The 144,179-nt window shown below is 42.1% G+C and overlaps 1 protein-coding gene across 3 annotated transcripts; it reads right to left on the reverse strand.

The window, feature by feature from the left end:
* Positions 1–673: 673 nt before the first annotated feature.
* PRICKLE1 (prickle planar cell polarity protein 1) lies at positions 674–65,473 on the reverse strand. Of its 3 annotated transcripts, none has more exons than XM_032200365.1 (8): positions 65,417–65,473; positions 10,246–10,425; positions 7,932–8,045; positions 6,997–7,134; positions 6,320–6,523; positions 5,592–5,778; positions 4,600–5,463; positions 674–2,958 (listed from the first exon to the last, which is right to left on the reverse strand). In XM_032200365.1, exons 2-8 carry the CDS (start codon positions 10,375–10,377, stop codon positions 2,102–2,104), a joined length of 2,496 nt encoding a protein of 831 aa, XP_032056256.1. In that variant the 5' UTR covers positions 10,378–10,425; positions 65,417–65,473; the 3' UTR covers positions 674–2,101. The 3 variants fall into 3 exon arrangements, with proteins under 3 accessions (XP_032056256.1, XP_032056273.1, XP_032056265.1); XM_032200382.1 differs by lacking the exon at positions 65,417–65,473 and adding an exon at positions 15,377–15,390; XM_032200374.1 differs by lacking the exon at positions 65,417–65,473 and adding an exon at positions 15,143–15,195.
* Positions 65,474–144,179: the final 78,706 nt, after the last annotated feature.

Here is a 144,179-nt window from a genome sequence, read left to right on the forward strand (position 1 = left end):
GCAGCCCACGCGCCACCCATTGGCCCATACGATGCTGCATGATACTGCTTTGATCAGCTTTCATGTACACAAGACTTGTTTGTACTAGAAAAGTGACTTATATGGTGAATACCACCTCTGGGAGTAAAGGATCTATTGCTTATTTTACCCTGAAAATATCAGCCAGTAACTGCTATTTTGACTTGGCCTTAGCAAGAGCTTCCTTTTTATTTGGTGTGAGCACTACCCATGTGCCTTCCATCCCTTAGGTCTAGGTCCTCTCCGTTTCAAGAAGTTACGGCCTCAGAAATGGCAAACAGTTCATTTGGTCAGGCCTTTTATACCTGTAAGAAGTAAGTACCTGTTACTTCGTTAATCATCATTGTTCAGCTGAGCAGAAAGCCTATGGTTTTACTATTCATTATTTTAAGTCGCAGGTGTCTGCATTAATTCCAGTAAAAACATTCTGCTCTAAAGTGCAGAAACGCTTAAAACACTGATAAACACTGATAAACTTAATTTAATGTGAAATAACTCCTGCACTCCACCTGAGTTCAAGGCAACTCGATTACATGCTCGGCCCCCTTGCCTTCTAGAACCACCTCACCTCTCTCTGCCTTGCTGTAGGTGAACATGAGGAACGCTTTTTGGGAAAGGAGGGGAGTAATAAGAAAGAAATCCACATCCACAGGAGTTGCACGTTTGTTGTACTGATATATTCCAGGCTTGTGTGATTTTTACATTTATATAGTTTACATTTTGCTTGACCCATAAATAACACTTGCAAGATTAAGAGGGCCATAGGTTAGAGAGTATTTACATAGCCCCACCATGCATACAGAGCTTTCAATACCTAGTAGACAAAATTAAGCTGTTTTGCACTAAACATTTTTCAATATTTTTAAACCCCCTGACTAAAATACAAGCAATATTTCATCCATAATGCTGCTGTTCAACCCCTAACAAATCTAGTTTGGTATTGTAACAAACTTCTTCAAATTCAGGGATATAAAAATATTCAGCTTTTAAAATTTTAACTGTACAATATGTACATTAGTATTTGCACTGTTAAATTATGAATACATTTAAGCCTATGAAATACTACGTTATAAATATTATTTTTTTTTGATTTAGAATTGCAACTAATACATTTTAAAACCTGGATAATACATTTGAAAAGACACAATTCTGGAGCCTAATCCTTTAAGCCCTTACGAAAGTATTTGTTATGTAAGTAGATTCATTGACTTAAATGGGGTTATGTGCCTGAGCAAAGGATTCCAGCATTTGTACCTTTCTCTTTCAATGCAGTGGAGTGGAGGAAATGACATAAAAACCATCACTACTCATTGTACTCAACTGGCAGTCAGGTCCAATTCCAAAAGCTGAATTAATACCTTCCTTTAAACAGGCACAAAAAAAAAAAAAAGCTTACACAGGATGGAGTTCTTTCAAAAAAATAAAAACAAAAGGAAAAACTTGGAAGTTAAATGTGTAAACCACTTAGTGCTGCTTTAGGATATATCAAGGCCTCAAGCATTTCAGCTCCCACATTCTGATTTTTGCCTTCTTACTAGTGAACTCTTTGGAAAAGCAGCATTTTCCCAAATTTAAAAAAAAAAAAAAAAGTTCCAGTTTTTGTAGGGAAACTTCAAGGAAGGAAGAATCAGTTTTGTCAGTGAAGAAAGGACACGACATAGAGTCACCTTTTCATTGGAGAGAAGAGGAAAGAGTTGAGGCTCACCCTCTGTGGGTACAGCTACAGTACAAGACTGACAGGTTTATTTATTGATCTTCGTTGACTCCCTTCTCTCAGATAACTGAACACAGGTGAATAGAGAGCATGAAATAAATGTCTACAAAAAGTCTGTATCAAGAACTGCAATGACAGTATTTTGACAGCTCAAATGTGTAAACCTAGCAATATCTGAACAGGTCATCATTTGGCATAGTGACATTTCTGAATGTTATTTTTACAATGTAAACTCGGGTAGAGTTATCATTTACACTGGCAAAGCGTTAAGAACCTCAGCAACTTGCCTAAGTACAATTATTAATATAAAAGGACGTGGTTCCAGCTGTAGCTAGAGAGTTGACTGGTCTTCCCAACCGTTAAAACAAATTAAGAAATGATGCAGTTTTTCCCTTTGTGTCCCCTCTTCTTCTTTGATTTGGTTGTCCTTTGTCCAAACTGAGAACTAGATAACGCAGTAGTTTGACCAGAAAGGTCGTCTGTATAGTATGGGTATCTCAGCGAGCGCGGCTGTGGAATTGGCTGTCCCAGGAAATACCCTTCCTCTTCAGAATCAGATGATGAGGATGAAGTTGAACACCAGGAGTCATCTTCGTCACCATATAATCCAAAAAATTTATCAACCACCTGATTCCGCAGTGCATAATCAGAACTTGTGTGGGCGTACTGGCCGTACAGCTCCGCGTTCTGAATATATGCCCGAAACTCACGCGAGCTTTTGTTCTGAATAAATTTTTCATGATCCTGAGGAGAGTAATAGCGAAATCTCTCTTTTGGAGAGCATCTTCTTTCTGTGGCCAAATTAAGTGCGTTATCTGAACGAGATTTCCTACTTCTTCTGCGATGGTGAGAAGGCCGACTTCCGCGCTCTTCGAAGTGGTAAACACGCCTACGAGTCCTTTCACTCATTGGAGGCTGACGAATTTCAACATTCTCGTAACTGCCATTATCAATAACATCATCTGAAAACTTCACTTGCTGTGGTCTAGACTGGGATTTAGATCTTCTCAGTACAGGCATGTGCACTGGCTTCTCCTCTGGTAACGCTTTTTCCTGGCACAACTCTGAGCTCAGACTCTTCAAGGACTCTGTGCTCCGGTGGAGCATGGATGAATTGAGAGTTCCCATGTTGCTCATCTTCTCACAGTCCTCTACCTCCAGTTCTTGGAAAGTTTGCAAAGAATAGAGAGATGTCCGTGGCTTGCCTTCTCCATCCATTGAAGCCCCTGGGGTGGGAGTTGAGAAAGGAGGAAAAGGAGAATTAGAAGCGCCTTGAAGAGAGAGAGAGGTAATGCAATGAAATGTTAAAAACATTTGTTTTCATGAAAGCAGACCTTAAAGTGTTAGGCACTGGGCACAAACTGGAGCGCAGGAGGCTCCTCCTGAGCACCAGGCAGCACTGCTGTGCTGGGCGGGTGCCTGAGCACTGGCACAGGCTGCCCAGAGAGGCTGTGGGGTCTCCTCCTTGGGGATCCTCTAAAACCACCTGGACGTGACCCTGGGCAGCCTGCTCTGGGTGTCCCTGCTTGGGCAGGGGCTGGGGCAGGTGGGCTCCTGAGGGCCTGCCAGCCTCAGCTGCTCCAATTCTGCTCTTTGGAACTATTACCAAAAGGACTAGCTTCACGTAACAATAAGCTTTGTTGTTTTACTTCAAACATTTAAGAACTAGCTAACATTAGGATACTGAGAATGTAAAAAGTTTAATTAATTTAAAATATTTAAACAGCTAAAACACACGTGAAGCTAAGCCACTAAGAAAAGAATTACTTTAAATTACTCTACGATCCATGCTTGCCATTTTTAAAGCTAAAATATTCTGTGCTTCTCATATTGCTAAGTTCAATATTCCAGCTGTTGCTACAGGAAACCTAGGATCACTTCCTCTCAAAGAAGGATCTTTACTCATAAAATGTCAACAGTAAGCTGGCCTGGTTTACTTCAGGTTTGTGTCAAATGACCGTTCATTCCCAGAACAAGGGCTTCATCTGCCCTATGACCCTCCCAGGTGCAGTACCTCTGGTTCTTCCTCCTTCCATACCCCCTGAACCAAGCTCCCCTCATCAGTTCCTGCTTTACTGCATGGGCAGTGCAGCATGTGGCTGCTTCTGAGCTATGCAAGGAGCTAGAATATTTCGTGCTAGAATGAAAGGAATGGAGAAGAAGATAGGACAACTTTTAAAATGTGTCTCTCTTAGCTAATTCTCTGCTTTTTTTTTTTTCTTTTTTTTTTTTTTTCCTTGTGGTAGGGAATAGGAATGGGAGGTTAACAATGCAGATGCACTTGCATATCTGACGTTTATCCTTTTGGCTAATTTCAATCACGTTTGACAAGGAGGTTCACAGAAGTGGATTATCAGTTTCTCTTTAGTCAACAGAGAAAGATAATCTCATAAACCTCATTTCCTAAGGCTAAGAAGGTTGCCATCCTTTCAGATTTTCTACATATTTTTACAAGCAAATCAGGAAACTATCTACAGTGTTTTGCGGATTATCTTCAATACGATCCTAGTATAGAATGAAACTTCTTGTACTTACGGTACAGAATTTGCTTGAGGTTGTGGTTTGTATATAACAAATGAATAGTTCGAGAACATTCTTACTCAGTTTGATATCATGTTTTGTTGTGTTTTTTGTTGTTATTGTTACAAGCAAAGAAAAGAATTCAAAAGGAAAAGAATTTAAATAGCAGACGTGTATCTCATGGAAGAATTATGTGCTTGATAAAAGCGTATCAAACATATAATGCATCGCCTGCTGTGAAAGCTTTTTAAAAGAATCACAAATATGACCAGTCTTAGTTCAAAGTACTACAACATCCATGCTTTGGTTGACCTCTGCATCAAAGCCATGCAATTTCCCCCCATTACCTGTTATGTTGGACAAAGCCAAAGAATCCATCGAGTCTCGAACGCTTTGTTCTTGCTGTTTCAGATCAGACAAACATTCCAGTGACCCTCCGTACCACGGTGTTTGGTCATGTTTGTATCCCGATGCCCCGTGCTCCATGTCTAGCTCCTGGATCTTCCTGCTGCTGGCAGGACCCGGATGGCTGCCATACGCGGAGTCACCCAGGCCATCCTGGGACTGGGCCCAGTACATGTCTGATTGATACTTCTTACTTGCTAGGCTTGGGTTATTTTTTTTCAAGTCCAACTTGCTCTTGACAATGCTGTCAGAAATCCAGTGGTCGCTTGATCTAATGTCTACCTCAGCAGGTTGCTGGAAGAGGCTTTTATCACCAAACTTCAGAAGGAGCTGAGTCATGTAGTCTTCGTGTTCAGCCCATTCTTCAGGGTCCTCGGGCATTTCTTGCTCCACTCTTCCTTTCCAGAAGTCTTCATTAACAAAGCTGGCCTCTTCCCTTGAAAGGCTTAAGTCATCCAGCTTGCGAGAAAGAGTATCATCGGCGTTGCCTGACAGACCAGGAAACTTGTAATTGAGGGCTGGCGACAGGAGGAGAGACTGGCGGCACTGGTCAGCCGAGCGGCTGCTCTTGCCCATGCGAATGCTCCTCCTGGAGTCTCTCGATCGAGCAGACTGAAACGCGGAGTCAGAAGAGTCGGAGGCATGAACGTCCTCACCCAAGCTGCAGGTTTTTGAGCAGTAGATCTGCCCTTGCTTCGGAAGGAAAGGGCAGCCAAGCAAAGAGGTCTTGCACTGAGCACAAGAAAAGCAAGCCTCCGTAGCATGCCAGTGCTGTCCATCGTAGGTCATCTGGGCATGGTCAACACCTGGAAAAGGAGAACAATGCTTTGGGTTCTCTCAAAAACTACTTGCAGAATTCACACTTCTGGAATGTGATTTTTTTTTCCATAAATTGGCTTTCCCTTAATTTGTAAGTTATAAAGGACATACTTACCAATGTGCTCCCCGCAGGTCTCACAGTATTCCGCATAAAGCGATTCGAAACAGTTACAGCAGAAGGGTCGCCCGTCCTTCATGATGTACCTCTGGCCTCCCAGGATCGTCTCACACTCGAGGCAACAGAAGTGTTTCATGTGCCAGTGGCGACCCTCAGCTTCTGTGCACTCATCGGCAAAAATGATCTTTCGGAGAGAAAAGCGAACTCTTAGTTAAGTGGACAAAACATCCCCTCGGGACTTAAAACAAACAAAATATCCTGTTTGTGCAGTTAACATGCTTATTTATTTTTTGTTTAGCTGGCTTTTGAGTACAAAGCTAAAATGACAATTGCCTATAACAACTGTGGCATTCTGATATTTTCTTAAACAGCAAAAAAAGGAGAAAAAAATACTTTTTAAAGCAAAAAAAAAAAAGAAGGTAAGAACAAAGAAGCTGATGTTACGATATTTTGGAATATTTGTACAGATTCTTGTTTTAATTTAATCTACAAGATTCAGTTCTAAATACAAACAGGTACCTGTTTTCTAAATTCAATCACACTGCTTGTTGTATTGCTGTTCTGACAAGAAATGGCACACCCCTCCGCTTTCAAACACATCTATGCAGGACAGTCCTTACTGCTTGAAGGAATGCATCTGCCTTCAGTAATTGCCCAGGCAAGCGATGCAGTTTGTTAGCTGAACAATGACGGGTGGTGGTTTGGCTGTAAAATGTAAATTTTACCTCATCACAGGCTGAACATCGAGGCTTCAGAAGTTCAGCGTGGTGTCTGCCGCAGTGAATTTTTCCATCTTGGTAGAAGTAGATAAGGTCAACGAGAAGCTCATTACACGTGAAGCATACAAAACACGATGGATGCCAGCACACACCAGGGCCAGCTCTCGAGGCAAAAACTGCAACTTCGCCGCCGTTTACTTTTGTACCACACTAGGAACAAGAAGAGAAAGAGAACATACTTCATATCACAGACCGCTAGCTTCTGGCATTTAAACTAAATTAAAACACCAAACCCAACGTGAAGGTTTTATTCCAAAATTTGACATGAAGGGAAAAAAATATATTTTCAAACTTGGGCTAGACAATTCTGTGCATCAACAAAACTTGTGTGAATAGAAGTTTATTTTAATGTTTTGAAAGGGATGCCTGTTTTTCACTTGTCATTATTTTAATATAAGTTAGTACGAGTCAACAACAGTAGCAAATATGTCAAAGATTCAGTTCATTGCTAGTATCAAAGGTTGTTTTCCTTAAGCAAGTGCTACCTTCTTCCTATTCGTATGCAGTTTCACAAATACCCTATTTATATATATGTATGCTCAGGTGTAGACAGAAATAAGCCTACATTTAATATTGAGATATTACTGAGACCGCCGCTTGGCTCGGGGCACCAGTGGCGTTACCTGTTCACAGACAGCATGCATCACTGCTCTCGAGAGGAGTTTAATAGTGCCTCGGCCGAGCGCCTCCTTTTTGCGCTGGGAACTGAACATCTGCAGCTCCTTCTTTTCTTCTTCGCTTAAAGACTGGCAGTATCGCACCTTCCAGTGAAAACACAGAATAACTTTCTTTAGGTACCGAGCTTTTAAAATAACATCGCAATGAGCAAGCACATAATATGCAAGAAATTTTTCAGGCATGCTGGCAATCATCATTAAACTTCTCTAGCTTGTCTTCTCTACAGCTTTAGTATTTAGTTAATATGGCACAATACAAGCCTAGTATAGAGAGGTTTTGCAAACTAAAACGTTGTCCAGGCAAGGAACAACATTTTTAAAAGGCAATTCCATAATAATGGAATGAACCTAAATCAGGTTCATCCATAACACTATCCTTTAGATTTATGGTAAAGTGCCTGCACTAAATATTGCAGTACACAAGATCTCAAGCATTGACACCCCCGCCTCCTTTTCTTACAAAGAGTTTGTTTGTTATTTCCACTTCTACTCCAAATTACACTGCATATCTGAGATGCAAACCTTTTACTATCACAAAGCATCCTTTTTGTGTGCTACAATGAAATCCCAGGAATTTGTAGGCTCCTGGTAATTGGTGGGTGGCTGCAAACACTATAAAACCGACTTGTGTTAAGTTTATTGCAGTGACACCAACCTTCCTGACAAGAAAAGGCAGTGTCCTTCCAGACAGCTCTTATCTGCACGGCAGCGAAATGCAGAGCTAGACAATGGGTTCAGTGTATGCGCCGGGCTGGTGCACAGGTCAGATGCCAGCACAAGCCGTGTTTTAGGCTTGTAACAAACACGCAGGAAGGTAATTCACACAGAGGAGGCGAGAGAGACCTATATCCTGACCGTGCACCCCCAGGCTCCCCGGTTACCTCGTTATCATGGGGTGGCAGCTGATAGAGGAGCTGTTTAATTCTGTGCTTCTCTCCGGGGCTGTTCACGTAAGGGACCTTTTCCTCTGGCAGGCAGGCAAAATACAGTTGTACCTGCACGGGAGCAACGTGAAGTCAGACCAGGAGACACACATCACCCAAGCACCGCACGCGACCTTCGGCTACTGTTTTATCTCAAGTCCCACTTACAAAGGAAGGAGGCTATGCTACATTAGACCTGTGACAGGATTTGTGCTGAAAATACGAGGCCCAGATGAACCAACTCAGCAAACCTGGCTCGCCTCTGATAAAACTAGCACCAAGCTGCTGAATTGCTTTTCTGGAATGCAATTTGCAGTGACAATTAGGGGGTATCGTAAATTATGCACATTTAATGTTCTCATTATTCCCACCCCCCTTCAGGGCTGGTCAACAGCCCAGCTGAAATTCCAAGTTTCCCTCTACAATTTACCACACAAGGCACGACGCTTTCCAGAAAACAGGCGCTGTGTAAACAAATTTAATTTGCTCTGTGCATTTTACACATTGTTGAGACAAAAGCTGTTTTGTAGCCTCCCGCTGATCAGGTTCACCCAGAGCATCAGCTTTCATTGCTTCCATGTGGCCTTTGGTAAGAAGGTGGAAACATCCTTCCCGTGGGAGAAGGCTGGATCCAGGCACATTTCAGTCGGATGCAAATGAACTATGAAATTTTCATGGGCTGCTTGTTTTTGATAAAGAAATCAATATTGGGTGTACACACCTATCAATCTTCACTCTTTTTTTTTTTCTCCCCCCAGAAGCAAATTATGACAGGAAAACTGTAATGAATGCTATGACAAAGCCCGGTGGCAAAAAATATTTTTGTGGAACAGCTTCAGATTTATTGTTTTTCCTATGCAGTTTCCAGCTTGTCACGAGGCCTGGGGCTGTAAATAAGAGCCGACTATTGGCAAAAAATATTACTTGCCATCCAGATTTAAATAATGCTTAGGTCAACAGCTTATTACTGTGCGAGACAGATGAAAAAGAGGCAGCAATCAGTCAGGAAGCAATCAAAATTATATGGGAAAGGTTGTATGAAACATTATTTGGCTTTCATTTAACCAAAATTTAAACATCAGAAGTCCTCTTAGTACTGATTGCGCTTCAAGAAGCTGCAGGAAAAGATAACGACACGCAGTACAAAGTTAAGCCTGAAAGACACTTTATGCCCTTCTCTCAGTTTATTGCCCTGTTCTCAAATTAAGTCATTCTTCTTTGAAAAAAGAAATCTTTAATGAGTTTGAGCTAGCTTGTTTATGGGGATATTTTATGGAATTTACTTAATTGTTCTGACAGAACATTAGCTTGCTGGTTGCCTTAAGGTCTGATTCATCGGGATTCATATATATGCTTAAGCAAGCAATAAAAAGAATTTCCCTAAAAATAGCCCGTTATTTGCCGTTCCTGCTGACATGACTTTATTCACAACTACGAAAAATCTCTGCACCACAAGAAGGATGCACCTCCATATCTACAGACTGCAATAACTTGCCAGCTGGCCAAGAGCAGCTCTGCCTCCTCTAGGAAGTCTTCTAGTGCTAGGAAGTCTCAGCCCCTTCAACATGGACACCCCAGTTCTGGGTGTTGGGGAATGCACAGCTTCGGTACAGTTATAACAACATCAAGTAGACGAATATGTCTAGATTTGGTTTCCTAGAGCAGCTCTCTCATCAGCAATTTCACCTATTTCCACTGCATTGTGATGTAGTGGATAAAGAAAAGGGAGAGGGGGAGGAACAGCCCAACCAGCCCACAGTGCTGGCTGCAGGGAAGGCAGAGGAGAAGCTGGTATGAACAAATGGCAGGCACACCGCCACTTAAACAAGCGTTAAGCACATTAGTAATTGTCACAGTGACAGAATGCCTTCATTATGTATGCTGCAGCAGCGTTCCCGATGTCAAATGCCCAATTATTTAAAGAGATGGTCACTGCTTAACTGCGCCTGTACAAACAGCACCGTGCCACGAGCTTCAATTAAACCTAACAGCTTGCTTTAGAGAGAAAGCAAAATTCCCTGCTACTTTTAGATTTGACAATACATACCTCTGTGGCATGTATTTATTGAAAAATCTTGGGGACTATAAACTCCTCAATGCTGAGGATATTAAGTTCCCTTGGGGCAGCCTGATTGGAATGGGAAACAAAATGAGGTGAAGGGTTCTAGGTGAATTTGAGTTTTATATTACAAGGATTCAGTAAGGCTTGCTATCGCTCCCTTATACAGTCTGTATGGGGCTTATTTTAATAATGCAGAACCACAGGCAGTACCTGCTCTGGTCTAAGGCCTGGGGGGACCCAGGCATATTCTTCCAAGGCACAGCCAGAGTCATCATCAGACGTTGAGCTTCGCTGACACCCAAAAACGAGGTTGTTAGCTTTGGGCTCCATCTCCAAGGGCATAAGTGTGAAGTGTTAAATATTTCAGCTGCAGCTCATCAAGCAATTGATCTGGAAGAAAAGATTAACAGAGCTTTAATAAACTTCAACACGCAACAACTAATTATCAGCGCAAATGATCTTACAACAGTTTAGAGTTCCTTGTGCTGGCCAGAACACAGATTATCGGAGCATCATTACAACTTGCTACAAGCAATTCAGAAGTATTCCAATGAGCTCTCAAAAACACACAAAAACCACCACACACCTACCCAAGAAAAAACAAACTAGACACCCATCACCACGCCTGGCAGCCGATACCTGTTTCAGCATTAATGCTCACCTTCTTACATTTCTGCTCATCTGACATTACAGATTATACGTACACATAAATAGGAAAGACTCATGAAATAAATGCTCATAAAACAAATGAGATGAACTCTATCCGAAGTCACTACTAATCTAGTAGCACAGAAGACACGAAAACTGCTCATCAAACCCTAAAGAAATCCGTGGGGAAAGACAGCTGTGCAAGTAGCATCCTGTTTTTAACAAGGTAGGCATAAAGCAATGAATGTCTGCTAGATTCCTCCGAGATCCTCGTTTTAGCTGTATCAGAGCGGAAGGGTGTTGGTCCAGTTAAATATCTGAAATCCAATTATGCCAGATTAGGCTCTGTAAAATGCATCATGATTGTTCTGTTAATTTAAAACCCTACAGGGAGATGCTTCTGTTGATTCATGAAGCCTACAAAGCTTAATATCAGTGGGATCATTTTGAGTCACAACTGGCAAAGGCGGCTCTCACCAACATCCGCAGCTTTCTGCAGTAAAACGCTTATTAAGATAAATATCTTACATTAATTCAAACAAGAGTTCTTAGGAAATTCGGATCGGGAGTTTCAGTGAAATACCGACTGCCAAAACCAGAGAGGATGTGCTCTGCCAGGACAGACACCCTGAACACCTGAGCGTGGAAACAAGCTTGCCTTCACGCTATGCTGCCCATTTCAGGCAGTTTTCTCCACCCGTCCACCAAACTGGGATGCAGTTGTGGCAGCACCAGACCTGAGCTGCTGGGCAGCTGCAGAAAACCCTCATCCCCTCCACAAATAACCTTGCTGCTGGGTCTAAAGGGGAGAGCAACCTAGCAGCTCCAGGCATGTCCCGTGCCATCTCTGTCATATCAGAGGAAACAAGCTGCTGCTGGACCGCAGGTGGAAGGAAAATACCAGACCTGGTACCCAGGCATCCTGCTCCCTGCACACCGGGGGCTTCTCCTCCTTTACACGAGGCCCCAGCAAGTGCCACGCTGGGTAATTGGTGCCTCATGCAGACCCAAACCTGCTCAGTAGAAAGCAGCCACATGCACATGAAGTTACAAGCTTGGAGAAATGATGATACTCGGTATTACACGTTCTATCTGCCCCTGGTTTCAGTATGTCTGTACGTTCCCACACCCAATAAAACGAGGTGGGATTACTTAACTACTCCACTGGGCCAGTGCTCAAAAAAATGTAACTTGTTAACTTTGCTCCAAAACTTTTGGTTTGAAGACATATGTGCTATTTTTGGTGTGCTGCTAGGATGCCAACACGCTACGATTACACTGCGTAGCTGCACTGTAATACAACATTTACCTGGTATTTTATGGGGCACACAAACCCGGCCTTTAGGAACAGGCTGCTTCTTACAGAGCTTCTCAGATGTCAGGCAAGTTTTGGAAACCTTAGTTTAGGTGAACAACTGAAGATTTACAAAGCAACTTGTAGCTTAGCATCACCACACGTCCCTGCCAAGGACGGCGAGTGAAACCAACCCCCTACACTTGTTATTCTGCGTATTAACAGCACCACAGACAGGTAGATCGTGCTCCCACTAACACCTTTGGCTTTACCCTAGGAGACCTTTCCCTCATTTTGCTCTTCTGCTGCTCAGACGCTGACCTTTCAACGCAGTCATTTCAAAGAGGTGCCAATCACTCACGGCTGGTTAGTGAGTTGAAGCCAAAGCCCTGGGTACGAATATCCACTGTCAGTGACGTGACAGTGTTAGTGGATCAGTCACATTAAAGGATTTGCGTTGCCTTATTCACTAGTACAAAAGTGACAGGAAGTCCTGGATTGTCTACTGAGAAAGCAACGTATGAGCTGAATCAAAGAACAACCCCCTAAAGGCTCAATCCTGTATATTTAAAGTGCAGGCAGACATCCTACTGCACACCAGACCCCCTTCCTTCACAAACAAATAACGGGGCAGTCAGCGGTGCACAACTGCTCCCCCAGCCCATGTCCTTCAGGGCCTGAAGTCAGCCGTCAGTATGCTCGTTGTTACTCTGTGGAAAGCTGGGGCACGGAGGGACAGGGCAATACTGCCATACAGCTAAGAAATCCCTGACAGCAAAAAAAGCGACAGTGCTGACTGCTGCAGAAGGACGGCGATGCCAGGGTCAGCGTCTGGTGTCCCACATCATCTATACCCAAGTAGTTCTGAAGAATAAAATCCTTCATCATGATGGGCATAGCTGAGAAGTCCAGACTGAGAAGTCCTGGCTGAGATGATTCCTAGCAGCAGATGCACTGCCTCGCAATTTCCCCGCTGAGGTGCTAGATGGCCAGTGCACGATCACGTGCCGCTAACAAGTCTGAGCTGATGCTCCCAATTCCTGCGGCTTTGTGTCATGGGAACCTTGCTGATCCAGCAGCCACTTTTCAAGCACCGACTCCTGCCAGAAAACCCACGAATCAAAGGAGTCACCAGACAAAACACCTCTGTCAACGTTTTAGTAGGCAGGGTGACCTCGGCCATGCCATCGGGAGCAAACCCAAAATTAAGCTTCACCAGAGAGACACTCAGCCTTGCCAGCCCTCAAGTGCACCCCAGCCTGTTCACACCACAGCAAATGCTCAGCATCGCATCCGTAACAAGGTTGAGAGTCGCTCTCTGTTAGATTGAAGATTGACTCTGCTGGCTTAATTTCTCCAGCTGACAAGGAAAAACAAAATTCAAAATAAAATCTGAAGGGATGTAGACCCGGTAACTTTCCTGAGGATTTCTGAACACGAAGGCTATGTGCTACTTCTATACGGCAAGAAGCAGTGCCGGGTGCTGCTCGGATTGCAGGCATACCACAGGGACGTAAAGGCAGGACAGCTGCCTAATTCCAGAAGTAGATAAGAGTCAGTGCAGCTTTTCCACAAAGATTGATCTGCCTGGGTCACCTTTTACCCATTCATTTTGGGCAGTGTGAGAGAACCACAGACCCATAGGCTCATTTTCCCTACGACACAGGGTGGGTTGATGGTACGGCTGGTAGAGAATAAGGGAAAAATGTACCTGAGCTCTAACTGTGAGATGCGACTTTGCCATGGGGGTGCTCCTCCCCACACAAGGTGACTGGGAGCGTTTAAAGCCAGGTCCGTAAATCCCAGCGAAACGGGGTAACCCGAAGGACAGCACTCACTTTGGGAGAAAAACACCACCACAGCACTGACACCAAGCCATAAACCACCCGACACCACACCATAAACCAACACGGCCGCGCTGCAAATATTGTGGCGTTGCTGAGAGCGAGGTTTCTAAAAACGGCACAGCTTAACAGCAAGCTGTTTGCCCAACTATTTCAGCAATTACTGCTCTGGAAGTCCTCCTTCCTCTCCTGCTCGAGTGCAATTTGGTTTTGCGTTTCCAGCCTACGGGGTCCTTCCTCCCTGCCTGCCCCCCCACCGCACTCCTCCTTCAAAGCGAGGCTGTTTGAAATGATCACGTCCTAAGGAGGATTCAGATGAACGTAAACACCAGCTGAAAAAATAAATGCTTTCTAAGGGAAGGGTAGAAAGGTGGTCTTTCTACTCGTGCCATGACATCTCCATAGCGCAGCCAGTTTTGCTTCTGTAGTCTGTGCAACGTCTCAGGGCTTCAGCTCTGCTCAAATACTACCTCCCAAAAAGCTGCATGGGGATACCTCTGAGACCAGGGGACCCATTTCTCGGCGGGACAAGGCTGTCCTTGCCCAGGGGTCTCCACCTCGCTGTTACTCTCCACCACGACCCCACACCGGCCGGAGGGGGTCTGGCTGTGCCAGCCGGGGGGTGGTGGGGGCAGCTCCTTGCCCACCCCCTGCCGCCTCCCTGCGTCCTGCGGGGCAAATTGGTTAACGAGTTTTTTTGTTAGAAAGCTTGTTACCGGGGCCGGAGGGGACGCGAGATGCATATCGCACATATCGCACATATCGCACATATCACACCTATCAGGGCTGGCCGGGTGACAGCCACCTGCTTGTTTCGGGGCCCCGCGCAACGCCCCCCGACGGCAGGGGGGACACACAGGGAATCCCCCCCCCGCTCCCTAAACCGTCCCGCACGGCCCCAGCGAGACAGGATCCCAGCCTTTTACAGCACCCCCATTGATATTTTTCTATTTTTTTTTGTTTCTATAATTCCGTTTTAAGCAGCAGCCAGACTTCCACGGGCGCTCAGGTTTCACCCCGTCACCTGTTGGCTCCCGAACAACCCCCGCCTTTGTTAGGGCTCCCGGCCCTCCTTCGAGCCGGGGGCTCCCAAATTCCGCACAGCACAGCCCCGGCCCCCCCCCCCCCCGCTCCCCTCCGGCCACGACGGGGCTTGGGGGGGGAGATGGGCAGGCTGCGGAGCCCCCCGAGGGAGGGCTGCCTCCCCCCTCAGCGGGTCCCCAGCCCCGAGCAGCGCCGGGGGGACCCGGGGGCGAAACCCGCAGCGCTCCCAGCCCCCGACCCCCAGCACGGCCCCCCCCGGAGCATCCCCGCTCCTCACCTCGGGCTGCAGCGGGGAGCTCGGAGGAGCGGCCAGGCACAAGCTCGCTGAGGAGAGGAGGGGAGGGGAGGCGGGGGGGGGCTCCTCCTTCCCCTCCTCAGCCCGCCCGCCGCCAGATACCTGTGTGCCGCCCCACTGCCCCCTCCCCCGGGGCTGCGGGCCGGGCACGGAGCGGCTCCTCCTCCCCAAAAACACCCCCTCCACCCCCCGAGTCCCCCGACCCGAGCCCCTCACCCTGCTCCGGCCCCTGGCCCCGGCTGCTGCGGGATGAGGGGGGGGACACAGCGCTGCCCCCGGTGCCGGGCAGAGCTCGGTTTGTGCGGCGGGGAAGCGGCGAACATGTGTTTTTTAACGAGCCCGCTTTTGTCCGTGCCGCTGCTGGAAATAGGTTTCCCACCCCACCCTGCATTGTGTGCCTCGGGGGCTGCCCCGGCCCCTGCCCCGGCACCGCCGTGAGGGAGGCGCCCGGGGGGGAGCTGGGGGCTGATAAGAGCCGGGAAACGATTGTCCCGCCACGGGGTGTACTTGAAAAAAAAAAAAAAAAAAAAAAAAAGCGATCTATCAGTGCCTTTGCTATCACTGCTTTTTCTATCACCGCCTTTTTAGGACATCCCAAGTGGGAAGGAGGCGTCCCAGCCCTTGTCCCGGGCCAGTGACACCCAAGCTGCTCGGGCTCTGGCGACATTTTCTGCCTGCTGGGGCTGGGGGCTCCGGGTGTGCCTCTGAGCCTTAAGCCAAAGGATGAGAGCCCCACCAGCCCCTTCCCCTTCCCCACTGCTCTTTGTTTCCCTCGGGAAGTCATTAGCAAAGGTCGTTTATTAGCGAGGTGCCCCTGGCAGCCCCCCGCCATGCCGTGCAGCTGGAGATGTGTGGCCATGGCCTGGTCGTCACGCCCAGAGCTGGGGTGGAATGGAGCGGGATTAAGGTCACCAAAAGCCCACCAGCTACAGCCGATCCCTGTCACCAATCCCAGTCTGATCGGCCACCAGGCCTTCAAACGCCGTCGTGTAGCCAAAGAGGGCTCCTTGGTGTGGAAATGGTGGCCAGAGAAGGCCCCAAGCAGCAGCCCCGCTCCTGGTGCACCCAGGAGGGACACGAGGCTGAGCACGCAGGTTGTGGCTGCCAGGGCCCTGCCACCACAGCCCGTGTCCCTGCGGAGGGGACACCACCACTACCATGCCACCACCACTGACACCACCAGCACCGCCACAGCCTGAGGCCTGGGGTGGCTTCCAAAATCTGCACGGCAGACTTCACCAGCCCCAGCACTGGCCAAATGCTCTTCACTGCCTTTGACATCTTCTTTGTGTTCCTTCTTCATCAGGGCTGACAAGCAAACAGGTGAATGAGGTCCCACACAGGTCCAACCCCACCTAATCAAAGCCACACGCTGTGGCTCCTGCAGTGGCAAAACCAACCAGCTACAGCCCCTCCACACCCCATTTCCCTGCCATGAGCAGTCTCACTGGTTGTACCACCTCAATTCTTAAATGGCTAAGTCGTTTTAAGGTCAAAGTTGGCACATCGCTTGGATGAACTAGAGATTTTGTCAGAGCGGTTGTCAGTGTTGGCTTTACAAAACCCAGACTGTTTCTACTCTGTTTGTTGGACTGAACAGCCCCCATCTGGTGGCCAGCTGAACATCTGCCAATTCCATTCATCATTAATCAAAAATGGAAGTGTCAGGAATAATGTTTACTCTTCCCTGCTAGACGACTGAATTAACCAACAACAATTTGCATATATTGTCTTCTCCTTTTTCAGGGGTGCCTGACCTTTGCTCAGCAGTCCTCCTTAGAGCAAGGACTCACCCTGGCTGCGCAGCACGCTACGAGAAGGAGTATCTCATCTGGGACTTGTGCAGCTCAGTGGCTACAGAAAAGTTTGCAGGGTTTCCTAAACCTAAAGACTACTGAAGCCTCTTTTCTGGGCAGCCAGACTGTCCCCAGTCTTGCTGACACACTGAGACCGAAGAGCTTGAGGGCGTGCACAGATAGCTGCCTGCGCTGCTCTTTTTCCCAGGTTTTTCTGGCTCGAGCACAAAAACTACTAAATTGTTCTGGGCAATGCATTTAAAGATTATCAGGCAAAACCAACTATTGTGATCTTCTAGCCTGAAATCACCTACAATGTGGTCATAAGATTTTCCTAAAATTACTGTCTGTATGAATGAAACGTTTGATTTTGATTTAAAAGTACCAGTACAGAAAAACCCAGTACAACTCCTGTTAAATCCACTGCAGCCCTTTGCTAAATTGTTTCAAGTAGTCAATCACTTTCAACTTGGTTTGGGGTGGTTTTGTTTTGTGTTTTCTAATCCGATATTGCTGCATTTCAGTGCTCAAGCACTGGATCGTAATTGTACCCTTGAATGTTAGGCTAAGAATCAACTATCGTAACTCCCCCTGGGCATTTGCAAATTGTGCAAGTCATTTCTTGGCTATCTCTTTTGACTCAGGCTCTTTCCAGAGAACAAATGCGTTGCTATGACTTTTTATTTTTACACAACAAATACAGCAGCATAAATACTTTTCATCCCAAGCATAAACTATGCTACAGAAGTTACCTAAAAAAATAAAAGAAGAAGGAAAAAAAAAAAAAGAGAGAGATGATCACAAACCTCCCTGCCCTTTAAGGCACGTTCCACATTCCTGGATCCGGCTGGGTAGAGCTAATTCTTTAAACAACCGGATGGTTGAGGGGATCTGTAATGGATATGGAACCTTTTGCCCCAAGGTCTTCGCACAAATTTAGTCTGGGTAACAACTTTCTTTTACTACTGACCAGGCCACGCGTGTTCTCTGGCCTGTATGAAATTTGCTCAGAGTATCAGTGGGGTTTCACAGTTCGCAATTATCCACATCACAGAACATCCCTTGAGATAACACCAGTAATTGCTACCTTTGTTGGCAGTCACAGAAGAGAGACCAAGGAGCAGGGAATGAATTAACCTCTTGTGCTTTAGAGGCAGTTTCTCTGGGTAGGACGGTGGCATTAACACCCACCTGATTACTTCTATGGATAAACAGAGGAGTTCACCCACTATATCATCACCCTTTAATGATCACCACCTTCACTCCAAGACTTCTAATTAAGCATCACCTCATCTGTCCATTAAAAAAAAAAAAAAAGTGAGTCAGCTATGAAAGGTGAAAGTATGCAGTAAGGTGAATGGAAGCTAGAATAAAACAAAACAAAAAAAAACAAAAAACACAGAAATCTGTCAGTAATAATTATTTCAGAGAACTCAATGAGAAAACTATTCAAAATAAACCAGGACCAGGTTTCATGTTTTGAAACAAAACGAGCCAAGAAGGATTTTGCATATTTCTGACAGCATGGGAAGAGTCCACAGAACAGGAATTACAACTGCTCTCCAAAGGTTTGTTCACAAATCAAAGCCCAGGCCTGGTGCGCTCCTGTACATACATACCCTCAAGGAAGTTTAGGAAAGGTGCCCAGAGCATGTATGACCATGACTTCAGGCTGCAGCACCGGGAGCTCTATGGCACTCAGATGCTCTCCACCTCCAGTGGCCCCAGGTCTATACCCTGAGGGAGCAAAGAGGTCAGGGTGAGGGATGCAGTCCCATGGCAGTCTAAGCTGCCCTAGGCAAAACCCCAGCCCAGTGAAAAAATGCTGTTTTTTTTTTTTTTTTCCCTGAACTAGCCAATGCTAGCACAATGGAAACATAGGTCCAACCCCTTAAAGACCACTCTACATGTCAAAAACACAAACGAAATTTAACTATGTTCACCTTGGTGTGTTCTGAAAGCCCCATGGACATCCATCGGCAGCTCCAGACACTTAAGCACCTTGTCAAACCAGGCCTTAGGCCTCCTCCAGGTTAAGAGCGTGGAGGTACGCCTTCATATATAGGAACAGTTTGCACAATTTTACCGCTATATATAATCACCCGATGCCTTTAAAGCAAAGCTGGAGCTTTGAAGGACCGTAATAAGCCTACAGAGCAGGTTCACACCTCTTTATGTCTTCACCTACAGCCACAGGTGCAACCTCCATGTGCTCTCCATGTCCAGCCCTGCTTCCTCCTGCCCGTCTCATGTGCCCTCCATGGTGGATCCAGCATGGGCTGGGTCCACCACATCAGGACCAGGAGGGGTCTTAGGAACCACAGAGAGGCAGAGAGGAGGGGGAAAGGGAGCAGCACGAGCAGCTCCTCACCACCCACTGCTCAGGAGATGACTTACAAATGGCAGACCAGCACACCAGCTGTGCTGAGGCCCCTCAGCTGTGCCACTGCTTCTTTTTGTTCCATGTTTTTCTTTTTGATACTACAAAGAAAGGGCATGGAGGTGGCACCGCATGAGTTCTGATGTTTCCAGGGTCTGAGTCCTTGCTATTTTTTAAGTGAAATTTAAAAACACAGAGAAAACCAGCTTGGTAAAAGGCAGGTAGACACAAGATGATGTGCAACAGAGATGGAGAGAGCTGGGGATTAAACTGAAGCTCGCGTGTGAAATGCAACAAGTGAAAAAATGAGGAAGAGGTCATTTTTGCCCCGCACAGGTTTATGGCTGAGTCGGGGCGCTCACTTTCCACTCCTCTTCGCTGCCCTCACTGTGGGCAGGCTCCTCCAAAGACAGCACTCTGACTCGATCCTCATTGACTGCACAGCTTGCAGTTGCACGCGGTGTGGGCAAGTGACGGCCCAGTGGCTCTCCAGGCCTGGCCCACAGCAGCGCCGCAGCCACAGGCCAAGGGGCCTACAGGTGCCACCCTTCTGTGGTACCAGCCGGGCTATCTCGGCCTCATTAACACCCTCGGTTAATCACTGCCCGCTTCCCAGGCTGCGCGAGGCACGATGGAGAGAGTTGCAACAACTTGTGCCTGCGACGCTTTGCCTGTAGCGGAGCTGACGCAGGGTGGGATGGTTGCCTGGCTTTTTAATAACACACCAGCACAAACACCATTATGCAACGTGGAAGGCGTTGCGTAGCCAGTGCTAATGCGCTGCGTGCTTATTGAGGTATTTTTCAGCCAACTATTATGCCAAAGCCTATGCGGTTGTTGAATGATGTCACTCTTATCTGTGTCAGGTCCTGTTCTCAGGCCTTGCCGCCAAAGAACCCATCAGGATTCACCTAAATTGGGTTGGGAATCGATTTGGATTAAAAAAGGAAATGGTGTAAACTCTGCGGGGCTCTTCTACTCAAGGGCAATTCATCCCAGGAGCAGGGCATCCACGTAAAGAAACAAACCAGTATTTAAAAAAGAACTTCAGACCCTCAATGAGCACAGTTTTGGGGATGAGTAGATGCTCCAGCTGCACGTGGCCTGCCCCATCGCTGGCTGTGCTTCTCAACAGTCTGCCCTGAAGCCAGACTTACTCTCAATCACCTGTTGTTTTCCTAAGTGAAGGCAAAGTTTGACATGGAGGTTGACTACCACTGCTGCAACACTATATTCAGGGAAAACAAAACCCAATTTAAAGCCAAAGCTGAGGTTTGCAAAGATTTGTGGTAACCTCCAGTTGCATAAAACCGGGGAGGGAGGGAAATCTAGCAGCCCCTGAGGCAGGCAGCCAGCAGAGTGCTATGCTGCCGTTTTCTGAAACCCATACAAAGCACCATGCACCATAAACACATAGGACAGAACAATGATTGATTAACTATTAGTTTATTTTATTGAATGAACCTCACAGGCTGACCTCAAGGCACAGTGAAGTAAGGAGAACATAAAATATGTCTGATGGATACGGAGATGCATGACACCTTTATTCGCTTTTGGCATAGCAGTTGCAAAGGAGAAAAAGAGACTGCCAGAGATATGGGCTGTCAAGACCGAAGGCCACTCAACTCTACTAAAAGGCATCACCAAAGGAGGATAAATGTTTCTTTTTTTTTTTTTTTTTTTTTCTTCTTCCTTTTTTTTTCACAGAAAGATCAACTGGTAAACAATTATTACAGCCAAGTAAGGCTGGGAACAATCCTCTCACTTCTTGCTCAGCAAACAAAGAGCTCTGTCTCGAAGCTGGGCATGCTTCTGCCCCAGCAAAGGTTCATTGATCTTCTATCCAGCCAGTTCGTGCTCTATGCCACTTTCGTTAAGGTAGCTTTCTTGATTTTTGTTACTAATCTCCATAAGCTGGCATCTTGCTAAAAACAAAAAAAAAAATAAAAATCCCCATGTCTGGTTTCCTAGTGGAACTACTGGAACGTAACCCATTGCCCTAAGATGGGCACCAAAGCAACCACCGTTTACAGGCCTAGCCAGGTAAAATCAACATTAAAGGGGTTTTCCCCGTAGTACAAACTTCACCTAACTAACATTAATCTAACTTTGCATGACCAAGCAGGATATAGGGTAAGCATGCAGGGTTTATGCTTGTTTTCTCTTTTCCTACAAGGATTATGATTCAGCCTGTTTTCTGGGAAACTCAAATGAGCTTTCCACTTAACAGAATGAGGAATGATGATTTGGGAGGTTACATCCTTTCTTTTTTTTTTTTTCCTTTCCCTAAGTATGATTAGTTTTTCTTTGCTGGTCTACCTCCCAGAACTGGTTTATTGTAGGATGAGCTGTGTGAGATTGTTGGCACAAGGGAGGGGATGGGAGGTGAGCGCAGAGGGATGGTCCCACTGCTGGGCAGTAGCTAGCTATTATAACTACACTGATACATCAAAACCACATCAAACAGCAGCCAGGGAAGATGGCTTCACTGGCGTTTCTCTCGGTTGCCTGCCAAGTGCCGCTCGGATTATGGACACAAAGGTATGAACTGAGGAGAAAGATTAGCCAAGACGTACTAGATCATTTAAAAAAAAACCAACAAACTAACTAACAAACAAAAAACACAAAACAAAAAACTAAACCCAACAAGCCTAGTACAGACACAGTTGAAAGACTTTAGAAAGAGACAAGTTTCTATTCTCAAGTATTCCCTTAACCACATAGCTAGATCAGGTGGAAGAGACATAAAAGTACTCCTTTCCTTCTCTTTATATTGATTCTGCTTGAAGTTCAAGGCCAAGTGGGACAGGCAATGCCTGTTCAAGATGCAAGTTACACCTGGTTTTCAGTAGGATAACAATGAGGATCTCGGCTAAACCAATACTCAAATAAAAATTAATTATGTTTTTTGGCTAGCAGTCATTAGACTTTCTACACAAACCGAAAGGTATTTAATCATGACTACAACAGGGAAAATTACCTTAAGTCCCCTAAATATCAAGCTTCACCTCATCACCAACACAACATTAATATACACAAGTCTGGAGCCTCTAATAGATATTTCCTTAACCGTATTCATAGAAACATGTGCAGAAGCTTAAGACTACTTAAGTATATTTTTCAGAATCGAAGTTTTTAGATTATTCACAGTAATGAAAATCCTTATGTAGGAGGTATACAGTACAAGTGAAGATTGTTTAGGAACACTTAACTGGAGCTCTTGATGCGAGTGACCTTTGTACAAGCACCCATTTATTCTTAAGTCCTTACGGGACTGTCAGCTGCTGAAACAGCAACTGTTTGACATTACCTGACACCTCATAGTTTGCTGTCAGCCACCTAGCTTTAAGCTACACCCACCTGGACTTGCCAATATGTCCCAGCTTTTCTTTCTTACCAGCTTACTTAGGAAGGTGGATTCCTTTGGACATGCAGCCATGAAGGAGTAATGTCAGCTTTAAAAGAGTACCAGGAGTGAACAAGTGCCATTCAATCACTATGAACTGAAGCATTTCACTGCCGCTGTGAGTTCCAACATCAGAGGTGCTCAAGTGTCAAGACATTTCCTCAAAGATAGTTCAAGATTAATTTCTCCAATTCAGCAGCTTATAAGGGAAAAGTTCAATCATTTTCAGGATGAGGCAGCAGAAAATATGCAACCTTCCCACTACGTAATGCTTCAGTATCTCTTAAACAGGTTTTGAAAACAAGCATTTGAGATAGCAATATAAATTAATGGCAAAACACTATGTTGTGACAAACACGGTTTTATTAAGTAAAAACTCTGAATGTCATAGCTGCTTTGTATGGCTGCAGATATGTCTGACAGGTGATTTGTCAAGACATAATGTTTTTACAGGTCTAAGCAATAGCAACTGTCAGATACCAAGACCAAAAGTCTTCAGCATATGTCTAATGTTAGTTTTAGTTTTAGACCATTTAGTAGCTTTAAACCTGCTCATTCTCCTGACTTGCTTTCTTGCCTACAACAATTATTGCTGAGACAAGTTTAACTCCCAGACAATTAGCAAGCAGAGGAAAGATGAGAATAAATGTTTCACAATAACCCCATACACAACTCTCCAACTTGATGTAATCTTTGGATTTTTGTGTTACACTCACACATATCCCTCCCTCCTCAGTCATCATCTACTTTCTCTTCACTGGTACTCCTTCATAATTCTCTTTCCCTGATATGCAAAAGTAATGAGTCAGTGATAATTATATTGTTTTTGTAAATGCAATCTATTGACAGCTGGCCTGGACTTTTCTTCCAACATCATAACAAGATCTCTAGTCTTCTGAAGGTATTCTGCAATTCACACCAGGTAAGTTTTAAAGAAAGAAACACTTTTTTTTTTTTTTTTTTTTCAACAACGAGCAGGGATGGAGATTTGGGCAAGAATTACCTGGAAGGTTTGGACAAGTGGCAGCTATCGCATATGCACCAGCACTGACATCAGCAAATATCCCATACATACTTTCAGAATGGCAGAAGCTCCATTATTGGAAAGATGACCTAAACAGAATTTGTTATACAGAATGGGGACATTAGGAGGAAAAAAATGAAAGAAAAAGATACATGGCTTTAAAAAAAAACACAATCTAGTTAAACTAACTACAATTCCTTTAAGAAGAATTCAGTTACTGAAAGAAGAATCTTGACCTTGTTGAAATCTTGATCTTGAAAGCACTACAACTGCTTTCTAAACAAACCTGGTGCCATTATACAGTCAGATTAGAACGTCCTTCCTCAAATAATTCTTATTATGCTGATCAGATAACCTCTAAAATTTGACATGCCTTACCATGCAAAGGTCCAGAGAGATGCATGCTCAGTGGGAGTGAAAACAGCTCTCGTAGAATTTTATGCATTACAGTTTGCACCGCATTAAACCACATAAAATACCAAGAGCACATGCCAAGACCACAGAGCCTCAAGTGCTACTCAGCTTCCTCTTCTGAATGAGATCTAAGGCTGGATTTACTTCATTGCACATCACTGTGTAGAGAACATCTGCGTAGTCAAACCTAGCTTGTAGTGTAGGTTCAAAAGTGTGCACTTGGCACTGTCCAAAGCACCCAAATAGACGACAACTTGTTAAAAGTGCAGCTAGATCCAAATCTTGCTCGATACCATTAGACTATGCCACCATAGCTGATTGATTCCTCAAGGCATGAAAGACCAAGTGGCACCAGCTGTGCCACTGGGACAGCACACACACAAGTGAAACAACAGATTTCATTAACAAGGAAGAGGAAGAAGACTGGGAGAAACAGAAGATGGTGGCTTTAGATGCTAAAATAAGACTTTTGTACCTAATTACAATCTTGTTCCTCAGCTGTCACAACAGCAATGGACAGATTGCCTCCTCTTGAGTTTTCTTTGATCTTCAGAGGACAGTGGAGCTAACACAAAAAGGTCAAGGATCTGAATCAATATGCTGATCCTCCCCAGCAATGGATTTCAATAGAGATCTGTTACCACACAGCGAAAATGACTGAGGCAACTCCAGGGGATGCAATTATCTGTAGCTTTTTCCCATTAAGCCTTGTAACCCTCTCAATGAGAACTTAAGAACATACATGTACATACTTCAACTTCTCTGTGAAGTTAATAACTTCACAAGAGACAAACGGTGCAATGGGCCATTCATATTTTGTACTGTCAACAAATGGAGAGCCAGCTTTTGGACCCAGTTATTGCATATAATTACACCTATCTCCATGAATAAACAAAAACTAGTTTGCATTTTTTCCCTGATCATTAGCCTCATTTACATAAGTGTTATGAGGCCAGTTCTTCATCCATTAGCGTGAATTAAGTGATACCCTGCTGGGCGCAGGACTGTTCAGACATGCTGACTGCAGAGCAGCTGCTCTCCTCTTCTGGTATTGAATGTTGATTAGCATCATAGCACATGACACTCGGCGGGGCATATCGTGTGTCACACTACGGCATACAACATTTAATGAGAACCCAAAGCAAATCCCATCATTTAGAAAGCCAATCTCTGCTCCAAGCAGCAGGGCAATAATTAAGCACATGGTCCATCTCATCAAGGACTGAACTGCTTGAACAGTGGACGTTATTTTGGGGGGACAACGCCGACTACCTGAAGCAGAGTTGTACATAGCAAGTGTATCCACTATCAAATAATCAAATCAATGCACATTTTTCCAGCAAGACGCTTGCACATTACCTTTTCAGTTCTGATCTATGAGACAGAATGAAGCTTCTGCATTATTAGATCTATAAAGAAGATTTAATAAAGGATGCAGCAGCGATGAAAATAGAGTGAAACAATACCAATTTAAACCCTACAATATGGATCAAGGTTTAGCATCACTTTTCTGTGACTCCTAACAAATCTCACAGAATCACAGAATCACAGAATTTCTAGGTTGGAAGAGACCTCAAGATCATCGAGTCCAACCTCTGACCTAATGCTAGCAGTCCCCACTAAACCATATCCCTAAGCTCTACATCTAAACGTCTTTTGAAGACTTCCAGGGATGGTGACTCCACCACTTCCCTGGGCAGCCTGTTCCAATGCCTCACAACCCTTTCAGTGAAGAAGTTCTTCCTAACATCTAACCTAAAACTCCCCTGGCTCAACTTAAGCCCATTCCCCCTCGTCCTGTCGCCAGGCACGTGGGAGAACAAACCAACCCCCACCTCGCTACAGCCTCCCTTGAGGTACCTATAGAGAGCGATAAGGGAATCTCCAGTAGAACCATTAAATTCTTTGTCAGCTTTCCTCATCTGAAAGATGGGTTGATGCTAGCCTGTCTTGCAAGGATTGATTACTTATTTGAAGACTACTTTGACAACACTGTAAAGCAGCGTGTTACAAACAACATTTCACTACTTTGACACTATTGAATGGAGGCAAGGAAAAGCTTTCCATGACAACAGCTGAGCCATTACTATTACACTGTTCAAATGTATAGGGAAATTCTGGATATTTTGCAAGAAAGCATGTTTCAGGATAAGGGACAACAATGCAAGAATGCTGAAAGCACTGCTGCCTCCACTCACCCATAAATCAGCATCCATCAAACATGAAAAAAGTAGCTTAGTTTGAGTAGCTTAGTTTGTTCTGAGTGACTGGAACTTGGTCACTAAAGATTTCAGTGTCCACATCTCTTCCCCAAAAGACACATCCACTTTTCCACCTAAATACCATGTTTTCCTCTGCCTAGTTTTCACTTGCTCCTGGGCACTGATGTAAGCAAAATAGCAGAGTCCCTCTGGGGAGAGCAGGCCAAGTTCGGTCACTGGAATTGATCTAATTACTGTCATAGTTGTACAGCTGTTTCAAAGAGCACAGCCATAACCCCTACAGGAGGGGTGTTAGAAGAAATTAGAGTGACATCATTAATCAGAAGAACAATGATGAAGCATAAAGCAGCCCACTTCTTTTTCTGCGCTGGTCAAAATACAGTCACCTTGTCAGAGAACGTTGTAGCGTAATAACAAGGGGCCAAGGATTTTACAGCTACAGCTCTCTCCATGGAAATAGCTGAGAAGGAACATATACAGAACACATCACCTCTCTATTTTAAAAGATAAAGGAGAAAAAAACACACACACACACACACACAAAAGAATTCCAAATTGCATGTTTTCTTATTTTTGTTCTCCCATGATCTTAGGTTATAAAAATATCTCTGCTAAAACATGTCTGGCAAAGAGTTTAAGACAACCTTGCCTCCACAGTAGTATCGTAAGGCAGTGGCACTCAACTTCTTTTCTGGACAGACCATGGATCCCAGTTCAGCCTCAGAAAGGGCCACATGCAGCACCTCCTCATCCTCACTCTTCTTTTACACCCTAGCTGAACTTTTCCTGTACTGTGTGAGCGTAGCAATCTAACTGCACATTTATTTGTGCAGAATGGTGTCCTAGGATCTCCTGTCCCCCTGCCCCCTTGCAGACTATTGAAAGAAAGGAAACCCCAGGAGCAGCCAGGATGGACAACCCTGCTGGCCAGCTGCAGTGTGGGGGTCACACCAAACATCTTTGCAGGGCTGAGAGCCTTCAGCACCGAGCCCACGGGGTGCTGGAGAACACACACATTGGAGCACAGGCTGGGAGGACCTGCAAGACATCTGCCGTGAGCCTTCAGTGAGGTTCATTGCTGTGGCTCCATCCTTTGGGGGCAGTGCCAAATACAGCCAGCCACTGCAGTCAGGGGGATTTAGAGTATCTCAGCTGTCCTTTGATAGGAAGGACTTCACAGCTGACCTTGTGCTAGTAGATAAAACAGCGCCAAGGCACAAGCTGAAGCAGTAGCCTACAGTCAACTACCCTGTTGTGTGGGTGGGTGCACTAAAAAGTAATAATGTCTCTATTAAAGGTGTGTGTGCGTGGGTTGCACAGCACAGTGCAGCTACAGGCAAAGGCCAGGCAACATGGACTGGGCCAGTCTGGCTTTTGGTTTCAGGGTCAGGGAACCAGTGACTGTATCACAAAATGAAAAGCAGCCCAGACAGATGAAGCCTCAGGATTCAGATAAGTCTTCTACTAACTTTATTAAACCCCTATAAAATGTGTAATAGCAGAATAACTGCTGCCTTTCCTCATCTTTTAGGCTTACACCCCTCAATTTTCAGGCTTACAAAATTTTCTTGATAAAATAAAAATTTGAAATATGATTTATTCCAAGCTGAATGCTGGAAGTCATTATTACAAACAGCAATACAAAATGTCTGTTATAAAATATTAAAACAAAGTCTTCCATCATTTGGAAACTTTTTGATAGAAACAAATGCAATTTTTAATAAAAACAGTATTTAGCCATACAGATTTGAGAGGCAAATTAAAAAATTGGTTACGAGACCAAAAAGAAAATTAACTTGGAGAGATTTGGAAATGCTTTTTGGAGTCGGGATGATTTTATTTTATTTTTTAAACACATTTTACACTTACAGATGAACTCTAGTTTAGGGTAAATGCAAAGAGGCCAAAAGACTCTCAGTGTCATTCAGGCAGCCATGCATCTCACGGAATACTGCTGTTTTCAATCATGTTAAGCAGTGTTAATTTTTTCACATTATCAGCAAAGCAAAATAAGTACATGCTGAGGATAAGGAAACAGCTTTGTTTATCTTCAAAATCATGTGCTTACCAGAACTAAAGCATGTATTTGCCATATGTCAGCCCCTACCCCCCTTCTTTACATTACATATTCATCAATACAGCGCTGTTGTGCTATATTGTTAGCAAGGAATAGGGGGCACATTTTAAAAAGCAATTAAGCAGGATAAAACTACTTGAGGGAAAGGTTTTCCACCACCACCACCAGTATCTTAGGGAGACCAACGGGGAAACCCGACACGGAGGAATGTCAGCCTGAACTTGATGAATTTTTACTCAGAGCAATGCTCGCCCCTCCACAGCTTCCCACGTTGCCTTACAATACCCTCCCTTCGCGTTTCCCTTTATTTGGTGAGAGGACGGTCACGAGATGGATCTGTTCGGCTCAACATTTTTAATAGAGCCATATCTTCTGTTATTGTTTCAAGCTTAAGAACTCAAACCATCTGTATTTTTACACACAGCCTGCCAGAGAGGGCTGTTTTGCCAAGCAGCTCGTGCGTGCTGAATCTAACACATCCTGGTCCTGAGCACACAAAGCCGACTCAAACACTCCCGGACAGCAGCAGCCTTCCCCTAGGATCCGCATTTCAGCTTCCTGTGCTGGTGGGACTGGAAACATCAACAGCTCGGGCCAGGCACACAACGAGCCTCAACGCCAGGTCAAGTCTGAAGTCCTCTCCTTTGCTCTTGTGGTGCTGGGGTTGGAGACAAGAAGTCTAATGGCTCGATTTTACAGCTTAGAAGGGAGAGCCTTGAAGAGCCTGGTCCCTACTTTAAGTGAAAGCAGATTCTCCCTGGCACAGATGCAGCCCAGTGCTTAGCAGCATGCTGCTTGCAAACACTGTCACGCTGTTGAGACAGACATTGTATTTCTTGAGACAAATGTATCTGAGTTTTAACTCATAAATAATTCAAAGAGAACCTTTATTTCTACAGTGAAATGAAAACAGAAGTTTGTAAAATATTTCCAAGCTTATTTTTTTCAGATTTTTTTTTTTAACTGTTATCTTTTTATCTGTCCGTGAACGATACTACCAATATCCTTGTAACTCCTCTGTTTCCTTGGGAGTTAGGATGCTCAGCCTTTCACGAGTTTAGCTCTTAAATCAACAGACGTTTGTTATTTAAGTTATATTGGCATTGCTTCCTTTCTGTTCCTGTAGGCATGACACGGCTGTTTTCTTCCTAGCCTGCAAGCAGCATCTTTAAAATGCAACAACTGCGTTATCCACACCCCTACAAAAAGTAGAGAGAAAACACTTTTGCCGCATAGAAAGGCTGGCAACTCCAAGCACGCTGCAATAAAAAGCCAGACCTGATAAAAATTCCATTACTTGCTTATCTGGAGCGATTCTTCCCAGTTCAAAGGGTCAATTTCACAGCAGGGCACCAGTGCTTATCAGCCAGCTCCGCTGAGCCTTTCACTTGCAAAGAGAAGTGTTGCCTCCAACTGGCATGACAACGGCACCATTAAGCAGCCACTTCAAAGATATAGATGTTGTAAATGCTTTGATTTTGCCCAGTGTTGTACGCCAGCACTACCCAGCTGGACTTTTTCATACAGAGGTTGGATTCTTCACCAGGGAAGTGCAAAGCAGGGCATAAAGCCACGGGAGATGCAGCGAGCCCATCGCGTGCCTCTGCTCCCCAACCAGGTCTCCAGGTTTTCCTAGGCACAGCTGCCGAATATTGCAGAGATGGTGGCAAGGTTTATTCCGTGGGCTCTCTCTGGTCTTCTCTACCAGCTTGGGCCAGACCTGGCAAAAATACCTAACGCCTACTTGTGTAATTAGTGCCACACACATAAAATCGGGGCTGAAAAGCACATTTGCAAGAGGTATGACAGGTCTGTGGCATCTCCCCACTCACCTCTGCTGTGTTCGAGCCCCTGCCTGCACCCAGGTGTGCTTTGCATTGCTGCTGCCACCACGGCCACTTTTCAGAAAGGGTTCAAAATACAGCGACAGCCACAGCAGCTGCAAGAGGTTTAATACAAGTGGCTCACATCAGTAGTGCTTCAAAGATAAGAAGCAGCCCCTATGTGACCAAGAAATGAGGTTACTACACGATGGGTTTGACTAACCTGCTGGAACAGGGAGCTGCAGCCAGGGGAACGTGCTCGTATCCCACAAACTGCCACCCTCCTCCAGCAGGAGAAAACACAGGGGCAGCAACGCTACCAAGGAGAATTTGCAGGATTGAGCATTCAGATGAGCAGATCTGTTGATTAGCTGCCTGTCTAATGACCCGGCTGGACTCATCTTACACAGGCTGTGTAGGCAGGAGAGCAGGTCTTCTGTAAATCCCTCTGGTGATTTACAAGATACGGGGTTTTGTCACTATCTTCCGAAATAAATGAAGCTGTGGAGACTGGGCACAGCCAGCACTGACCGGCTGGTCACTCCCCAGTTATCACAGGAGTATCTGATGCATATCGTACACATTAAGGAGCTTACTTGGTCATCCAACACCCGTCGGGCTGCATTGGGGCTGGATACACGTACCTTTACCTAGATCTAGGATGACTAGCCTCACACCTTTTCCAGCATTTGATCCATGACCTTTTCTCACACACAAACCATACGTTTTAACTAAAACTCCCCTGCCCCAAGAGCAAGAACTTTGCATGTCATTCATCTTTTAAAATTCCTTTTCATTTAGTTCCCTCACCGCTTTTCTTTGGGTAAACATCCCAGAGTCTCAGCCTTGTTTTTTTTTTTTTTTTTTTTTTTTTTTTTTTTTTTTTTTTCGGGCCAACCATCTGCTTGGATGGAGCAGAGCCTTTGGAAAGAGCTCTGCAATCTCTTTTGACCGTCTGCAGTGCAGTTCCCTTGACCTGTTAGCTCCTAACCCTTGGGACGCCCCTAGCAAGACGTGCCAAGGAGGATTGCAACAGCAAGAAGCTTCATTTTCACATGAATGAGGACACCACAGGAAGCTTTTCAGCCCCAAACATTTCCTGTCTGATCAACAGGCGACAGTTTACGCATAGGAGTAAACATGTGACCCAGAGCAAATCAAGGCCGTCTACTCTAAAGCGTCTGCTGAAAATGCATATAGAGCTTGATTAAATTAAGATTTAATTCTAGAAAGCAGCTTAATTTGAGCTAGGCGTTAGTATCAAATCTTCACTGAAGGATTGCTCTGATTTTGTCTTTTTTTTTTTTTTTTTTTCTACTCGCTCTGGTCAAATTAAATCTTCACCAGGGTAAAGGAAGCTTTCACTTAGACCTCCTTTGTACAGTTTACGCAAGCACAACTGAGAAGGGTATGGGACGCAAATTAAAGCTATTATAATAACTCACTGGGGTGAGGTACAACACAGCAGCAGGTTCCCAGGAAGGGAGCCCCACACGCCTTCCCCCATCCCAGCAGCAAAGCTGTAGGAGCAGCTTGTGCCAAGGTGCTGCACCTTGCAGCACGCTGCAGCTCCCTCAGCCGAGCCAGCGGGCAGCAACACGGGCAGGCATTCCCCAGTGGGTGCCCATGACCAAAGGCATGTTGTAGCTTCAATAAAACTTACCAGGGCAAAATAAAACCTTGATCTCCGCTGCTGACAGGCCGAGGTTGATCTAACTTGCAGGTTATAAATTATAAACAGTTTTGTCTGAGGGCTTTATTCCACCTCAGCTTACATTTCTATACCTGTTCCTTCCATGCCCCTGGCAGCAGAGAAAATGGCTTGTGGCTCTGACTTGCACACGTGTATTCTCTCTTGTTCTCTTTTGTTCTCTCCCTCCCACCTCCTTTCTAGTGCATTATCTTTCAATTAGTCACAGAGTGCAGTAAAACACACAGTTCTCTGATCTCTTAGACCATCTTGTATTTACAAACATGAGTACCTGCCTTCCAGTCCCTAGGAGAAGCAATCTCAGAAGAATAAAGACAACAGGATCAGAGGACTGAGAGGGATGTTTTAAATGTTTATACTGGCAACCTGTAATAAAAACACTGGATTAAGGAAACCTTAAAAGTTAAGACTACCTTCTTTTTTTCTGACCATACTTTAATTAGAGCACACTTTGGATAGGGCAGGGACTTCTCTACATTTCACAGAGGCAGGGCACCTGCCTGCCTTATGCTGTAGAAGTAACAGGACTTATAAAAATAGGTTAGTAGGAAATTGATATAGTTTATAAGAAAAGAAGAACCAGTGGAGTATGCGAAGCTAGTTCTGAAATCAGGGTCAGTGGCTGCATTTCCCTTCATTTATTTGCTTTGTTGTCCTTTTTCTTGCATACCTTATTTCAAGTACCTCAGGCTTTGTCTAGACCAGGAAGCTGTATTACTCTGAGGATATGAATGCTGTTAACAGAAATATGCTTCTACTGGCATAGCAGTTTCCTTCCAGCAGGTGGAATAAAGTTTGTCACAAAGGCATTAGCAAGGAATCTTTGTACAGATTTTTACATTTTTCAGCAACTCTTTTCATTTTCTCACTGTCCCGTAATACACAGCAGTAGTCAGGAGACAGCCAGGACTGCCAGGTGAGTACTGGCAATGCTGCCACCGTTCTTCAGCTCTACCAACATGTGAGAGTGTCAGAGGTAACCTGAACAGGTAAGTCTCCATGCATCTGTAAGCATATTGTTTTAGGCATGCACACTTCAAAACAGAAAGTATTTCTATACCAAGCCACATCAGCTCTACTTCTCCAGCCAGCCACCATGGCATTGTGCCATGGGAGGCACCAGAAGTGTGCCAAAAGACGGGCTTATTCCTCCTGTAATTGCCAGGGTCCTTCCATGCATTCCCCTCTGTTAGCAATTAGATGCAACAGATTAATTCCTTGTCCTAGAAAAAATATCTAAGCCAACACAACAGGACTATGATCCATGATCCTCAAGGATCTAATGACATTTAGCAGGCTTTGCGTGAAGAAAAGCTAGCATTGTGCTATTATTAATACTTCAGGTTTAGTAAGTACTATTTGCACTCCTGAGCCATGAATTGCCACATATATTGCACAAGTCTGCTTAAAACAAGTCATTTACAGGGCGTTTAGTCATCAAGCTATTGTCCACTGGTTTGGGCAAGTTTTACAGTAATAAGCTGTAGGACATCAGGATAAGATGCATGTGTCATTTTTAACTCGTGGAGAACGGTTAATTCAGTGCCACTCCTCCACCACACACACAAACAGGAACCTGACTGACAAAACAGCTCTACCTTGAAAAGCCAAGCTGAGATCTCATCAGTTCATATCTAGATGGCTCTCCTTGACAACACTGCCTGACCTGCAGCACAGCCTCTCATCTCATAACTTCACTTGAGGAAACAGAAACAAAACATTGAAATTAGATTCTGCAGCACGCAACTTACCCTGAAACATCTCTTTAGTGGACCAAGATACAGGAATAAGTATTTATTAAAAATACCACATGCCTAGCTTTACAGTGTAATACAAGCAAGCCAGGGTAGCCCTGGGAACAGAACAAAGCAAGAGTCTGTATGTAAGGTTTTATCCGAAACTGATGGATTAGGTTTTCTAAACTACTGCTGATCTAGAAGAGCTGATCTCTTCATTAACATCATTATGTTAAAGTATCCCATCATCACATCCGTTTGGGTTTTCTCATGTGGTTTGAAAGCAATGAGCAACATCTCCCTAAGAAAAGCCTTGCTGGAGAGTTTATTTCATGGCATTGAGAAGACAAAAGTTTTACATCGTCCTTTGTACTTTGAGGATCACAGTTGACCACTTTTTTTCCTGGGAGAATGTTTCAAAGTGAAACACCAGGACCCTCCATCCAAAAGTTTGGAGGGTCAAAGACTTAGATGTGACTCAAGATTCAGTCAGTGAAGAGAATGAGGCGCCGGGCAACAAGCCCTTTGTGATATGGCTGCTGGGCTCTTGGCCTGTCACAGCTCTAGAATTGGTGTTGGAAATGGTAAAAATACAGAAAGCGTCAGCTGTCTGAGCCTGGACCCCGAACACACGCATCTGTAAAGATGTGCGTGCCTACACCAAGCAACAGACCAAGAGCAGGGATTCATAAGCTAGTGGAGACTCAGGCTCATAAATCCACATGATGCAGTGCAGCTGGATATCCAGCTTGGGCCAGCAACAGTACAGTCACATTTGCATAGCTCTTGTGCTGCTGAACTTGGACGTCTCTATCGCATTCCCCCATAACTTCTGCTTCCAAGGAAGTGCAGCCAATTTGGGAATGCTGGGAACAGACATCTGGGGTGTAGAAATGCTCCAAGTCAAAGCTGATGGGATCAGTCACCATCTTCCTGCCAGCTAAGGATGGATGGGATCTAATAAGCAACCTCCTCCCCACCCCCAGCCCCGTCCTGCTGAGCAGCTGCCATACCCAGCAGCAGGAGTGGGGATCCAGGTGGACCAAAGAGCTAGTGCAGATCTGGAAACAGATGCTCAAAGAAGAAAAAAAAAAAAAAAGATATTAGAAGAGCAAATCTGTTTAAGTTTCAAATAGGAATTCAGTCTTTCACAAAAATCAGAATAAACTCAGAAAGGATTACTGCTTGCAGTTAAACCTTTGCATGTTGGTGAGACCATGAGCCCCGATCTGCCAAACAGCCTAAAAAATGATTCTGAAGTTTTATTTTAATGATGTCCAATGGGATAAATAAGCAGCACAGTCAGCACCATCAGCGCTGGGATAAAGCCAACACCAACGCAGCAGATTGAGCTGGGACTTGGGAATCAGGAGGAAAGCTTCTCAGGGAGGCCTGTAGCCCTAGGCCAAAACAAGAGAAGGGAAGGGAAGGGAAAGGCAACAGAAGGCAACCTCCATTAAGCCATGTAAATCTCTGGAACTACTTACACACAGTGAAGAGCACTGGGAGGAGAGGTCTGACCGCACACTGCGGGCTGCTGGAGATCGCTTCCCCTTCCCTCCCCTCTTCCTTCATGTTAAAGAGCTCATCTTGAAGCAATACAACCACGTTTTCTTCGTTCTGCTCCCTTGAACTGCTTTCCACTTGAGCAGAGGGCAGGAGGCAGAGGAACAGCCCCATGCCAACCTCCTGCTGCTGTTCACTATGCCCTGCTGTGCCAGCATCACCAAGATGGTGACCCTGGCCCTGTGGGCCACGAGACATCTACCGCTCCTGGTCCAGGCTTGGTAACACCATCAGCATTTCCAGAGGCTGCCCCTGCAGTAGAGACACTCCTGGGCAGAGTCACCTTGGCCCAAAAGGCAGAGCAGCAAGCCAAAAAAACATGGTATGCCATGGCTAGAGAGGCTGGGCTGCTCCATGGAGAACGCACCCTGCTTTACACGCAGCCCAGTGCTGCCAGCTCGCTCCTCTGCCCGGGGTCAGGGATGCTTGGCACTGCCACAGGGTTTTGCATCAGACTTCCTTCTGCTTGAGCCCTCATGGGGCTTCCGCTGTCAGCCACACTGGGATGGCAACACTGTCCCTGGCAGCCTGCCTGGCAAAAGGAGGAGCTGCCCCACAACCATGGTTAATTTCAAAAGTGACACATATGGGCCTCATGACTTCTCTACCCAAGGCCATCTCATTTCTTGCAGCTTTACCACAATACTGGCCCAGATGCACTCCTGCTTTCATTTTAATAGATCCAAAATGAAGACAGCTCAGCACCCTGGTGACTATTGCTGGAACAGGACTCAGAAGTGCAAGGGGGGAAAGGCCTTGAAGCACCACCACTGGGAAGCAGAGGGGACAGAGACCGAGCTACAAAGACACTCGGTTGCATGCTCTCGCTATACTTATACACTAAACATACACGTATGTTATATATAAGTACATACACACACACACAATATAATATATACACACAGATAGGCAAGACTATATCCAGGCAAGATGATTCCAGAGCACTTAAGGACACAACGGCAGGCAGGCTGAGACAAGTAAGTAATAATAGTTTAAAAGAGCAAGCTGACAGCTAAAAGATGCAAAGTAGTTTATTCTAAGAAGTGCCTCCATCTATTTTATGGTGGAATAATTCATTCTGTATTGAGTAAAATTTGTTTCCAGAGTAATTCATGCAAATAGACTTCAGATAATTTTCTTCTTAATTGTTTGTGTGGGTGCAAGATGATTTTGACCTGAAAGAAGTTAACCTGAAATCCCTGCCAAACTCAACAAGCCTTAAATTGTGGTGTTTTATATGTATACATATTTTTATGGCTAGACCCAAGCTGTTTGTGTAGAGCCATGGCTTGTTTCAAGTGGCCCACTCTTCTTGCAATGCTAACCTAGCAGCCAGGTGGTACAGCTCCTGGTTTGCTGCACTTCAGAGCTCTGAGCCAACGTGGACTCTCAAAGGAGAAGAAAATAGTCTTCCACTTGCACTGAGAGCCATCCACAGAGCTTCTTCATGAAGCTTCACAAGCAAAGATCAAAAAGGTTAAACTCTCTCATTCCCAGCCCCGACACAGGCTCACTGAGCATGCAGACTTGCACTCATCCTGGCGAACGGCACGAAGATCTGTTTTGTTTCCACCAGAACACTTCCAATCACTGGAAAGCCTGAGTACGAGCACGTACCCGTGACCACATTTCTCCTCACCAAGGCAAACACATTGCAGATATTCCTCTCCCCAGCAGAAGAGAGATTTCTGGAGCTCATCTTTGGAGCCTTGTTTGTGCTGCATTTCCAGTGCATATCATTAAGCACATACGAATTAAATTGTCAAGCAAGCCTACCTCCCCTCCCTCCCTAAAAATCCCTCAAGAAATCCTACATCTCAAACCACATCCTTATTAAAAAAATTAATAAGTAAATAGTCAGAAGGGTGTGTGCAAGCCACTAAACCGAAATTCCTGAACTCTAATCCTCTCCAACAATAAAAACTTTCTGCTTCTGCCAAACCACTTGGTCCATCTGTTTCACTTTCTTCTACTGTAAAAATAAGAATGCAGCTTCCTCTAGTTCACAAAAGCAGCCTTTGGATTTTATGTTTATAGTATTTTTCTCTGAATAAGCTTCTCTTAGTTTCAAATCATATTATCTCCGAAGTTTCAGACCTTACCTAAAGGAAAGCTCAGGTGATGACGTGCATTAATTCATAACATTTTTCACAAACACAAAATTATTGGCTTTTTTTGTTATTGACAAAATAATTGGGAAAAAATGGGATTTTGACTTGGATTTTCTTGAGGGGTGAGAGATAGAGAAGAGGCCATCTTTCCACTTAAAAGTGGCACTGTGCTCTTGAAGTCTGAATTCTAAAGAGCCAGGAAAGTGGTTCAGCCAAACTGCTTCCAGGTTTTCATTTGAAAGATCAGCCTCTTTCCTGAAAATCCCAAACGTGAAGAAAGCGTCAGCACGTATTTACTCTTAACACCTTCTCATCATGAAGAAACACCTAATCACTTAGGAGGATTTCCTTTTAGTTAGTCATGAAGGAACTAATTAATACATCTTAATATTTCAGTAATGTAAATTTTGAAGGAATTCTACTTCTTGACCCATAAACCTCCAAGAACGTATGCTTATGGAGAACCCGGGCACCAGTCCATCAAGATCAAGGTAACCAATCCAATACCCTTTGCACCTAAGGCTAGAAACGACTATTTAAAGAACATATACCACTCAAATGCATCTATTTTCAGGCCTACTCCTTCAAGATAGGAAGTAAAGATGTCTTCAGAGCAACTTCAAAAACGTCTTCTGCAGGCTACCTTTAGAGGGAGTGCTCCTGTGGATGGATATATGTAAATAAGAGTTCCTGCTCCTTGGGGTTTCACATGGAAACATTTACTAAGTTACACCAGCATAAATGGCTGTAAAATCTTAGGACAAACCTTCTCCTTCAACAGTAGATATTTCGCTTCAGATTTTATTTGTAATTAAAATGTTCCACAGGAAATAATAACCCTAGGCTTAATTAGGTAATTAAACCTGTTCTTGAAGACTTATGTAATGCAAAAGAACAATCATGCAGATGGAAAAGTTTAAAATGGTACTAAGCTACTAATTATATATATGTACAAGTTACAAGAAAAAGCTTCTTTCTTAAATCTCTTATTCTAAATTTGGCAAAATTACATGTTTAACAACCAGCTGCTGTGCATCTCAAGTGAAGAGCTTACTAATGCAGCGCTACACTAAAAGCCACACTTATAAATTCTCACAGAGGTAGAAGACTCAGAAGAAATAAATCAAAGAGATTCACAAAAAGCTTATTAAGTCTACTTTCTAGATCCTGTAATACTTGGACGTGCCAGGAGTTCAGAATAACTTATCTTTTCATGATTGTAGATGTTCCTTTCCCACCCGCTTGTCCCACCCTACTCTAAGATGCTCAGTAATAACGATGTTAAACTGTTCTACTTTACAGCTAACAAAAGTACAAGGATTAAAGAGGGTGGGGAAAAAATAAAGTACAATTATTTTTCTTTGTGAGGACGTGTTGTACTGTTGTAGATGAGATCTGACAAACCAACTCTTGAAAATTTAAGACATGGCTTTGCCCTGTACTGAGCAACCTTACAGGGACTCAGAGGACTTAAAAATAACGGGTAGTTTTCATTCACCTTTGCAACTTTTTCCCCAGTGTATCTACAGTCCAAGTTGGGGTCTGCATCTCGGAATTACTTTCCTACAATCAGCCTATGGTCTCATGAATATTTGTAAATAAATAAATGCAGTTATACCTATTTGTATAGGAATGTACTTCCCTGAAGTATTTAAATCAGTTTACGGCAGTGTCTGAAGTAAACAGCCAGCGGTATTTTATGGCAGCTCAGGCAATTCTCAAAAGCTTTTTAAATCACCTCGTCTTGCCTCATAGAACTTGGACTACATTAAGGATGAAAATACTGTTCTTCCACATAGCTCCCTCTGCTGATTAGATCTTCATAGCTTGTCACATTGCAAAACATTGCCAGAAGACTCTTCATAAAAGAAGTCAGAAATATTTGAGTGTTATCATATAAATGTGTTAGCTCTCAGAAACAGAGAGCATCCAAACAAATCAGTCTTGTGTGCCCAAAAGCTACTCAGTTCCACAAAGTCCCTGGAGAAAAATACTAAAATCTTGTGTCTCCCAACCAAAACAAAGCTAACCATTTTGAAACCTCACAGAAAAGTCCAGCTTTTAAGGAGCTGGGACAATAACAATGCAAATTTATTCATATTTACTAATCAGAGTTTTCTAGAAGTGTTGCATAATTTGAGTTTCTTATCTCCAGATCACAAAGGCATCATAGTATTAAAAACAATGCAAATCATCTTGTCTGTACAGGAAGCAGGAAATAAAGTGGAACAGGAAACCAAGCAACTCTCAAACTTCCTGAAGTCCTAAACTGGGTCCTATCCCAATAGATGCTGCCCATCACACTGTCACATTTATTGGAACTTTAAAGTGTTTATATTTTGCTTTTCTCTTCTCAATAGAAAGTTGCCAATTCCCTGAGCTTAAATGCACAGGTTTTCCTTCACAAGTTGCAAGTTGATCCTCTCAGCATTAAAACACTGATAAAAAAAAATAATAATAAAAAATCACCAAATATTAAGAACAACAAAAGAAGTAGCAGCCATTTTAAGATGATCTTACAGCAACAGCTTCAACTACATTATATTATGTGACATTTTTTGTGCCTGGAACTTCAGAATCCCAAAGAAGGCTCCACTTGAAGTCTTAGGGGCTGGAAATACAAGTTTCCTCCTTTCTCAGTAATGTTCACCTATTCAAAGTCTTAGTAGTTTATTATCAGTAAACAGTACAACTAGACAGAAGTCTTCAACTTAAGAGACACATTTTTGGTAAATCCTCAGTAAAGGTATCACTGGGAGGTCTAAATCAAGTAAGTTTTCTGCAATGCAACAGAGAAGACAACATGAGAACAGAAAGATAAGTTTTATACTAGCCAATTATCTGGTTTTCAATTGATTTAAAAAGGAAAAAAGACTTCTATAAAACATACTGACTTTCAGTAGAACACTAAGGTTTCCTCTGACCTGTGACAATACCAAGGTACCCACTAATTACTTCACCTGACCTAATAATCAGCAAGGATTCATTTATGCACATCTCAATGGCACAGAACAGAAGTGCCATAGGTAAGAACTGTGAAAATAAACACTCTAAAATTACAATTCATGGCCAGGTTGTATCTGTTTCTTTCTGCTGAGTCCCTTACCTGTGGAAACGCTACATATGCCCAACATGCTTCCTTCATGCAATAACTCGTACATATTCAATAATGTAACTGCTGTAAAGTCCAATATATGGATTACTTGTAATTAAGGAATGTGTAAGTTCATTCTAGTTAGTCATTAGTTAAATGCTACATCCTTTGTTCAAACCTTAGCTCCTCACCCTGTGCATCCCAGAGCGGTGATAACACTCCTAAGCACAACCACTTAATTGGTTTCTCTTCAGCATCTTCACACAGAGTCTGAGCTCTTTCAATGTTTCTCACAAAAACAAGATCCAGGTATAACAGTAATGCTGATTTAAGCATTGAGGCAGAGTCTGTCGGATGTCCCTTGACATTCCCGTTAGGGCAACAGAAGAGACAAACCCAAACCAGGCAGGCTTTCTGTAGTACCTAAGACTCAGACTCCGAGTGCTCCCTTCATTTTTGGCAGCGTATTAAACAGACAGTGGTCAGCAACTGCTCTTTGAAGATGGGTCTTCCCAAGTATTTATCCTGCTTCAGTTTAGTCTGTCCAATCTGCAGCTTATTCCTGCCTTTTGGGTTCCATAGCCTAGTGCTGGGCCACTACGTCCCATGGAGTGGATCACCAGTCCTCTTCTCTCTCTGGCTTCCTGTGAGCGGCACGGACTGAAATATCCGTGGCCCAGCGGTATGGAGTCACTCAACATCTACTTTTATTATTTTATTCTAATGTCAGTGGAAGTAGCCACCAAGTTTAACAGCACTTGCAAAGAAATAAGAAAACCATGATTGATGGCTACTTATGCTTCAGTTCAAGGGCTGTGTTTCAGGCAGTATGACCACTGCACGAGTGCTTTCCCAGCTTTTATAGCCAAGTTCCAGTTACTGTAAGGCCTTTACCTTGGCCTTCCAGAAACATAACTTCAGTTGCAGGAAAGCATGTCCATATACATTCATTTTTCTTACTCCAGTTTTGTTCAGATCCCTTCCTGTTCAAGCTTTTCCCTATAGGTACCCTGAAAATCATGAAATAAATACCAGAGTTTAAGACACGCTTCTTCTGAGAATACCAATTATCTCCAGCTTCAGAAATGCTGATGTCCTTTGGGAATGGCTAGACAGAGCCATCTCCTGGCTAGAGAGTAAACAGAACTTATTCAGTGTAAATATTCACCTTAATGTCTGTGAAGAAGTCATTAATCCATTGCAAAAAAGTCATCTCTGTGCAGTTCCAAGGATCGGTTTCAAAGGTAAGTATTCGTATGCGACTACTACAACCTCTCAAAACCATCAGTAGCAGCAGGGATGGTGGAGAACAACACATCCTATTTGTTGCTAAGTTTTTGGAGAGTGTAAACATGAAATTAACTACTCTGAGGTAAAATGCCCCAAACCCTAGACCCCTCCTGATGATACTGCAGTCAAGCTTTATCCATTTGTCCTTAACAGAAGTCTCAGAAGAGCACCCACAGTCCAGGGGACAAACTGCATGCAAATGTGGTCAGTACCATGAAGCATCTCATCCCCACCCCAACCCTGGCTGATTTCCTTAAGCAGAAATCCTAATTAACACAAACATAATTAAACTCAGTTACCTTGAACTGTCAAGCCCATTTGGCAAGGAACCCCACACAAGTAATAGCTACGTTCTGGGATTTTTTTTTTCTTCTTTTCAGTCTGTAAGACTAGGTTAGCATGATGAGTTTAACTCTATTTAAGCTTCTAAATATTTTGCATTCTAGATTTGCATAAAGACATCATAGAAATAACAGTACCCTTACACAGCTTCCAGCACTATACATCAGCAGGCTTCAAAGCTGTAAGACTTGTGTCTTAGAAAGAAGCAGCTGTTAGAGCTCTTCTCAAACAGCCTCTCTGCTTAGCATACCTACCACCTGCGCTAGAGTCATCTTCCTGCTTCTGCCAACCCCGAAGAAAAACTCAGGCATGGCAGACAAATTTCTTCTTTGAACTGAGCATCTCTCTAAAGATTCCCACTTCAGTCAAGATTCTGGACTGTTAACAGATGTGAGAGGCTACAGAAAAATGAGTGGATTTTGTTCCATTAAATAAGTTTGTTATTTCCTTCAGCCCTAAAAGAAACATTTCCATCTCTTCTGAAGGGTTGCAAACACTGACCCACCTGGAAACATGAACAGCACAGAGAAGTGTAGACACATTGGGGCATGCAGGGAAACACACCAGAATCGTTAGGCTGAAGCCTATTGGCATCACGAAATGAAGTGGAATAAAGAACTTGTGGCAGTGAGAGCAATCTGCTATCATTATCTTCTCCAGATTGTGAGTGTGAGCAGTAAGCAACTGCAGCCCTTCAAATCAGACTGTTTGGTATCCCCTTACTGCAGAGGGACCAGAGGCTTTTAGACCCTAGCTCTGATGTTTTCACCTGCTACAGAGCAACTGTCCCTCGGCTCCATTCTTAGGGACAGATGAGGCTTACAAGTCTATTAAAATACCCTCTCTTCAGCCACACTGAAGATCTGCTGGGTGATCTACCATCCATGTTACCGCTTTCAAAAGATTTGTGGGTTTGAGCCTTGAAGCGAAAACTCAGCTTTCCATATCCTTATAAACTGACCACGATACACAAGCTCCCACGGCAAAGGAAGCATTCTGCAAACTGTTCAAACAAAGGATTCCCAAAGTCTTTTCATTTTCCTGTGTCTCACCATTCGTATAATGGCAGGAGCAGGCACAACCGTTAGCAGCAGGAGCAGCTGGTGGCCCTGCACCAGCCTGGGCACCACCTCAGAGCGGTGCACGTACACCCCAATTTGTGGATCCTGGGCTAGAGCAGCACATGACTTGCTGAAGTGAAGCATAGCCCTGTCCTTGCTCTAGGGCTGCGGTCCCCTCCTGCGTGCGTGCACGAGCACCATCTAGATGATTGGAAGCATTTCACGTAGGCTGTCTGGCAAGTCACAGATGTCACTCGCAAGTACCACAGACATTATTCATAGCCAGTCACTGCTTGCTATCTACAGATAACTGATTGCATTCAGACCAGATTGGAAACAAGGTTGGTTAAAAAAAAAAAAAAAAAAAAAAAAAAAAAAAAAAAAAAAAGAGAGAGAGAGAGAGAGAGAAAAGAGAAAAAAGCCAGACAATCTGGCCTCTCCAAGCTCTAGCCATCATTCCTGCAGGCAGAAAGTGGGAAACCCTTCGACAGCCGGGACCCACACTCCAGCACAATAGCTGCTCGAAGTCAAGAATACGGCAAGATAATGCATTACCGACCAAGCACTGCAGAAACCTCAGCAACTTCAGTCTGAATTTGCTTTTTTTTTTTTTTTTTTCCCTTTTTTTCCTGCAGCTGGACAATCTGGCTTTATGTTCCAGTCCTTTCCTGCTCTGTGTTTGTGTACTCATCTTTTCTAAACATCCAGGCTTTCTGATCAGCAAACAACATAGTAGCCGAAGAGATCACTTAATGGTTCAACTGGCCGTGCGAGGATGTGTGGCTTGTTTTGCATTCTTAATTGCATGAATAAATCTGGTGCCTTTTTTTTTTTTTTTTTTTTTTAAAAAAAAAAGAGATTTACAGTCATGAGAATGCATATGTAAATTAAAGCACAGTAAGAACAGCACAGATTGCTGGCAATACAGACTTTCTGCACCAGTCCATCTTCGCTTAAATAAAGGTATCACTTCAAATGAACTCATTTCTACACCTATTACTGGCTTCTTTGCTAAAGCATGGTGTGGCCTGCTTATTACACAGCTGTAATAAGGACCTCCCTCCCCCAGGAGCAGGATATAATAAAGTAAAAAATTTTGGCAAGGACTTCATAGCCACAACACACCTTTAATTTCTGTTTAATTAAAAAAGTTAAGATGTTGGTTATCACCAGTTTTTCTGACTCACAGTAACACACTCAAATCAAGAAGTTCGCCCTCTGAAAGTATATACTAATATCTTTTAAGTGCATTTGTGTTTTACAGAGATATCTATAACAATATAAATTCACGACAGAGCATCGTCCTCTAAATGACAGTTACTTAGTTTTACAGAGATATCTATAACAATATAAATTCACGACAGAGCATCGTCCTCTAAATGACAGTTACTTAGTTTTAGTGCCCTGTGAGTTCCTTCAGGAAGGGAAATGTTGTCTTTGTCAACACTGAAAGCCAGTTAAGCTGAGTGAGTAAGCTACAAGCAATTTGGCACCGCACTCCTCTCCAAGCCCCCGAATCTGGGACCTCTGAAATCCTCCTTAAGAACACGGTAATGGGGACACAGTGAGAATGCAGTCAGGTTTGTTAAGCTTTCTTGTTTTTCTGCTTGTGTGTGATGTAGACAAGGAGCTTCTTGTGAGCGCAGACCTGATTTTGCATTTGTGGGTATGATACAGATCCAATGATCAAGCTGATGACAGAACATGCAGAAGATGTTTCCAAAAGCACGCAGCACTGTCGCACTGCAGATGGACCAACTTTAGTGTTCAAGATCTACCAAGCTGTAGCAGTCTTTAGAAGTTGATGATTATTGCAAAGCATTTCTAAATCTCTCGCTCTTGTTCTCTTTGATCTTTAGGTGTATCAGGATCATTCATGACGCTACTGAGATGTGCAAATCTAAACCTTCTTCCTTTGGAAGAGGAACTCTGGAGTCTTTTCCTGGTACTTTCAAAAAACAAATCATAGTGCCCTAGAAAAAGGCTCAGAAGATTAGATGAAAATGGAACTGAACATGCTATTAACTACATACGTTTTTTATTTTTTTTTTTTAATTTAGAAGTAATTATACTGTACTGATTACTGTACCTTAAAGAAAGGCAGTAGGGGAAAGAGTTCTCAGATTTTGTCTACAGGAAAAAAAAAAAAAAGTTTGCTTAGCTTTGTAAGTTACTTCTCTCATCCCAGACCTAAAAGACTCAGGGATATGCTTCCCCTTGCCCCACCTCAGCACTCTTTACCTAGGCACCTTGAAGCTCCAGAAAAAATTTCCCACTATGTACCTCCAGGTGCCTTCAAGACAGAGGAAATATTCCTGTGTCTCCAGGCACAGATCTACAAATACACACAGGACTTCAGAGAAGGGACAAAGGTACTCTCACAGTTTTTGCAAAGAGGCCAGAGGTCATGGCAGAGCTCATGGAGGCAAGGAAGGCAGAGGGCTCTAACCCCCAACGATCAATGCCAAGAGCTGTAACCATGGGCAGCAGCCTCCACAATGATTTCAACACAGGTCAACATCTCTGAGGACCATTGCACTCTCAGAAAAGGGTCCTAAGGGAGCCAACAGAGAGAAGAGAGAGAAGTAGGGTGTATCCCCAGCAAGAGATAAACAAGAACTGGGTAACTGTGGACTTTTGAGGTACAGCGTAAGGACCACTTAAACCCACTTACATTTGGGATGCTGTGAGGATTCTGTCCTTCCTCTTCTGTGCTGACTGTGCAGCCTCCTCATGCCAGCACTGGCACTCGGTTGATCTCATGGTGCAACCGTTCAAGAATTTAAACAGGCAGAGAACAAACTCTGCCAAAAAAAAAAAAAAAAAAAAAAAAAAAAAAAAAAAAAAAAGCAAAGCAAAATTTCCTGTTGATTTGATTCCTTAAGCCGGTTCACCATGAGGTCAGACAAGCAGTAACGCCACTGCGAGGGAAGAGACAGACCACAGCCACGCTTATCTAAATAGCACTCAAAGCCAACCGAAGCAGGCCCTACACGAGCACTTTTCTCTCTCCTCTTCTCAAGGCGTTATCTTCGTATCTATGCCAAATCATTCTTCTTACACTTTCGGACTGACACACCCGATCTTCCTCTCCTTTTGCAGTTGCACATTGGGGTAAGGAAGAGGGAAGAGACAAAAATTTACTATAGGTAGGGTTTAGCTATCTGGAGTTGCAAAGAGCACGTGAGTTTTAAAGTATAATATCACCTTCTACATCCAACCCAAGTATTTGAATGTTCAATCAAGCATCTGGCAGAGATTAACACTTATGGAAAAAAAAAGAAGCTTTAATTATTTATCTACAACAACGCAATCTGACTGAACAGTGTAGACTCACATGCTGGACACAAAAAAGAAAGAACAGGTTTGCTCCATAGCCTGGATTTGCACACTGGTGCAGAACAGTGGAGTCCCTAGAAAGTGCGTGCTTTCCCTGCACGGCCACGTTACCTACCTACACCATCAGCCCTCACCAACAACAGGCCCGTTATGCCCCAATGCTTCAAACAATTCTCAAACTGCCCTCAGATGCCCAGAACAGCCTTGGGATTTTAAGAACAATCTTTATCATAACCCCCACCCAAGCTAACTTCCACCAAACCCCTGTGGAACCCATTTTTGGGTATCCACAATTTCAGAGTTTTACTTTTTCATTAAAGCGTAGTTATGAGTTACCAAACTTCCCCGTTACTCCCAGATCACCTGGAAGGAACCCACACTCAGAAACTTTGTCTGAAAGACATGAGCATGTGACTTAAGCAGCTTGCAAGGGAGCACGATTCAGACGTCCTGTATGTAAACCAGACCAAATGTAGAGGTCTGAGCTCAGTTGTAAGTGTTGGACTTCCATTTATTCCAAATGACCAGTTTCCAAACCTGATTTCCTACCATGGAGATTTAGGAGATGACAATCTTCTATCATTTCATATGTGTTTTCCTCTGGAATTAATGTAGACTCGCATTCCTAAGTGGTTCTTTCTGAAGCCTTTCCTGTTCTTGTAAACATCTTGGGAACAAATCTGATTTGTTTCATTGGCCACACAGATCACAGGTGGCTGCTGTCCTACGCTTGCTGTGGGACATTGCTCACGAGCATAAGAAAGCTCAATTGTTTAGCACTTACAGCACATGACAGCTACATAAAACCAAATTCAGTGGAGAATTGCTGCCTATATTTCATGACTATGGCTTCTAAATTAATATTTTAGAACCTATTTCCAGAAGAAATCATACTTATAACCTAATAGATTCTAAATTACCTCCTCACAGCTCTTGGAAGACGTTGTCAGTGATGTGCCTTTTACAGACATGCAGCCAGCTACTTCAGCAGTCAAGAGCCCAAGAACCAAGGAAGCCATGGAGTGTGTCCATACACACACCGTCACCAACTGTGATGCAGTACGGTACCCTCAAAGGTTCATTGAGCATACGAGGCAAGGAAAAAGTGGATTTTTTTATTATTTCAATTGTTTCAGTTGGAACACAAGAACTATCACAGGTATCTTTAACGTATGAAAATATTATATGTAAAGAGATCAGCTAAGCTAATGGATCTGGTGCAGAAGTCCTGATGCTGCATTGATTCAGGATGATCTGAATTCAGTCAGTGCTGCTTTGAGAGAAGGTAAGGCCAAATGACCTCCTGAAGCTGTTTCCTTCTCCTGGGGAGAACATAGTAACCATGCCAACACTCACAGAGCTTTTGTATCAGGGTTTGACCTGACACAAGTGAATGTGGGTGGTAGTATTAGGGTCCAAAACTCAGTTTTCTGACGATTGATGGAGGTGAAGACTGATGTTTTATAGTTGTGCTCAAACTCCTCACATGCAGCACGCTGGCTGCCTTCCATGAAGCAGGATTTTTAGTATTTCAAGTCTAATACCAGTTGCATTTGCTTCTTTTTCCCCTCTTATTTAAAGAAAACAGCTATGAGATACACACATATAAGAACTGCTCATACTTCAGTGAGTTACAACGGCTTTGTCTGCTGATGAGTACAAGGCTCTTGCTAAGTTACCCTTCAAAGCGTACAGCTCCCACTTTGCTCAGAGCTATGTTGCCATCTCATTACCCTTTTAATACTGGGTAACTGTAAGCCTGTTTCTGTCCAAGTAAATGAAGGAGCAGTTTGAGAAGTAGATAAGGTAATTACTTTGTCTTCTTTATCTCCAGATTCTCAATTAGTTGATCTTTGCCTCCTGCATCTTTACTGCTGAACGGTAAACTACCGTGTTCCCATGAGAAGCTTTTTTCCACAATCAACATTTCTATACCCACCAGTGAGCTCAAGTCCTTGAGTGGGAGAAGAGTAGACCTAAGTCTGGAGCAAGGCAACCACCAACAGGAAAAAAAAAATATATAAGCAGTACTTTGGATGCAAGGGAGACAAGTTATGTAGGAAGCTTAGTTTTCTCAATGCCTTCCTGACAGACCCACTGATAAGGGAAAAAACATATGAGAGAGGAAAAAAAAGCACATTCAGACTTTAAATGTAAGCCTTTACTTGATATCCTCTTAATTTTTTTTTGGAAGCACAGCCAAGAAGTATCAAAGTAATCAATATTTGCCAGAAGTTAACCCTGTTCCCAACATTGAAGGTATTCCGTAGAAATAGTACTGCAGCATTTTATTGAACAAACTAAAGGCAGGTCAAATGAACAGGCACAGCTTGAGAATTATACGGATTTGAACAGACAATAAATTCTTAAATAACACGTTTCACCTTTCCCAGGGTACAGATGTTTGATTAAAAAGATATACTTGGTCTCAAAGTGATAACTTTGGACTACAACTGGCAATGTCTTTGGAAGCTTCAGTGATTATTTTTATACCAGGTGAATTTGCCCAAGAGTTTTGCCTCATGAAGCATCAGCTTAGGAGTTAGGAACTTCAGAGTGCAACAAAAAACAAGATGTTTTTTTTCAGTGCTTTTAGAACTTCATTTTAAAAGAAAATCTCCCCAGGGGTACTAAATGCTTACTAAATGCTTGAAGTTTTTTGTCCAGAAGTTGCCCTGATGCACCACATGATGGCTTTAAAGAAGCAGCTCACAAACTGTGTCCTTCAAATGGGTTCAATCCTATTAAAGAAAAAAAAAAAAAAAAAAAAAAAGACACCAGTGGCACCTGAGATACCCATCCCACAGAACAAGGCGGTGAATATTTTAGGCTGGTTTTATGAAACAGAAGTGCTGCTGGGAAGCAGTGATCAGTAGTCAGTTGTGTAACGTGAGCCCTCCAGTGAACTTACTTGAGCTTCCAGAACAAACAAGAAAACCCTGTCCTTGTTTTATGGGTAAGACAAAGTGCACTGGAAAACATCTCTGACATTTATTACACGCTTCTGTGAAGGGAGAGAGCTGCCTACCTTTTGAAATGACTGAACAGCCATTAGAGGTATTAAACGTGAAGAAAAGCGTTTCAGAAACAGGAAAAGGCCATCCGATGAAGTTAACAGACAAGAACCAACACATGATATGAAGAATATTCTACAGAATAAAAAGGCACTTCCCACTGATCAGCCCTATGATAGCTCCCAGGAAAGACATTCCGTCCTTTCCCCCCACTTCAGGTGCAGTACTGACATTCATAAGCAAGTTCTATAAAAAAAAAAAAAAAATGTTAACAGTTGTTTCAGTTTTCTTTAATATCTCTAGACCCACATCTTGAAATTATCCACTCAAACCAACTTATCGCAGGACTAACAGGCAACAGGAACCACATCTCAGCTGGTGCTGGCAGAGTTGCACAGGCATGTTTCCAACTCGGAGAACAGAGATGCCAGAGCTGCCTCTGCAAAGAGCCTTTCTGAGCCTCGCTGGTCTCTATGCATGCAAAGACGAGCAGAACCACGCTTTTCTGTTTTGATTTTTTTATTTAAGATTGAAGCAACACTGAGATGATAACTGTGTTTACCTCACTAGGCTCTCCTTGAGCTAATAACCCTGCTGAACCCTAGCTTGCTCCAGTCACAGCATAAATATTGATCTACGGAATAGCAACTGCGGATTGTTGCCTTCATAATCATTTTTTTGGGCTCCTGCACTACTCATACATAATACCCATGGGTATGCAGACAGCACACGATCCACTCAGAGGTAGAAATGTTACCTGATCAATATAAGCATCCTAAAATCTATGCTAGAAAACTTAAAGACAGAAATCCAACGTGACCACAGACTATCATCCCCTGAAGGCATGTGTTATGCTGCCAGACATGATTAGAAGGTGATAAGAAAAGAATTTAAAAAACACTACAGATCATGTACAGGAAGCAGCTTCGGGGTTCCACCTTATCACTCCAATCTGCTCCTAGTTTTGTCGTTAATGTGAAGTGGCCAGACAGACAAAACAGTCCGTACAGAACTTAGAATACATAAATCTTAGTACCAAGTTTCAAATAAAATTAACTCTACTTTTAGATGAAAAGTATATTTAAGACACTGCAGTCTTCCATTAACTTTTTTTTTTTTTTTTTTTTTTTTTTAAAAGTTGCTTAAGAAGTAAGGGCCATTCCTATTCCTCCCCTGTTCTGCAGGTTTTGGTCTATTTGTCAGTCATTTACATTACTGGGTAAAATTATTCCCAGTAATTTGTTGTCTACTCTCTTTTAGTGTAGGATGTGTGCAGCTTTGATCCTTGGAGTCACCTTCTTGAGCAGGCCAAGACGATCTCAAGACTAAGATGATTACAGGCAGTATGTACTACTGACTCCTGAAGTGCTCCAACTGCTGCTGATGTTCAAGGGACCAACATCTCAGATACAGCTACACATTCAAAAATTTCAGGCTTGTTTTCCTTTCTAAAAGCAGCACTGAGCACTTCCATACAGCAATTTTAACTGCTGCTGATTGCATGAGATGCCTAAGATGCCTAGCACCAGCACTGAGCAATCAGGAGAGAAAACTGTCATTTGAGAGACAACTTTTATTTTCCAGAAGCACACAAGAGTTGTCCATTTTTACTTTTTTCTAGGAGGTGGATTGGGGTGCTGGGTTGTTTTTATGGAGTTACTTTTACCACTAGCTAATAAGTGCTTTCCAGAGTGAGCTCATTTGTACATATTCCACATTAGAGGGCTCTGTGAATTGTAGAGCACCACAGGTCTTTCTTGCTTTAAAATACAGACAGTTGCAATATCTCCAAGCCATTGCACAAGAATGCAACATTAGAGCATTCAGACATCTGCGAGGCAAATATTGCACCCTGTCTTAAAAGCAGAGGGGCTGGACAGAAATACAGTCTTAAAATTTGGGAGATATTGGCACTAGCCATGCCGCATTACATGGCATCTCCAGCTCTTGTCATGGCACTGACACGACAGGTAATGTTGTGAAAGGTAATGGTAGGCACTCTTGTGCCATAAATAAAGCAGAGCCCCAGTTCAGAAGCTGGTAGTAAAATACTTTGCTCAAATCCAATATGTGAAGACAACAGCAGTAAGAGAAACCTTACAGAATGCCCAGGAGAGAGTTCATTTTTTTCCACTAAGACTGGAACAGCACATTCCTATCAGCAGCTTATTACTACAACAAACTGATTATGTAGGTGCAAACAGATTAGGTAGGGACTACTACAGATATGCAATTGAAAAACCAGTATTTTGATGCAATTAGAGCTTCTTCTCAGGACAGAGGAGACTAGCATCATATAGCAAGAGTGTATTTAGAGTCTGCATATAAACCAAATGTTTGAGCAACAAACAGCTGAGCGGAAAGGAAGAGAGGCAGAACGAGGACAGAGGGATTCCTCGAGGAGAGGTTAATCTGCTGCCACACACAAATACCCTGTTAAACACTGACCAAGGGTTTGTGTGCCATGTGGGAGAATGTTAATTGTTTACAGGTACTCAGGGTTGGATGAATACCAGGAAGCAGCACTGAGAAAGTCCATTGTACAATTAAGATGGGAGAGGAATCGCTGAAGGAGGCACTTTCATTTAAGTCCGTCCTGCTAGCTCCTAACCTAATTATTTACTACTGAGGGTTTCCTTTCCCAAGATTGAATTCAAGGAACAAAAAAAAAAACCTGAAAGAATGTTTTCTTTTTCTTGTGGGAAGAAGGGTACACATATGGGGGACAGGTCTTTGTTTGATGTAGCACTAACCACTATTTGCAGAGGACAGAAAAAATGCCTTCTAGTCTATTTGATAATGGCTTCAATGCCTGCCACTCAGGTGATTCATTATTAGCGCTCCTGTCTTACATCCCTATCAGGAAGGCTATAAAGCCAGTAACACTTTTCATGTGAACAGGATAACACTTACAAGGATTTAGCTAAAAACTCTCAAATCATATGCCTACCATTCCAAGAAAATCACTGCTTTACTTTTAATCTATATTTTGGTGAAGTTGGCCAAATGTTCAAGTTCTGTCAGCATCTCCTCCCAGTTTCTTTTCTGTATAAGACTTTCTGAATATTTCTGAGGATTCTGCCCACATGTAATACTTCTGAACTTGGACGAGGAATGCATGTTGAAGGAGGCTCACTACAGACAGAGCTCAGGATTCAGCTTTCAACAGCTCTGATTCCTCCACGTGTGCACAGAGCTTCTGGTTATCGCCTGTACAGAATGTTACCTTTTCTGCTGTTTGCCACTTGAGTTGCATCCCTCCCCTACATAACCAGTGCTTTCCTTAGACAGAGCAGTTCACCTAGAATTGTCATTACCTCCTAAGGCGCCCTTTTTCTTCTCAAGGCCTGTAGAGGGAATGATGACAGCCACGGTTTGTATGCCAAACAGGATTACTCAGACCTGAACTTAGCACCTGCCTGTCTCTCCTTGCAAAGAATGACCAATAGTTACTGACCCCAAACAGCCCCCTCTTTATTATCTATCATTAACTGTATGTACACAGGGACACATGAATGCTTAACCCCACCAGATGCATTTCAGGTAGGCCTATCTTAGTCCTGTATCTGCAGGACAGGCTCACTTCAGCACAAAGGCTCTCTAGGAATGAGGATGATAAGGAAGTGCTCCTTGGGGTATTCGGCAAAGCCCATTTCTTCCTCCGTCTCCTGGGCCTGGTTAAACTAGTTGGGGCAGCTTACCAGGGGCCCAGAGACAGACTTCAAAGTGTTTGGTTCTCTTCCATTGTCTCCCATGTTTGTGGAGCTGCTGTTATCAGGCCATTGTCTCCATTCATTCACTCAGACGGGGAGTAAACCGCTTACATCCTCACCGAGCAGCTACCACAACAGGCTTGTCTGAGGGTTTTCTAGGGAAAGAAAGCTGGTGAGGAAAGGCTCATGCTCCAGATATGGAGGGCCACGGTCCGTCACACAGACCACCACTGCACTGGCTTCTGCCTTACCTCGCCCTCTCTCAGGCTTAACAGCCTCAGACTGAAGTCTCGTTTCATTTCACATTCTCTAACTCTTCACATAACACCCTCCCAAAATCTGCTCCACCTCTTTCAGACAGGAAAGCGAGGTGAGGTATCACTCCCCAAGGTGTTCATGCAAACAGATTTTTGAGCATATGGGCTAGGATCCTCAGGCGCGTTTCCTTTTCTTTAGGATTTCAGTACAATTTCTGGACAGCAGCAGATTGACAGAGACAAAAGCAGCAGAGGAATGGAAAAGATAACGAGCCCCCCTGGTTCCTGCATTGGCAGGCTGCTCTCTGCCCTTCACATCCACCTATTCGCCTCATTTCGAGTAGGATTACAACAACTTGAGGGAAAGGAAGTGCACTTTATTTAATACTGGAGTGTCACTGAGAGAAGCACAGGCTCCCCTCCTACAGCACAGGGCTGGGGGCTCCCCCAGCAGCTCCCCGGGGCCGCCGCGCCCTCGCCTCCCCTCAGCAGCCGCGGCCCGAGCCCGGCGCCATCCCACGGGTGCCACCTAGCGGCCTCCCCGCCGCTCCTCCCGGCCCCACACGGGCCCAGCACCGCGCTGCGGCTGCAGCCGGCGCCGTCCTGCAGCCACAGCCGCTGATTTCTGCCTCCGAGCCTCGGCCGGCGGCACGGCGAGGCCACCCGCTGCCCCCGGCCAGCGGCCATCCTGCTCCTGCTCCCTGCGGGGCTTCGCGTTGCAGAGAGTCGGGGGAAGAGCAAAAACTTATTGCATTTGTTCGCCTTCCCAGCACACTTCACGCCACATTTGTAGCCGCAACTTCCTCAGGCCTCTCCCAGATGAGGAGATAAAAGCATGCAAAGTTTTTCCACCAACACCAAGAGGTCTCCACAGGAGGCTGGTAGTGGCCAAAGTCCTACCACCACAGGCTGCGGTTCCCATGCCTCACCAGAGCAGTGAGGAGCGTGTCTCCTGCCGCCTTGGAGCCTGAGCACGGTGTTTGCCAGCTCCACTGGGCTGATCAGCCACCTGCTGGCACACCCTGCCTCTGATCTCTTCCCTGCAATAACCTGCTTCAAGAGATGCCAGGCAGGCACCGGGAGACAAGTCCAGTTTCCTTTGCAAAGCCAAGTAGTTAAAACTCAAGGCCCGTATCTCAGTATTTAAGCAAAAGGTGTCCAGGGCTATCGCTCATTCTGCATTTGACACTGAGGCAGTTTCAAGGTGACTGTTCAAGTGATCTTCTCCCAGCCAGCCTGTATGGCAGTGACTTCTGGGACCCACCTACACGTCCTCAGGCAGGCATACTCTGCCCTCCAGGCCGGCAATTCGCTTTCCAGCACTGGTTTAACAGCTACAGCAACACCTCAGCCCTGGAGCTGCTCCCCAGGCTGAAATTCTGAAAAGTTATTTTAACCCATAGCCCTAAAGATCACTTTTTAAATTAAATAGAAGGCTGTTTGGTGGGCATGCACAGGCTCATGTCTTCTGACCTTTTAAAGGGAGAAATCCATATCCGTACCAGGCTGTGTGCATACATCAGTCAGAAAGTTGGAAATTATTTTGCAGTATGTCCTTCTCATATCTATTCCATACAGTACCACAAAGCAAGCTAACTAGGACATGAAGACCAGACCTGATTCACAGGAGAGAAAGCTGAGGTTACTAGTTACTTGTTAGACATTGTTACAAGTCTTCAAACACTAATTTTGGAACACTGTCAAGAAATGTATCTTTTATATATACACATTACACAGCACACCAGTTTTTAATCTTTTTTTTTTTTTTTTTTTCCCCCTTAGGAGGCCACAAAGTCAGAAAACAAAGTTTAAAATCTGTTGGATTTTTTTTTTTTAAATGTTGCTTTGTTCCCCTCTTCCTCTCCCCCATGAATGTCTTTGTCCTTAACACTTACATATTATAATGGAGTTTTAAACCTATTTAGAGGGTTTCCCTTCTTTGCATATAGATGACCTCTAACTGAACAGCAATATGAGTCAAGTGCCATGTGCTCCTGATGCTACACATTTTTGCTTTTTATTTATTTATTTATTGCATTTTTCCTTTAAAAAAGATGCCTGGAATAGACACATAACCTATCCAGTGATTATATATCTATATATCTATATCTATATATATATGATCTTTAAATGATACCTACATACAGATGAAGATTGCAAGCAAATGGCTCTAGAATTACATACTAGAAAGACTGCTTCCTAAAATTTGCTTTGGAAACAGCTCTAAACCTAAAGTAGACTTCTGTCTTGCAGAAGCACTGTACCATCAGCTCGGTATTTATGGAAACAACTTCTCCAAACAAGTTCAAGTTCTGCATCTTTCTAAATACATCTTCATTTCCTGAGGTCAAGTCTTCTGTCACCCATTTCCCCACACAGCAGATGGATGAAGTCTTTTCAGAGACTTTAGTCAACCTTATTATGTGATACTGCCTTTTTATTGGTTTCAGGGGTTGACACCAATTCAAAGCTGGAAGGATTCTCTTCTACTCCTGAACCTTTTCAGTGGAAGCTGCTTCATCCACAAAGTTGGTAAGACAACTTTTGCAGCTCATAGGTTGAAAATTCCACCAAAACCGGTGTCTCTTCCAGCCATGCACTCCAGTCTCCAAAATAACGACTCCCAGAAGAGCTTAAAAATGCTCTACAAATGGCATGCCAAAATGAGTCTCAAAGCCATCAGGTTAGAAATGAACAAGACCTGCTACTGGAAGACATCTAGTACATCTCTGCCTTCAGAAGAATGCCAGTTCCTTTCCACAACAAGGACTGTTCTACCAGAACAAAGGTGAGAAGCATCAGCTCTTAAATATTTTCTCTACTTGATACCTCACCAATATAACACCACCATACACTGGTTTAGCAAGCTACTGGGGCTTAACACCCTTGGGGGGCAGAGGGATGCAGATTAAAGTTGGAGAGGAAAGCTTAAGGACTGGACAGCAGAAGAGGCTAAACACCACAGGGTTTTCACTCACATCACCATGTTAGAGAAAGTTTAAGTGATATGCTAAGCCCACCCCATTCTTCAAGTTTAAAGAGACTTCCTTGTGGCCATCAGCAATTTTCAAATTGCTCAAAATTCAAGTGAGCCAATAGATCTCCTCCAAGTTAGAACGCGTTATAGGAGTCAACCATTTCGTGTTATTTTTTAAACCATAAAAAGGAGGCAGTCAAAGCAGCGTTTCAGTTAGGTAGAGAATACTGCATTAATTTCAGAAACTAAATAGTGGCAAGGTTGGAGTCTGTTGCACTGGTTAATGAATGCAGCGACTGTTTTCAAAGATACCCACACATGTACAGATCATAGCTAGCATGAACAGTTTTTACAGCACTGCTGTATAATCTCATTCAGTTATTTGACTACTGATGGTAATTAAGGACCATAACCCATTGCCAAAAAAATAAACAAATGTTAACAACCACCCAAACTTAGGCAATGGCAGAAATTGTGTGTGGATATTCCAGGTTTATTGCCAAGTACTTAGCTGTTCAGAGAAAATTTGGAGTTAAAATAAATTCTTGAGTATGTACAAAACATAAGAATGGAGCCAAACACTTCACGAGCACAGGAAAAACAGCTGAAAAGGTTTTGTGTATGTAGAATGAGTATCTTGAACCTAGATAACAAGGAACAAGATTCACAGATGAGAATATAAAACCAAAAAGAAAATTAAAGATGTATGGACGTAGTCACTCCTGTCTTTCCTTTGGGACGTGCACAGAAATACAGCTACGCTCCAGACATTTTGTAGGGTCTGACCCTGGTAAGGTAAGTACCTTACCATGCATATTGATTATTAACTACCAAAGTTGATGTAGTAATACTGAGGTATTAAATCAAAGACACGTGCATCATGATTTGATTACTAGCTGTAATGTATTATATATGAAAATGAAACATTATGTATGAAGAGAAACAAGTATAGCAACTGATACGTACAAAATAAAGTCACAGTGGCACATTGAACAATTTTAGGTTACCCAGACTCACTTAAAAATAGAAACCAGAGCCTGGACTCTTCTCTCACCCCATTTTACATGTCTTTACGTTTGTTGATTTCAGTGGAGTTCTTCACAATTTATGCCATTGTGAGAAGAGAATCAAGCCTTGTGTGTTTAAAAGGAAACTGCAGACATGTTTCCCACCAGAGTGCAGGGGGAGATTTTTAAAAAAACACAAGTATATGAACTGTGAAACCAATAGAGTACACAAGTGAAGGCAGGCAAAGAGGCTCTAGCTAGGGGTAGCAGTGGTGGTGAGCTTGCAGTTTATCCACAGCTCTCCCCCCCTTCTTCTTTTTAAGACCTGGGATTGACATTAAGAAGTCAGAAACCCAGTCATTATACTGGCTTTTAAATAAATTGTTAGAAATAAGTATTACATTTGCTTTCTGACAGACATTTTTGATTTATATTTTCCTACTGATATTCTGCAGAGTAAGGACAGGGCCATTTGCTTTGTGAAGAACAGACTTTCCATTCCCTGAAACTGGGAAGGGGATCTGAACGATTTTTAGTGCTAGAAAATGGTGCCTAAATTACTCACACCCAAACTAAAATAATAAAATCTTCCCCAAATCCTTCAGAGTCTTTCAGATAACCAGTACTACAGTAGTTAGAAAGAGCAGCCAGTACCACTTACAAGTCAAGCCTGGCAGAGTACTAAACGATTTAGAGATGGCAGAACACCTTCATGGTTTGGACCTACTGGGAGCCGATGGCACAACTGAAGCTACTGCTTTATCATCATTTCTTGAGGCAGCAGCTCACAGTTAGGGAGATCCTTGCCAAGGTCATGAAAGAGGAACTCCACGTACTAAAACAACTGTTATATTGATTTAGAAAGCCCACTTAAACAAAATGAAACAAGAAACTCTCCAAAACACCATATTTTTTCAACCCAACACTAGCTCCCTGCCTGAACCATGCCAGCACAACCAGACAACGCTGCATGGGAAATTGCTTGAGCATTTCCATAGGGAATACAGACTGAATTCATTGCTATATCAGGGGTGCCATCTTAATACAAAATTAAAGTTATTTATAGCTAAGAGCCCAACACTGCCAGAGTATGACTGTAACTACCAGCTTGGAGATGCCCTTTCCCCACCCTCATTCATGTGCACAACCAGTGCCACAGCTCATATACTTGTTTAGGTTCTTCCCTGCACTTCAGTAAAAAGACATGCCTGAAGTCTCCTTTTGAAAAGCAAGTCTGGATTGTCTTCCCACTTTGGCATCAAGTCCTGACTGACTGATTGAGTATGCAACAGAAAGCAGGAAGAAGGTAAATGCACAGGACTGGACGAAGGAGGGCTTCTACCTATCGCATAATTCAAGATCTGCCTGCTAGTTTCCATGAGAGATGTTCTTTCAAAGCATTAGTCTACTTCCAGAGGCTGTGGGAAGGTGAAAAAAGACCCAAGAACAAACGCCTATGCTCTTGAATATACAACTTGAAATGTTTTGGAGTTAGTGCTTAAATGTTGAACACTGACTTGTACAAAGAAAAGAACAAAAACACCACACCCTTAAATGAACAGCAGCCTGGTATCACCTCAATTCTGAAAATATGGTAAGCAAATATACTTCTGTGCTACTATATCACAGTCAAAGAGTCTCCATCATATTAGTATCTCTTTACACTCAAGTCCAAGACATTAAGACATGCTTAGCAACTAATGTATCAGACAGGTTTATAAACAGATAGTGCCAGAGAAGAAAGACAGGGAGACATTGAAAATAAACCCACTGAACTTACAGCCGAGAAGGTGGCAGATGCAGAACTAGACAATAGAGCTTTGCGTGTCAGAGGAGATTTTGCAAAGAAATCTGAAAAGCAATAAACATGCAGCAACAAAACCGATGACTGCATGTCACTGAGTTCACATCACATTCCTACAATGCTCAAGTTCAATATGTCAGCAGCTACTCTTACAGAGAGAAGAGCTGGTGTCTCACAAGAAGATCAGTTTTACATAACAGGAAAATCATAAACTGAGAAAGAAACTGGCTGATAGGCTGGACCACCAAACTGCAGCTTCATACCACCTGAAAACCCCCATGAAAATTGTTCAAGCAGATTGACTGTAGGGTTGGGGTGAGGCTCAGTGTTTATGGGGCTCACAAGTAGCAAACTAGATTGTGCCCAACTTGCAGAGTGCCAGAGCAGGCATTCAACAGCTTTTTGGCAGCTCTTATTTAACTACAAGTATCTGAGGCTCACACTTATCACAGAGGGGTGCTCTCCTCAGGTGGAGGCAAGCTCTCCATCCTCACCCTGGTACTCAGCTCCCTTCCCTGTACCCTCCCAAGGCTGGTCTATGCCAAAGGGGACCCAGGCTGTGGAGAAGGGCTGCCAAAACGTGACTGCTCACTTTAGGCAGATCACGCTGCTCTCCTGTGAGTGGTATCTCACAATAGACACCTGTGGAAATCCAGACCCACACCAAAATGCTGAGAAGACAGCAAAGCTGAGTGCTGGGTGACATCCTCAGAAGGCTGGAGGTAAAGCACGCTTCCAGGTCCTCCATACAGATGAGAGCCTGGTCTGCATTTTGCATGTTTGGCACTGCTCAAAGACATTCGTTGGCTATTGGCCTGCTAAGCTCTTCAGGCTTATAAATTCCTTTGCGTTCATTTTCAACTACTACTTTTGTTAAATATAAACATATCCTCTGTGTGTCTTACTCCCATATTCCATATGCACAAGACTAACTCATTTCAGTACTGGGGTGAATGGGAACTCAATATTTATCACCCAGATCCACCATGCTTTGCAAACAAGACAGGAAAAACTCACAAGGACTTTATCCATGTGATCTTTCTGATGAGCAAAGCTTGAGGAAGCAGTTCAAAGCTCTCAGCAAGCCATATGTATGCTTCTGTAAAAAAGACATCTGCAATTCACCAGTGAGGTTCTAGACCTAGCATAATTCATTCGGCAGTCTGCATAGAGAGATGCAAATACACCAGGTTCAGACAATTCTTCAATGCTTTCATAAAATTCATTTAGAAGTATATAAATATTCACATTTGGAATTGTTAACTCAGCTTGTATTTTTGTACAGAAATACCGAAGCTGCAAAGATATGACACTTCTGGAAAAAGGCCAAAATAAAGTCAAAATACTTTCATGGTAAGCAAGCACACAAACACATGCAGTTTCTTTACACAAACACGTACAAACTTCTGGTTTATTAACTACAGCACCGGGTTACAAAAAGAGCTCTTTAAAAAACACCTTCGCTAATCAGGCACTAATTTTTAATGTACTTTGAAACCACTCGGCTTTTGCTGCGGTTAGACAAGTCGATCCACACTTGAAAGTGCAAGGAGGCTTTAAACTTGTACCATGGTTACCATGCATTTGTGTTGCAAGAGAAATGGGCCATGGGTGAGGGCAGTGTCTGACTAGCCAGCGAGCTCAGCTGGTTGAGCAAGAGTGCCTGTGCAGCTAGGCAGGCTCTTGCTGAGCCAGCACGATCCCCGTCACACAGGTACTCCATTAATGAAGAGATCATGGGAGGGTAAAATGGTAAAAGCTGAACAATTGCAAGGCTTGTGCTGAAGGAGGTTTATATTCCTCGTGGGAGCAATACCAAAAAGATGTGTGCTTCGAGGAGGGGCATAGCAATATCTGTCCAGAATACCTTTAGAAATTCAGTTGCACTGTTCAAGTGACTGCAACGAAAAATGCAGGTGTAAAGGCTAGCGAGAGAAGATGCAGCTTTCTTGCAGCACAAGAGGATGGATGTAGAGTTGTACCACCCAGCACGGTGGTGCAGCCCTGAAGCCTACGTTGCTATATTCATAGCTGCATCTGTTACTTCCTTTTAAGAACACTCAAACACCTTCAGAAACAAAGAAACCCAGACAGAGTAACTTCAATTTTTTCCTTTTTATAAGGACTAACATCATCCCATTTCAAAAGCTTCTGCAGGTTTTGTTATAAGCATCACGGTATTGACATGCAGATTTTGAATCACGCTGGTTGCAATTATACAAATCAGTGATCAAATCCTGGGAAAAGCCAGAGCTTTCGTATATGCTACATTAACTCAAAGATTAGACTTTGGATTTGGTGCATTGCCATCAGAGAAACCTACTTCGGAGGTCATATAATATTAAGACTGGGGCCAGTGGATGCAAGATTAGACAGCAAACAAGCTAAAAAAGTGATTATAAAAACATCACAGGAAACAAAATTTATTTTCAAAAAGCAAAGCAATCACGTTTCAATATTTGGAAGGCAGTTGGCAATGCTTTTTGGCATGTGGCTGCTCCACGAAGCCAATATTGTGTAACTGGAAACATTTCAAAAGAAAGAGAATTGGTGAAGTCAAGGACTGTAATTGCAAGCTGTGGGATCTGTGCTCTGATAAAAAAAAGAGGGCAACCAAAAAAAACTGTAGCAGGTATAAATCCATAAGCCCACTCCATAACATTTTTATCAGCCAACTTGATAGAACTGGAGAGCGAAGGAGGGGGCGGCACAGAGGGAAGGAAAATGGAGAGAGGCACACAAGGCTGAACAGCACGAGCTATTGGGTGCCATAAATCAATGTTTCTAACACGAATCTTAGACAGGAGTACATGACTTCAGTACAGAACAACTGAAATAACACACTTCCAGCTTTTGTTGATGCGTAATCCACTGGAAATGAAAGGCCTGCCTGGGAGGCTGTCTACCACGGGTGTACGAGCTAGAAAAACACTCTGAGCCCGATAGGTTCACAATGATGTTGAAGAGCAGCTCACCAATCTTACGGCTGCAGTTAAGAACTTTCAAGAAGTCAGCCTTCCAGGCAGAGCTCCAAGAAAAGGTGAACGAGCAAGAAGCTGCCATTTGCAGATATTTTAGAAATCCTGGAAGTGTTTGTGTTGGCTTGTGCCTCCTGTGCCTGAGCACTTCACTCATTTTGTGCACTAAAAAAAAAAAAAAAAAATAAAAAAAATCCCCTCGCACAAGGATATGCTTGAGAATTGTCAGCTCACATGGGGATCGTTTGCTTAATTTCCTCCCCCCAAAAAGGGCCATGTATTTGGTTCACAACATAAACAAACAAGACGTGAAGAATCATGGCAGATCACTTGAGAAATTTGCTTCAGTAACCGGAAACATCCTTCTGATAGCGAAGCAGCAGCCAAGGAGTTGTTTCTGTAAAAAACATGTAATTTTGGCAAATTGTGAAGTGATGTGATAGTCTGTCTTGGTATTTTTGCCAGAAATGTCACAACTTCAGTGTGCTATGACTTGTAAAACACGTTTCTTCCCATCACTCTTCAGCAATAAGGTGGGAGGGGGAAGATGAGGGATTGCTGCATTATATCTCTCCAAGCTGGTTCTTCCCATTAGACAACTCTTAATCCAAACAATTCAGGCTTACAAGTAAAAGCTACTCATTTCTGTAAACACTTCCAGGAGCAGGACCTAGGCATGCAGGGCTTACAACGAGCATATACCAGTGGACAGAGCTAACCTCGAGTTTACCTCTGTTTAAGAAAGCATGAAGAGAAAACAGTGCTGGCCAAACTGGAGCTTCATCCTTGATACAAGGGAGGAAATTAATACTGATACAAGCCACTTGGTCGTTACGCACCCATCTCATCATCAAGTATTCTTAATGCAATACAAGATCACTGAACAAGTTTCCTAGGATCACTTGGGGATCACTGTCATGATAAAAATAAATAGAAGTGATGCCTCAGAGCATGCTCTTTTATACCCCCCCTCTCAGCCCCAGCAGGGATCTCCTTGCTGGAGGACAGCGTAGTGGCAGAAAGGAAACAAACCCCAGCTTGTTTGTTTTACAGGGCCTCCACCATCGCATCTGGTTACCTCTGGAACGAGGAGGCTTTGCACCCAAGCAGGCAGAGCCCTTACACCGAAGTGCAGCTCTCAGCTCTTGGTCTGCTCTGTCAGAAGCGGCACACAGCAGCCGCTGACAATGCATTATGCAAGAGCCACGTTACAAAGGGAAAGGGTTTTTTGGCTGGGATACAGAGGCTGGAGCATTACAAGGGGTCCAAGCAATCTGCAGAGGCATAATACAAACCAAAGCCATTTAAATTCCTCTGTAAAACGTAGACGTTCATTAGCATAGAAAAGTTTCACAGGAAAACAATGACAAAGTCAAAGCCATCTGATTTTCATATGCTAATTAATTAAATATGCCAAGTGCATTTAATCTCTTATTATAACCATAGGGGGAGACAGACCAAACTCTTGAAGTTCTGAAAAGCCAGGTCATTAGTGTGCCAAGTCATTCTTCAGATCTCCGTCGTGTATACAAATTTACATTCCCAACTTATTAGGTATGGAAGTAAAACCTGGCTCCCCCCTCCTGCGCCCCGTTTCTCCTCCTTCGGAGGACACTTGCTGTCTTCTGTTCATGTACCCCAAATGCCTTAAGTGCTCAAAAGAACCGGTTTGCTAGAGAAATAAAGCACAGAAGCCATTTTCCACAAGTCCCTGTTAATGCCCCCGTCCCCGTAAGATGCAGGGGGACCGGTGGGAAGTGCCATTAGGAGCATTCCTGCACACACGCATGAAAATCCACGCATAGTTTGTGCTCTTCCACGTTCAAGTTGGGCTGACATTTTCTGGCCATTTCTTGCCCTTCTAAACAAGAAAAGGATTCTGGTGTTTACGTAAGGCTCTTCTTGCTTCATAAATCTTAAATTGAAACAGATTTTTTTTTTTCCCCCCCTAAACAATTACCTTCTTCAGAGTTATCATAGTACAGGATATTAGGGAAAAACCAGACTCTCCTGTTGCTTTTACCCACATCTGACTCCAATCTTAATAGCTCAGCTATTAACCCTGTAAGGTCCCTGCTCGCACACCTTGCCCGGCCGACGGTAACGTTCCTATATGACCGATCTGGGCTTGCTCTTCGCAGCCCCTTTTGTTATCCAGCAGGAGCAGCTCCGTGCCCCGTGGGTAACCAGCCCCATAAGCTGTCCTGGTGCCAGGGCTCAGAAGAAGGGGATCTGTCACCACAGCCAGCATCCCTGCCATCCTCCTCTTTCCAAGCCTGCCCTGATCCGAGCAATGCCACCTCCTGCGCTGCTCCACCACAGCTCAAGGGGCCAAACGCCTTCCACCAGCACATCCCAGTGCTCCACCAGAGCTCATGGGGCCAAAGCAGCCCGTCCCAAAGGAGCCCGTCCCAAAGCAGCCCGCAGCCTGCCACGCAAGGCACACCGCTCGGAGCCTGCCCAGCACCGCAACCAACCAACTTGTGGGGCCGCTGCCCCCTGACGCCCCTATAGGCTTCAAGGTGTAGGATACCGGCGGTAACCTATAGGGTGCCCCGCGCACCCCATGAACCGCAGCGGAGGGGGGACAAGTTGTATGGGGGGACGCTGAGCTCGCAGCACCCCGGTGGGGGGGGGGGGGAGCTGATGGATTTTCGTTAAATGAGGAAGGAAAATAAATGAAAGGAAGGAAATAAAAGGGAAAAGGAGAAAGGATAAAAAAAAGGGAGAAGGAAATAAAAATAAGAAGGAGAAAAATAAAAAGGAAAAGAGAAAATAAAAGGAAAGGAAAAAAATAAAAGGAAATGAAAAAAAAATAAAAGGAAAAGGGAAAAAAGGAAATAAAAGGGAAAAAAAAAAGTAAAATTAAAACAGGAAAAAAAGGAAAAATAAAAAAGGAGAAAAAAATAAAATTTTTTTTAAAAAAGGAAGAAAAGTCATCGGGCGCCCCTGCGGAGAGACGGGACCGGTGTTACCCCGGACGGCTGCCGCCGGGGGATGCCGCTGTCAGCCCCGGGCCGGTCCCGGCGGGACCCTGGGCGCTCCGCAACCACCGCCCCCCGCTGCCGGTGCCGGTGTCGGTGCCGGTGCCGCCCGGTGCTGCCCGGTGCTTACCTCCCGCGGCGCCGGGGCGCCCGCATTGACAGCGGGGGAGGCAGCGCGCTGGGACCGTGCCCTGCCGTCGGGAGCCGAGCCGAGCCGAGCCGAGCCGAGCCGAGCCGAGCCGAGCCGAGCCGCCGCCGGCCGCCCCCGCCGCGAGTGCCCGCTGCCCGCCGCCGCTCCCCGCCCTAATGGGGCTCCGCCGCTCCGCGCCCGGGACGGCGGCGGCCGCCTTCCGCCGCGCCCATTGGCTGCCGCCCGCCGCGCCCGCCAATCGCCGTCGGGAAAAGCCGGGGGGCGGGGCGAAGGCGGAGGGGGCGGGGAGAGGGGCGGCTCCGGGGGTGCGGACTCGGGGGCCGCGGGTTCGGGGCCCGGGGCTGGGGGCTCGGGGCCGGGGGCTGGGGCTCTTTCCCGGTCCCCTTCCCGGTCCCTTCCTGCCCAGCCCCGGCCCCGTTCAGGCCGCCGGAGCTTGCCTCGGTCACCCGCAGCCCGCTCGTGGCTCTGCAGTGGTCCCGCAGTCCCAAAGCCCCGTAGAAGGATGTGTAGCAGAGGGGCCGTCCAGCGGTGGTGTCTGTGGGGTTTTGGATGGACGCCACTGCCAGATGATGGTGGATGAGGGGGTGCTGGGGGGTCACAAGTTCTCCCCGCTCGGTGAGACACCCGTGGTGTTGGAAGCACAGGGGCTCTCCCCAAGGCTGAGATGCGTGCAGCCGGCCGGCAGCGCCTCTCTCGACTCTACCCAAGAAATGACTCGGGGTTAGGAAATGACAGCTTTCCCTTCGTGTCTTGAAGCACATTTGGGTTTCCTGTGCTGGGAGAGTAAGTGTATTATCTACAATTCAATCTGGTCAAAGCCGGCCTTCTGTAGCAAAAGAAACAAAAACGCAGCCCTCACGGGAAGCTGCCTTAGCCCGCGACCCCAGGCTCCAAGTTTATTGCAAGCGAGAGCGTCAGACCCACGTAGCGCCTGGGAAGGCTCAGCGGCAGTTCTCACCCTGCCCCTCTGCCCCGTTTCCTCGCCGTCTGGATGCAGCATCACCAGCGCGCAGTCTAACATCTCCTTTTAAATCTTAACCGAGTCTGAAAATGAGCACCTCCAGACTGCGTCTGCGTGGACGTTGTCGGAGAGAAAGCAAAGACACTTGGTCAGACAGGTGACACCTCATTAGCAGAGGTCTCCGTCACTTCTTCCATCAGACTGAATTCTGATGTCTCCTATAATTTAGGAGAAAACATGAAGGACCAAGCAGAAATGTGGAAAAAAAAATAATCTGGAAGGAATAAGAAGAAAAGGATAGCAAAGATGGTAAAAGGGCTGCTTGCACCCCCCTGCTGCTCTGCTTCTGCTTGTCCTTTGTCCTGTGCTCTTCCATGCCACCTCTTCGAGCATTTCTGTAGCTCTTATCACTAAGATCTAAATATGTTTAGGCTGTGCTTGCAGCACTACATGATTTCCGTCATTTACTCCTTCCCACTTCAAGCTCCAAAGGTATAGGAAATAAGATTGCTTGGCTTTTAAATAACCTTGTCAGAGGTGTTTACAGTCATATATTAGCAGATCTGAATCTGGAATGAAAGAATTTATGGCCAATGCACTCTTTTAAGTTGTATATCTGTTTATCTGATCCTCACTCACAAATGCCTCTAATTAAGCTATAAACCCTTAGTTTCTACTTAACCATATGGGTAGGCTGGGAAGTTTGCTACAGTAATGTAATTTACCCACTCTACAGCCTTGTCTGCAATGCAAATCCAGCATAACTGCTTTAATAGTGTTACAGCCTGCTCTGTTTCTCACTATAGGGACAGAAATAAAGCGTGTCCAAGCTACCAACTGTAGCTGTGATGAAACAGTTCTCTTGGACCTACAGGATATTGTGTTTTTACAGGGGAGAAAACACACTCATAGCCCTACCAACAACAGGGAAGAAATGCAACCCAGAAGTACAAGTACTGAGGAAGGGGATATGATATTCTTAAAGAACTTTTTGCACTTTCTGTGGGGGCTGCTCTGCTCCCCCTGGTTTTGTTGCATTCTTACCTTCTGTACTGTTTGCATTTTTTGCTTGGAGGCACTTTTCTTTGACTTGAAGTCTAGATAATTTGAAGATGGAGTCTACTGCAGTGGGTTGAGGGACGTTATAAGGAAAGCTTCCACAGAAAAGAGGCCCTGGGTTAAAATAGCTATTCGTCTGTCTTAAATTCTTGTTGAATATTTCATAAATATTTATGCAAGAAAAGACATCTAAGTTGACAATAAGCAAGTTTAAAAGTGGCTTGAGTCCCAGTTTTGTTACCTTGACATAGTAGAAACTCTGACTTGCATGGAACTCTGGGCAATACTTATCTAACATATGAAAAATATATCTTAAAATATGTTCCAAATTTAGGATTTTTCTCTAGAAAGTCGTGCTGACTTCAGCTATCATGAATTTCATGTGAAAAATGCAATTTTTAGCCTATGTTGCAGAAGCTTTTCTTAAAAAGTGAAGTGTGAAAAGTTGTTGTGTGATTTTTAAGAGGAAAAAGTATCTGTGTAGATTCACACAGGTACCTCAGAAGGAAATGCTTAGAGCAATCCATAAGACCTTCTTTTCCAGTCTTGCCTCTTCCAGTGACTACATTTAACATTTCTTATTACCCTTAAGGTATCCCATGCTTTCAGATCTGAAAGGACTAGCTGACCCTTGATAGCTGAGAAGTCACACAAAACCCTTTTTGTGTAAATCACATATAGAAAATTACAACTGCAGCTGCGGGTGGGTGAACAAGAATAGCTCCTTAGCTAGGTAGCAGAAATACCATCTAGCACTGATGTAGCTTTGAGGCTTGCAAGAGATGGCTGGACAAGATGGCCTTCAGATTTCCTCTCCAACTCTAATTGTTATGTGATCCTCTGATCTAGAGAGTTTGGATTCAGCCACTACAGATGACACAGGCCAGACTAAACATGTCTAGTTACCAAAGCAGTTAAAGTATGGGGGAATAGGAAATACCCATCCCTCGAGACGGAGAGTTTGAGTGAAGCAGAGTGGGTTTGTACTGGCATTAGGCCACCCCACAGGTGCCTACACGGTGGTTTTACTCTATATGTAGAACAAAACTAGCATCAGATTAGGGGTGAGGCTTTATTTATTTACTTATTTATTTATTTGTCAGATCAGATTGGATTCTTTCATTTTGTTTTAACTTCTTGCAGTGGTTTGAGTGAAGGTCAGCTTCTGGGTTCATTTGGGGACTTTTGGAGAACAATGCTGTAACTGCTGCTCTCTTTCTGCAACACTGTACATTGGATTTTATACTTTCTCTTTATTTCTTCATGTGCCTTTAGGAAGGGAGCCCACAATAGGTACAATGGCCATTTTTCCTATTTTTACTTCTAAGTAGCAGTAGGAATGCCTTGGTCTCCCTGTTTCCATGCAGAGAATATAACTGTCTTGCATGACATGGGACCTGTAAGGCACAGACAATATTTGTGCAGCCCTTTTGTCCAAAAAGCTATATAGAAGCACATCAATTATTAATATTATTGAGAACACCTTGTTCTGTTTCTGCATTGGATGCTTCTGGGCCAGTTTAACTAGAATCAAATCATGTAGTCTGCCTGAAGCAATTAGGCATAAGCTTTCAAATGCTGATTCTTATCAAACCAACTCTTTTCTTTGGCTTATACCTAGCAATATGTTCTTTATCAGCTGTATAGATTTGGCTCAAAAACAGTCTTATGAAGCAGTGCTAATAGTTAGTTTTCAGAATGTCAGTGCTTAAGAGGGTTGCTTTCCCCACTGCCTTATCAGGCACACCACTTTCCTCCTCTGTGTCCTCAGGAGTCCCAACAATCTCCATCAAACGCACTCGAAGTGCTGGGTGGTCTTTGCAGGCTAGTTGGAAACCTTCTCCCCAGCCATTCAAGGCAGGGATAGGCAGAGGAGTGCTAGGACTCCATCTCGTCATCCCGGTTGGATTTCTTTTCCCCCATAAGCCTTGGTATAGCATGGACAGAGGGAAGGAATTTCATCCTGGTGGGGATTCAGGACAAAGCTGGAATGCAGGCCTGCATTTTGGAGACGGGGTGCGTTCTCAGGTTTTCCAGTTCATGTCTTGTTTCAGGCTACGCCATCTCCTTTTTTTTGGCTCATTTTTACAATAGTCCTTCATTTCTGCATAAGAGCTCTCTGCTGGTTTTTTGCTTTTTTTGTTTGCTTTGGCCTTATGCCTTTGCTCCAAAACTTTTTCAACTACATGGTCCTTCATAAGCTCTGTTTAAAAGTCGATTGAATCCTTGCATGGCCTGCTAAAAGAAGTCCCTTATGGGTTTCATTCCCAGGCATCCTCCATAGTTGCTTAACTCTCTCTGTCCTCCCTGCCCAGACTAAAATATCATTCTTATTTGAAGGCTTCATGCTCTGCCTTTGATCACAGACTTTTCTGTCAGTTCTTCTAGCCTAGTTATCTCCTCTGGACTAGGATAAAATGGGCAATTTGACTGAGATGAAAAGAACAACATTTCACTTGCAATACATGTAAGTAATCCCCGTCGTGTTTCTGAGATCCACTGTTGTGCCTTGTTCTCCTTCCCACCGGAGCTGGAGTCAGCCCTGCTAGCTGCTGTGATGTTTGGAGCAGCTCTTGGAAGGCATCCGAACATTTCTGTTCCTGGTCCAACTGTGGATGATTGTACTCTGCCTTTGGAGTGGTCTCAGATGAATCTAATTGTGTTCAAGAGATAATGCCAAAACTCCCTGCATTTCTCTAGTTCCAGATGAAGGCTGAGAAATCTGGTGGCCTTTGAGCATGTTTCCCAGTACTGCTAGGCATTAGACTCCTACCTGCACACTTATGAGGCTACCATGGATTTTTTTTTTCAGCATTTTCCCCAGGAATGTGGCCATTTCATTGCCTGGAGGCGTTTCCGTTTGCACAGGAGATAACAAGAGTGAACAACCTTCTGTTGTCCCCGCTATGAGAGATGAAACAGTTATGAGAGCATATGTCTGATCCCACGTGCACTGAGACGTTTGGTCATGAGCCATTTCATATGACCAACCCATATTTATAAGCACTACATAGAAAAGATTTGATAGAAGGCAACAAGTGTTTTTTATTGTTAAGGACCTGTGATGTTGCCAATAAACTTGATTTACCTAAAATTTCCACTTTGAGAAGCCAGAGTGTCAGAAGTATAATACTCCACACCATTTGTCCTTTTCCTTCTCCATAATGACACTGGTGTAAACCAAAACCTAACTCGATCAGCTTTTGTTTCACTGTGTTACACTTTTAACGTTATTTAAACATAGTCCGTTATTTAACTGTGCAGGAGATCTTAATCTTTTACTTAAATGTAAATTGCAAAGTAAAATCGCTAAACAAATTGATTGAATCCCATTGATTATTCATCAAATAATTGTGGCAAATCATGTAATCAATTATTCATCATCTTCAGAGAAGAATAGATGACATGAAGAATAAGCTGCAATTAAGATAAAATACTATTGGATTCTGTACTGATAATTTCTTTTGAAATTACAATTCTTGCAATTAAATCAAATTGAAATTAAAATGTGAGTATCCTGATTGAGGCACTGAGTAGTGATTGTACAAAAGTGTAATCTGCTAAAGCTTATTCATGTGTGGGGACACAGATGACATTTGCTGCCTGAAATATTTTCTATTTCTCCCCATGCATTACTACTGTCTGAAGCAGGGATGCTGTTACGATTGTAGTTTTTACTCTCCTCCATTCTTATGTGACGAACCCATCAGTGTGTTACAAAGAGTAAAACACATTCCTAAAAACAATTTAAATATTTAATCCCCATGCTAGATTTATCTTGAGCTTAATTGTGTTATTTCATTCTAAGTGTAGAATCCAGAATCTAGATTCAAAATTAGCATGGAAAAAAATTTTCCTAATGTAAGGATTTGGCTTTGCAAATTTTATGGAGTTTTGACTTTATTAATTGATTTATTGCTTCCACGAATAAAGGACCTGACCCGCTAGACATTTTAATCAATGGAAAATCTTTTGTCTTCAGTAATGTAATATACCTAGAACAAGCATCCCTATCAATCAATAAAAATAAAGGCATTAATCTCCATCAAAACCACTTTTAATAAATTAATTTGTCAGTCATTTGGACTCAGGCAAAAGTGAAGCCTGATCCCCAAACTGTGTGAGTACTGTCTTGAAAGGTTTGGTGTTTTTTGACGATTGTGCTAAAAAAATTAAAGGAATAAAATGCTCCTCCATCTGGAGAAGTAAACTGGAAGGTCATTAATGCAAAAGCTGTGTTTCTTTTTCAAATAAACAAAATATTTCAAAAGGATTGATCAAGTAAGGGGATTTTTCAACACCAGGAAGGGAAACTTCTCTAGCCGTAATCACTATTCAAGCTATGTAACTGACTGCATCTATTACTTACGAATAATAGCCTCACATGACATTGTTTTGATGCTGATAGGATGAGTGTGGTAATATGCAGAGTGCAAATATTTAGATAGATTTGAAATTCATGTACTGGGAATATGCATTCAGTTATGATTAGGGCTATGATTTAGGTATGAATTGCCTCATAGTTTCTGAGGTCTTTTTGACTCAACAACATATATTGTAGCAATCAGTTCAGAACTGTTAAAGGCAAAGTTTGCAAATAATATACACACACACGAAGAGAAAATGTATTCCATCACCATTTTTTCCAAAATAACTTTTATTTTGTTTAATCATAAGGGCAAAGAGATTCAGATTTAAATGACATTTTAGCTAGACCTCTAATGTTAGACCAATATGGTAATGTTGTTAGAAGTATTTCTTTTCTGTCTCCTCTCTGCTAGACAAAATACATTTTATTGGGTCTTTACATAAAGTGTCAACAAGTGAATGGTCTTCAATGTTTGTTGAAAGTAAAATTTGAAAATAGTTTTTAAAAAGCAGTCCATCCATGTTTTATATTCATATCTTGTTTTCAGTGTTCGATATTCATTATTCAAATTCCATGTAATTCCATTCCATGTAGCAGACCGCCCTACATTGGTTGTGTTGCCAATTGGGGTAAAAGAGCTGTGCTGCTAGTGTGAGTGCAGACAAATTTAAAATTCTGCTTCCTTTAGCAATTTAAAATGACTTTGAAATGCATTTTCAGAAAACATTTGAGTTGTTAAACTTGGTAGCATGGGAGTTCACAGAAACATAAAACATGCAAGTAAATATATCAAAGGATGTTTTTTAGAGATGGTAAAGAGCCAGAAATCCAACAGAAGGGAAAGGGATAATGAGTGAGCAGCATTTCTGAAAATCAGAAATGTTTGCAAAATTTGAATGCTTGTTCTTTTTTTTCCCCCAGTATTTGCCAGATTCAGATATTAAGTATTTTCACTGAAGATGCAACCCAAACAGCTTGTAATTAAGCACTGATCCATTTTTCAGGTTTATTCTCTTCCCTGCAGTGTCACAACAAAATTTACTCCAGGCCTGACAGCTCCCTTTAGAACCAAGTTTCTCTCTAGGTCTACTGAGAGGGGAGTGTTGCCAAATTTTCGTAGTTTTTCGTTCTCCATCCTGAAAGGCTCGTTGTATATTAATTGCCTCTGTGAAGTGTCAACGATTAAGTAGGCTGAGGTTCTGGATGTAGAAAGGCATCCTTGTTCCTCTGTAGGTGTCATTTTCTCAGGCACTGCCTATCTATCTGTCAAGGTTGACGTGAAAATATGTCAAGTCTTCTGATTTGTCAGCTAAATATGCCTTACATTTCTTTGCATGCATTTTATACAGTTAAACCTGATCTAACAGAAACTCCAGAAAATCTAAATGCTGGAGTCAGTGAAACAGAATTTGGCAAATTCACACTGAATTATTTGGTCATTTTAAACTGTTGGGAAAGGAATTTTCTCAGGACTGACTGACTCCTCAGATTATTTTGAGATTCCCTATAATGCAACATGATTTATTTTGTGCACATTTAATCTCATCAAAGGAAAGAACCTGAGTCAATTCATGCAAAATTGTGTGCAACAATTACAGGACTTAGTAAAATCTTTCTGCACATTTCCTTCATACTTAGAAAACAATATTTTGCTTATGTTAGTTGGGGCCCTTTTAGTTCTTCTCACCGAACTGATCTGAGGAATTTGCTCACCCACAAAGGTGTCTTACAAAGTCCCTATTCTTTCTTCTAGTGGCCAAATTGTATCTTCAAATGTAATCAATGGGGAATTTGTCAGGAGTAGTCAGTACTTGTCAAATCAATGTCAAACCACTGCAATATCTCAATGACCCTTCACTCATGGTTTATCAAATGTATCTAAAACACACACAAAAAAATGAAAACAGATAAAAAGGGGGAAAGAAGGAGGAAGTGGATTTGTTAAGTGAAAGCAATCTTTCCTAATCTATATAGTTTTGAAGTTAAGATTTGGTCAAAGACACTGCAGACATTGCAAACAGTGAAGAGATCACATTCTGGAAAATATGTCTGCTGTTGGTACTTTCTTAAAGGAAACCTCTGCTTAGAAAATCAAAGGGATGCATGCAAATTGACATACGTTTAGGCCCAGATCCACATTGCAGCACCCAGAGAAGGTGGTTTCCATCTTTTGAATGTTGGTCTGGTCACAAGAACACTGCCCCGAGATGTAGCTCCCTTGTTTCTCTTCCATCCATAACTTAAAATCTGTATCTCCTACCTTGCAGAGGAATGACCTAAAAAAACATGCTGGAGAAACAGAGCAAGGGTGCTGGGCAGGAAAGTAACCATTCCTTTGACCAGGGAAGGTGAAAAAGGAAGCAGGATCAAGAAGGAATAAGGAAATACAGGTATGAGACAGCACAACTGGAGACCTGAGGTAATCCGCCTTCCCAGCACTGTTTCTTATTTCACTGGTGACTATTTAATTTGTGCTGTGTGAGCATCCTGAAGCACGAGGATCAAGGCCTTTCCCTTTGCTGAGGGCTGCCCTGTCCCTGGGCAGCACAGTCACTCAGTACCTTGTGCTGGCTCTTCCAAACCTCGTGCGTCTCACTCCTTTCTGAGAGGTGGTACAGCCTTGGCTGCTGCAATGAAGAGCTTTGCTCTCCCTTATTCCCCTGTTCTTACTCAGTGAAATTATTTTATCCTAGGTCTGTCATTTAGCCAAGCACTTTAAACTAGAAGCTATTAAATAAATAATAGATAATCACTGTGGGATACCTTAAAAAAAAATTAAGAGTGAGCTGCTGAGAGCCATAGGGATAACTTAAGTGATTAAATCCAGATGATTTTTCAGGTTGTCATTCATGAAATTGCTTAGGCATGTACCTGACAGCTGATTAGAGGAGGAGCGGGCTCTCATTTTTACCTCATTTTGTGACATTTTGTTAGGTCCCCCCCACCGACATACCACCCACATCCTACCTCTGCTGTTGTGTGTGTCATTGTCAGGAGCTACCTGCAGGGACTCAGGCACTTGTTTAACAGACCCCATTCCACACAAAAATTAGGATAGCTATGCTGTGTCCATAACTGTTTTTTTCAACCCCTCATGAGGGAACAGCAAAAATTATGAGCTCTCTGAATTCTGATTTACTGTTCACAGAAATTGAATGGAAGAGAAATGTGCACTTTTTTTTTTTTTTTTTTTTTTCTTAATTCTGAGAGGACTACTTACAGAATGTAAGGTTAAGCCCATTCATCTAGTTCTGGAGGAGTGGAAATAGGGATTTAGCTTGCTTCATTTGTGCTGAGCTTTGCTGGCATAGTCCTCTGTGAGATTGCCTTAGGGTGCACAGAGTTATTGCTGTGCTCCTATCACATGAAAAAAAAACAAATGATATACAGGGTGCAAGGCAATATATAAGAGACCATGTCTAAAATGTATATAAAGTATTGGGTATGTTTGCTCCTTTAGTTTGGATCTGGCAATCCTGGAATAACCAGTTTCTTTCTCCTTGATCCAAGGTAAAAATCAAAGGGACACACTGCCCTCAGATACTCCCCCATGGCTCCTGCTGAGGTCAACGAGAGCTGTCTGTGCTACAGTGAAGGCAGAATTTTGCCTGGAGAGCAGTAGCGTAGGAACTGTGCTTCTTTGTTCACTGCTACAGATTTGCTGGCCTTGCTTTCCTGAACGTCTTGAATTTTGTTCAAATGGAAAAGGCTGACCTTTTGGGTGGATCACCGTCAGCATGCAAAGTGACCCTTCATCAATGCAGCAGATAGGTGTGGTGGAAGGTGAGCAGAAGAGGGTGTACTATTCGAGGAGGAAGAGATGAAACAGTTCAGATAGAACTTGAAACAACTGACAAAATCAATCCCATTCTGAAATATTCTTGGGACCTTAAAGATCATCTAGCTCTGACACCTCTGGCATGGGCAGGGACACCTCCCACCAGACCAGGTTGCCCAAAGCCCCATCCAGCCTGGTCTTCAACACTTCCAGGGATGGGGCATCCACAATTTCTCCAGGAAACCTCTTCCTGTGCCTCACCACCCCTTGAGTGAAGAATTCCTTCCTTATGTCTAATTTAAATCTACCCACTTTTAGTTTAAAGCCATTACCCCTTGTCCTGTCACTCCACCCCCTGACAAAGAGTCCTTTCCCAGCTTTTCTGTAGCCCCCTTTAGGTGTTGGAAAGCAGCTGTTGGATTCCTGGTTATACACTAGCATGGTGGAGAGCTCTGCTCTCTGGGGCTCTGCTCCTGAATGCCTGAGATGCGTGCGGGTCTTCATGCTTCTCGTGCAAGGTCCTAGTCATCAAAAAGTCCTTTAATTGGACCTCCAGAGGTGAAAAGATGTAAATAACATAGGTACAATTTCTTTGACAACTACAGCAATAAGGAAGGATGTAAGGATGTTAATGCCATCCCTAGGGCCATGACTGAAGAAAACACATAAAGATTGACCTCCAAGATAAAACAATAACTAGAGCCTACTGAGATCGTTGCAATATCCCCTGTTTTTTTTTTTTTTTTTTTTTTTTTTTCCTATTTTTGCTCTAGTCATCAGTAGTGAACTACTTAACTGTTACTCTTATTTCACAGGCAACCTCTCTCTCCATTTTCTCTACCTGTAAGTTTAGGCAGCCATCTCTAGATTGCTGTACTGCATATTTCAGCCTAGTTTCACATAGGATTTCCTCATTCTTTGCTTTGAATGTCACGAGGACCTCCACTGCCTGAATACTTTTCATAATTTCCCAGATACCAAAGGATAGGGCAGACCATTGTGATTAGACAGTCTATGTGTGAGATCATACAGACAACAGACTTCCTTGAAATCAGTTAACACTTGAACTTGACCCTATCTTTTGAGAAAAAGCAGTTGAACCTGGAAGTCAACCCATGCCGCAGAATATACTGGGTGATTCATTCCATTGGCTGTTTGAAACGCTGGGTTTCATCATGATAAAAACTGTCGTATTGCTAACCTAAAATGATTTAGTTTAATCTTGTAGCCATTGGACTTGTTTTACCATCTAGGCTGGTGAGTCCTCCTTTGGTTACTGATGCAAGAGTTTGTTGGCTGGTCAAACTACCCCTTCATTTTCTCTTTATTTAACTAAATAGGTTTGAGGTCCTTGTGTATTGACTTAGTCTTGTGGCTCTTCTCTGACTCCTTCAGCCTCTCAATATCTTCTTTGAGTTGGAGTTGCCATGGCTGGACACAGCCAGAGGTAGTCTGTGCCTGTGCCAAATATGCTGGTAACAGGGGGAGTGGAATTAAGAAGGATAAAGGAAGATGGAGCTGCAACCATCTGAAAAGAGACGTACTGTTGTAAATCTTCTGGGCTTTGTTTTCTCCTCGTGTCTTTTCACTGTTTGTTTGTTTGTTTGCTTGTTTCTGACTTACATTACTTGCAAATAGGTTTCCCTTTCCTGCATGTGTAATTTATGCTTCTATAGCTGCTTTTCATGCCCTTCTAAGCTATATTGGCTATTCAACCAATTTTCTTTCATGACTGTGGGCCTTTGGGAGAATCCAAGAAAATTTTCTTTAAAAGTTTTCTTATCATTCCTGCTTTTGCACTTTAAAACTTCTTTTCCTCGATGCATTTGGCTTGATGTCTGCAGCTTAGTTTTTAGAAAACTTTTAAAGCACAAACTTCAAATGTTATTGACTTAGACTCTTGAAAATACTTTTTCATGTAAAAAACTGCAGTTGTTATATATATATTTTTTTTTTACATCGGAACTGTCAGTGATGTTTAGTCTGTGATCAATTCTTTTTTATCTGTGAAAATTGCTTTAATATCTAATTTCGTTATATGGGAATTGATCACTTTTTGAGTCGGAAAATATATATATTTTTTTTGTTTTGTTTTGTTCCAGTATTGATAGCTCAGGCAATGTAAATGTATGCCATTCAGCTTTAACCCCCCTGGAACAACGCGGTGTTTTTCTTGACATAATACAGGTTATTACAGATAAGGTTATTGTGTTACCTGAGTGTTTTTGTTGCAGCAGGCCATTTCAGGCACATTACCTCTTCATTGTCTCATAAACGATAAAGATGCTTTGCATCTGAGTAATCTGTCATACAACAACACTCCTTCCCACCTATGCCATCTTCATTCTTTACCCAATAGGCTGGAAGTAATTTTAAAAAACACGGTCATGTGGAAGTATTCATTGTGCTTTATAGCGTTGACTATGTAGAGTGTATACTCACAAATTGGTGACTCCTCCTTAGCTGTGTAATGCTGTAACATCAGAGAGCCAGCAGATTAGCATTAAACAACTGTAGAGGAGCTGAGTGTGTTGCATGATGTGAAAGGCAACTGTCTCGTGTTAACTTCAAACCTAAAGCTCACTTTCACCTCAAAAGTGAATTTCTCTGAGGTACATGATCTTTTGCACACACCTCTGGGTTTGTCCTAACCCACAACATTCATGTCATGCTGTGCACTTTTCATCCAAGGAATTTGATCCACATTCTATGCCTATATGCAGGGGTGAAAAATACATTGCTTTCATTTATTACCTCGTTTTCTCAGTGGTGCTGGTAACTCCAGCAGCCAGTTATAACTGATCAGTAAAACCACAGCTTCTAAGAACTTCAATAATCTGTCCCAGAAACTGAGGCCAAATTTCAAGCCTGCCTCTCATGTGACTTGTTAGCTGGTTTTACCACTTGAGTATTGAGCTGTGAGCGCAACAGATATCTCTGCAGTTTGGTCACTAAAAGTAATGAGAAACAGTGATAAAGGAGATGCTTTGTGGAAGGGAGTGCCAGGGAATTTCTAGTCGAAGAGATAAAAGAAGTGGCTGGGAAGCAGCTTTAGACACAACATACTGACCGCTGGGGCACTCGAATAAGCCAGCCTGGCAGTAGCTGCTCAGGAGGGTTGGGAAGGAATACTGTGACCACATCTTAAGGCTGCTAGGTAGTAAGAGCCACCAGGAATCCAACAGGGCTCAAGGGGTGGCCCTGAGGACTCCTTGCCTGTCACACAGGAGCTGGAGACATTTTCTGCAGTCACGAGGGAGAGGGAGAACCCCATATTAATCCCACAGGAGGGAAAATGCAGAGGGAAGTAGGAAAAAAAAACAGCAGTTCAAAATGACTTTGGGCTTTGCTGCTCCCTCAGTACTGTTATCATCATACACCATGGAGGGGGTGGAAGAAGGCATCTGCCAGAGCCTCTGTCCCTCTTTCTGATCCCTCCATGGATCAACCCCATCAGCCGCGGAGCCACCGACACTGAAGACTGAAGAGGGGTGATGCTGGGTCAGGAAACAGATGTGAGGCCAGGGGCTGAGCTGATTCCATGGCCAGAGAGCCTGTGTTAGCTTTCAGACTCAAGGCTGAGATGCTTTCAAAGTTTCGGTGTAGATGTGGGGATGAAGTGACATGACACAGAGGGAGACAGATTGCCCAGACATTGCTGCTATGAGATGACCACAGGTGGGGCTCCTGAGCAGAGGCCTTGCAAAGACCTTCCCAAAGTGTTTCTCAATGTTCTCAATATTTTGTATCTGGCAGCACTGTAAATAACATGCGAGTACCTGGCAAGGGAAGATATGATATAAAAATACCATCTAAACTATCTAAAGAAAAATGGACAAGCCAGAAAAAGAAAGCACCTAAGGATTTGGGAGCTCATCACATCCTGGCCTGGGGTAGGAGTCATGGCTTTTAAGTGCTTGAGGTTGACAGGAGTAGGCAAATATTGATTCAAAGCTCCAGTGTGTAATGTGACAGGCAAATGCTCCTTTGAGATCCCCAATGTACGTCCTGGGGAAAAGATCACACATTTTTGGTGAGTAAATGAGAACATCCACTAATTGTGCTTTCCTTCAAGTTCCTCTTGGAAGTTTTTTTTTTTTGTTTTGTTTTCCCCAGCTCTTTTCCATAGGCAGACCAGGCATTTTAAATTCTGTGCACAATCATAATGCAGCTGTAGTTCTTGGATATATCACTGAACAGGCTTTTTTTTTTTTTTTTTTCCTAGTATTTGAGTTAGACTGGAAACATTATTTTTTTACATAAAAAAAAAATAAAAATCCTTGCATACAAGATGTAGCATACACAGTCTTTGAAATCACAAGGTTTGGGAAAGGAAGCTTAGTTGGAAGACATTCAGCCACTAAAATGAGAAATAGTGTCTGCAATAAATTTTATTCTCATTTTTCTTCAATTTCTCCCTCTTTCCCAACATGCAGCTTTGATAAGAAGAGATAGGACATATAATTACCCATTTTCTCTCCCTCCTCTTACATTTATACTTATAAAGGCAGTACATTTTGGAAAGCCTGCAATGTGGGAAAATAATAAAACATTATATCTGTTTAGCCAAAAGAGAAGATATTAAAAATCTCTGAATGCTCAGATGAATTCTCAGCCTGATCTAAAACAGAACAGAGGGGGAAAAAAAATCACCAGAGTTTCATAAATTCTAGGTACAGCTTTGACAGAAAATGTAGTGTAAGGGCCAGATCATGTGCTTTGCATCACAGAGTCAGCAAATTCTGGCCATAGCATGGGCATATCTGTTTCTAGAGAGAAAGGGGTGTGTCTGGGTTACTCTTTTGGGGAACTGGTCCCTTGCCTGCTGTTTTGATTTCCCGTGGCTTAAATAAGCCTGATAGAACATTTTTGCAATTAAAAATCACGCTGTTAAGACAAGGAGCATTCCCCTTCTGGTTTCTGACCAGCTCTAGCTGTTGCTAGCTGATGCGAGCAAGGCTCAGCTTGCTAGGTGTGTGGTCCGCAAATGCAGCCAAGGACCTGGCCTGGCGCGTCTGATTTAGCTGCGAGTTACACCAGCGTACACAGAGCAGGACCAAACCTGCGAACAGAGCTGCAGGAAAGCAGGATCGTACTGCTCCGTGCCAGGGCTTTAAATAGCAGCCGGCTGGAGGGCTGCAGAGAAATATCTGCCTCCAACTGCTTGTCCCCACCTGCGATGTGACCACGAGTAGATTTAGGTCCTGCTCCCCCGGTGTGCCACACAGCTCTGTCTTGGCAGCTAGGAGACTGTCCTCTGCTAAAAGGAGTCATTTCCTCTCTGTTTTGGCTCCTGGGGCTCTTAAGAGTTAATGTCCTGGAATCAGATCAGTTCAAAAAGAACTTGATTGATGAGGGACTTGCACCTATATGACCCAAAACCAAAGCAGGATTCGGTCTGTGGCTGAATGCTACATACATTATGGAAGATTTTTGGTTCTCAGATTTGGTCTGGCTCAGTGCTACTCGGCTGGTACACAGCACTCCCAAAGCACAGTAGTGTATGGGCAAGTTTATGGTCCCAAGTAACCCGAAAATAAGACCTATATTTTGCAGTAAAATAGCGACATGAAATTGCCTTTTTTTTTAATATAGGCTCCAGTTCTTTCGTATTTACTGTCTGAGTAAGATATATGATACTAGTAGATGCAAAGTATAAAACCTAACGGATTCATACCAGCTAAAAAGTATGTATAAAAAGGCTGTACAGAATGCCCATTGAGTACAATGGAAAATCCTCACAATAAATCAATTCCCAGATTTTTCCTTACTGCTGTTAAGAAAAAGTTGTTTAAAAGACCAAACTCCCCAAAACCCAGTTGGGAAAAAGCCTATTAAACTTGGGTGGAGAGACCTGAAATCAATCTCCTCAATTAATCCTCTGTTTGGACTCCTTTTAAAGCTTTAGCACATGTTATTTTTCTTTAAAGGGGGATTTAGTACTTGGGCAAATGTTCCCACATATCAGCAAATATAAAGTCTCTTCTTTACTTTTTCCATGGACTTTTCTGATTAATGAAGAAAAATATTTGTATTTTGAATAAAGGTCTATTACTTCCTGATAATTTTCATGCTTGAACCTGATCTCTGGTAAACTAATATAAATCAGGAGCAACTTGGTTGAAACCAGTGAAATGTGATTAGTACAGGAGCAAAGCTCTACCCATAATAGTCTCACAATAGGTATGTCTCATCTCTTACATTTCTGCAAAAGTACGCAAGCATTAATCAAGTATAATTAAGAGCAGGATTTAGCCCAAAATCTTGCACATAAGATGACGCGTGTTGTCGTGGAAGCAGGCTGATGTCACAGACACAGAAATTTTTACTTTCTTCCTGCAGCAATTAGCACATATGTGGTGTGATTATTGACTAAACCTTACAGTCAGTGACGTCAGCACAGAGAATACAGAACAGCACTGAGCAAGTGAATTGCAGTTTACAGTACGGGCTCTTTCTGCACCTTTGCTCTGATATGAAACTCTTTCTTCAAGAAAAGTAACTTGAAAGACAAAGCTGCAGCAAAGAAAATACATCAGCTTTTGCAAAGGTTTCATGTGTTTTCTTGCTATTTAAATGTAATGTTTATCTAATAAGTAGTATTTCAGTGTTAAACAGTAACTCTCTGTCTGTGGTCCCAGTTTGAAAGTCAGAGTGTCCTTCAGGATTTGCTATGATGTCTTTGAAAGCAGTTTTCCTCTAATGAAAAGACATACTATGTCACTGGAGCAGGGTCCTGGGGAAGGCTGCCTGCCACTTTGTGCCTCTGGGTAATCTGGCCTCAAACACAACCCTGTGTCAATCTTTCTCACTTGCTTGCTTTCTTCCTGTTCTGCTGTAAACTAAGCAGTACCTTGGAAAGAAAGTTTATCAGGACAATACCACAGCCCAAAGTCAAGCCATTAGTCACTGTCTGAATAGGGTTTAAAGGAATAAGTGTTTTGACTTTTTTATTTTATTTTTTCTGTGGAGAAAAAAATACAAGTGATGTTTTCAGACTTTTAGGTCTTGCCCACAGAAGTATAGAGCAATATTCATTTCTTTACTTTACTAGGGCTGCTTACTTGCTTAAAATTGTATGTGCTGAAGAATGTTGTCGAATTGATGCCTTACATGGTACCAACCCCCACCCCTCAGAAAACAACCCTAAAGTAAAATTAAATTAGTATTCTGCAACTGTGAAGTTTGAAAACAATCTTCTCTTCTAATTCTTAAACAGACGAAATTAAATTCATACTTTCCAGTACAGTTAATCCTGAGCTGTTTGACATATTTGAACATTAGCCATTTGCACAGGGGTATAAACTGAGTGTGGCTTTCAGAAATGCACTATTCCTGTAGTCTGCTGATCCAAATTGACTGTCAAAAGTTATCTGAAGAATTTCAGCAGCTGACCTGTTTTATCATGGCCACCAGCTGCTAAAAGCTGTAGATGGTGATGAGAGCTTAGGTGAGAGCAAAGAATAGAGAGAAAAGTTAAAAGACATGAAGACAGAGGAGCTCGGTGAGCTCTGCAAGTCTTTGGCCCTCATTTCTGACTCACTGAGGAGAAATTGTGGCTGAGTGATACCCACTGAGTTGGTCCCCTAGGGCCAAGAAGAGGGAAATGATAAGCTATGATATGTATTTCAAGCTAATAAAATAAAAGGCTATACGATTCATGCCTTGTGTTAAACTGTTTGCAATCCAGAAACGATAAGGATAAAGCTGATTAAACTGTGGTGACTCAGATTGGGATTTGTCTCATAGGACTTTAGAATAGCTCATCAAAAACCCCTTCATAAGTAGTGGAGAGAAATAAAAATTAGAGTAAAGTTTATCTGCCCTTCATTTACAAAGATGCCTATTTCTTTCTCATAACTGAAAAGGGGACATTGATAACTAACCAAGATGCAATCAGATATGTTTGATTAGGGGCAGCCTGGTTTCTTTGTTTCTAACCATGGATTAGGCAAGAGAGAGAATAAGGGAATTAACTTTTCTAGATTCCTCAGCAGATTTTGATTTAAGGTTCTGAGGTCCCTGTAGTTTGCAAGACTTGTATGAAAGGTCACCTCCAATGCTCACAACATTATTTTATTATGAGAAAAAGATAATCACTTAGGGCAACAAAAGAATACAAAATAAAGACAGCTGTTCCCCTCTTCCACTATTTCACTCCTTTCTAAAGCTGCATTTTTTACTGTTTCAAACAGAACATAAAGGAGCATGAGAATGAGTTAAGAAAAAGAAAAAGCACTTTGCTGAGCACAGCAAATATGTGGATGAACGTTAACATATATTTTCTGTCCCTATGGTTCCTCCTATTCCTTCTTGTCCACACCAAACAAGCGGAATGCAATTAGCTTATTGTGGCAATCCTGAAATAAGTCTCCTGGTTTATATGATTGCAGCACTGCTCTTTTGTGTCATAACATTCCTGTAGAGATGTGGACAAAATGAGTAAACTTTTAGTGGCAGCAGTGACAGTATACTTGCCTCTATTACATCAAATGAAAATGTCCTACAGATAAGAGTGGAACAAACTTTGTTGTTATTTTCATGTGAGGCAGAGGAGGGGACAGAGCATGGGAATGGAAGGGAGGAATTCCTGGGCTCTGAACTCTGCTTGGAGGCTGAGTCTGCGGCCTCCGGCTAGTCTGGCCTCTCCGTGCTGCAGCGACTGACACCCCATAAATACACAAATAATAGATAGGAACAGCTTAGGTCTGGATTTTATCCTAGCCTCAGAAGGCATGAACCCAGGAGCTGCAGACAGCAGTCTTCTGACAATCTGCCTTAATGCCCATGAGCCCCAGTACCGAATGCTCCTAAAACCCCTGTGAAGCAAGGCCTACAACTGGTACACCAGCTCCTCTGCCTACCTTTCATCATCAGTAAAACAGAGGCAACAGAAATATTTTCCTTTACCTGTGCTCATTTGCAAGACTATCAAGATTGAAATCAATGACAGAATAAATAATATGATGCTATCTTTCCAAAAGTTCTCTGAAATTGGAAGTGCTGGTGCTATGGACCAAAAAACCATCACATGCTGTATCGTGAACACTTTCCACTGGTGGGCAGATGCTCACAGAAGTAATTATACTGAAGTCAAAGGTACACACAGTTTATGTCTGTTTTGAGGACGGGGGTCACAGTGCATCCTATATTACTACTGATATTACTGCAACATTATTGATGCAAGATGTCAAGTCAGTCCCAAAGAACTGTGAGATTTTGGAAAAAATAATGAAATATTTCTTGGCAGATAAAATCCTGAAAGAAACAAAGGACCAATGTAGAAGCAAAGCAGTTGGTTAAAATATCTCATGAAGCACTGCAAGAGGTTTTGCTGTAATTATACAGCGGGTTTAGTAATACACAAACTCTGAGGTTTGGTTAGAATTAATTGATGTAGAGTGTTGGTGTGGATTTCTCACTCCCTCTCTTGCTGCTATTTGTAATTCAGAAGAATGAAAGGAGCCTGATTACTAATTGGGAAGAGTTCAACAGGTTACCTTGTCTGAGAGAGCCGTGATTCCACAAACTCTTTGTGGACAAATCCTCTCAGCCTTGTTCAGACAAAACTCCCAACACGACTCAGCATTAACATGCTTCAGGACTAGGTCTTGCCTTTGCTACCTGCCCCTGACTTTGGGGTCACTTGAGGCTGCCTTTGGCCCCAAGTGAGTGAATGACTGTGTTTCTTTGAAGCCACAGTACTAAAGGAGAAGTACAATACAATGCATGTAGTATAAAAACACCCAATCCTCACAAAAAGAGCTTACTGTAAGCTGCAAAGAGACTTAGAGTACCCTGATCCACACAATGCTGGTGCTGGGAGGCCTGACTCTGCTACATTACCTCTCGAGCCCAGGGGAGAACCCCAAAAGACCTAACTGCCTCCTGCCACCAGCACGTCCCCTGGTACATGAGGGAAGCAGTTGGGAAGGCACCTCTAGGTTTTTCTGTGCCAGTCCAGGTGGCACAGGACAGTGTCTGCATGCTCTGGATAGGCCTCTCCCCGTCCCACAGGGATGTTGTCTTCTCTTCGTCCATGCTGCACACGTCCTGGTTAATCAACTCACTCCCTTACTCCACAGGAAACAAACAAACAACAACGAGACAACAACAAATAAAGCAACAAATAAAATGGTTCCCTCCAAACTCCCTTCAAACATGCATCTGTATCTATATCTGTTTTGAAAGAGCTCCATCAGGGATCAAGTCCTGCTGGTGTTTCCAGATGTGTCCCCACATTGCTTATTGCTAGTACAAATCTGCCCTTAATCTAAGTACTGTATTAGAAGGTCACTGTGGTTCCTTTTTCTCATACAGCAACATAAAACAATCACACTGCAGACTTAGGTCCACCCCAGGCTGTTTTTGAGGACTGCTTGTAGCCAAACAGACCTCTGGGGCTTACAAATGTAAGCACTTTTCTTCTCTAAGAAGCACAGGCCAGAGACTGAGAAGCTCTGATCCCTTGGGAAGAGAAGGCAGGACATTTGTTTGCTGAAAGGAGAGCTGCTGGTTTGCTATGTTTGATTTGCAGTCCCCTGCTGAGGCAATAAATATTCAGAGTCACTGGCGTCATTATGTGCCAGTACTTGAATTCTTCACTGTACCAGTAGCCATGCGATGTATCTGAAAATGTTACCAAAAATAAGCTTTGCTTCCAGCCAGAACAAGAATAAATGGTAGAAAGAATCAAAGTCTGATATCCTGCTCCTAAGTTTTCCAGAAACAGCTGAAGAAAAATATGGTGGCAAAATAAATGCCTGCTCTGGGTGTGAGCAGCTGGTGAATCTGAGCAGAGACAACGCTGCTGCTCAGTGGTGTGCAGTGCTGGTCCTGCTTCCTCCATGCCCAGGCAGAAGGGCTTTCTGGTGCTTGTGCACCTCTGACTGAGCAGTGCTGTGACTGCTTCTTGAGGTGTCAGGAGAAGTTGATGAGACTCTGTGGAACAGTGACCATTACTCAGTGAAGTTCATCCTGTGTAGCTCAAAAAATGTATGGGTGGTAATCACCTATGTCTTGTCCAAGACAAGCTGGAACAGAGGTTGGAGTCTAAGATATGCTGCTCTAAAAGCCTACCAAATCCTATCAGCAGTATGCTTATTCTGTAGCTGTGGCTTCATGTAGTTAGAGGGGACAGGGCTGGCCATACAAATTAGTTTTATAGGAGATGAAGGAAGGCTGGCCACTATAAAGAGCATGTGCACCTGGGAAATCCATATTTCTTGTGATTCATCTTCAAGTATGAATGTTGCCAGCTAGGGAGAAAACTTTGAATTTATACATGCTCCTCACATGTAGTTCTACTGTATGTGGGAATGGTAGGGGCTGTTGTAAGGTTCATGTCATACCTGCTGCAGTGCCCCGAAAGTTCACTTGTGTCTAGTGTTGGAGTATTGTTCCCCTTCTGTGCTATGTATAGAGGAACTCCTAAACTTAGTATAAAGAGAGAAATGCAGTTATAGCACACAAGACTAGCATTAGAAGATTATTCTAGAGGTTTTCACTCACTGAAAATTTCAAAAAACAAAAACAAAACCCAAAAACTTGAGCCCTTGAGACAAACACTTTGATATAGCTTGGAAAATAACAGAAAAGCTGCTCTGAGTGCTGGGCAATCCACCAAGAGTTCATAAGTTAGTAAGACACAAGAAAGCAATACTGTAAGCAGTATTTCAGTTTTAGGCCTTAAATTAAGCATACATCTTTCTTCAGAAAGAGGAACGTATGCTTGGGATTTAAAGAAAATATGAAGAAGGTTATGGGAATGGGGCATAATAAGAAAAACTTCCTTGTTATGCCTTGTCCTCCTCCACATACTAACACCACCACCTCCACCACCATCAGTGAAAAACAAGATGCTGATTTCATGTCCGTGGAAGACATCTGGTCTGGGATTCTGATCTTATATTTGGTCTAGTGAATAAAATGAACCGTGGCCTCTGAGGGTGTTGGGTTACTGGCCCTCAGCACTCTGAGGGCAAACAACACTTCACAGGTCAAGCCATAACATTTTTGTCCCCTCGAAACAGGTTCTTTCCCCCTGTATTGCCAATTTTGAGCATTTTTTTTATCAGGTCTCTCATCAAGGTGTGGTTTGAAGGGTGCGAGCTGTGATGGGCAGAGCTCACAAGGAGCTTGCTAACAGTTATACAGAATGGACAACCACGTGCAGGCATTTCAGCCTGTCCCTGTTTAGGTTACTAGCCTATATCAGTAAAAGTGGGTCCTGCAGTCACATCTGGTAAATTTGTTGGTAATGGAAAGCCTGTACATGATATCCTCAAAAGGGTTTCCTGAGGAAGAAGGGAGTTCATCAACTCTATCTGTTTTATTTTGTTTATTTTATGAGTTTGGATGGCTCCATTATTGTACTGCTGAAGTCACTCACATTGTTTAGCGTGGAAAGCTTCATATCACTCTCTGTAATAGGGGAAATTATTATATGAACAGGGAGTCAGATCCAGAGCGGGAATTTGTAGTTATATCTTCAAAGAACTATATTTGCAGTGTCCTTCTTTGAAATTAGATCGCTTTTCCTCTACATTGTTTCATTCTTTGTAGTTCTTATAGAAAAGATAAGAATCTATTAGTTCCATGGAAATCTCAACAACATTTCTAAGCATGGGTTGAGCATGCTTCAATAAATCCCTGGTAATTTAATCACTGTCTCAGCCAGATGAGCTTGTTCTATATTTTTAACTACTTTTACAAGACTGTGTTTGGGATGAATTATTTTTAATCAAATTGCTGCTAGATAAGTAAATGTTACAGAAATATTGTTAACAATGACTTTTGAGCATTCTTCTGAATATCAGTATGCGATCACACCAAAATGTGGAAATAAAAGGGATGGTACTGGCACTGCACTAAGCGTTGTGTGCACAAGGTAACGTTAGGATTGAAAGTGTGTCTAGGTCCAGCTTCAAAACAGCTCAATATTTTCTAGAGATCCACTGGTTCTTCTAGAAAAATCAAGAGTTATGAACAAATTGGTCTGTTCTAGAAAATGTGTATGAATATACATGTTGTGGGATGCTGTTTAAAAGTACATGTCTTTCTTGGAAGATGGCAGCGAACAATCCCTATCTGTGTAAATCATTTTTAGATCTACATAGCCAGTTTTGGGGTAGAACACTACTACAGTCTTGTAAGCTATTTTATTATTTTTTAATTAATTTATCATCTCAGCTCCTTAATCAAATGCTATTTCCAGCCAGGAAACAGGATAGGGGATGGTGGTGGTTCACATTTATTTGACAGAGCTAGCTTTTGTGGCTTCCTGGATGAAAAATTAGTCTGACTTTTGCAGTGCTCTGGCGACTGTAGTGATCCAAATATAGTTTCCTGAATTCACAGCACCTTGTTTTCCTTAAAGCTCTTTTTTTGTTTGAATCTTTGAAGACATCTGTACATAATCTTTCCTACAGGTGTTCAGCTGTGGTCTCAGCTGTAGAGAGACCAAAGGAGGATTTGTGTTGAGCTGATCTACATCTTAACCATTCCCAGTATGCTGAAGAACATCTTTAAAAAGTTCACTGACCGACATCTACACTGGATATTTGAACTAACGTAAATGAGCTTTGAAAGGTATAAGCAATTCTTTAAGATTTCACCATTCAGGATTTTATGCTGCATTTTATACTACTAGGGACATTGCTATTATGAAAACTAAAAATTATGCATGTTATGCAGCCACCCAGAAGTGGTGTGATGCACAAGGGCATGATGCGCACACATCTGCTTCTGTTTGATATTGGTCACCATTTTGTCTTGCATCCCAGCCTTGTGACATGTATGGATATTCCCAGACTATGGCAGAACTGCCTCCTTTAATCTTGATGTCTGAATCTGACAAAGCTCAGAAAGCCTTCTGAATGATATTGCATCAGGTATCTTTGAGATTTTTTCCTCACTGTGTTTCAATATTATTTGTGTAGCTCAGTATCTTGATTATGGAAGCAAGTAGAAGCTCAGTCTCCATGTCTGTCTGCAGCCCCAAAAACTAAGTTACACCGAGAAGGTTCTATAGGGAATTTGTGATGAAAGTTTATGATTCACTTTATGATTTTTTACATCAGTAAGTCCTGGTTATCAAAGAATTTAAATGAGATTTTATTACTTTTCAAGGTAGGAATGCTATTCTTACTTGTCATAACGCTTGGTTTAAACCCTTCAGAGTTGAAATGCATCCAACTGTTACTTCAGGTAATATGAGCTATTTTAGTTAAATGGTTTGTTATCAAATGTTTTCCCATATCTGAATCCAGTAAAGTAATTGTTTGTAAAAGAACCAAGATTTTAGACCTCATCTGAAAATCTATGTGGGTGTACTCACTAGAAAAAGAAATCCCCCTGAAACTATGGATATAAGAAATCTGTTGCTTAGATGTATTGATTTATGTTGATTCAAGATTTTTCTGGAATGGAAATGAATTAAAAAAAAAAAAAAAAGTCAACTAAATCAAAAGCTAACAAAATTTTGTCAAGAGTACACATTTCTGCTGATCATACAATAATAATAACACCGTTAAAGTATTTTCTTCAATAGACTTACCCCTTGGGACCAAAGGAAAGTTTGGCCTGTGGTCTGTCATCTACGAGGGACAAAAAAAATAAAAATGGCTTACTTGGTCTTATTAAGCCTGTTTCAGAAAAAAAAAAAAAGAAAAAAGTGCGAAATCTATGACTCAGCTAATGGTTCTTTGAACAAAAGAGTAGAGAAATAGTACTTAAACCAAAGTGTTCTGCTGTTGTTATGGTGACACATTAAACTATCCAGTTATTATGGTTGGGATCCAGAAGCAATTAAGTTGTAGGGAAGGTGTGCACCCACTTTGGAGCACTTCAGATCAAAGTTTCTGTGAGCTGCAGCTGTGAAATATCTTTAAAAGGAGTATGGGAATTCTCATAACAAGATAGCATACAGAATTGGAATTGAAGTCATACATAAGCTAGGAAATGCCAAAATTAAGATGCTGATGCAACCTTAGCTCACTTCCTTTGCTGTACCCTTTATATGTTTGTCTTTATAGATCACATGCCTCATATAGCAGATATGTAGCAATTACCAAATGAGCAGTTCGATGTCTTTTCCAGGACAGTAAGAACAGTGCAAGGTGGTAACAAGCCGTGCTTAAACAGTATAGATAGAGCCATTTCCCTCACGCTCTTTTTGGGCTAGTTTTTCTATAGCAGATCTTTTGAGTGCATATAGGCCCCAGAGAGCACCTCTGTGACTATAACACATTTGTATGTGTATGTGCATGTGTGTATGCATAAATACACATTTTAACTTGTGATTTTTCAGTGTAAAGTGTCTGAAATGTGAAGGCAATATTGCAGACTGGTGTTTTTACAGAATGATGTTGAGGGTATCAGTTGCATGCCTACATGCAAGCAGGTACTATATGACTTGCTGGTAATGAGCCTCTACAGTAAGCAGTTCTTGGAGCACACTGTCCCCAGAACTGCACCCAGCTTTTGCCTCAAGAGAAACAATTTTTTTTCCACTTGAAAAATAAACCAACATATGAGCACCATGGGTAATTGTGGGTCTAAGTGATTTGAGGAATCATCCATAATCCCATGAGACCAATGCTTATTTCTCATTTCTGATAGTCAGTGTGGATGACTGCCCCTGGTGAGTTTGGCATATCACATTTGCCTGAAATGTTTCTCTTTCTATAGGAAAAATGACATTAACACAACTAGATCAACCTCTGTAAACAGGATTGTAAAGAAAAATGGTAGAATAACTGAGGAACATTCACACCAGAAACTGTAAGCTGCTCAAGAGCTGCAGGAATCCTATAAGCTATTCTGTATTTGTGCCATGCCATGAACCTTGAGCCCACATTCCTGGCTGACCCTTAAGTGTTACTTCATTAAATATAGCCACTATGAAGTTATCATAGCAAGAAGACTACAGTGACTCTGGAAGTGGTGGCAGGGCAGTGGCTGCTGCCATTATTTGTGCTGGAGTCCCTGAGGAGATGAACAGGAGATTTAAGCACTTTCATGTAACTTTTTTGATAGTAAGAGCATCTCTGTCTTGCAGCACGCACTTTAAAATATAAATTCAAATGCAAGAGGAATCCCTGCAGCTCCCAAATACAGCACAATCTACATGAGAAGAAAGTGCGTTGGGGGTTGAGACCCTAGCAGAGTCAGTTCTGGTAATGCCATCCATGTACAGCTTTGGCTTTGCAGTTCTGGGAGCAGGTCATGGAAAAGACTGGAAGCAATTTCTGTCTAAAATCATATATAGAGGGGAAAGAAGGGATCGGTTTCATGATATGTCTGAATGTTTGGCAGCTGTCAAAGAAGGTGGAAGAAATGGGCACCTCTGTTAATCATTTTTACTGTTCTTCTAAGGAAGCAGTGCAGTCCTGGGCTTTGATGGATCTAAGGAAGGGCTTAAATTTGTGTTGTGATCTGATAACATTCCAGTCCAAACAATTTCCTTTTTCTACCTCATCAAGTCTTCTATTTCAGGTTCACATTTAAACATCTGAGAAAGTGTGCATGTGGTTTGACTGAATGCGCTTCCCTGTGTGTATATGGGGCAGGAGAAGAAGAGAAAGAGCAAATAAGGAACCTGCCCTGCTGCAGCCCTCTGAGAGCCAGGGAGGGGATGGGACAAGGAAAGGGTCATGGTCAGGCAAAGGACTCAGCCTAAGATCCAGCACTTGGCAGAAAGCCCGAGTTTTGTATTTGTGAGAAACTGTCTGGGGGAGAGAAACATCTTTACACTAGATGTGAAACAGGAGGGCCTGAGGGAGGGTTGGAGAGGAGCCCAAGAATGAGCACAGCCTGCTGCAGTCATCGGCTCCAGTCAGGGCCTCCCTTCTTCCACTTGCATGAAACTATTTCTATTGTCATTAAGCTTTAAAAAGCTGTTGTGTATCTGCATGTGCACGTGTGTGTATGTGTGCGTGAGTGTGTTTGCAAAAGTGACATGTTTAGCTTCAGATCTGACAGTGTGCCTTTGGCAGATTCAATGTAAAAATTAACTTGCTCTGTGCCTTTTTTTTTTTTTAATTATTTTTTTAAAGAATAAAACAAAACCAGATTGAGCTTTTACACTTAAAGCCCTAAGAAAATCATAAAAGTGAATTATGGGGTGAGAATTACTCTTTAAAGGAAAGCTTTACACTGGAGTAAACTTGGAACATTTATACATAAAATATTACATATACCATTTATATGTATAAAATCTGCTGAACTGGCCAGTTTCTGACTATTATATAAACTTTATGCTTTTGAGAAAGCAGACTTTCTTTCACAAAAAATAATTTGTTCTAGTCCCTATTATAAAATAATAATCCCTTGGTATAAACACTCGATGCTATTGTCACAAGTTGTCTCCTCTGTGAGCTGTTTGGTTGAATGCTTTGTCCTTTGTATGTTTAGCACAAAGCACATTGGTCCAGCATGCTAAAAGCGTGAAGGAAGTGAGCAGAAGGAAAAAGGCAAGGCTGGGAAGGGAGCACTTATTTCAGACAAAGGACACATGCAATATTGTATTGTATATGGTGCAGAACTTGTAACTCAGCCACTTTGTGTTCAAGGTCAGCTTGGAGAGGAGGGCCAGGTGTGGGCGGCTGTACAGCTAGTGGCACCACGAGCTGTAGCGTTACATCTCCAGATCCTCTCAGTCCAACAGATGGGTACCACCTGCAGCAACGGGACCTCCCTGGACACAGCAGAATGACAGTCCAGAGTGGCTGGACTCATACAGGCACTGGACATACCAAGTGAATGCATCAGGAAGTGTAAATATCCTGCACTCTGCGCAGTGCTTTCTTTTTGAGAAAGAGAGGACAGAGAACCAAAGAAACAAGACAGATATTAGCACTGTTAATTCGTGCCTGGGTGTGTTCAGATACCATAATGACAAGGTCGTGTAAAACCAGTGCAATGCAGAACAGCCTGCAAAAGCACTTATGTGGGATAAGCAGGCATTTCTTAGTGTATCTGTGGAAGTATTGGCTATTTTTGCAGGTTGTCTAGTGTTGGGCTGCTCTACTCTGTTGCTCTATTAATGTGAGACCTCTTTCTGCAAATCTGCTGCTTGAAAGCTACGACTTACTCTTGCAGAAATTACTAAAAAATTATACAAAATGTAGATGAAAAAATGGAACTGTTCACAGAAATGAAATCTGTAAAACTGTTAATTTTTCTTTTACTCAAAACTGGAACAGAAACTGAGCATTTCAGTGCCCTCAGAGAAATCCAGTATATATGATCTTCTCTAATTGTCTGCCAGGGAAAAGCTGTGATTATGAAGCAATCACTGATCCGATCCCATAGTAGCATTTCCTCAGTCAAAATGTTCTGTTTTCTTTTAACTTCTCAAGCCTTACTTTGTTTTAAAGAATTGCAAAATGTCCTTTTTAGAATGAAACAAGCATCAACACTGGATTAACAGAATCAAGGTTTATATCCTGGAATGATATGAAGAAAATAGATGAAACATTTAATTGAATTGCAGATGTTATGTCTAGAAGAGCAAAATGCTCTGCGAGTAATTGAGTAGGTTACCGTCTACACTAAGCAGAGATTTTTAAAACAGAATACATATGGAGAATGCAAAAGTGCAGAATACAAACATCTGTGTTGAATGTTAGTTTCCAGTGATATCAAGGAATACACATGTTTTTCTTAGATTTTAGAACTTAGTGGTATCAGTGGAAATAAAATAAAATGTCTGATTATATTGCTGAAGTCAGCAGAGGAAGAATGCAAAATAATCTTATTCTTCTTCCTGAGAGACAACTATAATAAATCATTAGTGGTATATTAAAAAGTAGATTATAGCCATGGGACTAACTGTTTTCCTATTCACCAAAGGAATAAAAAAGGAGGATATTGAATTATGAACAATATCAGTTGGCTTTTGTGCTTATTTAGGCCATATATGAAAACATCAAAAAGATCTGTGTGATGTTGTTCAGTCCCTTAAACTCCATAACATTTTAAACAACATTTGGTGAACAGAAAAAGAAGATTTTTTTTTTTAAGGGAATATTTGTAGTACAGAAACTATAAATTAGATTTTGTAGCTTTCTAAAATGCAGTTATTCTAAATACTGAGAAGTAATGTTTGTGTGGAGTTAGAGATAGATTATCAAATTTTAGCTTCTCAGGTAAGAATGCATATAAAATTGTCTTTTCATTGCAGATATTATATTAAACTATTCATCTTCCCATTCATTTACATTTCAGCTTGCAGCACAGAAGTCTGCATAACTAAGAAGATTTTAATTAAATCAAAGGACAAAGCATGGCAATTTAATGACCTGATATGAAACCTCATATGTTTCCATTGGCCCCAGGAGTGTTCTTGAAGAGAAAACAGTAAGAATCAGATTTTCTGATCTATGTGGGCTTGGACAGGCTATTCCCAACAGAAAGGACTAGGAATCGGGCTTTATTTCCTACTGGTGCTTGAACTCCACCCGAATTGTTTCAATTCTGAATCAAGTAGATACTGCAATTATATTAATTGGGCAAACATCCCAAATTAATTATGAAAGTCATCTTCTTTGATTAACTGTAATAGAGACTTGTTATCCAAACAAAAGCCCAGCCACATTTTCTGTGTATAGATTTGAGGCAAAATCAATGCAACAATTCTTGGTCTTTTCTGGCTTTGAAAACAACACAACAAATAAGCTAGATTATTTGGTCTCTCTTTTCTGTTCACAGAGAAACTTGAGCACATTGCTTTGACACTCGCACTTCTGCTCTGGGTCTCTGTGCTTTAATTCTAGTTTGGGCTGATAACATACCAGTCTTCTCGGCACACTGAGAAGGAAATGACATTTGGATCACTGCTCTGGTTTGGCAGGAGCTATTGATGTGATACCTGCACTTTGTCAGATAGCTCAGGAAATTCCACAGCTGATACTTAAAGCTCTAGTTCAGGCAGGGTTTTCCAATGCCTGATAAGTGTGAAGTTCATGAGAAGTTAGCCATCTTACATTTTCTTCATTTGGTGGTGGTGCCAAGGCTTGCATGACATACACGGTCAGACCTCCACTTAACACCAGACATCACTATGATAATCAGAGGTGGTGAAGTGGGGGATGATTTGTCCACCTTCCTCTAATTAAATGGAGGTCAAGAACCCTTAGTAAAGTTGGTGTGATAGCTGGAACCTCATGTAGAAGATGCTACCTAAATACTGGAATATATGGTTGTATAAATATTGGAACAATTAATTTGGCACTGTAGTCAGGAATTAGAGTCAGTTGAAATCATTATCTAAATTCAATGTCCTTCTAAGGACAGCTTTTTTATTAATCAGAAAATACAAATATGTTTCAGAAATCGTTCCATAAAATTAGCTCATTTTCTCTCTCTTCAAAAATAAAAATTTAGAAAATACACATAGTCGGGTAACACTTAAAGAAATGTTTTATTTAGTGAAGAAAAAGGAATATCAAGTGGGGACATTAAAAAGTTTCATTATATTTGAAATAAATCTGCAACCTGTACAAAAGATGGCAATGATCAATTGATCTTTAAAATTTAACATAACCTAATTAGCTGAGGCTTCATTGAGAGAAAGTAGGTTAGGAAGTAAGAAAATATTTTTAATGATAAGAATATCCTGCTGGTACAGGAATGGCCATCTGGGGAAGTTTTAGACTCTCTTTTATGACAAAATTTTAAGAATATGTTACACAAAATTTTCTCAGACAAGTTCTAAGTACACTAATTGTTCAGCAGAGGAGAAAGTCGGATTCAGAGCTTGCTTTTCTATGGCGTCAGGACTGTAAAGTAAATGGCCAGTATTACACAGGAGATTATATTGGATGGATATAAACATCCTTTCTACTCTAAGAATTTGTTTATATTTTATGAATTTGTCCCATAGACAAAGAGAATAATTCAGATCCAATGTTGTCAATTTGAAAGAATATTGCATTACTCTATTATTTTATTGGTGTATTCAGACTCTCACAATGTATCATTTTCTTAGCTTGAATAAGTCAATCACATCTGGAGCTGGTCAGAATATTTTCAGTGAAATGAAATATGCCACTTCATCAAAGCCAAAATGTTGTTTCAACATATCAGTTTTGACAAACATTTCTTGAGAAAGTTTTTGCCTGGGGTTCCCTTGTCACTTATGGCCAGAGGAGAAAGAACTTGAGCTGAAAAGATCAAGTTTTTGGTCCAGAAACAGACGTTTCATAACAATTTCCATTTGCAAAAATGTTTGAAGGGGTTATTTTCATTCCTCTGAATAGTGAAAACAAATTCTGAAACCTCGAAATTTACAGCAAAATGGAATCCTTGTCCTCTGAACAGCTTTAATCACACATGAGCGTACAAAATGCTGATTCAGTAGCTCGTATTTAGAGGATTTAGGTATACCAGAAGGCATAAAATCAGGAAACCATAAGAAATGTAGAAGTAGCTTCATATTTGGCTTCTTTTTCTTGAAACAGTATTCATTTACCAAGCAGCATGTAAACAACATTGAATTTGACTCTTGCCATATAGGTATCTCTACAGAACATGCATGACACCACATACCATGTCTTTCACACCCAGGATTAGTGAAGTGGATGGCAAAGCCCCTCCTAAATGATGTAGGATATAAGCTGCGCCCTAGGTGATTACAGGAACACTAGAAATATGTTTTCTTTACCTCATTAAAATTTGTGGGCACTTCAGCTATTCAGTCAAGGTTAAAACATTTTGACTGCTCCAAGAGAAAAAATTCAAGCTGCTTGTATCAGCTGGAACAGAAGGTTCCAGTGCGCCGATGAAGCTCATTAGCTGCTTGATTGCATCCTGGAAGAAATATGCACTGTACATGACTGTGCCGGAAAGAGAAAGGTACCACTGTGGCAGACACTACCCTTACCTTCCCTGGGCAGCACTTTGTAGTCATTTTGCTGTATCTCATTTACACAAATGTTCATGAAAATCGTGTCTTTTAAATAGTGATTAAACAGGGCAACACCTGTAGCTGCAACACATATGGCAATATTTTCATGATGAAGGAGACAAGGCATTATAGCCAAAAGAAGTACTGAAGTTCTACTCCATGAAACTAGGCTTCTAAAAGAAATATTTTAAAAAAAAAAAAAAGGAGTTAAATGAACATTTATAAACACTTTCTGCACTGCATCTTGAGAGAGATCATTTTCTTCAAACACGCAGAAGCCACATGTCAGTGGAGAAGGCTAACGTCTGTCTTCCAGTTCTCAGAGGAAATTTTCACGGCAGTATTCAGTGCTCCCAGCATGTACAGACTGGTGTTATCAAGGGTAGAAACGCACTCAGAGAGAGTGGTGCTGAGGCTGAGACGCACATCCGTGAGGAGGTGTCCTACCAGAGCTGCATGGGCACCTCATCTGCCCCAGCTTTTTCTTGTAGGTGAGTTACCAGAAACTGCTGAGGGACGGCAGAGCCAGAATGTGAGAAAAGGCTCTTAAGGAAAAAATATACAGGAGATATTGATTTCAGGAAAGGGAGTGCTAATGCTGCAGAAAGCCAGATGTGTGACCACATATACACATGTGAGATTGTTCCTGTTAGTCTCAAAAAAAAAAAAAAAAAAAAAAAGTGGAGTAATACTGCATATCAGTAGAACTCATATTGTAATGCAGGCATTTTTTTTTTTTTCTGTAGGAGATTGGTTTAATCAGTTTACAGAAATATTATAGCATAAAGTGTGATTTTTCAGTAATCATTTAGCATGAAAAATATTACCTGAGGTATTCTCTACAAAGGAACTAAAAATCCACAAGTCTGACTTTCATCTCCTTGCAGTTCACCTTTAACTTGGAAGGTACAGAATATTTTTCTTAAGCTGTTTTACAGCATAAATTCAGATTTTAAGGAGTCTGGAAGACTACATTTTATCTCTAAAGCTAATGGCGCTGTGCTGTGATAAGACTTGAAAGTGAAAGCTGAAAAACAGAAAGGAGGAGAGATTAAGGATTTTATTTCAGTTGGTACATGGATTAGTCTGAATGGATTTATGGCTGTTGTTTGCAATTATGGAGCCAACTGTATTGATGCCCATGCCTCTGATTTAGCGGTACCTATTGCCAAACCACATTACTAATAGCTCTGGTAAGGCTTCAGAAGTCTGAGCAGACAGTGTGTTCACTGCTGGCAGCGTTTGCCTACAAGCCAGAGAAAAACTGCGAATAGAAAACGATGTAGAGCTTCACCTTCTGGCTCTCTGGAAACTGACAACTTCATTCAGTGATTTTGGCCTATCTTCTTAATATGTGAAAATAAAATCACAGCTGTTATTTTGTCTGAGACTTGTACACTACTGCCGAGCTAGAGGATAATTCTTATTTCTTACGCATGCCACCGCTTGTTCTAATTGCTTCTTTTTAAGCTAAGTTGCTAAAAATAGCTTTATTTTCTGATTCAGATGCAACAGTGAACGATGTTCACGAAACGCTCCTGAAGAGGAAAAAAGATAAAATCTGAATGCAGAAGGCAGGATATACAAGCTAGACAAAGTGTTTTTAAAAGGAATATTTAGGGAAAAGGTCTTATTTGCTAGAATAATTAAATAAGAATTTTTAATCCAGCTGATAGCAATGCCTCAGTGAAAAAGGAAACCTGAATTTTAAATATTAAGGATAACATCTATCTTTGCCTAGATCTGGACATTATTGGTGCTCTCCATAAATCATCCTCTTTTTAATTTAATATGAGCATCTGTAAGGTCCAGAGATAAATTAATTGCTGCCAGATTTAAATAATACGCTTGGTTTCAGGCATTTCCTGGGGATTAATGACAGGTTAGGGGGAGCTGAGGGCCTAAAGTTCAGCCAGAAACCATTAACCTCAGGTTATCATTAACCTCAGGAAACACCCTGTGTCTCAGTCGTGTCTGTTCCTACAGAATGGAAATGAAAAGCATAATGCCACTTATTTCTTTTAGGGGTTGGTGCCATACCAGTCGGTCTGTGGAGAGGGTTTTAACAGCCCATGTTCTGCCTGGTTAGGTGGCATGAATCAAATGTGTGCTTATAATATATAATATGTGGCTTATAATTTCAGCCCTTGCTGGGAAGATTAGGACAGACAGAGTCCCAGTGTGGGTGCCGCAACAAAGAGCCGGGTGCGAGCCTTGTGTTTCTTAATTTACGCCATACGAAATTCTGTCTGGAGGAAATTTTCAGAGCTCCCAATTCAACTTATTAAGAGACAAATTTTGACCTACTTTAAAATCATGGCAGCCTCTGGAGACATAATATCTCGATATGGAAAATAGGAACAATATTTATAGGATGGCTTTTATACATTTTTCAGCCTGAAGGTTTCCATGCATTTTATGAACATTTATTAATTAACACCCAGGAAATTCCTGTGAGGTGTGTGTTAGCCCCACTCTGTGCAAGTGATGACATTGGGGATGCCAGCAGAGGAGATCTGTGAGGGAGGAAGAAGATGGCTTCTATGTGGGAATCTGAGAAATCCTTCTTCACCCTTGTCTCTGCTGCAGACATGGGAAATATTCATGGAATTAATGGCAGAACTGGAATCTGAGACTAGTGCTGTGTATAAGGCCTTGGAAAAGTGTCATTATTAGTTACTGTATGAAAAAGAAGGAGCAAGTTATGTTAAGCCAGCGTGTGCCAGACAGAGAACAACTTGCAGAGGAACCTGTGGTTGTTTTCAGATGCCTGACAATGTTCAGGCTATGGACTGCTTCTGGCGGCTGCAGAGGTCACTTGTGGCAGGTTGTAATGTGGCTTGGATGTGTCTTTCTAAGGATGAAACTCCCCCACTTACTGTTAACCCTATAAAAATTGGTGTCTAGTTTGAGCTAGATACATAGGCTTGCTCTGTAGCTAACATAGACTTCCATAGTTTTAAAATACATCTCTAAGATACTTCCTTTCTTTGGAAGCACCCAGTTTTTCCCATTGGTTTTCATGGGATTTGAAAAGATCAGGTTTTTAACAGCTGGAGTTAGTTGTGGTGAGTGTAAGATTAGGGGAACGGCTGGATATTCCCAGTGAGGGGACAGAAAAACGTCCTGCTGGCTATTTATTGTGTGGGGACTGGTGGCTGGGGGGCTGGACAAATAATCTATATTTACACACAAGCACACATACACCAGTTTGCCTTAGGCAGCAAAAGGCCGCAAGCTCGTGTTGGCTTCATGGAGGGAGATGATGAATGAGTGCAGAGAGATACATTGGGAACAACACTTGCAACACAGATTAATCTTACTGAAACTTGGTACGCTGACAGGGCTGCTCTTTGTTTTCTGGTCTGTTTAACTGGGTTTGGTTCAATGTTCATTTTTTATGATAGCCCTTACATGCACAAATCTATACTATTGTATATAGCTAGATGGTTTTGTGCCTGTTTTTCATTATAACGCAACTTCTCTGTACATTACTAAAGTCTGTTTTAATATATAAATCATATCTAGTTTATGTTTTCGTAACCTACAAGTTACTTTTCCTTTATGCTCTTTATGTTCAGATCTTGTTATCACTGTATTTTAAATGCTTCTGCTGACAGACTTCTTTAATTCTGCTAATAGCAAAAAACACTCCTTTAAACCTGTGACAATTCCACAGATAACCATCGAGAACTTTTTCATGGCTTTCAATCGTTAAAAAGAAATGGCACAGCTGTCCTTTGAAGCACACGAGATCAAAATCATGGCCTAAGCCAAACTGCAGCAGTATGACTGGAAAAAAAGGGCTCCCTGGAAGCTGGTAACAGAAGAATTTTCTAAAGAAAGAAAACTCCAAATATAGAGCACACAGTATCTTTCCAGAAGCTGGCAGAAAACAAAGGATTAAAATTAACTAAATCTCTCTCTCATGCTTCTTGGTCCACGGTTGGCTGCAAAGAAACAGTATTAGGCCAGCTGTACAATGCAACCTAATTCCACACAAAATATAATAACAGCGGGCTATGGAGATTTGGAGTCTAGCTTTCATGTGGGCCAGTGGGATAAGATATCTCTGGTTTACTAGAGCTTGTGATTCATAGGCCCAGATTTTAGTAAAACTTACTGTATCTGAGCCTTGCTAAATTAGAGGAAAAAATACTCACGCTGACTTCTGCCTGCACGAAAGGAAGGAGTTTGAAATCTCCTAATTATGTCAAATACCCTCTGCTCAGCTGGCCTTCAGTGCTACTGGAATTGCTCACTTTTGCTGCTCATCCTGTTTTCCACAATGTTCATGCAAGTTCCACAGAGGCAGGCGTTACTAATCCAAGACGGATGTCTTCTCCTGCAGCTCCCAAAGTGAGCAGCACCGCACTGTTTTCTGCAAGGGTGGCAGGGCTTCTCCTCAGGTTTTGGAGTCCAGGCAAAAATCTCTGCTGCACAAACAAGGTGAGAAGGGAGAGTGAGCAATAAGCCACAATAGCCCCTCAAGGCAGGGATAGTTACCTTTTCAATGCTCTCTGGCCGCTTTAGTAAAACTTGCTGTATCTGAGCTGTATTGAATTAGAGGGCAATATATTCACACTGACTTCCATGTCTGGAGGTAGAGGACTGGCTGTGCAGAGACACCAGGCCTCAGGTGGAGTTGCCAACCCTCCTTAGTCCTACACTTCTCCCTCTTAATTCCTCCAGGGCATACAGAGGGATGCCCTGATCTGCTTGGACTTCCAAAAATCCACATTCACATGGACCAGGCCCAAAACTCTACTAGTATTAGTTTAAAGGTTGGACTAGATGATCTTACTGGTGTTTTCCAACCTGAATGAATCCCCTAAAGGATTCTAAAATCCTTTTGGGCTGGCAGAGGGTCATGCTTGTATGACAGTGTGCCATGGAAAAGTGTTGGAGGTCCTACATGTGGAAATACTGGGAAATGTGTCTCTTTTTTGAGCAAATAGAGAGACCGGAACTACAACTGAAGTAGTGCTTTCTGTGGAAAATAGTATGCTGTAAATTCAAGAAAGGCATCTCCAAGAATCAGATTTTCAGATTCCCATATCATACAGTAGTCAGATATATTGTGGTTATTTTTTGGAGATAATGTCTTATGAATTTATGATTTCTTTAATCTTTTCATTCCTGTTGCTTAAAATTTGCAATTTTTATGTAAATTTCATACATGTACATATTTCATACATGCAATAAACATCATCTCTGAAATGGTACTCTTCAAATGGTTTTCAGTTCCTATAATAGCCATGTCACACACACATACATTTAAATTAGTGTATTAGAGAATTTCAAAGATACTGATTCTCAAAAAAGGAAGGTACTCTGTTATTCTTTGCTACCCAGCTCAAACAACTTATATAAAACACCAAATAGTGTTTCAAAATGAGGCAGATATAAGTAGTCTCATATTCCAGGTTCATACACTCTTGTTTCAATTGTCTAGAACTAAAAGCAAAAGGATACTCTATATCATTAAAAATAAACGGAGGGTATAATTGCTCAAAAGATTATAGCATAAAATTTGCATGAATGATGTGCTGCAAAATACAAGAGGGATTTACTATACAGAATTTAATGTTGCTTTGCTTGTAGATGCAGCTTGCATTCAGGCATATCAAGGAATAAGATCATTTAATGGTTTATTCATTCTAGTTAACAGAATATATCCATGGCCTATCATCCACATATTCACCTGCTGTCAGCTGCTATTGAGCTCTGTAATGAACAGCTGTGGAAAGGGCAAAAAATGTACAACAACCTCTGGCTATTTGCATTTAAGATATTTAGTTCTGTGTGAGAAGAATGACATGCAATCAGCTAGGCACATGGGTAAAAATAGCAGACTCGAATTCTGCCTACCATTTTTCTCCTCTCGTAGAGATGTTTACTAAATTCACGAATTATTTGCATTTTGACTTTCAGAACAACGTGCTATTTTTTCAGGGCAGGGGGGTAGATTCTGTCAGTCTGGTTTCTGAAGGGTAGCTGGAGAAGGAGAGCACCTCTCGGTGTGCACCATGGGAACAGCCTGATCCACACTGTCAGTAGATGAAGTCCCATTAACACGTCAGTAATAGAGTGGTGCCTGCACAGCAGGGGCAACACCTTGATAAAGAAGCAGATCTAAAATTGCTTAGTGCAGTACCCGCTGGAGATTTACCGCATTGGTAACAGGCTCTGTTGAAGGTGGTAGGACACCTATTAACATCTGCAGGAGGTGTTGTGCAATGGCTCTCCAAGCTTCTCCACTTAAAATGGGATCACAGCTCTACTTTGTACAGGCTGTTGAAGTAGTCCTTGAAAATTACAGACTCAGCCCTGTGAGGGCCCTGAGTGACCTCCGAGAGTGCTCCTGGTTCCCCTGGATTTCAGTGGGAGCTGGGAGCCAAACCAGACCCCTTGAGAAGGCAGGAAAACAGGAGACAGCGAGCAGCGGGATCCAGCCTGTGAGCCTTGCTTTTGGAAGCTGAACAATAAGAAAGTCTGTTCTCAGGAAAAAAAAATAAAAATTATTGTAGAAGTTGCCAGGCACCCAATGATTGGGAAAATATGAAAGCTCATTTGATATCAATAGCAGTGTTATCTGCTACTATCCGCTATGGGTTAGAAAATTGTATTTGAAAGGTTATTTACTAAAAAGAACAGGAACATTTAGCTCTCCAGTCATAGTGAATAAAATCTGGCCAAAGGAAATACATCGAAGCTTTTCCAAATAATAAACAAAGATTCTTTAACTGTGTGCCTTCAAAGTTTCCTCTCAGCTTGAGGGTATGTAAGAGATGGAAATAATAGGAAAGATACTGAGAAAGTGGTGTTCCATGAGCCAATTTGCAGGAGACCATGTGATGTCGATGGTTGGAAAAATAATAAGATTACAGTAGAAGCTTGTAAATATTGCGTGTAGATTCTAAAATCCCTTTTAAACCGCCAAAAAGATGGCTAAATCATTCCAAGAATCTGGAATAAAAATACCAGATATTAAAAAGTATTTATGTTTTTACTGCCTGAGAAGAACCAGTCTGATCTGAGCTAAAAGCACCATAAAAAAGGTGGAGTAACCACCTTTGTGCAGTCACTTAAATCAAAATGGCTTCATTTTTTAAATGAAATTATTAGCTAGATTTGCAGTATGCAGTGAAAATCAAGAACATTACCCATTTGGAAAACAGTTAAAATAATGCTCTGGTTAGCTATAAAACTAGGTTACTGTGAGTATTTCAGGCAGTGTAGGCTGTGCAGAACCTGTATTTACTGGAAAGGCCATTTTCAGAACAAATTGTCCCACTCTTACTGATCAATGACCTGCAAGTGAAAAAGCTGAAATGCTTTTTGACACAGAAGCACAATAGCAAGGCCTCTTTTTTTTTTTTTTTTTTTTCCTAGAGTGTGATGCTGACTGGAACTGTCATAGTGAGCATCACCCAGGAGCCATGGTGCTGAGGAAAAAGTGCTGGCAGGGAAGGGGACATGCTTGGTTCCTGCCTCCTCTTTCCATACACTGGGGTTGTATTCTGCTTTCTTCTGAAGCATGGTGCCAGCCTGAAGCCTTACTTCTGCCTGGTGGTCTCCTGAGCCAGACGCAGCTGTTGCCATGTCATGGGCAGAACTCATGTCCTTTGCCCCATGCCTAAAGGACACAGTCCCAAACTAGATTCTTCTATCTCAGCATCCTCTTCCTGTTACAGGAGCTGGCACTTCAGACTTATCCTTCACCACGTGAGAGGACAAAGCACTGTCTGGTATGCTAGAAAAAGATCTATTGAAGGTGTTCAACAGGGAACATAGTCAGAAGGAATAACTTAGGAATAATTGCTTGGTACTTGTGTAATTTATAGAATAGTTCAGCTCATCTGGGATTAGAAAAGAAAGGCACAGGCTAGACATTAGCTATTTTATATGCTGGAAACAGCCACAATGTAATCAGAAGATATTTTTTAGTGTGAGTAAGGTAACATGAAAGGATCTGGATATAGACGTGTCTTACTCAGAAGCCCTATCAGACCAAACAATTTAAATTTCAGATAGGCCATGAGATTAGCATCAAAATATTTCTGGCTACAAAGATGGAAAAGCAACAGAGAAATGACAAAAAGCTTCTATAAACAGTATGATATTCAAGTTAACAAGAAGTGTCTGGTACCTTTCTTCATAAACACAACTGAAACCAGTATCATAACTGGGATCTTGGGGGTTTTGCACTCTTCTCCCCTCCCCAGCATGGCCCAGGCCTGGATTCACAGTGCTGGGCTCAGAGGCAGGAGGTAGGGCCTAAGTAGTGTTCAGTCACTTGTGTCTCTTTGCCTTTGCAAACCGAGGCAGAAACAGCCTGGCTTCAGGTTTGTCAGGCTGAGAAACCCACAAACCAGCTCATATGGAAACTGGGACCATGTTCCAGCCCCAGTGGCTGTTTTGCAGGCTTTTCCTTGTATGAGCACAAAGGTCAGGAAATCAGCCTGGATCCCAGCTGCTGCTCAAACTGTCCATGCTCCTATGGTTTCAGCTCCAGCAATTAAAGCTGCCAAAATGTCCCTTTCTGAGGAGGGAACTGGTGTCTTGTGTGGGTTAGCAATCGGACGTGAGCTGTGTGCCTCAGCTCCGTCGAAGCCATTCTTCTCTCCATTGCCCTCATGCTCAATGCCTACAGAATTATCAATCAACTGCTAATGGAAAAATAGTCATGCAGACTGGCTCCCTCAAATGTACCGTACTCCCCTTGCATACCCTGTCAGACCCGCCTTTTGTTTAAACATTTGTAGACTGAAACATCCTGTCGAGCCCTGTTCTGTGGGAGAACATATTTGTGAGACAAAGCAATGCTGTGGTCTACCAGGAGGTCTATGACTCTCTCAGTGAATTATTCACTACTTTGCTGTGGTCTACATGCCAGGTCACCCGTGTTCACAGCAGAGACTGAAGCATTATTCATTATCAAACCTTTGGTTTTCTCTTCTAGGAGGTTCTTCCCCCCCATCCCCCTTGCCCTTTCAGGTTTTAACAAGACATTGCATTCTTTCAGACTTCCCCTGGGCAGCAGTTTTTTGCACTTGCAGAGGTACGACAATAATAGGTAGAAAGCCAGAGCAGTTGTAAATTGTAGCAGTTAATGTCAAATAGATGGGGCAGTGATCAAATGAAGTTCATAACCACAGAACGCAACCTGGGGGTGGAATGCTGTTTCAAAGATTTCTAATGACAGGGTTATAAAATCATAAAATAGAAGGTTTTTTCCACTGTGAAAGTTTGAAGGAATTTATTTGGCTGACCGAAGGTATTAGCAGTGTTAGGGTCAGACTTTATAAGACATTTAGTGCAATTACTAATCAATGAGGGGACTGACCAGTCCATTTTGGAAAGGCACTGAAGGAACAACACCTGCATTGTGTTACTACTTTCGGACACCCTGAGTGCACCTTTAATGATCTTCAGCTCCTCTGGTATGGTGCTGTTTAATTAGAAACTGCTGATACAAAGGCAGGAGAGCAATGTTCGACTCAGAAGAACATTTTCCAGGATTTCAGATCTGCCTTTTAACCACCAGCATTCAAGAAACCAAAGCAGCAGGCAGTGTCACAACATTAGCACTAAGGAAAACGTTTATAGTTCACCAGAGCTGGACAGTACACAGCTGCATCCCAGCTGGGCTTTCCAGCCACAATGGCTCAGAGAGGGGAAAAGAGGTTAGATCCATGAAAATAATGTAAGATAAATAGCCATGGAAAATATTTAAGACATTCCACTGCAATTTATATATAAAAGTAAGGAATGAACTTTGTGCAAATGAGGCCTACGTTTTTATAAATGGATCCTGCTGTATTTTCAGATTTTATTTATTTACCCATTTATGTGCCCTCTGCTTCAGTTATTGAGAATCAGCTGTGTGATGTGATTTATCTCCTTGCTCATTTGTGCTCATCTTAGTCAAGAACGAGCTAAGCCAGAAAAAATGCTTAGCTTGGAACTGAACTCCCATCCTTTTTTCCACTCATGCCAGAGCATGGGAAAGCAGAGAAATCCATTTGTAAAAGCTACAACACAGTTTTGTTTAGAGAAGGGTTAGCAACTTCAGATTGATGAAGGCAAAGCCTCTAAGCTACGCAGACCTCGGTTTCCCTACTGTACATGCCAGCCATGGTCGTTCAGATGTATTTATGCCCTCTTCACCCGAGTTCCTGTTAAGTGCACATCACACAGAAGCATGGCTAGTCCCTTTGCACAGTCACTGTGTTTGGAAAAGTCACAGGCTCAAAGAAATTTCTGGCATTGTTCATTACAGTCAGCTGTCCAATTTCTGACGTGACGGAAGAATCTGCCAAACAGAGTAATTCTTTGCTTCCATTCTTCCTGCTCCTGCTCTTTTTCCTACTCAGAGGCTTTTCACAATGGGCTTCTGAATCTAGGAAGACACTAGTAGCTTGTTAGGTGCTATTTCACCCTACTGGCCTCCAATTACTTCCTTCCCTGTCCCCAAATGCTTGCTGCCACCAGATTCCACCTTTTGCAGTTTATGGCTCTTTGACTTTGATGACAAGCATCTCATGAAATGCACATCTTCAGAGATGCACCTTCCAGTGTTGAGGTTTCCAGATTTTTAAAGGTATTCAAGCAACTTCAGATTCTACAGACATACCCTTGTGGGCTTTATACTGTCTAAACAGTACACAATAGCCCACCAACTCCACAAGGACCTTTTGTAAATTCTATCAGATGCTTATTGTTTTAAGTAGTATTAAGACCTTAACGTAGGCAGAAAATACAAACAAACAAAACAAACATAAAACCCTACAAACCCACACCATAAAATCTTTGGTCCATTTGTATGTAGTACTAGATATCTGGCTCCTGTGTTAAGACCATAATATGGATGCTCTGATATATATAGGTCAGCTTGACTTATTCACTGCTGCACAATACAATGCATGCATTTACATTGCATATTAAGAAAAAGATCATAATGAGTCAGCAAATAACCCAGAGCCAGCTAACACTAACTGTATAGGAGTGAAAAATATACCATCACGTGGAACAATGTAATCGGTGCTAAATTAGTTGTTGGTCAGCTGGCTAGTCTGGTATCATTCAGCTTTGTACTGCATATGTCACGAGAAAACAATCCTGGAAGAACCAGGAGGCTGAGAGACACAAAGATATGAAAGAGGATGTGATTCTTGGGAATAGAGGGCAGCTGAGTCCTTCAGTGTAAAAACTGAATATTCTCCTTCTGATCAGTAATCTATATTTTAGCAAAGAATGCTTGAAATCCACAGTGACAGCAGCAAGCTGCCTGTTGAATCTCTTCATAACATCTGCTGCTGTAGTCATCAGCTGGTGATGATTTTACAGAAATGACCTGTGAAATAGATTAAAATTTTGATGTATGAAGTAGCGTTATGCTCCTAATTAATATGCCATTGTTAATATCACATCAAGATGAATGATAGCAGGTTACATATAGCAAAGCTGTTGTTTCACATGATTTGCAACCTCAGAGAACTTATATCAGTTACCTCATATTTTCCTTTACTGTTAGGCCAGTGATTTTACTATGCTTAAAATGAAGGCTTAGAAGAGAAATATGTAGCTGATTTAGAAAGAAGAAATATTGTGTTGAAACATATGAAGGGATAGTGTGACATTGCAAATGACCCTGCGAGAAACCCTAAGAAACAAAGCAATTTCAAATGGAATATGCAGCCCCTGGTTTATTGCAAAGCAAGTTATTGGATATAGTATCTCCTCTTTTTGTATGCTTGTTTTCCAGACAATGTCTTTGAGTTAAAAAACTTGGAGCTGACTGTTATTTTGTAAATACCGGGTTTTGTGAGTAACTTGGTAAGAATTTTATCAAGTCATTCATCTCATTCTTTCTGAACGCAGAAATCTGGAGTCTTGCAATTTCTGTGTGAGAATTATTTTCTATTGAACATCCTACTTGTTCTTAGTTGCCTGAATAAATAGAAGGATTCCTCCAGGTGAGTTTTCAAGACTTCTTACTACGACAAACTGCCAGCTGATGGAAAGTGCTTGCTGATATCATAAGAGTTCCTTCCTCGCTTCTTTTCTTAAAAGACCATGTGCCTAATTCACACTAAGCAAAACCACACTGACCTTCCTTTTCCCTGCTTACCCACTTCAAGCCCTCTTTGCTTACTTGCTACAACTTGTCACATCTTATTTTGAGATCCTAAAATGTTCTGGGCAGTGTTTGAACATCAGGTAGAACCAGGAGCCCTGAGTCTGACGTCCCACTGCCAGAAGGGATGGTGTTCTTACTAAATCATAGAATCATTAAGGTTGGAAAAAATCTCCAAGATCATCTGGTCCAAGAGCTGCCCAGCTACCAATGTCACCCACTAAACTTTGTCCCTAAGCACCATGTCAAATCTTTCCTTGAACACCCCCAGGGACAGTGACTCCATCACCTCCCTGGGCAACCCGTCCCAGTGCTTGACTGCTCTTTCTGAGAAGAAATGTCTCCTCATTTCCAACCTGAACCTCCCCTGGCACAACTTGAGGCCACTGCCTCTAGTCCTATCACTGATTACCTGCAAGAAGAGGCTGACCCCCAGCTCCTTTCAGGTAGCTGTAGAGAGAAATAATGTCTGTCCTGAGCCTCCCCTTCTCCAGACTAAACAACTCCAGTTCCCTCAGCTGCTCCTCACAGGACTTGTGTTCCAGGCCCTTCACCAGCTTTGGAGCCCTTCTCTGGGTATGCTCCAGGGCCTTGATGTCCTTCTTGTAGTGAGGGGCCCAAAACTGAACACAGCACTCAAGGTGTGGCCTCACCAGAGCAGAGTGCAGGGGCATGATAACCTCCCTGGTCCTGCTGGCTACACTATTCCTGATACAAGCCAGGATGCTGTTGGCCTTCTTGGCCACCTGGGCACACTGCCGACTCATGTTCAGGTGAGTGTCAACCAACACCCCCAGATCCTTTTCCTCTGCACAGCTTTCCAGCCACTCTGCCCCAAGCCTCTAGCACTGCATGGGGTTGTTGTGGCCAAAGTGCAGGACCCGGCACTTAGACATGTTGAACTGCATCCCATTGGCCTCTGCCCATCATCCCATCCTGTCCAGGTCCTTCTGCAGAGTCTTCCTACCCACACTTGGTGTCATCTGCAGACTTACTGAGGGTGCACTCAATTCCCTCAACCAAGTCATCAATAAAGATATGAACAAGGATGGGCCCCAACACCAAACCCTGAGGAACACCACTCATGAGCAGTCACCAGCTTGATTTATCTCCATGGTGCCACCCTGCTGGGTATATTCTCCAAACCAAACATCTTGTCTAATTAGATGTAATGCTTGAACATTTTCTTTTTTTCTCTTACAAAAATAACAAATGATTAAAAATAATTAGGCAACTATTTCTGTAAAGGCTTGTGACTCAGCTGCATGAAATTGGGGTCAGGTTTTTGTCTCCATGTCTTTTAGCTGTGTTACATCAGGAATCACAGGGACTTTTTTTTTTTTTTTCCAGGGCTTAAAGGCTATGGGAGCAGTCATGGTGTTTAGAATGAGTAATGAAAGTAAAGCTACGTTAAAAAGTTCCCTCCTGTTATTACTTGGCAGTTCATTAAGATATACTTTGTTTACCTGCTGCAGCTTGCACACCAGATTTAGCTTTCTGCAAGAATCTGAAGGCATTTAACATGCAAAAGCTGTGAAATGCAGTGGAAAACAATACTTCTGCTTCATACTTTTATGAAAACCAAAGTAGTTAAGCAATGACTGAGAGCCTGCTCATCCCTTCTGGATTCTTCCCCATGGCAGATACAAGTATGGAACCACAAAAGTAGAAAAACAGATCTGATGATCTTGGGCTAAGAAACACTGCATTTCCTATTCAGCTCTTTGCCTTTAAGCGAGAAATTATAATCTTCTGTGGCTTGTTAGCCAATACTAATGCAGTCCAGAATTCATTTGCATTCTTGTGATGCTCAGTGACCCTTCAGCTATGTCAGGTAAGAACACTGACTTTTTAATTAAATTCTCAATTTTCAAGTACATTTCATAGTTAATATATGGTGAGAAATTCTGACCAGCTACACTATATTCCTAAGTAGTCTGGTTTCAGCTGTCTTCTTTATAACCTTTGAAGCAAAAAGTCACAGCCTCATTTAAAAAAAATGTAACTTCACAGAACAAGGAATATATGAACTATTGATCTGCCACACACACCAGGAGCTTCCCTTAGGGAGGAGACATCAAGTGAATGAAAAGGGGACGACGCCCTGTATTTAACGATTTTAAAAGGCCATGATCCTAGTGTTATATAGTATACAACAAATTGCTATGTAGTATACAAGAAATTGCTGTTTAATGTGTTTCCTTGTTATTAGTTTTAATTGTTCTGTATTTTTGGGTCTTTATGAGACTACCACAGTAGGCACCCATGAGACATTAGTGACTATCAGTAGTACAAGCTGCTCAAGGTCTAGGGAAACATTAGTCCCCCTGTTACACTGAGGGGCAGGAGGTGCCAGGGCCCAGATCCCCATCTGGTATAACCAGTCCACAGAAGTAGAGAGACATGCAAGAATTTGCATCTGCACATCCAGGGCGTAAACAACTCACCTAGAATGCACAGAAATCATGTGGCCCAGCTGGGAACTGAATTCACAACTCTGACTTCTGGGCTCAGGCTCAGCCTCCTCACATGTCTACAGTGCTTGTGAATGATATTAAATATTTATTTTGTCCATTCACGAGCCATTGCACTATCAGTAAGGATGGCTGGCTGCACATGTCAGCTCCAGCTGGCTGTTTGGGAGCAGGCAGAGTGAATAAGGATATTTCCTGTTCATTGACCATTCTTCCATTTTTTTGAATGTGTTGAGGTCGACTGCTTCCCCTGCCAAGTCTTTTCAATGTTTTCAATGAAAAAAAGGCAGTTCTGGACCACTTGCAACATTTAATTCACCTTGAATCATTCAGTTTCACTTTAGGACACTGTAAAAAGAACCTCAAGGGCCAGATTCACAAGAGGAATGAGGTAATCATGAGAAGCTGGTATTAAGGTTGTTCCTCCCTCCTGTGCCCTAAATCCCAGCACTGGACATTCATGTTGTATGTGGGAAACTTTGGGTTGGATTCCCTCTTTGTCTCATCCACAGCAGGAAGTTTAACCCTGGGCTGCCCCACTCAAAATATCCCCAGCATTAAGTAAGCTGCAGGGTATGCTGATGCATGGGTTTCATGGCATCTTCTTTTATGGCTGGACTGCTTAGGAAATAAAATTAAAATATTATTGGAAGAAGAATAAAATATATTTTTCTAAGGTGGTGATTAGGTCATTTGACAAAGGGAACTTCAGATTTTTAGCTGCTGCTTCAGTGAATGTTTGTTTGTGAACATGAGTGAACTACATCAGCAAAAGAAAATACATGTAAATGAGCAATGTTCACCTAGACACCAGCACCTAGGAGATGTTATTGGAAAGTGGTGCACTTAATTTTATTTCTGATTTGATGTTTGTCCTACATACTAAAAGGCAATACAGCCTTGGGGTGAGAGTGGTGAAAGGACTTTTGGCTCCTCCCTGAAATGCCTACTCTAGGAATTCCAAGCATGATTCACAAATGTAATTTTGGACACAACAAAATTAATTTTGGGGCAGACGAACTATTTAACAACAAAAATCATCAACATCTACTTCTATCATTGCTTTTAAAGTAGAAAATTTCCAGGAAACAGTATTATGCACCAGAATAATATCTTGGGCTCTCTCTGGCCCAGTGTTGATTTAAGCAAAAAAAGTTAAAAAAAAAAATAATAATAAAGAATCACCAAAACTTTCAAGACATGGCTGAAAAGGTAATTGTCAAATGCTGAAGGCTACTTTTTCCACTTCTTCCCCCTCACCTTCACTTCCCTGTCAGGGGGACTCAGAAAAATGAGGCTTCTAGATCATAATCTGCCAAGAATTCCTTATAAACCCCTTGGATAGGTTTCAGTTTTTAACATTGTACTGAACCAACTGTTATTCTTCTGAACAAAGAAGCAAAAAAATCAAAAGCTTTCAACTAGGTCATGCTAGTATTATCATGAGTGAGTGTGAGTGGTATCATTTCACACATACTGCATCTCTCAATTAAGGAAAATGCCAGACTTCTGTTAGCAAGACAGCTGGTGGTACTCAGTGACTAAATATAGTACTGTCATCACCTAGGAGCACAGCCAGGACATTTTAATGGTTGGGACAACTGATATTTTGGTTTAGCCAAAACAATTTTTAATCATATGCTATTATTTTAAATAACTAGTGTAAGGAATCAGTGGATGAATGTATTTTAAATGTATTTTACCAATTGTATTTATTAAGCTAATTTTCAGCTAATATGCAACTGATTTTAAAGAAATTACACATATTGTGTACATTTGGGATAAAAAAAAACAGCTAAGTAAATACAGCTGGCATTCAGCTGATTCTCTGATTGTACATTAGATAGACTAAACTCCTTGAGACAGTCTTTTTATTGTGTGTACAGCCCCTTGACCAGTGGGGCTTGGGTCCTCTGGGGAGTGATTATTAGGGATGACTCCATAGCTCAGGAGAGGCAAAGCTGCAAGTAAATATATGCAGCTGATCTTAACCAAAGGCTGAGCCAGTTCACCCTGTGTTTGATGAAAATGCTCTAATCTGCAATTACAGCTGGATTAGGTTTTAATCTACATTCCAGCAGTTCCCATGAATTTACCTTCCTGACCAAAATCCTTCCAGGCAGGAGGAAAAAGCTGTCTGGGTTCTCACTTCGTCAACAACGTCCCAGCCATTTTGCATGTTTGTGTTAATGCTCTTTGTACTTACCGTGGACCGAGACAAAAGAAGACTCACAATTAGATATTTCTGAGGGTGAATTGAAACATTTTTCTCTTGTAACACTGTTGTAACTTTAAGGTCTGTGAGCCTGCCAGGTCTACAAAAGTGCTGTGATCATGAGAAGCTGAGATGCAGAAATGAAGTGTCTGTTTCTTCCCCCTTTCCAAAAAATATTGGGTTTTGGTCTGGTTTAGCCATGACTGAGTAGGTATTGTAGGTAAATATTTATTAACAGTTTTATTGCTTTGTTTCTGCTGCCAGATCCAAACAATAGGGGTCTAGAACACCAGCTTTGCTTGCACTTATTTTAATCTGTGGTTGTCTGAGGTTGTATACGCAGAGGTACTCTCTGCAGCCAGCGGGTTGGAGGATGACCTGTTCATCCTCGTACATGTTTGGCATGAGCTGAAAAATGGTAATGCTGGAGAGATTTTGTAAAATGAACTTCCAGAGTGGAAACCTGATGGTTTTCCTCTATGATGTTACATCAGCAACAGTTTTTTTTTTTTTTGTTTGTTTTTTTTTTTTTTTTAATATCTGTCTTCTTTCATTCCTTTTCTTAGCTCGAGCAATGAAGAAAGAGCATTTTAACATTAAGAATGAGCTGTTTTTGTTTTCTTCCTTTGTGGTTACGGAAATGAGACAAAAGAGAACACACAAGAAAGAAAGCCTCTAACACTGCAGAGTTGTATGGGCAAACTTTCCATCCACATATCCTAGATGATGTGGGCAGCAGCAGTAGTGCATTTCCTCTCATGTCTCTTGGCCAATTTTCCCTCCACCCTCCTGCAGCCTTTGGACCAGCACCTGGGTGAGCACTGGCTCTGGCAGAGCCACCAACAGGCGTGCTGGGGCTGATCAGTTGTTTCAGTCACTCCTTGCTTCACGTGTGGTGGCTTCCAGCTCATGCATATCTAGCCTCAGACCACAGTAAACAAAGAGTTGTACGGACGCTTTGTGCTGTCGCTGCCATGCACCAGATTGTTTGCATATAGCCAAGAGGGCTCACTGAGCATGGAATAAGCTCCTATTTTCCTGAAGGCGACAAGTGCACTTTGTGCTGTGCTGCTGCTGGTAGCGATCAGCACGGCTTCACTTCCTTAGGCCCCAGGGGAAAACCAAAATTGTATCAAGCTTTGTGTGGGAAACAAAGTTGTTACCGTCATTGCTCTCTGCTAAGGGCTTTTTTCTGATCTGGCTCATTATTGGAAAAATAATGATCGGGAGGAAATTGTGTTTCCTACTGCCCCAGTGCTGCTGTGCTGGCTGGAGGGGAGCGCTGGGCTCCGCGTACGGCTCTGCACATCTGGGAGCTCCTGCAGACAGCTGAGGACACCAAACCTGCCACTGCTTTTCCTCTCTTGCCATCACAGCTGAAGAAGATCCTGGAAGATTTAATGCTAATAGCAAACAGCTTTTGCTTTTGGATTACTTTCTTGTTTGAATAGCTTTCAGTCGGGCATACGCTAAAGGACACTTAATGTATACTATAAATTATTCTATATAAAAACATTATTTTCCACTTATTCATTCTTTGTTCGCTGGAAAGTTTTTGAGTTAATATCGCTTCAGTAGCTCCACATTTCTCACAAAGACATAATACTGCTTGGGAATTGTGTAATAATTATAATCGTAACCAATAAAGTTATTCCTTGAGTGATGCTACTAGGCTTATTGCTTTGTTTATAACCTTAATGGAACTGATAATTTACAAGTATTTGTCAGTAAATTACGATCGCCTTTCTCTTTTAATAGATTTTTTTCATTACTTCCATGATAAATTTGTTATTTAAAATAACTTTTTTGAACACAACAGAAAGCTAGAACTGGAAAACATTAATTTGTGCTTGAAAGGTGTATTTAAAGTTTCTTCTTTGAAATGAACACACACCATGACCTACTTTTTATAAACAGGAAGAACAATAAATGTCAGATCTGAAAAAGTGGATTTAGCTTGACAGTATTCTAACTTTTAAATTATTTTTCAAATGTATGAGGTGATTCCACTTATTTACATATCACTAGAGGCTACAGGGGAAAAACTATTCATCCTGAGTTGAGTTCAGAGAGTCTGCTTTGCCAAAAATAAAGCCAAAGACATTAATACACAGACATTCTCAAACAGAATTAGGAACACATGAAAGCAGAGGGCAGGGGCTGGTTTGCCAGTCTGGCTAATGCCAGTGGAAGAGGCGATTGCCTGCTGGTGAACACGTACCCACATGGCCGGTCCCAGAGCAGCCCAGGGACTGACCAAGGTTTCTGCTCCAAGGGGCTGAGCCCAGCTCCTAGCCTGAGCCCTTGCTGGCTTTGCTAGGGGCATTCTGGAGAATGGAAGGCCTGGCAGTGCAGAGATGAAGTAGACTGAAGTAGATTTTTTTTTTTTTTCTCTACAAAATATTAAATGTGCTCAGCATAAAATTTTACAAGCATACCCTGGACCACCCATAAACTGTTGTGACTAATCCAGAGATCTCCCCTGTCCTTTACATGATTAATTTTAAATTTTCATTCATTCTGATATACTTTTATATTGTTAAATGTAGCCATATGTAGTGGGTTTGTAAAAGATGTGTAGTCTAAAATTCACATGTAATTTGAAGGCTTGCTTCTCTGGTTACACTAGAGCTCCAAACATAAACTCTTTTTTTTTTTTTTTTTTTTTCCTCCAAGAATTCAATGGTTAGATGAAGAAACTTCTCCAAAGTTGAAAACAAAGAATGATTAATTTAAAAACCTGAAACTAAAACACAGACTTGTTTTAATTAAGTGGACCAAGAAACACTTAGATTAGTGGGTACACAGAAAGGCATATCTTTACAGTTGTTTTTTGGGCAGATATTTGGTTAACACTTGTAGCAATGGCCTTTTTGCATACTGGAGAAAGCACCCCATCAAGTATATGGAATTTATTCTATGGGGAGGGCGAAAAGCTTTGAAACATTTTCCAAGAAAAATTCCAAGGCTTAAGTGAATATGTATGCCTAGCAGTTATACCGACATGACTTGATATATAAACCCTTATGTGTAAGGTATCTATGAGTAGTAAAAGTAGCAACTCGGAGCTATTAAGACGTCTAAGTGTGTCTTTACATAAAAGCCTTAAAGAGCTGCACAGGGAGTCATTATAGTGTATTATGTCAGGATCTGACTTACTCAAAATGTAGAAGGAGGCACTGACACCATCAGCTGTGATGTAAAGTGCTTGGAGGCTAGTTTCACAGGGCAGGCATTTAGAAAGAGTTCAGCGCCTACCAGTTCCCACGTAGGCAGCTAAATGAAGTGATGAAACGTTAAATGCTCTCAGCTTTCGTGGGAGCTGGTCGATGCCGCACAGACTTAAAAGTCTGGACCCGCTTGTAGGGGCTGAAGTCTTTTGAAAATCCAACCTACGCTGGAGTGGCCACGCTGTCTGCTTTGAGGTCCCCGAGGTGTGATGCAGGAGACCAGTTCTGGCACCAGTGGTCTGTGTTGCTGAGGTTGCTGAGGGGAGATGGCTAAAGCAGGCTGAAGGAGCATCCTGGCTGTATCCATAATGCCCATGCCCTTGCACAGGTCAAAGGAATTTAATTAAAAAATTAATGCTAAGGATTACCTTCTCTGAAGATGTCCCCTCTCAGGTCATAAGACCGTGTTATATTCACTGTGTGAACTCAGTCTCTTCCACAGCAGACTCTTATTCTGAATGCCTTCAAAAGTCATTTTCCAGTACACATGAAAGCCAAATAACTCATAGAAGGCCTTTTTACCCTGGTAATTTTATTTTTAAAAGATGCAAACAAAACAATGTGTTGGATTACATTCTGGAACTGTTGCTCAGATGTTTTATGCCATTGCCTCAGCAATAAAAGGAACATTAACCCCCTGAGGCCAGGCTGAGTCTAGCTATTTTCAGCACCTCTGGCAGGCTGGAGTGGAGCCTGGGCACCTGGCTGCTGGGAGCACCTCAGGAGGCTTGTCTGCTGCTGCTGGCCTGCCATCAGCCTGGGCCTGCAGGTCCCTGTGGGGGCACATGAGTGCCCATCAGCATCTCTCCTCTTGGTTTTGTTCAAGATGTCTCAAGACGGAGAGTCTGCAGATGGAAAAGCCATCAGGGGCTATCAGACACAAAGACATCAGAAATTACAGTGAGAGCTGGGACAAGTACTGTATGACTTTGCTTCTTCTCAGAATCCTCCTCAGGCCTCTGCTGGTGGCTCCTGCCCTGCTGCTGGAGGCCTTGCAGCAGGTCGGACAGACTGACTTGTCTGACCATGAGTGCAGTCTCTGCTTTCTTACACCATGATCCAGATGGAGGAGTGGAGACTTCCTTAAATACAACCTAACTCTCTGGAGGGACAAGTCTACCAGCCTGCCCAAAGCACCCGAGCCCTGCTGTATATCTTCCTTCTTGTCTTTTTGGTGGCACAGTGTTTCCATGCTTCCTCTGCAGTGGGCTTTCCCAAAGATGAGGGTGTGACTTTGTCCCTCCACACTCAGCTGACCCTCTCGGTGGTCAGCAGAGTCTCCTGGAATGTGACACTGTTCCAGTTCAAATGCTGTTTCAAAGTTAATTAAGAACATATTTCCTCCTGGTCAAGTGCTTCACCTATTCAGATCTTTTGCAAACATGACTTGTGGTGACATCTCCTCCTTTACTGCACTTACATGGGTACCTACTATCTGGAGTAAACTCAGAATTTTAGATCCCAAGTGGACAAAACTGTCTATGCACAATCTGGACTTCAGTCTTGACTTAATCATGTAAGCACCAGAAGAAATGTTGCTACATGTGGCATTTCTGTTGGCTGCATCTAGGTAGTTCTGTGCACAGTACAGGAACATTAAATTTGGTACGGATGTGTACAGTGAAGCCCCAGTAGCACTGCACTTAATACACCCTTAATTTTGGGACTTTCTAACATCTGTATGCTGTACTTTGCAATTTGCAACTCTTTCTATAATTTCAGGGACATATATAGTAGAACGATACTTTGTCTGACTGATATGAATAATAGATGTGTGATCTGATGCATCTTTCTCCTGTCTAATAGAAGATAAAATCAAGATAATTTTTCAGTATGGTAGATTAGGATTTATTTCATGACAGTCTATCACAGAGATTATTCTACATTCTTTGTAAAAAGCCATGGAAAAGTTTGACCCCCTGCAAATTAACTGTAAGTTACACTGAGAAAAAAATATTAAAAGTCTTCTGTAGGTAAAATAAAAAGAAACAGGACTAATGACTTGGAAGAAGGATAATTAAAGAAGATAGAGTATTTTATTCCTTCTCAGGCTCTTTCATCTTAACTGACATTCTAAGAAATGGGCAATCTGAGGTCTATGATTTATTACCTTAAAAGTTTTAGGACTTGCCTCTTTTTTTCTTAAGCTTTGTCAGATTTCAAACCTCCATGAGATTCTGCCTTAAGTCCTTTGAGAATTAATAAGGGAAAGGTTCCAGTTGCAGACAGAGACACATTTTTCATGCTTCCCTCCCTCCTGGTGACTTGTTTTCCATGTGCAGCCTCCTCAGAATGAAAGGAAGAAAACTGCAGCTAGCAATGTCAGTTCATATTATTATTGTAGATACAGAAATGCCTTAGCCAGCGTTTGTATGAGGTTTAGCAGAGTATAATAATAATAATAATAGTAACAACAACAACAACAAAAACATGAGTTTCTTATGACTTCCTTATTTTATTGTTATTTTTATTGTTATTTTCCCAAGTTCAGACAAAAGGGTGAGACATCTGACTTATGCTTAACTACACAAGACTTGAGTTTCTCAGGAAGCTGCTTGCCTCAGTTGTCCCCACAGTGCCATCTCCCCATAGAGAGAGCTAAACATTTCCAGATGGTGATTTGTTCCCTTCTGGGACTGCTGGGGTGAGTTGCACTGTGGAAGGGCCATCTCCATTCTGGGTGCAAAGCACCATCTGGCTGACCAGCCTAACTGCTGTCTAAATTTTAGATGGCTAAAATTTGATCTGATTCATTCTCCTCCAAGTTCCTTTAACCTGGATATGCAGAAAGCTCATGGGGGCAGAGTATCTCCCTGGTCACCGAAGCTTCCCACCTCTTACCAGATTTCCAGGGAGGTGGCCACCATGGTGTTTCCTGCCCTCCTGCTGCTGGTGGAGGACTTTATTTTCCTCTTTCACTGAGTCCTGAAGAGTGCTTTCAGTGGATGACAGCTTCACCTGGGGCCAGACCACCACAATGTAACTTAGACACTCCAGTCTTTTGGGGAGCTTAGGACCACAGAAAGCAGAAAAAGATAAACTGTTAAGTATAAGAATACTACCAGGAAGAAATGTATTGTTGTCCTATGTACATATGTATATATAATGTCTGTAAAAACACTTAATGAGTCTCATTTTAGAACTGGTCAAAAACAGAAAACAAATGAGAAATCTGGAACAAATGGTGATTGAACAGATTCACAAAAGAATTGAGCTGGTCACTGGTCTACGATTCACCAAGTCAGTCTCTACACAGACGAGTTGAATTTCTCTGTATGAATAAATCTTCAAAGTCTCATTAGTTTTAGTATGAATGATTTTGAATGCCTTAAAATTCAGATGGGAAGTGAATTAATCACTATGCCTTGTTTTCTTGTTGACAAATTCTTCTCTCCCATCCAATCAAGGTGAGGACTGCACAGTGGGTTACTCGCTGTGCTCAGGGAATGCTGAGCAGCACCCGTCAGCTGAAAGTTTGTCATACAAAATATTTGGTGGATCCTTGAGTGTGCAGAATGCATTAGAATGAAATCAGAATTTATTTGCAAGTAATTCACTGACTGCAGGAAGGTCTGAATTTGTAACGAGGAATTTAACAGTCTCCACACATATTCATCATTCATATGGGACACATCTGACATTTAACTAAAAAAGTAAATATGAATTAAGTATATAGATTTGATCAAATCATGTATAATTTAGTAAAGTATTAGTACAGGTGACAGCCCTTTGTACATTGTTCTAATATGTAACTCACCCGAGGATATAGACAAAATCTCACATTATTAGTACTTCTCATGTGACCTGATTCTGCAGTCCTCACAAAAACACAGCTTATATTAAAGCTCAACTAAAATTCACATATGTTTTTCCTTGTATGAGAAGGGATAAGAATAAACCCACTCAGATCTGTGAATATATATGCATATTTCTCTTCATTGTTTTATATAATATAACTTACTCCAGTATAGTATGTGTATTATGTCATGACAACATATTTTCCCTGATCCCACAGCATTTTTCTTTTCTGTTTGAGACTGCATTGAATGATACACATTTTCTTGAAGAGATATCTAGAGTCTGTGTAGGCTGAACGCATCCTGAGGAGATTTCATCCTACCTACATGATAATCTGAAATGAAACACAGACAAATGGATTTCCCAAATAAAAGGGAGTAGGAAAGAATACAAGAAATGACTTAATTCTCTTCCTCCTTTTCATAATATTTATACATCTGTAAGATGTAAAGAGTTGTGACTATGCATTTTTTTTTTTACATTATACCTTCAGTTCACTACTTTTCCTATACTATAATAATGCTATTGATACTGTTTAGATAATTTTGTGCAAATAAAATCTTGCTTTGATAATGCAGGAGTTTTCTGTCTGGAGATATAATCTCTGATGGCTGTCCCTTATCCTGGGCAGACTGTGCACATATGTACAAGTGCCAGCAAGTGCAAGCACCTTGGGTAGTCGGGGAAGGCATGATCAGCACCCTGAGTGCACTCGTGCTGCTGTGAGACATGCACTAGTCTTGTGGTTAGTCTGTCATTACATGGTTGGTTTGTGATCAAAATTACTGCTTACACTAAATAGTTCTGCACTTGGGACCATGTTCCTGCTGTTAACATATCATTCAGGTTCTTTATTTCTGGGTATTACTCAGCTGATGAAGCCACTTTGCTGGGTCGGATCATTCAAGGGGCACTCCATGTTCCCAGCATGGGCTTGTGTCATGTAATCGAACATCCTGGGAGGGTTACATGGATGGCCAAAATCCCTTTTGGCACATCTTCATGGAGTCATTAGTGCTGCACCAGCAGGGAAACTGACCCCAGCACTCGCTTAAGGACTTGGCAGTACTTGCCACAAGGACATTCCAGGGCTTTGAGGGACATGAATTTGGAACAAAGAAGTACTTCAGCAGGACGAGGTTGACAATTGTTTGTTTTTTAAAGAGTTACCACATAACATTAAAATAGTATTTTGTCTAAATGCTAAATCTTGATGCAGTGGTATCTTATGATCTATTAATCTGGGAAAAAATGTAAACCAAAAGATAATAAATGTAAACACTGTTCAAACCACAAGCATTCCTTGGAGTAAATGACAATATAATTAAATTTGAACTCCACAATGCAGATTCTTTCAGTGCATAATTGAAATTGTGTAAGATGCTTTGGCAATATGTTTAACATTAACTTAAAGCAAGTAATTTTAGGCACTAGCGTCTGATCTTTCTCTTATTGACATCGGTTGCTCGGCTCCCGCAGGCAGGGTCTGTGCTATGGCTTCTTTGTGGTGTGCCTCACGGACACTCTCCTGGAGAGTCCCTGTCTGTGTCCCGGCTCCTTGCTTGAAGGAGACCAGGCTCACATCTCCTCCCCAGAGCTGGGATCCCTCCAAGACAGCACAGCGAGCTGCGGAGTGACCTGCTGGGAAATTCAGCAAGAAGGAGCAGGAGGGGGATGGCCAAACACAACTTCCCACCACTGGCTTGTCCTCCTGGGTATATAGGACTGGACATATCATGCCCCACCTCCTTTTTTTTTTTTTTTTTTTTTTTTTTTGGATCACCTGCATTCATTTAATGCACAAATGCCCCTTTCTGCTGGTCAGAAAGGGAAACAGATTCTGATACATTTTGGGCCGCTCCAATCACTTGATGCAGACTCAGTCAACGATGCCAACAGCAGGAGATACAAGGTCTGCTGCTTCAATCCCTTTACAAGAAAACAGCCTTTGTCAGATTGAACCAGTTTATCATGTAAATGCACATGTGGTTGTGTCCCGTGCTTTGTACAGATAGCAGGAGAGCACCCCAGCACTAAGAATTTTGCTGTAACAAGAAACAGAGGAAACAGCTTTCCACTCAACTCCTGTACAGGAATGCAGAGGTAGAATGTGCCAGTGTTAAGGTCTTCAGCTAATGAACAGAAACTCCCAAACGTAAGGAGATTGCATGAGAGTTTAAATTTTCCTCCAGTTTGCTCTCTGCGGATAGCTTTCTAGACTCCTTGGCCAATGGAAACTCTTTTATAGTCCACACTTCATATGCTCATGCAACCAGCTAAAGACACAGCCTTGATGGAGCTGTGATCTCACACCACAGCCAACTTCCTCGCCGCAGCCCCAGATGATGTCCTGAGCCTCTGTGAAGAACATGGGACAGGATAAGGACAAGTGTGGGCATTCCTGGAAAATATGGACCTGCTGTCACCATGCTGCAGGTTGACCTGTGTTTGACTGTATCTTTGGGTAAAATAAGTTAGGATTGCTCATAGCTCCTTGCTGTGGAATGAGGTTTGTTGGGAAAGCAGTGAATCTGGGGTTTTGTGGGGGTTGAAGTGTTGCCAGGCTGTGGTCTGCGGAGTATTTGACAATAAACTGTGGGGAGCTGGCTGGTCACATGCTGATGGCTCCTCTTCGTTGTTCCCAGCCACTACATTACAGCCACAAGGACGAAGAGTTACATTAAGTGCATTCTCATCAGAGTGGTTCCTCTGACTTTTCCCATAGCGAAGAGAGAAAAAATCTACGAGGATTGTGAGTAGCATCCAGATCTCAGACCATGAAGCAAGCTGGGCATACAGTTGTGGGCCAAAGTATGAAAAATTCTGGAAACTTGCTTATTGCTGCTTGTGGCTCACAGGACTGACAGTCACTGCTTTAGGTGATAGTGACAGTCATTTCCCAGAGGTAGGACCTGGTGGTTTTGTTAAGTTGGTCCTCTCTAAAACCATCTACAAAAATAGTTTCCTGAGATGAACAAAGGATGTACAAACATTTTTATGGAGATTCACCTCTTTTCTGTGAAAACCTGATTTAAAATAATACTAGACTCACTATGCTGTATACACTAGAACAGTTTAAAATAAACAAGTGAGTAAAAGTAAATAAATGTACTTCCTCTGACTGTCTCTCCTCTCAAGGATGATTTTATGCCTGTTCAAATTCCCATAGTTAGAGTTCAAAATCCTGGGTTTGTCCACAAATGTTTTAAACCCTGTTACAGTTAATAATCAATGTGAGTCTGTGTAGGTCAGCATCCATAGCAAACAGCTGGCTTTGAGTACCAGCCAGCTGATCTCGTTTCACTTTCTTACTATTGTTACTGACCTGAAAATTACCTTAGTTTTAGAAATTATATTTAGAGAAGAAAATTGACAAAGCCAGTCAGACTCTGATAAGAACAAAGCAAATTTTGTTAGTGTTTTCCAAAATCGTAGTGAAAGTCAAGTAAATGTCTGCTTCATGATTATCTGATTTATTAAAAAGAAGGAGAAGGAGAAGGAGAAGGAGAAGGAGAAGGAGAAGGAGAAGGAGAAGGAGAAGGAGAAGGAGAAGGAGAAGGAGAAGGAGAAGGAGAAGGAGAAGGAGAATTCGTTTTTGTGGCACCAATTTAAGTCAATTTACCAGTGACATTGTTCACAGAGGTAAAGTTTTGGAGTTCTAGTTAAATCCCAAGATAATAACAGTAACATTAACAATAAATCTTGTAAAAACTCTTTAAGCTTTAATTTCCGTGACCCTGATTTTCACTTATAGCTATGTAGTGATACATATGCCTACAGAACGACATCACACAGTCCAGCATTCAGACAGGGTAAAATTAGGCTAGCAGAACTTAGAGAGGTTGGTGAATTCTCAGCAACTCTTTTTACTTTGGAAAATCCTAGTTTATCAGATGCTTTCCTCAGCTGTGGGCTGATGCCTGGTGCTGGAACATTCCTTGCTAACCCAGAGTCGCTGTGGCCCTGCAGTCAGCGCACACCAAGCATGGAGATGGTTGTTTAGCAGACTTTCTGCTGGCCTGCTTGGCTGTTTTCTGGCTGATGTATATACAAGACCTAACTCCTTTTAAGAAAAGGGGTCTCAAGGAAGTTTTAAGGAGAAATGTCCTCTCGAAGAGATGCTGCAGCAAGGGAGAGGCCGCCTGTGATACCGCGGGCGGGTGGGGAGCTGCAGCCCCTGCAGCAGCGCTGTGCCTCCGCACCGCCTGCCCGCTGCAAGGCAGCTTGCTCTATGTTTAGCTCGGAGAGGAGAAAACAGGGAATGTGACTGCTGCCTGTGAAATGCTGACCGCACCAGGCAAGGCAATCAGCACGCTTCCTGACGAGATGGCAAAAAGTTTAAGGCTGAGAGGAGGCCACACGTTTTCACACGAGAGGAGATGAATTTGTGGACACAGCTGCACCACACTGTTAGCCATTGATAGAAATGGGACACGAAGAATTTAGCGGTGAAGGTTTCTACAGAGATTTAAAGATTGGTGAGACAGAAAATGTTCCTGCACTTTTCTCCATCAGTTGTTTGCTATTTGCCCTTTTCAGAGACCAGAACCCTTGTTAGCAGGGTTGCCAGCCAGTTCCAGGGTGGCACATCTTATTTTCCCATGGTGATATCTGCTAAAATCTAGAGTAAGTTTTGTCCCTTAACCAAAACAAATGTGGAAAAAAGATGGGGAAAAAAAGTGCATCAGTTCTGTTGAATACTTACAAGTACTATGAGACTGAAAAAACACATACCAACCACATTGCTGTAGCTGCAATTTCAGCAGCTGACGGCTTTATCTTTCCATTTATAGGAAAGGTCAAGCAGAGTTTGAGTCACCTTTTCATACGCCTAGGAGACAGCTTTTCTTCTCATACTTCCCAGCCACAACACTTGTCTGGATGCTCTAGCAGAGGGGCTGCTGAAAGGAAGCTCTCCCTGTCAGCCCAACACGTCTGGGCTGCACTCTGCCCTGGAGCCCACATTTGTAGCCTGGGCACGCTGTGAAGCTGTTCCCCAGGGTCTAGGGGGGATGGAGTATGTTGGAGCATGGGATATTGTAATCCATATCTGGGGACAGACCAGTTTCCCTGCACAGGCACTGAGGACGGATGGAAGTGGGTTGTACACGTACATTTTTATTTTGGGGAGTTTGTAATGAACTTGGGATAGGCTCCCCTGTTAACTGCTTTCAAAATCATCTAAGTAAATAAAACACTATTTTTACCTTGCTACATCATAACAGAGTACTGCAAAGCAGCCACTGCTTCACATTCCTGCTGCACTGGTCTGGGCTTTGTAAGCACGTTTGCTGCATACAGTGCTGTGTCTCTCTGTCTCTCTTCTGCTTTATGAAAGAAGCACAAAGATGGGCAACACCCCACCCCAACCTAGTCTTCGTAACGGGGGAAGCTCTGACAGCATCTGCTCACAAGAAATGGACTAAACAGTTCTGCTGATCTCTTCCATTTGTACTAGTTTCAGGTATCAGTTGCTATGGCAGTAGAGGAAACTATTTCAAATTGTATCCTTTATTAAATTTGCAGAATACTTTCATATTTCAGCAACAACAGTCAGGTTTATAGTTAGTGCCAGGCATATATTGGACAAATTTTCTTTTGGTAGCTGGGCAGAGTGCAGCTGAAGCTTTGTTTTGGATTCACTGGTCATTTCACTGGATATTTCTTTTCTAAATTATTTCTACATTCTAAATGTTACTTTTTAAAAGGGCAAAATTTAGAAATATGTTTTTAAAATATGAAGTATTTTAACCACTTCAGTTTTTGCTCATTCAAAATATGCATGGAATAGGATCTGACTCTATAAAAGCTGCCAAAAATCTGAATTGTTTCAGTAGCTGGTTTAGCTGCTAAAAGAACTGAAGAAATGAATACAGCCATCTGCATTTTTAAACACAGCTTTCTTCTTCAGTCCTTCCTAAAATGCTGCTCCCACAAAGTTCATTCTGTTGTTGGAAAGATATTCTCACCTTTGGGGATTCGCAGGAATCAGTCCAACACGCATGTTTTTAATGAATCTTTTTTTATTAATATTTTATAATCATTCACCCTTTGCTGCCTCCTACTCCACATAATGGCTATTAGGTTCTTGCTGAGAAATGGTCTCTTGGAAACAATATGCAGAAAAGAAGGAAGGAGGGCCAACAACAGAACGCTTAAAGATAACAGTGATGAGGATGCTGAAAAAGAAGTCAGCACGATAGGAAACAAGGGGATTTGGAGGTCACCAGAGTGGGAGAGAGCAGGAAATAGAGGGAGGAACTGAGTGTCAGGAGCAGCTGATAGATTCATTGACTTTTATTTTCTTAAGGTAATTCTTCCTCCATTGGTATCAACAGCCGAGGCTCCATTGCATTGCATCTCAGCCTCCAATCCGTGCCCCTGACAAATGCTCTTTGATGACTCAACACTTACATTCCTTCAGCACTTCTTAAACAGGCAAAAATCCTGGTTACTCTACAGCAGGGATGTAAAAGCATACAGGGACTAAAGGCAGAGAAATGATTGCTTCACTGAGTGCCCTCTAGAAAATTCAAGTATTCTCTGGAATCACACCTATTTATATATAACAAGCACTGGCCATCTGAAGTTTAATTTTCCTTCCCTTGTAATGCCATTATTTCATAAAGATTATGAATCTTTATGACAAAAGACAAATGGTGAAGGTATATCCATGGGCTACTTCACTGCAAGCCTTAAAGGCTTTTAATATTTTGAGAAATTAGATTTATTATAAAGTTGGACTTGAAAGACTGCTTTTTATTAGAAAGCTAACAATGAACAGAGGATTGAATAAATAAAGCAAGGGAATGTTTTAGAACATATTAGGCCATTAATTTGCTGGAACTGGTCATCTGGTGGTGGGCAGAAAATGAAAAGTAAGTTTTCAATTGTGCAACATAAACACTAGACAGTGCATGAAATAGGTGCTAATATACATATATTTGGGAATGTAGCTGCTAAATTAATTTTTCAGAAACTGCTTGGACTGGATCTCATTAAATAGTCTTCCTCTCTGTTCACCATGGGATACACAAACCGTAGCGTGTTCTCACAGCTGGTCAGAAGCAGAGTTTATAGGTAGATGCAGTATTTGTTAACTATGTGCAAAGATCAGCCGTAAAACAATATGTATTGGACTAAATTAGTAAAAGAACATAACCCTGATTGAACTATATTGTCATATGGTCATCACCCAAAGCACATAAAAAAATCCATAAAAAAGAAGCAATAAAGAAACCTCAGAGCAACTGGTACCATGTTTGCAGGTACAGCCTACATACTATGTACACACACTCTTCGCAAAGCAGTGTTTAAGAGTGTGTCCAGCCTTGGCTACTCTAGGACTTGGACAGGGCTAGGTGGACCTTTTTCCTGCCTCATATTCTTTCATCAGCCTTTTAATTAAATAATTACTTCTAAATGGCTTCTACAGCAATGAAAACTCTACATCCTCATGAATCTGCATTTCTGAGGAGCCCCTGGCCCCTCTGTGTGCTGTGTCTGGTCCCTGCTCCTGGTGTCCTCCCTCAGTGCCATCACCTTCCATCAGGGGAGGTGTCAGACACCTCTCTGCCCTCTCTGCCTCCAGCTCTGATATTAATCAGTGTATGAATGTGTAAAGAATGACCCAAACCTGTAATCTTGTGAAAATGATACTAAGTTAGCTTGGCAACATGCATTTTGCATAAATGAATGTTGATTGGCATTTCTTTTATTGCTTTTTAAAAGTTGTTACTAATAGAAACCAACAGTAGCTCTTCCATTGCTTTTGATACCAGGCTGCTGTAAGCATGATTACTCAGGATATGTGCTTGCCCTTTTAATGTAATGTCACAAAGATAACATTCAGATAATCCTCTGGAATCATTAGGTGCTCCAAAATTTACAAGAAATGATGACATATATTGAGGAGATTCTTGTCTGGCTCTTTAAAATTAATACATGGGAATTATCTGATTTTGTTGATATGAAATCTTTATTCAAAATCTGCTGCTTAGCATACTCTTTAGGGATAGTTATAAATGGTATGCAAAATATTTTATCAAATATATAAATCTGTCTTTTCCCAACCACAAGGCCAGGAATAGTTATTAAGTACTTCTGCCCTCTTGCACTAAAGCCATTGTTAGGATCTCATTTATTTAAGTTATACTTAACTTTTATTTTGTCCTTATTTTTTTTTTTTTTTTTCTATAGATTTTATCTTGTGTCCTGTTTCCTGCCTTATTCACTTCCCACTGTACCATGATATTTGATGCAGTCAGCTTTCTTGGCTTTCCATTTGTTTGAATAATTTTGTGACTTTCGTTATTCTATTTTCCTTCTAAGTTATTTTTTTTTTCTTTTGAAAACAGAGCAGAACATTGTAGATGTCTCTCTCAGCTATGGATTTTTGGCACCCAAAAGAGTGTTCTTAAATTCCCAATTAGCATGAGTATTTTTTTTTATCTCCAGCAGTAAATGTGGGCTTGATGACAGAAGTACTTCTTTAAGTTAGCTAGCCATGTGATCAGAGTAGAGAATCAGAATGGTGTGCTCTGGCCTTGTAAGCAGCAGAAAAAATCAGGAGTACTAGACTTGGATCATGAATACAGAGATGCATATTTGTTTCCTGAGCTTGCACTGAAAACATTCCCGCATAGCTGTTCTGGTAAAGGAGGTTGAGCCTTGGCCAGAAACTTGCACCCCTGCACTGCTTTGAAGTGTAGCACACTGGTAAAGGCTTCCTGTAGGGCAGACACTTTGAGTGTTTCAGACATAAAAACTCTTCTGTAGGCCTGTGCAAAATAGACATGTGCATTTTGTCTTCTGTTGTATGCATATTTTGTTGTGTGTGTGTGTTTTTTTTTTCCTTTTTCTTATTTTTTTTTTTTCCTAATAACTTTTTATAATAACCTTGCACTGAAAACAGCATTTGTTTCCTTTTAAAAACGAAAACCTTTTATTTTGGGAGTCTGGATGATTAGTGAATGGCTTTTCTATGTGATGCCCCAATAATACACAGTGGATGAGAGCGTTATAAGGATGTCATTACATAAAAGAAAATTGGCAGTTGCCAGATCTGTATCACTTCTTCATATAACCCAAGGTAGGCTCATATTTATTCATGTCACAGAATGCTATAGATGACAACATGATAGACCTGGAATAAAAAAGGGTCATTAGATAGAACCATAGCTTCTCTGATTTGCACTGATGCTGAAATCTGGAGTCTGGGGTGTATTCTTTCTGCACGCCCCATGCTTTTATTCTTCCCCAGGCATCCGTTGCTGGGCTCTTTTGGAAACTCTTACTGAGGAAGATGGACTTTTTGTCTGACCAGCATGGCTGCCCTCTGCAATTAACCCTGTTAGGTTCAACGGAAATTGAAGAAAGAACAATTTGGTCTGGCAGCAAAGCTTGACCTGCATGGGTTTCTGTTGAAGTATTTATAATTCTGATAAAACAAGACTGAAATTAAAGAATGAAGGAAACATAATAACTCTTCCCCTAGTTCTTCTTATTGTGGTTTCATTCCTTTGTTTCTTGATGTGGATTCCAGAAAATTAATTGAGCATTGAGACCTAAAGAGCAATACTTTTGGGGCTGATTATTGCACGCCTCAGCTGCTGTAATAAGGTATGAGTTAATGACTTTAACCACCTGAAAAGTGTAACAATTTCCCTGTAAATTCAGTGCCTGGAGTTACTCATTGCCTGGTCACCTAGTTTGTAACTCAGGAACTGAAAAAACAGAAACATACTGTTATTGCTCTTAAGAAGTGTTAAATAAAAATAAGTTTAAAAATAAATCCAGGTTCTTGCACTTCCCGGACATTATTGTCCTGTGCATGACATACCTGGCAGTGAGTCAGCACACTGCACTCTTGTCTGACGTCTGGAAGCTGTTTCATAATCAAAGAGCAAACTGTGACCAGTCTGTAAAGGCAGCCAGAACTGAACCTGGCAGCACCAGATGCTGCAATATTGGTGTTAAATCAGGCTTGGCTGGTACAGGGGTTTCTATTGATTTTAATTTTGAGCACAGTCCTGCTCAGCTCCGTGTGTGCTTCTCATAGGTCGCGTGCAGTGCCGTCACTAGCTTTCCCTCTCAGCTCCACTTGCAGGAAATGAGCAAAACTCCTGTCTGCTTTGAATGCTTTTCAACCCAAGATGCACAAGGAAAAAGGGAAAGGTGAAATTTAGGGCCACTCACCCTCCTGGTAGCCTGCTGCACACGCGTGGGAGGGCTATGCAGATTCTCTCACACAGACAGCTGCATTTGTAAAATGCTGAGTGACCAGCCAGTGAAAATTTCAAGGTTGAACAGAGTCGTCCCAGCAGCACGAGGGACTGGAAGGCTTATTTTTGGATTTCAATCTCTTCAGGACAGAGGCACGCCTTCCATCTGCATTTTTGCAATGCCTGGAGCAAGGGTCTCTGCTCCTCATTGTATGTGCTGTAATAACACTGGTGTGTATTAATAGCAATAACAACAAAAGCCGGAAGTTAATGGAGACAAAGGATGGTGAGCTGCAGCGATTTATGTTCTTTTCCCAGCTTTGTCACACACTTGCTATGTGACCTTGAAGAATGTGTTTAATCCCTTTCTGTTTCAAAGTTCCTCTGGGGCTGTAGGATAACAGTGCCTCAGCAAGGGTGTCAGGGGCTTCATTCAGAAATGCCCATAAAGTCTGCTGGGCCCGGCTGTCGGGACACTTTTCTGGTGGCACACAGCCACGGAGAATGTGAGCAGGTCATCAAAACAAGATGTTTCACGTTAGAAAAAGGCAGACTGACTCCTTCTGACGCCCTTCTTGGTGTCACTCGGAGATAAGGCAAAATGAGGGAATTCCTGTCTGAAGCAGTATTGTGGCCATAGGCATTCTCTTTGAGCAAATGAAGGAAAAATAGCCACAAAAGAGCAAGCATGCGTTGACTGCACATGTGCTTAGGATTGTTCAGAGCCAGGATCTCCTCTCCCCTGCACCTGTGTGATCTCCCCGCCGCCAGCATGGCTCTCCCTGCCAAAGCTGGGAGCTTGGCCTACACCCAGGCCATGGCTGAGCCCAGCTCACCCCGTGAAGGTGGGCCAGGGCGGTGGCTGGCCGGGCCCTGCTATCTCGCAGGGCTTGCTGGTGAGGTGAGCTGCCCGCGGGTGTGATTTACAGCCTGCGCATTGAATCCCAGCCCTTGTTCTGCGAGGAACACCACCTCCTCCAGGAAGGAATGGCTCCTGACAGTGAGGGATTACACCACCAACAGACTTGGATGGGATACAACCCAAACCTCCTTCTTCCCGTAACAAATCTGCAGCCCTGAGGATCTTATTTAAAAGTACCTCTGGGAGATACCGCCCTTCCTGTCTCTTGGCTTATCCTTGCTCCAAAGCCCTGCCGCACTGTGCCATGGAGAGCTGGCCGGCACTTCCTGGCATGCAAGGCTTCATGCTTCTCAACAAACTCCTAAATCCTGCACCACTGCAAATTTTCTTTTATTCCTTAACTATTTTTTATTTAACTATTTAATTTCAGACTCCTCATCCTTTGAGTTGAAGTCTCATACTCAAAGACACTGCACTGCAGATCCTCAGAGAGTTATGGTTCCTGCTCTGAGGACCACAGGCTCTAAGGTCTAAATGTGGTTTATGGACAGGCCCTTCACATTACATGGTGGAAAGATCTGCCAGAAATGTAAACATGAACATTCACCCAGATAGGTGAAATGAGTACCACCTGATCAAGGGAGCAAATTTTGAGTGCACTTTACACCATTCGGGAGGTTCATTTACTGCCTCAAATTATTAGTATTAGCAAGAAGCTGTTTAGACAGATGTCATTGAACCCCTGTTTCAACTAAGTGATGAGTAAATGCAAGCTTTAACAGTTGGGATAATTTTGTAGTTTCATTACCTTCCTTGTCAAATTTTAGTTCTTCATGTTAATGTCTGGATTACACCTATTCAGAGACTCAGGGAAGCACAAATATACTTAACATATGAAATAAAGGGGGAAAGAAACAAAAGCAGCAACAATTAGCTACTTGCATACAGTAAAAAATGTTCTGTGTTTTGTTTAGCTTTTTCATATGTCCTGTGTCAAAAGCACTCCTGAATGGAAATGGATCTTCTTAATGTGACAAAACAGTTTCTGCATTTTATAACATTTGGTATGGCTTTCAGTGTAGTAAAATGCATGTCGCAGAAGGCCTTTTCAGCTGGGGCATGTCACTGCTGGATGCACTGGCATTTCATTTCACTGACATGCATGCTATGTGCTATTGAAATGCTACAAATTTCACTGGTGTGTTTTTGGAACCTAATCCCTTGGTGACAGTAAACACAGCACACGAGAGAACCCAGTGCAGAAGTTGTTTGTGCATTACTTTACATCACCCCAAACTGGCTGGATATGCTTTGCAAATTGAAAGAAGAGAAAAGCTCACTATTTTTAAAATCTACTTCTAATTGCCACATTTTTCAGTAATGACAAACGAGGATGAAATTTCAGTTTTGTGACTCTGGCCAATGAATGTATTTAATCACTATAGTTGCAGGAATAAATGCCAGACTAAGAATGTGATCAACCAGACAAGAGAATCAAGAGAAATGCACTGATTTATTATCTGGTGGAGTAATATTTCAGCTATTTGAGGAAAAGATGGTCTAAATGAAATGAACAAATAAAGCCTGCAACTTCTATACAGACAAGCTGGCTATTTCAAGAAACTCACACACTATCCTGAATCAGATCTATTATATTTTCTTGCTTTTGTGTTTGTCACATATCTCTCAAAATGTGTTTAATACAGTTGCGTTAAAGGGTTCTGGTTATTACTAGTAAAAAGTATATAAATATATATATATATATTTTTTTTTAAAGAAAGAACAAGACAGTTGTGTGTACACTTGAAGATTTCTAAGTGACTGGCTCACATAGCTAGAACTTTTTCCTGTAGGCCTTTTATCTGGCCTTAAAATGAATAAAGCAGAAAATTTCCAGTTTTGTTGAACCTTCTCAAGGTAGACTACTTAAACCATAACAGCTTTGTACTTGGGATATACAACCATCCTTACTGACTGGAAAATGAAGGGAGCATAAAAATGGGAGCTAAGAAGTTCACAGATTAAGTTCTTTAAAAATGAGAGAAAGAAAAACATTCCATATTCAGTATTACCTATACAAAACAGAATTTCAAAATCACTCTGTGATTTTTGAAAGGAGTGCCCTTTCCTTTTCCAAAAGCCCTGTTTAGGCTCCTCCTGCAATGGTGTTAAACAGATGTTTTCCCTGATCAGTGAGTAGATTTCCTCTCTCTGTGGAAAGAATGAAGCTCCTTTGCTTGGGGATTAGACATTTCCACCATGTTTCAAGGTTTGAAATGTCTTCAAACTCCTGACCGCTTTGTCAAATCTAACTACATTCTCATGGACCTTCTTTTGGCAAGTTTAATTGTTACGTGACTGAGTTCCAGGATTAAGTATGTGGGGTTATAGAAATCATTTGATACTTTTAACCTGGGGAATTACATTACCTGACTATCACTGTGGTAGAAAGCACTGCACAAGTTCTAAAACTTAATTTCATGCTCCATTTGTTTTTCTGTCACTGTCTGTTCCATGACATCCAGAGCTGCCAGTCTCTCCTCCCTTCCCCTTACATAAACATGTGGAAAAACAGCAACATTTGGATAGACATTTTAATCTGAACTTTCCAGCATCTGCTGAATAACTCAGAATCAATTGTGGTGTGTGGCTGCTTGTCCATCTCAATTATCAAGCAATGAGTAGGTAGCAGAGGAGGGTAGAGCGTTCTCCCAGGGAGTGAAGGATGTCCAAGCAAATAATAGGAAGGGTTTCCCACCCCTATCAATAGCACAGCAGAGTGAACAAATGTAGCCATGGCTATACTAATCAATATACACTTAATTATTTAACCTTCACGCCTGATGTAGGTCAATCAGATTATAGGACTTTCAGAAAAAAAGAAATCTTGTCAAAAGCTAGATGGATGTTACTCTCTGGATGGATGGATTGTCTCTAAAACAAGCAGTAATTCAGACAAAGGGATATACATCATTTTTAATTGACTAAAACTGGTCCCTGAACACGAGTAATCAAAGCTTAGTGCCAACTAATGAATCTGCAGTGCAATATCATTGTAGCACTTTGGCTTGAAGTTAGTTCTTCTAAACTACCACCTAATTGTTTCAGGTCATATCATTTGGATTTATGAATAAACATGTCTTTTCCTTGGGGCTTTTCTAACCTTTCCTTTCTGTGACAAACAAAGTAAAACTTTTTTTTTTTTTTTTCCTTTTTTCTTTTTTTCCCCCCAATTTTGTTACTTCAGCAGTGTTTTGATAGAGCACTGCTGGTTTTCTAATTCCTAATAAGAGCTTCTCAGGGTAACACCACTGTCACTACAAGGGGCCTGTCTACTGAAATCTGTGATTAAAAGTGCAAATAGAAAATATGAGTCAATGCATTGCTTTTTTTTTAAGCTCTTTGCTGTCTCTACAAGTTCATAATTTAAATCCTGTTAGCTTTCTTTTGAAAACACATCAATCCAGAAATGTAGTATATAGCACCATAAATATTTCCTTGCCAGTGAAATGTCTTTATCATGATTTTTAATTGACTTTATTTAACATTAACACTGTGAGGGGAAAATCAAATTATATAATGCTTGTCCATTTATACTTTTGCTACTTTTCTAGGACTTCTAGCCCACTTTACAATTTCAGTATTTGAAATATAAATCATAATTCCAAAATGTTAAGACTAATTTTAAAGACGTAAGCTGTCATGGGGTGAGTGTGTGAACATCCATATTTACCCTGTGTTGCAAAGTGACAGGAGAAGATACACCCTAACCAGCTAAATTTGCAAGTCTCAAATTGAATATTTCAGTTTTCTTCTTAGATTATGCAGATTTTCCTATAAAAAATAAATGAAACATTGATTTTGGAAATTTTGTTGTGTAGGCAAAAGCTAGTGATGATTTGGGTCATGTTTCTTCCAAGAACATCCAAAGCACTCACCAGTGCTTTAAAAACATCAAGAGAGCCATCTGCAACCTTTTCTCCACTTTGACAACTCAGGCATTATCTTCAGAAGCAGCAGGTAAGAAACTGAGTTTCAGTGAACTGAACTTCTAAGCTGATCACTAAACTTTACGAACAGAGTCTGGGGAGGGGAGAAAAAGGTGTGTAGACTCTTTTTGTACACATAGCACTGAACAGCCTTACATGATATTTGGCACATCTCTGCTTAGTTTGAAAGCTGAAACTTGGCTTGTGTACTAGAAAAGCATAAAAATATGGGTGAGTTCATCAATTCATTTTTCATGTGACAGATGTTGGAGATAACCTGTATGAATTAGTCATATTCCTTTACTGACATGGCATGGATTTGGGGGAAAATATTTGGCAATAAGGATAGCCATGTGAATCAAAACACTGCATCGTTTGAGGTATTTTTGAGCAAGATTGTGGATTTGATAATGGTGTTTTTTGCTGGGAGCACACAGTAAAAACTACAAGCACAGGAAAAGGTGGTTTTACATAGACTTGAAAACCATTTTGAGGGTCATTAAAGCAGATGTTTTGTCCCGACAGCATAGGATTTCCTAAAAGTAAAATGACTGGTTTCAATTACAAATACATACTGTGACTCAGTTAAAATTAGACCAAGAGAAGTCGCAGCTGCTTGAAGCAGAATAGCCAACTGTGCTCCAGCCCATCTACCAACCTCCACTGTTTTCTTTTGGGGCTAAAAAAATATACAGGAGATAAGAGAAGTTATTCAAGATAAGGAATGACACGGTTCCTTTCCTAATCAGTCATGGCTGACACCACTTCACCATGGCTGTTGTGGTGTGTAATGCATCCCTTTTTCCATCACATGCCCACGTCATAGGTGCGGGGCCTCTCTCGCTGGGAGATCTTCAGTTGGCCCCAGGTCTTGTGACCAGCACAGAGGAGACCCCATGCTGCTGTGCTGCCTCCCATTTGTCTTTTTCTGGGCTTCAGGGATGCTCCCTGGTCTACTTCACCTCCTGCTGCCTCCCAGGGTTCCCAAAGGACTGGGCTGTGAGCTGGGGCAATTCTGTATATCTGACAGCTGTTTCCACACAGCTTCTACTTTGTGTACACAGTTTTGTATGGGTAGAAAAGATCCTGGAAAATATAAATAAAAAACTCAATACTCCAGCATAGTATTCCTAGGGGTGGTAGGATGTAGTATGATGATATTAGTCCCTAGCAAATCATTATCCTAAAGTACTGCAAGGTATTTTTTTTATTCACTGTCCTGAATACTGCTGGTGAATCAGCTGCAGCTAGCATAGAATTGTGTTATCTAGTGTGGGTAAAAAAGGCTGTCATCTGGATGCTCACCCATCCTCAGAGCTTTTCCCTTAACAATTGTTTTTTGATCATTTATTCTTGATTTTGTATTTCAATATGTGGGAGAAAGCCTAGTCATTGCAGTTATAATAATTTTCTTCTCAAACGGTTTGTCATATAAAGACTCCTTATTCTTACTCTGAGGCATGGGTGACTATATATTTCAGGAATCACACTGAAAATAATGTTCTGCATATCCTAGGAAAACAGTTTTTGTGTTGCAGGGACATTGCTTGCATGAGAGAATTTAGTGTGTCTTGCTAAGGGTGTGCAAACACCACACTCACAGAGAACATACAGCCCACTCTGTTCAGAAGCTGCACTGAATCAGCTCTTCCCTCTCCTTCTTTAAAGAGACATTAGCTTTGGCACACAACTGCAGAAAGGGTCAACGCATACCAGGTTTTCGAGCTCAGAGTAAGAGGAAAGGCGGTTCTCTGTCTACTGCTTGGAATGGGCCCATCTCAGCCACCTTTGGAGTTTTTCATAATAATTATCAGGGAAGCTAAGAGAGGCCTCAGGCTTCCTAATGACCATGTTTAAATAAATAAATAAATAAATAAAATCAAAACTAAAACAACAACAGCACAACACAACACACACACACACACACAAATAAAATATCCATAACACAAAGTAGTCTGAAAGCGTTTGGGAAGAGAAGGATTTCTGTTTTAGCTGGATACCAGAGATGGGTGCTGAAAGGGAAATAGAAAACAGAAGCAATATCAACATGGGCAGAGCTCAAATTAAAAAGGATAAAAAAGACTGTGAGAACCATATACACACATAATTTAAAAGTGAGAAAGTGGAGGAGTCAGCAACATATGGAAAACTATGTTTTCCATAAATTAATGTTTTATTGATACTTATTCCAAGAATATTATTAAACTGTATGCTTTAAAGTACATTCTCATGTATACACAGGTATGACCATGGAGTGTACAAATGAACACAGGATAGTGTTGCTAGAAACGTCATTTGAACCTTTGGAGAAACTGTTCTGCACCTCTGTTCCCCAGTTAGTCTCATGCAAGAGTTGGAGGTGACCCTTCTCATTGTCTGGTATCCCTATAACTATATCAATGGTCATGCAGCAAGCTCTGCAGTGCCCATTGGGCATGCAGGAGTGCGAAGCTAGCAACCTTCCACAAAACCCCCCCCAAAGAAGACAGGGTGCTAACACTCACAGCTCATCAGCAAAAGGCCCCCGACCCCCAGAATGCCGGAGAACAAACCCTGAGCAGCTGTACAAACAAGGAGCTGACAACCAGTTTCTGTAATGGGTGCTGAACTTGGTCGACCTGACCACACAAGCAGGACTACTGAGTTCAGGGCTGACAGTCAGGGTAGGGGGAGCTATTGCTGTCATCCTGGCAAATCTGGCTGAAAATGCCAGCTAGTTAGATTTATAGATAAAATGCAAATGTGCTTTTTAGACTCCTTCTCAATCAAACCCAATTACAAAAGCAATGAAATCGGAGGAACATTTTCAGTTCCTCTTTAGAGTGTGATTTGACATAAAGGATCAAAAGCATGCCCAGTGTCTGAGAAAAGTGAAGGTGCTTTCAAACACGGCTTTGTTTGGGGTAGCAGGAGACTTCCAGTACATTAGAAACCAATATTAAAACAGCTGTTTATCAACAGCTTAGGGAGAAGCCAGCCACAAAGCTGGTGCCAGGCAGAAAGCTGTGCACAGCTGAGGCACCTCGGGACGTGGCCTCCAGTCTTGATTCAACAGGATACCTGATCAGCCGACGATAGCATTTACTGTAAACAGCTGTGGTTGTCTGCGGGAGCCACTGTCTGCAAAACTGTCTACAAGAGCTAATATATTCTGTATATGTTTTGTCTCCAGCTTGTGCAACACGTTTTGTGAAACTCATAAAAACCTCTGGACTACATGTATACCTGGCTTATCATGAGGGTAGCCAGCATGGGATGGGGAATGACAACCAGGCTGTGGGAGCAGGTTTGAGCACTCTGCATGCCTGCCAAGATTTCAAAGGGAAAACAAGAGGCAGGCTTCTCAAACTTCTGCCAGCTCCATCTCTATCAGGTCACTCTATTTATTTTTCCTTTAATATCTTCAGCAAGTTTAATAAAGCTCTTCTTATGACTAACCACTTGAAGGTATCAGGATATTAGAGGAAATACAAAAGGAAAGACAATGCTAGGTAGGCACATCCTTTGTTGCAGTGCTGTGTCTCAAATAAACATATGCAATATGTGATCTTTTAAACAATTACCTGGTGTTCCATTACCTGCTCCCTCTCTGAAAACCTGTTTTTGTGCTCCTGCAAACCCAGATTCCACCCAAATGCTGTTGTCCACATTCCAGTGTGTAACAATAGCTGAAATACTGAAAGAGATTGATGTTAAACATTGATTACTGTAAGGTGATATATTAAGAATTATTGATACTAATACAAATGAGAAGTAAGTGCAGAAGAAAGCCCTGAGCAAAGAAAAGGAGGGGAAGGTGACTTTGTGGCTGTATGCATCCACGTACAGTGGATGGTGTGGTACATTGTATCTACTCATTTCAAAGCACCTAAATCAGTATTAGTACTTGTTCTTCTCTGCTGTTTCAAACAAAGATGTCATAAAACAACACTAGAATAGCTTTTGGTGCTGTGTCTCCATGGATACTGATGTTACACAGGAGGTATAGATTTTTCTAGTTAAACTACTTTTTTTTTTTTTTTTTTCCCCCTAATTTTGATCATAAATGTGCAAACGTAAGAGATCCAGTTCCTCAAAGGTACCTTTGTGGTTATGGCATATACTGTTCCTCATAGCTCCTCTGCCCAGGGCTCCTGCTGTACTATGAAAGCACAGTTGTGAAAAACAAATATTCCTGTGTTGCAAATGCATGTGTTTGGAATGTGGATGGAAATTTAGGAATAGCCACAGATATCTGCAGAAATTGGACACAGTGAAATCTCTGTGAAGAATCCCATAATTGTTTACTCTAGGTCTTACCTTTAGCTTGGCACAATGTGCAGAGCAGTGCTACCGGGGGATAATTGGCAATAAATGACTTCTCTCTTCTGGCATACATGCTAACGTACTTTTCATCCTGGAGCTGTGTTTTCAGCATGAGCAAGGCACATCTCACTAGCTGATGACCCAAATTAACCCATCCTCCCACTGCTGACCACACACAGACCAATGTGCAGCACCGCATCGCATTGCTCAGCTTAGTTTGGAGATGAAAAATCAGCTACAGCCATATATAAGTTGGTCTGGAAATGTGATGTGTGACTGCCCCAGGGCACCCCAGGGCATTGTTTCCAGCCCATGCGCAGCGAGACAGAGGCCCTACACCGCCCACAGCCTGATTGCAATGGCAAAGCTGGGTTGATGTCCAACACAGGTGACCTGGAGTACAGAAAAGAAAGCTGGGGACTGTTTTTATGAGGGCCAAAAACAGAACTGCTCCCTGAAGTCTCCTCCACCCCACTGGCCAGGAGGTGAGTGGAAGACACAGCCTCAGAACAGGGCAGGGTGCTCCAACCAGCTAGTGGGAATTTGGGTGAGCAGCACCCATCTGAGGGTGGTGACTCACGAGGCAGGATTGGGACCAGCCTGGGCAGCCCATGCCAAAGCAGGATGCTGTGAGCCTGCCTGTGGGTGCCTGCATCGGGTGCTTGCGCTGTGCTGGAGCCGATTGCCCCTTCCTGCTGACACCAGGTCTCCTCTCTGCTTGCAAAAAAGCTGTCTCTGCCCAGTGCAGGGGATGTATTTTTAGTGTGTTAGAGTTTAGTCTCCTAGCTACAGCTTGAAGCATTCATCTGGGCAGGGGCTGGCAGTCCTCAGCTTGTACAAAAGCAAATACTAATGATGAATCCTGATGTTTGGGCCAAATCCTGCTGCCCCAGGCTTGTCACCATTTCCCCCCATCTGCCCCTTAGTTCGGCTTGCAGGGTTTGGTAGAAATGTTACCCAGGTATTCCTGTGGGCTCCTGGAGCACTGCTCATGACTGGGGTCATTTACATCCTCTGATGGGTTAGGAATGATCTCCTGTTCAAGCACAGAGATGTCGGCTCTATGCAGCAAGTATAAAAGACCAAATATTGTTTATGTTGTACGTAGTAATCTATCTCACATCTGGAAGAGTCTGGCTCTCTGTGAAGATGTAAAAGAGACCTCATTAATTCCTCTTTAAGGGCAAGGCCATTAAAAAGTTATTTTAATTTTGGGCACAAATTCAGAATTTCCACTGTTTCTTAAGTTGCTTGTCTTCCTTAAATTGCTATCTGTCTCAGAGCTGTTTATGGATAATAAAATCTCTTTAAAGATTCTCCTTTGTTTTGGAAAAATCTTAGAGTTAATTTGTCTGGCATCTCCTGGATGTTTCACAGACTCTGCATGCTCGTTGTTTGGCTGTTACTAGGATGACTGAAAGTCAGGCAGGGTTACCTAAGCCTCCAACTTTCTTTTAATACTGAAATAGGCAATGTAACTGCTGCAGAGTGCAGAGCATCCATGTAATTCAATAAAAGCTGAGCATTAGCAAAGACTGGGCTTTGTGTCTGATCAATTCTTGTTTGTAAGCAAGTCTAACTGTGCCTTGAATTAATCAAGTTAATTTCTTTTTTCCTCCATATCGCCTCCCTTTCACTCTTTGGAAAGCCTGCACTTGCTCTACAAGAGCTAAATGATTTTTCCCTATCCCTTCTTTAGATATGCACCACATAGGAACAATGAAACCTCTTGTTCTGCTTTCTGGAAAAATCCCCTCGGGCCTGGACTTCTTTTGCTGCTGCCATTGTTTCCATTTGCCATTTACAATTTCATCTTCTGTATGCACAGATCTCATCAACATTTATTAAAGACTGGGGCAAACTCCAAATTTGCATTATTGCAAAATATAGGACAAATGGAACATAATCTCAGACTGGGGGTGCTCTATGTATACCACACTTCCAAGTTTTATTTTATTTATTTATTTATTTTTAATGGTGCAGACACCAGAGTTGTAGTCCAAAGAGTTTATTGAAAATAATTTCCCTCTATGGTTTCACCAAGTCTTTCCACTACAATTGCAGGACTTCAGCATCTCCAAGATAAAAAGTGTATGTTTATAGATGCAATTTAGTCAATTCCTTCATTATTTAAAAATCAAATGAAACAAGAAAAAACAACCATTTTATATAATACAGAAGAATATAGAAAGGGTCCTTACATGTCTTTTATAAGTTTAGGAATTACTACAAAAAAAAAAAAAAAAGAAAAAAAAAAAGGAGAGAGAAAGAGAAAGAGGGAATGAGAAATAGAAATTAGGAATGAGAAAGAAATAGAAATAGGACAATGGAAAGGGAAAGGTAGAAAGAAATGCCTTTCAAAAAGCTTTCATACATGATTTTTCCTTGTGAGTTAAGTATGGTTACAGCCTGTTCTGGGAGCTACTTCTTTCCATTTTGATGTAGATTAACTGTTACTACTCTTAGATTCAAAAAATATATTTTTTCATATGCACTGGAGCAATTCACTGGGAACCAACCTAAAGAACACAGTAAGGTCATGGTGCTTTGGCCTATCTAATACCATATCTAATGATGTAATCTCATATTTCTCCTTTCCTTGAGTAAGTCTACCCTTAAGGTGTCTTCCATGGAGTCAGATGAAATAGAAAGTGATTTCCCTTGTGATTAATGAGAATTTGAGATCAAGCTTTCTGAGATAAGCAGAACTTTTCTATGACATTCAAATATCTCTACCTTCCTCTGGGCAGAAATGATGGACAGAGGTATGGTAGCTGCCATGAGCTAATTTTTAGCTAGACTGGCTCGTTCCAAATTACAGTATGTGCACTAGAGTGAAGTAGCACATTGCAGGAGTGTCCCATCCAGTTGGGACCTGCTGTCATCATCTGTTGTGGAATGTAACCAATGTACATTTAGGAACACTTGTAAGCAATGAATCATGGGCTGTCGTGCAGAATTATATGTCACTGAGTAACGTAATGTTGGTGTTGGAGTGCATGTGGGTTGTAAACCTTTGCTGGAATAGATGGTCTGTAACAACACAATATGGGCCAAGAGACTGGCTTCTTCCCCTCTTGAAGTTTTCAGACTAAGGCTGGAGGTACCCTTGGGAGCACTCTGGTTTTGCCAACACACAAGTCATTACTGAGTGGAACGAGAAGCATGATTTTTTATGGCCTGTGCTATGAGGGAAGTAAAACTGGAAGATCTAATAGTCCTTTCTGGGTTTCAAATCCATGAAAAAATATGTGGTGTCATAAGACCCTTATTGCTAACAGCAAAACTTTTCCCCTTTGTTTCAAATGGCAGAAATCAGTTGCTACTTTCTGGCTGTAATGCATTGTTTGCCTGTCTCTAGAGGTATGCAATTGATCAGTTATTTCCCTTCCCTTCCCTTCCCTTCCCTTCCCTTCCCTTCCCTTCC

Source organism: Aythya fuligula, chromosome 1, assembly GCF_009819795.1.
Source record: "Aythya fuligula isolate bAytFul2 chromosome 1, bAytFul2.pri, whole genome shotgun sequence".
In the NCBI taxonomy this organism is placed as follows: Eukaryota; Metazoa; Chordata; class Aves; order Anseriformes; family Anatidae; genus Aythya; species Aythya fuligula.

What these genes read in the sequence shown, in the direction of transcription:
- PRICKLE1 (XM_032200365.1), bottom strand. Translation starts at nt 10,377, where the DNA reads ATGCCCTTGGAGATGGAGCCCAAAGCTAACAACCTCGTTTTTGGGTGT. An exon ending in TGCCACCCCATGATAACGAG is followed by an intron (nt 7,135 to 7,931) that starts GTAACCGGGGAG and finishes TTTCACTGGAAG; the next exon opens with GTGCGATACTGCCAGTCTTT. An exon ending in GATGTTCAGCCTGTGATGAG is followed by an intron (nt 5,779 to 6,319) that starts GTAAAATTTACA and finishes TCTCTCCGAAAG; the next exon opens with ATCATTTTTGCCGATGAGTG.